Source organism: Saccopteryx bilineata, chromosome 1 (assembly GCF_036850765.1).
Source record: "Saccopteryx bilineata isolate mSacBil1 chromosome 1, mSacBil1_pri_phased_curated, whole genome shotgun sequence".
NCBI lineage: Eukaryota > Metazoa > Chordata > Mammalia > Chiroptera > Emballonuridae > Saccopteryx > Saccopteryx bilineata.
This window is the reverse complement of record NC_089490.1, coordinates 318320752-318464930: the sequence shown is the minus strand read 5'-3', so window position 1 is coordinate 318464930 and position 144179 is coordinate 318320752. Positions and strand designations below refer to the sequence as shown.

Genomic DNA, 144179 nt, shown 5'->3' with positions numbered 1-144179 from the left:
AAAGCAACTAGAACTCTCTTACATTGCTGGGGAGAATATTCATTAAGACAATCACTTGAAAACAGGTTAGCAATTTCTTTATTAACTTAAACATACATTTGACATGTGACAGAGCAATTCCACTCCTAAATATTTGTCCAAGTGAAATGAAAACAAACTTCCACAAAAACACACAAGTCTATTCATAGCAACTTTATTTGTAAGAGAGAGAAAGAAACCAGAAATATAACCCACATACTTCACCAATCGTAGACCAGACAGATTTTGGTGCAGTCCTACAATAGAAAACAACTCAGTAACAAAAATGAACAAACTACTAAAACCCAGTGTATGGATCTCCAAAAAAATTATTGGACTAAAAATATATATATAAAAGAGAAAGGATTAACTAGAAAGAGGAAAGTTGGAATTTTATAGGGAAATGAAAGTGTCCTCTTAATTGAGATGGTTGTGCTTCATGGGTGCTCATATTTTTCAAACCACACTGCACTGCACATTTATAATTTAACTACAATAAAATGAACAGATTTTAATCAGAACAAAAAATCAGTGGCAGCTTTAAAACTGCCCTCTTTTCACACATACGTATGGCAGACAGAGATAAGTCACTCAGATACCTCTTCAAGAAAGGACTTGCTACCCAGCAGTGGAGAGTACAGTCTGCAGACAGGCTCCCAGCTCTCTGCAGATGAGGCAATGCCTAAAGGAGCTGACTTCCAAAGTCATGTCCTTCCCGGAGCAGCCCCCTGCCCATGACTGACTAAGGCTGGAGTATAAAGGCCCAACAATTTTGTCCTTACCTGGGCCATACTGACAAACAGTACTTGATCAAGTAGTAATTATTCCAACACTCTCAGCCCTCTACACCCCAACCCCAGCCTCCAGCACTGCATTGGCCACAGCTTTGCTGATCTGTGATGCAAACTCTACTTATTCCTCTGCCCCATTCTGCTTCCTCTTTCTTCCTTTCAGAGGTTTTGATCACTAATACATATCTTACACCCCAAACTCTGTCTGCATATCTCTTCCAGACAACTCAGCTTGTGACATCATGGCATCGCAGTCCCACTGGAATTTCTCCAGGAACTTTCTTTGCAGCATGCTCAAAATCCTTGCCTTGGGTACATTATACCTACCTCCCCTTGGCAGAATGTGAGCAGTCCTTCCATGGGGACTTCCTGAAAACTGATGCCCACCGTTTTATCTTTTCAGACACCACGTTGGAATCTTTTCTGGCTGCTCTGTTTGCATTCAGTAGTAAATCCAGTCAAACTTGCAGAAGCTAGATGGCATGCTCAAACTGGGTAATTAGGAAAAAGAAAATTAAGGCTATTTATAAAGTTTGGGCTGGCTGTAGGGAAATCAATGAAGGATAATTTGGTACCCTCAGTCTAAAATCAACAGGAAGTCATAAGGCGTGCTACTGGTCCCTTTTGCAACCATCACTGCCCCCAGGACCACTTCATTGCAGTTCACGGTGACCAATGGCAAGGCTGGCTATTGTCAATTGATGGAAACATTTTACAGGCATACCTCAGAGATGTTGCGAGCTCCGTTCCTGACCACCACAATAAATCAGGTCATAATTTTTGTTTTAGTGGAAGGTCTTGCTTTCAGTTTGTAAAAATATGCAACTGTGGAGCACAATAAAGTGAAGCAAGGTATACCTGTACCTACTTTATTGTCAGTATCTCTTTTGTAGTGAATAGTTGCTTTCTGGTTGGCATGATATGTGCTATAAAAATCTTCACACTTCATACTCACTCTCGTATGTTCAGGCCTCTCACAAACTTCTTTGTATACAATCTTTTCGTTCTTTTCCTTTCAGGCTTCTGACCAACCAACCACACCATACACCACTGTCCAAAGGTATGTAATACATATGCATGCATAAACAGATACACAAACATACACACACACACATTTCTGTTCTCACCTCAAGCCACTTATTCTACACAATGGTAATAATCTGATTCAATACAAAACATTCTGCCACGGTGGAGATTTTCCATGCCACCATCTTCCAAGTCCACCCTTTAGTGTGGCTGTAGTTTACCAGCCATTTCTCTTTGGATTATGCCCACATACCAACCCACACAACAATTGTGGGCTCTTTTAGCCAGTTGTTCATGACATCCCACATGGCCATAGGTGCAAGCCGAAAGTGAAATAGGGCCTGGGCTACTGTTGCTTTGCACACTGTCCACCCCCATACATGAAAATCAAGGCGAGACCAAAGAAAGGAGGACCAGTCCAAATTGGTAGGTGGCAATTTTAGTAAGCAAGGAACTTACATACAAGTCATGCCTTGATGTGCCACAAGACAAGTAGTTCTCTGCACCTGCTTGCCAGAATCGTACAAGTTTATATATAAGACTTTGCCGGATTTAGTGACATAATCAGTCTAGATGGTCTCAAGGACACCTAACTCTCTCGAGGCTACATCCTTAAAATGGCTGCCGGCATAGGAATCGTAGGTGGAGGTACATTCCAAAGACAAGGAAGGAGGAGAAGGAGATGCCGATTGCTCGGTTCAAGCCACACTTCACCTGAGGTTTGTGTCTTTTTGATGATTTGTTCCAATACTACTTGCATGAGCAACTGACTCGTGTTCTGGCCCAGTTAAGGCTTCATCCCAGATGTGCCATTTTAAGATGGACTGCTGCTGGACCCAGTCAATACCACCACTTGGTGGATCCAAGAGAATCAGATTATTATGGCCATTGTGGAAGTATGGTCATTTGGTGAAGGGCCAAGTATTTTTATTTAACCAGGGTGTAGTAAAATCCCAGAAGCAGTTTCTTGAAAGGCATAAAAATCTCTGCTGCAGAGCATCGCCCCCTGGTGGGCATACCGGGTGGGCCCGGTTGGGCTAATGTGAGAGTCTGTCTCTCTGCCTCACGCTTCTCACTTCAGAAAAAAAAAAACCCTCTGTGGCAGAAGGCATGAACAAGTGCATATATCTGTATAGTGGTCCCTCATCTATCACGGGGTTAGGTTCCAGAACCCCCGCGATAGGCGAAAGTCCACGCAGTAGCGACCTTATATTTATTTTATTATTTCTATATATTAAGGCTTTATAACTCCCCTACATTCTTATAAACCTTTCCCACATTGTTATTAACCTTTCCCACACTTATTTTGCTTATTTTACCCAAAAAATAATTAAAATAATAAATATATAAAAATACCTATGTACCGCAAAATCTCGCGATATAGCAAAAAATCTGCAATACAATATTAGATTTTTACAATTTAAAAATCCGCAATGTGAGTCCGCGAAAAGTGAACCACTATATGACGAGGGACGACTGTACTCCCAAGTGACTTGGAGTATGTCACCAGCAGTTGGCACTGAGTGATAAGATTATTAGGAGACTTTTTCCTTTATACTTTTAAGTATTTTCTAAGATTTTTTTTATAATAAGTAAAATAATTTTTAAAACTAAAGGTGGTGACAATTAGCAATTGGAAAGGATACACAAACCCTTGAGCAGCATAAAGCATTTCTTCCTGTTGTTAGCTCCTATGGCTATATCAAGCTTCAGGTTCTATACACAATACATGTAAAAAAACAAAAAAACAAACAAACAAAAAAAAACCCGGAGACCATCTGTGGCCCTTTTGGATAGGAACTAAAAAATTTAAAACTTGAAAAATTAAAGTAGTATTTCTTAAATTAGAGCCAGACTATCATCCTCAGAACTGTTGTGCCTTCTCCCAACTTTAATAGGACTGAATTCATTAGGATTGTGCAAGTAGAAAGCAGGTAGAGCTTTTTCAATTTTATGAAATATGAACAAATTCCCTACTCTTGATTGATCTTTCTAACTGCAGCTCTAATTTCATGATTTGAAAACATACTGGGGCCCTGGCCGGTTGGCTCAGTGGTAGAGCGTCGGCCTGGCGTGCAGAAGTCCCAGGTTCGATTCCCGGACAGGGCACACAGGAGAAGCGCCCATCTGCTTCTCCACCCCTCCCCTTCTCCTTCCTCTCTGTTTCTCTCTTCCCCTCCGGCAGCCGAGGCTCCATTGGGCAAAGATGGCCCGGGCGCTGGGGATGGCTCTTTGGCCTCTGCCCCAGGTGCTAAAGTGGCTCTGGTCGCAGCAGAGCGAGGCCCCGGAGGGGCAGAGCATCACCCCCTGGTGGGCAGAGCATCGCCCCCTGGTGGGCGTGCCAGGTGGATCCCAGTCGGGCGCATGCGGGAGTCTGTCTGACTGTCTCTCCCCGTTTCTAGCTTCAGAAAAATACAAAAATAAATAAATAAATAAATAAATAAATAAATAAATAAATAAATAAAATGAAAACATACTGGCAGGTCCAAGTATTGACTAAGGTTTTCTTAAAACACTACATTTAATAGGTTTAGAAAAATGGAAGCATCATAAGAGATGACCTCTGCACCCACCACCCGCACCAATATCAGCAGAAGCTCTTCTTTCCAGACACACATCTTTATTTTATAATATGTACAATGTAACAGAAAATTGCACTAGAAAAAAAATGAGACAACCTGGGCTAGAATCATAAATAATCACTAAATTCTCTGTGCTTCTCCTGGGCCGTTCCTTCTAGCAGTGTCTAACCAAGAGCTCAAGCAGCCAAACTCTATCACATCAGCCTTCACCACATGATGGCATTTTTTATCACAGCTGAAACCACAGGGCAAATAATTATGTGATGTGATACAATATTATTTCTTCCTGCCTCATCCTGGTTTTTAGAAGCTGAAAGCAATAATCTCAGCAAGCCAATTTTCCCCTAAATAAGTATCTTCGCTTTGTTCTATCCTCATCATTAACATTACTGCAGTGTAAGATTTTGGAGTTAGTCTTGGGTTTGAGTTCTAGTTCTCACGTATGACTTTTGACAAGTTATCTAACCTTTTTGAGCCTAGATTCCATCATGTATAAAACGACAATATCTACTGTATGGCATAGTTATAATGATAAAATATAGCATATTGTGAATACTTAGCATTATAAGTAATACAAAGTAAATGCTCAGTAAAATGGTAGTTAACTTGTTTTATATTTAAAATGCAATCTAACCTTGATAATATATCCTCTAAATGAGACTCTCCTTCTGTTACTTCCCTCTTCAGTCCATCCTCCCTGTTTTTGTCAAAGCACCTATATTAAAAAAAAATTAAAACTAATCACATCATTTCACTACTGAAACATTATATCACAATGCTTGCAAGATCAACTCTCAAATCCTTATCTCACCATAAAATGCCTATATAACACTACACTCAATTCTTTCCACTCCTCTCATTCACTGAACCAAAGGCAACATTTGAATATTCACTCTATGTGGTAGTAAGACTCACATTTCATATCTTGTTACATATATGTAACAAGCTGCAGTCACTATCAAGCATTAATTAATCTCTCCAACAGAATGTTTATTCACCTCATTTCTTTACCCCACTTATGGAAGCATAAATGTTCATACTTTCAAGTAGGGGCTACAGTAGAAACAAAGAAGAAAAAGAGGGATCAAATCTTATTGAGAGAGCTTTCAGAGGACAGAAAGACAACGTTAAACTGGTAAATTCAGTCTTAGTTTTAAAAGTAGCAGGGGAGAAAAAGTGCTAAAGGAGCCATTGGAGGTATGTACAACTAGAGAAGCGCTCAAATCCTTCAGAGGTAGGTGGTCATCAGATAGGCTTCCAAGATAAATTGTCGTTAGTGCCGGGCCTTAAAGGTAGATAGACTTTCCACACCTAGAGGTGTGGAAGAGACATTCCAACCACTGGGAAGAGTATCAAACCAAGCCAATCGCTTTGCCAGCCAAGTTTAAAGTTGCTACCAGAGAAGCAAATTGCTCAAACGGTAATCTTTAGCATTATTCGGCTGCAGGACTTTTGGTTGTCTTAACATAACGGTTCCTAAATTTTGGTGTGAGTCAGCATGACCTGGAAAACTAATAATGTATACTATGTCCCAGATACATTGAAGTGTACTAAGGTCTGAAATAATTTTTACCAAATTTCCCAGATAATTTTGATACACACAAAATATTGAGAACCACTGCCTTAAAAAAAAAAACTAAGCCAGCCTGGCCAGGAAGCGGTGCAATGGATAGAGTGTTGATTTGGGATGCTGAGGATCCAAGTTCGAACCTGAGGTCACCAGCCTGAGTGCAGACTTACTATCTTGAGCATGAGGGCCACCAGTATGAGCATGAGATCATAGATATGACCTGATATTTGCTAACTTGAGCCCAAAGGTAGCTGGCTTGAGCCCAAGGTCTCTGGCTTGAGCAAGGGGTCTCTAGCTCAGCTGTAGCCCCCACTCAAAGCACATATGAGAAATCAATCAATGAAGAACTAAGGTGCTGCAATGAAGAATTGATGCTTCTCATCTCTCTCCCTTCCTGTCTGTCTGTCCCTGTCTTTTTCTCTCTCACACACGCTTAAAAAGAAAAAAAACTAAGCCAATTGTTTTCAAACTGGTCCATAACCACAAGCATCCTCACCTGGGAGCTGGTTATAAATGTAGGAAATCAGAAGCCACTCCAGATCTACTCAGTGAAAATCTGTGTTAATAAAATCTCTATGTGATTCATATGAACATTTAATTTTAAGAAAAACTGATCAGAATAAGTGACTCTTAATTCTATTTTCATGTTGGAACCACAGCAGGAACTTTAAATATTGCTGATACCTGATCTCAGTCTCAGAATCTTACTTAATTTGTATGGTGTGGCCTGGATGTAGGAATTTTATAAACTTCCTAGGTGATTATAATAGGCAGTAAAGTTTGCAAATTCAGGTGTTCCTGATACACCAAAGTAATATGGACTCCTTGATAATTTTTAATTAGATTCAACATTTTTTAACAGAACTGAAAATTTTGAGTTAAATTATAGAATGTTACAATAAAGTAGACTTTTTGTTAATTTACTTCATTTTACATACATGTGCACATGCTTAGTTTATAATATATGTTATAAAAGGAAGTAATATAATTTAACAATGTAGTATATACACAAGATCTTCAATTTAGAGAAGTGTCCAAATCCCAAAATTTAGCAGCTGGTTACAAAAGTTTCTGTTGCTTAATTGTTTGGGAAAAGCACATGAATTTAGAAGGATACCCCTAACCAATAAGGTCCTGACACTTAAAAAAGGGTATTTGAGTCATATAAATCAATACTTGCATATAGACCATGTCTGAATTGTCATAAATTCAAAGTTAACCTATATAATTTTGTTTGATTGTGTATTCTAATGATGTATTCTAATGACACTATATATTTTTGTTTAATTTTAATTATTTTTTAGAGAGAGAGACAAAGGGAGAGAAAGAGAGATTGATTTTGTTGTTCCACTTATTCATGCTGCCATTGGTTGATTCTTTGTATGTGCCCAGACCTGGGATCCAACCCACAACCTCAGCACATCAGAACAACCCTCTAAGCCAATGGTCCCCAACCTCCAGGCTGCGGACCGGTACCAGTCTGTGGGCCATTTGGTACCGGTCTACAGAGAAAGAATAAATAACTTACATTATTTTCGTTTTATTTATATTTAAGTCTGAACGATGTTTTATTTTTTAAAAATGACCAGATTCCCTCTGTTACATCCATCTAAGACTCACTCTTGACGCTTGTCTCAGTCATGTGATACATTTATCTGTCCCACCCTAAAAGCTGGTCCGTGAAAATATTTTCTGACATTAAACCAGTCCATGGCCTAAAAAAGGTTGGGGACCACTGCTCTAAGCAACTGAGCTACCTGGCCAGGGCCTGACACTATATATTTTATTTTAAAAGTGTTAAGACCCTGGCCAGTTGGCTCAGTGGATAGAGCATCAGCTCAGCATGCAGACATCCTGGGTTTAATCCTCAGTCAGGGTACATATGAGAAATGACCATCTGTTTCTCTTCCCTCATTCTCCTTCTTCTCTCTCTCTTCCTCTCCTGCAGCTGGTGGCTCAGTTGGTTCAAGCATTGGCTTCAAGCACTGAGGATAGCTGAGCTGATTCGAGCATCAACCCCAGACAGCATTGCCAGGTGGATCCCAGTTGGAGGGCATGTTGGAATCTGTCTCAATATCTCCCCTCCTCTCACTTAAAAAAAAAAAAAAGTGTTAAAATTAGTGACTTTTTATAGCTTTTAAATAAACATTAAAAAGTTTTGGTGCAAAAAAAAAGTTATGGTGCAGGAAAATTATATTGGTGAAATTGAGTAGAATCAACCAGTTTAATATGCTATTCCCATCTTCTGAAAATAATTTCATTTCCTATTACCAGTAATATTTGAGATTGTGGCGCCACCTGCTGGTGGATATATTAAGGTTATGCTATAATGATGTGACGCTTATTTTGTTTCAAGTTAAACTTTGCTTTTTGTTTTCAATGAATGTATGCTTCATATTAAAATTTTAAAACTAATAAGAGGAAAACATTGCAATGTCATATAAATCTGGAACATAATTAAGGCATGTTACAAAATATTCCTTGGGAAAATACACAAAACTGAAGATTTGTATGGAGTATTTATTTATGTGCAACATTTGGACCATTGTTATTCTCAGTTCTAAGACTATAGGATACTTAGCCATGTCACTAAAGCTTAGGTTGTCAGCAACCCTAGATAAAGATGTATTCTTTGGCAAAGGTATTAAAGGAGGGGGGAACTAAGAAAATAATCCCATTCACATTTGCTTCACAAAGAGTAAAATACCTCGGAATAAAATACCTGAACTCAGAACACTTTATAAGACATTGAAGTAAGAAGTTAAAAATACAAATAAGTTGAAGCATATATCGTGTTCATGGATAGGACAAATTAACATCATTAACATGTCCAGACTACCCAAAGCAATCTATAGATTCAACGCAATTCCTGTCAAGATACCAATGGTGTATTTCACAGAACTATATAGAACTAGTATTCCAAAATTTCTCTGGAACCACAAAAGACCTTGAAGAGCCACTGTAATCTTGAGAAAGAAGAACAAAGTTGGAGGAATCACGCTACCTGATATCAAACTATACTACAAGGCAAAGGTAATCAAAATAGCATAGTACTGGTATAAAAACTGGTATAAAAAACAGTAAAATCTTGGGCATTTCTTGTTGGGGACTGAATGAAAGAAGGTAAAAAAATTAAGCAAAGAAATATATATACATATATGCATATAGACACAGATAACAGGGAAGGGGGCAGGTAGAGGTGGGCAAAATGGGGGGAAATAGAGATGGAAGAGGACTTTGCTTGTGGTGATGGGCACACAGTGCAGTATGCGGACGATGTTTTATGGAGTTACAGACTTGAAACCTGTATTGTTTTGTGAACCAATATTGCCCAAATAAGTTCAATAAATAAATAAATTGTCAATTAGAACAAAAAAAATGATAGTAGAGGTACATCTTTATGTCCAACATGTGGTAGCAATAGAGGAAGAACTAGACTGAGTTTATAAAAGGAAAACTTATCTGCCAAAAAAAGTGAAGGATATTTCTACCTTAAGTTGGTAAAATATTAAAAATGTGTATGAGGTTGAATTGAAAATTGTGAAGCTACTAGATCAAACACATAAAATTCTTATCTCAGGTTTTATGTAGTGATATGGGTATAATTACCAGACTATGGATTCAACTATAAAAGCCAAAGCAGCTAGGCATTGCTTTTTTGTTTCTTAGCTAATTGACAGAAACTTGAACTCCAAGGTGTCCGCATCTAAGCTCTGGCTTCTACACTGTAGAGGAGAATTTCTTTCAGTTAGGGGCTGAACAAGATAGAAATTCTGAGTGGATATGTAATGTAAGAATTAGATGATCACTTCTTACCTCAATTACATTCCATGAAAAGATACAGGAGGCACACTCTCTCTATCAGGACATAGAGGAGAAACATACCAACATTTTTAAAGTACCAGAGTAGTGATTCTCTGTAGATCAGACATGCTGGTGAAAGATGATTAGAATTAAATGGCTTACAGAGCCCGCATTTGAATAGGAGTTTCTTACACAGGCCTTTATCCCTGTTCACAGCCCAGAGATTCTCAGAGCAGCTCACAAGAGTGGTAATAGACCACTGATCCAGTGTAGAGCCAATGGCCACCGATGTGGCCATGCAGGTTCTCATTGGATTCAGGCAGGCCGTAAAAGAACTGTGGAGCCAGAAAATGGTGGGCCATTTTGTTTATTCAAGTCTCGTAAGGCTAGATGAGCAATCTCCCATCTCAGGATCCCTCCAGTCTAAGCACTCCCCAGCCAGACAGGCCGGGTGGATATCAGGGTTCCCAAGCCCCAACTAGGTCTCCAGTCCACAACCCAGACTCATTCTCTGGACTCACCCTCCGGACTCTCTCTCTCTCTCTCTCTCTCTCTCTTTCTCTCTCTCTCTCTCTCTCCCTCTCTCTCTCTCTCTCTCTCTCTCTCTCTCTCTCTCTCTCCACTCTCCAGCAAAACAGGTGGGGGTGGGGGTGGGGGGGAGAAAACCCTTCTCCAGCAAATGATAGCAAACAATAGCCCCTCCCAAACAGAAAGGCAATCCGCAATTTGCAATCTGCCACCCTGAGAGCAAGCACCTGCAGCCCTCCATAGACTAAACACACAGGGCACTGCCCCAATACTAGCCAGCAAACCTAAAAAACATTTGTTTACCCAACATCCACCCACCCAGAATAAGCCATTTCCTTAGAACCAAGAGGTGGATATGATACAGGGTCATAGAGGAGTTCTCCTTCCAGCCTGAAGGGGGCGAAGGCCAAGGTATCCTGAACATCCAGGAGAAGAGTGCTTGCATAGAACCACTGTAATGGGAACCCAGGAAGAATAATAAAGGGCAGGAAGGAAGAGGAGCCTGAGGAGGCCTAAGAATCACTAGGGATCAGAACTCTTTTCCCCATCCCACCCCCACTACAGAAGCAGAATATTACTTCAATACAATGAGATACAAGCTTCAGAGTTTGCAAATGTTTAGTGCTTTGCTCCTTTAAAAAAAAACATTGAATTCACTTCAAACAAGTACTGGCGAGGGTGTGGAGAAAAGGGAACCTTCCTGCACTGTTGGTGGGAATGCAGACTGGTGCAGACACAGTGGAGAACAGTATGGTGATTCCTCAAAAAATTAAAAATCGAACTGCCTTTTGACCCAGCTATCCCACTTCTAGGAATATATCCTAAGAATCCCAAAACACTAATTCAAAAGCAGCATTGTTTGCAATAGCCAAGATCTGGAAACAGCCCAAGTGTCCATCAGTGGACGAGTGAATAGGCTATATTTTATACATGGAGGGCAATAATCTAGGTAATCAAAATAATCAAGGTAAAAAATACTAAGTAAACAAATCAATGTTAATTCAGTTGACTTGGTGGGCTTAAATGCCTACTACTCATAGCCTATCTGCCGAAATCATCCAGGAAAGCCCTTGGAATACTCAAACAACAATATGTTTTGAGTCACTGCAACCCAGTGGTAGGATTCAGCCAGTTCACACCAGTTAGCAGAACTGATACCTAATTTTTTGTTGAGTTCAGCGAACCGGTTTTTAAAATGACACTTGTAATCAGAGTTCTCTCTAAGGTGGACACCTGGGCAGCCACCCAGTGTGGAAATCACAAATTTACATTCCTTACTCTTATTTAACATTCATCTGCACAACAGCGTATTCTAAGTGCCATGGTAATTTTCATTCTGTCCATAGGTGAAAAAAATTGCAAGTGAGGACACCAATCAAGAAGCAATATGGAAATATCTTAAATAACAGTTTTATTGTTTTTGTAGGTATTATTTAATATTTTTTCATTAATATTTTTAAATTCTTATAATATCTAGTATTGTGTACTTTTTATTGTCCTTATTTAAGTATTAAATGTATGAAATAATAAACTACCTTTTGTTATATTATTGTTTTATACTTAAAATGGTCATTAGGGCAGAGAACCAGTTGTTAAATTATTTGAATCCCACCACTGCTGCTACCCATATAGCATTATTCTACACAATGCAACATTTTGGAGTCCAAATATATATTCAAAACTACCCAAATAATAAACACTCTGTAGCAACAATATGTTGGGTGAGTAAATTAACATTGATCAAAATAACTTACAAGAGCTCTGGGTGAAAAGGGCAAATGTCTGGGAGTCCTAGGCCAAGTAGAAATTGTCTTTAAAGAAGAAAAACATACTGAGAAGAAAAAATATGTTGGCCCATGTGGATGCTTAGCAGAGAATTTACTTCAGGAGACAGAAAGGGTGACAAGTAGCATGGACAGAGTGTACAGCCTTGGAGAAGTGAATAAAAGAAACTTGAGCCTGACCAGTGGTGGCACAGTAGACAGAGCATCCCAGGTTCAAAAGCCTAAAGTCACTGGCTTGAGCACATGTTCATCCGGCTTGAGAGCAGGCTCACCATCTTGAGTGAGAGGTCACCAGCTTGAGTGTGGGATTATCAACATAATCTATGATCAATAGCTTGAGCCCAAAGGTCGCTGACTTGAAGCCCAAGGTCGCTGGCTTGAGCCCAAGGTCGTGGCTTGAGCAACGGGTCACTGGCTCATCTGGAATCTCTTCCCCCCATCAAGGCACGTATGGAAGCAATCAATAAACAACTAAAGTGAAACAACTACTAGTTGATGTTTCTCATCTCTCTCCCTTCCTGTCTCTCTCTCTCTCTCTTTCTCTCTCTCTCTTTCTCTCTCTCTCTTTCTCTCTCACACACAAAAAAAGAGAGAGAAACCTGAGATGGCTAGATAGACTGCTAAGGATCACACTGCCCTGATATGGACCAGTAAACATGTTCTTCCAGAACATGTTTAAGGAAATAGTCTAAAGTAAATGGCCTGGGATCTCGGCTGTGGAAGCACATGGAACGAACTTACAGATTTGTGGTCCCCCAGCCTATGGAAATGCATGAGAGAATAATTTGCATAGATCCTTTCTAATTACAAAGGCACCATGTGGAAAAAAACTAGACGTACAATTTTGTGTTAGTCAGAATAGGAAGCCTATTAAACTTGACTAGATTTTTAACATTTAGGAAAACGTGACCATTACATAAAGACAAAGCCCACTGAGAGATCTCTTTCAGTATAACTTTTAGTATGAAGCACAGCATATGTCTATGCAGAAAATATTTGTAAATAAAAGTTATAATAAGCCCTGGCCAGTTGGCTCAGTGGTAGAGCGTCGGCCAAGTGTGCAGGACTCCCAGGTTCTATTCCCGGCCAGGGCACACAGGAGAAGCACCCATCTGCTTCTCCACCCCTCCCCCTCTCCTTCCTCTCTGTTTCTCTCTTCCCCTCCTGAAGCCGAGGCTCCATTGGAGCAAAGTTGGCCTGGGTGCTGAGGATGGCTCTGTGGCCTCTGCCTCAGGCGCTAGAATGGCTCTGGTCACAGCAGAGCAGCACCCCAGATGGGCAGAGCATCGCCCCCTGATGGGCGTGCCGGGTGGATCCCGGTCGGGCACATGCGGGAGTCTGTCTGACTGCCTCCCCATTTCCAACTTCAGAAAGATACAAAAAAAAAAGTTATAATAAGACTTGGCCCTTAATTTATTCTCCAACCCATGATAATATTTAGTATATGGGCAAGGGCCACTTTTTTTTTTTTTTTTTAAGTGAAAGGAAGAGAAGTAGAGAGACAGATTCCCGCATGTGCCTGGGCTGAGATCCACCTGGCAACTTCCCTTTGGGACCTATGCTCAAATCAACCAAGCTAGCCTCAGTGCCCAGGGCCAATGCTCTAACCAATCGAGCCACTGGTTATGAGAAGGGAAGAGGGAAAAAAGGGGGAGAGGGAGGAGGAGAGAAACAGATGGTCACTTCTCTTGTGTGCTCTGACTGGCATCCATACAACAGGCTGATGCTCTCACTGAGTCAACCAACCAGGGTCATGGCCAGGCCCAATTTAAAAAAAAAATACTCGTGTAATTATAATTAATTAAGTCTGTAATGATTTTATTCTAATTCATAGTGTAACCATTATTTGGTGGTAATTAGCAAGATTAATTTGATTTTTTTTAACAAAGCCTATGACTCTGCTAATATCAACAAGAAAATGTACTGAGAAATTTACTTAAAGACATCTACAATGTGTTCTTGATTTAAAACTAATTTTTCCAAATCAGGTTCCTCCCTATAATCCTCCAAAAATTAAAAATTTATAAAAATTATGAGAACATTGATTTTTAAAAAAAAAAATTCAGAATCAACTGTTGCAAAACTCTAGAAATTAATCAAAGGTTTACAACAATTTGGGAATAATTCACTCAAGAAAAACTGCTAAATCTTTGTTAGAACAGTGAGCTTTTGGTTTTATAATTTAATCTATTCTTGCCTCTTCTCCCCAGATCAGCAATAACTTTGAAAACCAGTAACCTGCAATCACAGTGAAAACCAGAGCCCTGGAACACACTTAGGACAGAGTTGAGTGGGGTCAGACCTCCTTCAGAGCATACTCACAGAGAATTGTTATTTTATCTGCCTAGAAGAGTCCACTCCAAAGGCTGTCTTCGTTTTACCTTGGAGCTCTTCCTTGCTTTCTTAGGGGACATTTCTCCAGGGACATTTGTTGAAAACGGTAATTATGTAACATTGCAGCTTCTTAAAGCAATAGATAAGAGTTAGGACAAACAATAGACTAACCAAAACACTTAAAAGGAAAATTTGGCAATTAAGATGTTGATAGGGCTTTTACACATTGTATAACCTTTAGTAAGAAGCATGAGTATATCCCTGGGATTTTCTGAGATACCTGGATATGTAGTAAGTCATTTGATGTATAGATCAGTGTGTACTCACAGGGCTCTCTGCACATGTTCAGGAAAGACTTAAGAAACCCTACACTCTCACCTCTGGCTGACTTTCGGTTTCTACTTAAAGAAGTGGAGGCTAAGGCAGAGTTGTCAGCAGCCTGGCTGAGTGTTAAAGGCATGCTCCAAACATATACACAGAGCCACTTAGCAGAATTTGGAGACTTATTGATTCCAGCACTTAAGGAAATCTCTACCCTATCATGAATTGACCACCAAGCTAACCAAGCAGACACTTCAGTGGCCATATATGAAAAAGAATGACTTGACAAAACTAGTTCCAAAAACTCACTAAAGTAACCAATAACAGCAAAAACAACAAGCCCTAAGGAGTGGTAAAGAATCTGAATTCCCAAGTTGCCAAGTTATAGTATTTTAAATGTTCAATATTTACCCAAAGTGTGTAAGATGTGAAAAGAAACAAGAAAGTATGGCCAATACACAGGAGAAGGAGAAAGAGAAAGAAGAAAGAAAGAAAGAAAGAAAGAAAGAAAGAAAGAAAGAAAGAAAGAAAGAAAGAAAGAAAGAAAGAAAGAAAGAGAGAGAGAAAGAAAGAAAGAAAGAAAGAAAGAAAGAAAGAAAGAAAGAAAGAAAGAAAGAAAGAAAAAGAAAGAAAGAAAGAGAGAAAGAGGGAGGGAGGGAAGGAGGGAGGGAGGGAGGAAGGAAGGAAGGAATAGGAAGGAAGGAAGGAAGGAAGGAAGGAAGGAAGGAAGGAAGGAAGGAAGGAAGGAAGGAAGGAAGGAAGGAAGGAAGAGGGAGAGAAGGGGGAAGGAGGAAGGAAGAGAGGAAGAGGAAACAGTAGAAACCGTTCCTAAAGAAGCCAGATATTATTAGACTTAGTGGACAAAGACTTTAAATCTACTGTTTAAGTATATCCAAAGACATATATATATATATATATATATATATATATATATGAAGAATTACAGGAAGGTATGAGAATGATATTAAAGAGAGATTATCGGCCCTGGCCGGTTGGCTCAGTGGTAGAGCATTGGCCTGGTGTACGGAAGTCCCAGGTTCGATTCCTGGACAGGCACACAGGAGAAGCGCCCATCTGCTTCTCCACCCCTCCCCTTCTCCTTCCTCTCTGTCTCTCTCTTCCCCTCCCGCAGCCAAGGCTCCATTGGAGCAAAGATGGCCCGGGCGCTGAGGATGGCTCCATGGCCTCTGCCTCAGGCACTAGAATGGCTCTGGTTGCAACAGAGCAACGCCCCAGATGAGCAGAGCATCGCCCCCTGGTGGGTGTGCCGGGTGAATCCCAGTCGGGCACATGCGGGAGTCTGTCTGACTGCCTCCCCGTTTCCAGCTTCAGAAAAACAAAAAGAGAGAGAGAGAGAGAGAGAGAGAGAGAGAGAGAGAGAGATTATCAATAAAATGATTCAAATTATAACAAGGAATCAAATGTAAATTCTGGAATTGAAAAGTACAATAACTAAAGTGAAAATTTCTTCTTTTTTTTTTTTTCAACAATCTCTGGACTTTTTATTGGCCTCTGTCCCTCCAAGTGGTGCCCCACTTCTGCTTCATTAACACCTCAGAACTTCATGTCATTGACCTCAGACACAACTTTGCTGTTCACAGTCCTGTGGGTAGTGGTCTTTTGGATGGATTGCATAGAGTTACTATTGTCCAGGATGTCACTAAGATCCAAGTCCTCCCTTTCTTCCAGCAGGCAGCAGTTGGTGGCAATCTCAGCCACCAATTTGACCTTGATGTTCAGCAGGGCCTAATCCTGGGCTTGGCCCCGGTCTAAGCCAGCTCTGACTCCAGGGAGAGCAGGGTCTCATTTAGCTGTTCCATCTGCATGGTACAGTGTGTCTCTACCTTTCTCAGGCTGTTCTTCAAACTGCCTTTCAAATATCTCATTGAGTCCTGGTCAATCTCCAAGGACTGGAACTTACTTCTCAGCTCTGTGAGAACCAGCTCCTACTTCAGCAGTCTGTGAGGGTACCGCTGTGGGTACCTCAGTCTGCTAGAACCAGTAAATGTCTAGCTGCTCTCAGTTCTTCTGAGCTGACTTGTCATACTGGGCCTGGATATCCACTATGATCTTACTGATGTCCTGAGATTTGATGGCATCCAACTCCACAGTCAACCCAGAGCTGGCAATCTGGTTTTGTTCACCATTTTCTTCCTCCTCCTGGCTCTTCATGAAGAGCTCCTCCTTGAAAGTCTCCACCTCTGTCTCTGGCTGAAGCTGAGGGATATCGGCATCATCAATGACATTTCAGAGCCCATTGATGTCGCTGTACACAAAATAAAGCATAACCAGCTGCAGCTCATACTTGACTCAAGTCAGCAGCAGCAAGATGGGCATTGTTAATCTGCAGAATGATGAGGGCATTGTCCACAGAACTTGCCCTCAGGTCCTCAATGATCTTGAAGTAATGCCCCCAGTGTCTGACTTGGGGGTCCCTTCTTCCCCAGGTGTTCCCAGATTTTGCTCTCCAATCTCTGATTACCAGCCTCCAGACTCCTCACCCTCTCCAGGTAAGAGGTCAGATGGTCAGTTAGGCATTGCATACCTTCTTGCCCTGGGTGGCCTTATAACCACCAGATCCCCAGCCATCACCCCAGTGAGGTCCAGACCCCCAGCCACCTTGCACACTGGTGGAGCAGGACATGGAGATCCAGTCCCCAGGACATGAGTTCCCAGCTTCTGCATAGACACTGGCCACACTGCTAGCCAGCTGGGCCTGGTGGCTACATTACTGTACAGAGTCCACAGTTTGGTAGTTGATGAAAAACTTGAAGTATGTGTTAAAAAGCTCATGCTGTTTATGAAGAAAAGTGAGAGTCCAAAACTCAGGTTCAAGCCACAAAAAAATTTTTATATTTATTTATTTTTAACTGAATGTATTGGGGTACAGTTACAGGTGTGAAATTCAATAAAACATCATCTGCAAACTGCATCATGTGCCCATAGCCCCCAGCAGCAACGTCTCTTTTGTCCTCATTTGCCCCGTTTTGCCCACCTCTACTTACCTCCTGCCCCCCTTCTCTCTGTCACCACACTGTTGTCTGTATGTATGTGCTGTATGTGTGTGGGAGTGTTTTTGCCTAATTCCTTTACCTTCTATTATCCAATCCTTCAACTCCCTCCCCTCTGACAGCTGTCAATCTGTTCCATGTATCCATGTCTGTTTCTATTTCTTTCATCAGTTTATTTTGTTCATTAGATTTTACATATGAGTGAGATCACATGGTGTTTGCCTTTAAGAAGCTCAACAGCAGATTTGAGGAGGCAGAAGAAAGAAATCATAAAATGTGAATATGAGTCACTTGAGATTACCCAGTCTGGGAATAGAAAGGAAAAAGAAAAATGAAGAGAGCCTCAGAGTCCTGTGGGACACCATCAACCATACCAACATATGCATAATGGGAATTCAAGAAGGAAAATAGGGCCTGATCAGGCGGTGGCGCAGTGGATAGAGCATCAGACTAGGATGCGGAAGGACCCAGGTTTGAGACCCCGAGGTCGCCAGCTAGAGCGCGGGCTCATCTGGTGTGAGCAAAAAGCTCACCAGCTTGGACCTAAAGTCGCTGACTCAAGCAAGGGGTTACTCAGTCTGCTGAAGGTCCACAGTCAAGGCACATATGAGAAAGCAATCAATGAACAACTAAGGTGTTGCAACAAAAAACTGATGATTGATGCTTCTCATCTCTCTCCATTCCTGTCTGTCTGTCCCTATCTATTCCTCTCTCTGATTCTCGCTCTGTCTCTGAAATAAATAAATAAATAAATATTTTTAAATGAAGTAAAATAGGGAGAGAAAAGAGCATTTAAAAATCTAAAGAAATAATAATCAAAACTTCCCAAATCTTATAAAAATTATTAATCTACAAATCCAAAAAGTTCAAAAACCTTCAAATAAGATACACTCAAAGATGGGATAAAAATATTCTAAAATCTATTAAGATGCTTACAGAATGCTGAATATACTAATTGCCATTGAATTGTACCCTTCAAAAGTGAGATTTATGTAGTACTGTGTATGAATTATAAAGCTGTTTTTTAAAAAGAAAATGAGCACCTGACCAGGAGGTGGCGCAGTGGATAGAGTGCTGGACTGGGACGCAAAAGTCCTAGATTTGAAACCCTGAGGTCACCAACTTGAGCACAGGCTCATCTGGCTTGAACATGGTATCATAGACATAACCCCATGGTCACTGGCTTGAGCCCAAAGGTCACTGGCTTGAGCAAGGTGTCACTCACTCTACTGTAGCCCCCCAGTCAAGGCACATATGAGAAATCAATCAATGAACAACTAAGCAGACCAAGGAGTAACAACAAAGAATTGATGCTTCTCATCTCTCACCCTTCCTGCCTGTCTGTCCCTATCTGTCCCTTTCTCTGTTTTTCTCTTGTCTCTGTCACAAGATAAAAAAGAAGAAGAAAATGAGATGACTCATGCTGCAACATGGAAGAAATTTGAAGACATTATGCTGAGAGGAAGAAGCCAGTCACAAAAAGTAGCATATTATATGAGTCTATTCATATAACATGGTCATAGTAGGCAGTTCTATAGACTGAGAAAGTAAATTTGTGGTTGCAGGAGCTGGAGGGGAAGGTAAATAGGGAGTGACTGCTAATGGGTACCGGATTTCTTTGAAGTTATACAATCTTCTGATTATACTAAAATGTACTGAGCTGTATACTTTTAAAGCGTGACTCATAGTTTATAAGTTGTATCTCAGTTCTTAAAAATAGAAACCCCTCTTCCCCTTCCAAAATTTTCAGTGGTAGAAGGAGATAAAATGATTGGTGGTTTGTACATGATTAAGAGCATTCTTGTACTGGAAATTTAGTAAATTGAAATGTTTAAAACAATACTTATTTAAAATGATACTCACTGGAAGATAGTTATTACTCTAAAAAAATGTTCTTTTTCTTTGTTCTGTAAATAGCCAGAATTTAAGGGAAAGAATAATATGCTACATATAATTAAAAAGACATGATTAAGTGTCAGAGGGAGATGTATAAAGTACTTATCTTGCAGTGGCACCACAGTAACTGTGCTTATCTCTGGGTACGCCTGGGATTCTGGAACTGGCTCTGAGCCAAGATAAGAGCAATGAGATAAAGATTTATGATATGTTGTTTAAAGTTTAAGCTCTCCTGGTGTCAGCCTGGACCAGATTGTTTATTGATAGTTTATACCCAGTGTAACCAGTTGAACAGTCAGTCTAGCTTGGCTACGTGACTAAGAGAGACATAAAAGACCCTGATGGAAACTTTTAAGTACCTCTCCCAAGACAAAGATCTATCATCACACAATTCTTGGCAATTCAACCTGGAGACAAAGTACATCCTTATACAGATAAGAAAAACACTGGGGAGCTACGTTGGAAAGTTTCTTCAGTTCCAGATGCTTGCTTGCACTCTCTATTTCCTGCTGTTCTATAACCTTTGCTTTTATTGATCATGTTCTGGGAGGCCTCATACATCCCATCTTAATAGAATGAATGACTATCCAATTCAACCCAATGAAATAATTTATCCAATCTTAATCTTTGTCCTAGTAATACAGTTCATACTGCAACCTTTCTCTTTTTTTCCCCCCATAAAAGGTAAAGGAGAAGCAGCCTCAGAAATTCTGTTTCAGGGCCTGACCTGTGGTGGTGCAGTGGATAAAGCATCGACCTGGAATGTTGAGATCACTGGTTCGAAACCCTGGGCTTGCCCAGTCAAGGCACATATGGGAGTTTCTGCTCTTCCCCTCCTTTCTCTCTCTCTCTCTCTCTCTCTCTCTCTCTCTCTCTCTTTCTCTTTCTCTCTATCTCTAAAATGAATTAAAATAAAGAGAGAGAGAAGGAAAAAAAAGAAAGAAATTCTATTCCAGTGAGGCTTTCAAAACCCAGTGATCAAATATAAACAGAAGGTAGTCCCATCCTCAGAGCAATGCCAACAAATCCTGCAGTTGTTTATGAAAAGAAATGTCAAAGAGTATGTCTGCCCCAAACCTGGAAACTCAAAGCTGCTTGCTCAATTCAAACCACCAAAATTAGACATTTCACAGACAAGGATGCAAGAGTTATAGTTGTGAAAGAAACTTATACTGATCAAGAACATTCTCACTAAGTCCAGGAAGTAAAGGTTAGGCAAACCAACACTGAATCTAACAATTTACTTTTATGTACCAACCCACTCCACATCATCTAGCAACTAGAACACAGATCAAAGTCAGAGATTTGCATAATCTTCTATGACACCTCAGCAAATTTATTGCAAACATCCTCTAAGTATGTTTGGGTAGAGAAAAGCTTTGGATTGAAATTTATCAGAACAATCCTAGAATTTGAACATCCAGATCAGGAGAACCAATTCCCCCAAAATCCCCTATTCCTACGACTCACAATCAGGTCCTCTAGAGCCACAAGAGCTTTCCTCCTCTTATAACCCTATCTCTCTTGCAAAGTGGTTTAATTTCTCCAAATTCCACTTCTGTTAAAAGCCTCGGGCACATGGATCCATATCCTTACTACTTTGGAGTAGGTCTGCAATGCTTTCATTTGTTTTTCCTGAGCTCACATTATCAAGACGGTATCCAGGCCCTGGCCTTCGGCTCAGTGGATAGAGCGTCAGCCCAGAGTATGGATGTCCTGAATTCAATTCCTGGTCAGGGAACACAGAAGTGAACATCTGTTTCTCTCCCTTTCCCCTTTCTCTTCCTCTTCCCATCCCACAGCCAGTGGCTTCATTGGTACTAGTGTGCCCTGGGCACTGAGGATAGCTCTGTTAAAAATGCATCAGCCTTAGGTGCTAAATATAGCTCGGTAATGGAGCATCGGCCCAAGAAGAGGGTTGCTTGGTGAATCCCAGTTGGGGCACATGTGAGAGTCTGCCTCATTATCTCCCTTCCTCTCACCTAAAAAATAAAAGAAGAAGAAGGAACCCAGGGAAAGGCACAATTCCCTGAATATAATTACCAAACTTAGCCTTTCTGGTTGCTAGTGAACTACACTGTCATTTATTCTTACATGATTACCTGAATGTCATCCTTTCCACCCAAAGTGTAACTAGTAAACAGCCTAGCTTGCTACCACCCTAGATTTTAACAATATCCTGGTTCTCAGTATAGTGGATGTATTTGTGACTCATTCTATGACCACATCCTAGACCTCACCACCTGGAACCATATGGCTCTAAGATCCTAAGATCCATACATTTAGACAGCACCCTGGCCCCATCATCCAGTTCTTCCCACTTGCTTAGGTGATAGAAGGGGCTACTGTGGCCTGCTGGAGCCCTAGTGCAGGTCTTCCCTCCAGGGAATACTCAGAGCCAGTGCAAATCCCATCTGAGCCAAGGGTTGGTTTGTTTGCTCTTCCTCATTAAAATACCTTTGGTCATTTCTCTGAAAGCTGATAGCACAGGGAAGAAATAAATTCTCTGCACTTTTTGTTTTGTTTGTTAATTTTTGGGAGAGAGAAAATGCAGTTATTTTCCTTCAGGACCACCTGATTCCTAGGGGAGAGACTGAACACTGAGGAGCAATTCTCCAAAGACTCTCTCCCAGGAAAAGGCTCTGGTCTTAGTCCTAGTCCCCAGAAGGCTGTCTCTCCCTACGTAGGCAAATGGAACACACACACACACATACACACACACACACACACACACACACCCCAAATACAGGTGACTTCATTCTTCCTCACATCTCTGTTTAGCGCAGACGTAAATTCTTGTTCTGTTTAAACTTCTTCCATTAAGCTCAGTGTTGTCTCTGTCAGGCCACTGCCTCTCCACCAGAACACCTAATAGGAATAATGTGGGTTACACCTGTGGTCCCCAACCTTTTTTGGGCCATGGACTGGTTTAATGTCAGAAAATATTTTCATGGACGGCCTTTAGGGTGGGATGGATAAATGTATCACATGACCAAGACAAGCATCAAGAGTGAGTCTTAGACGGATGTAACAGAGGGAATCTGGTCATTTTAAAAAATAAAACATCATTCAGATTTAAATATAAATAAAATGGAAATAATGTAAGTTATTTATTTTTTCTCTGCGGACCGGTACCAAATGGCCCACGGCCCGGTACTGGTCTGTGGCCCGGGGGTTGGGGACCACTGGGTTACACCATGAGGTGTCATCTGGCTGTTCTTGTAGATGTCTGCCCCCAGGGCGCAGAACACTGATAAACACCCAGGAGTCACAGACACCTAGTGGGGAAATGACTGGATTGAGAACATTTACACTAGCACAAGACAATGGTTTGCATATATAACAATCACATTATAAAGTCATATATCTGTTTATAGTCATATTCATTTAGAATTAAATTTTTAATTCAAACGCTGTTGTCCATTTGATAGAAGATTGAATAAAGTACTTAACTTTCAGATTATCAGCTACTTTGATATTTTTGATGTATAATACTAAGTCTGTTTACTTCCTATATATCTGGCCAATTTTAGGAGACTATTTTTGACTTATTTATGCAGTTTATTCTACAGTTATATCCAAGTGTGAAATTACAGTATTGTTAAAGATGTAAATTAAATGTTTTGAAATTCACTTCTAAAAAATCTGTTTAAGTTACAGGAAATCAAAGTTTTCATTTTATTATTTGTTTTCGTTTGACTATCCTTGCTGAAATATAAAAAGCTTCAGGCATTAAGCAAAAATGAAAACTTCAAGTCCCCTTCCCAGCTGTTTAATGCATTAAATTCTTAGGTGCCACATAATAATTATTTCACTTATTAAACTCTGCTTTATAGAAAACAAAAAGCATGACTATATTAAATGCATAATACTAGGAACCAGTGGTGGGATTCAGCCAGTTCACACTGGTTTGGCAGACCGATACCTAATTTATTGTTGAGTTTGGTGAACCGGTTGTTAAAGTGGCACTTGTAATCGGGGCTCTCTCTAAGGTGGGTGCCTGGGCAGCCATCCAATGTGGAAATCACAAATTTACATTCCTTACTCTTTTTTTTCCCTCATCAATATCTTTAATGGCAGAACCGGCAGAAGTTTTTTAATTTAGCTTTTCTTTTCTTTCAGCGAACCAGATCAAATTCTCCCTGGGCTTTCTTCCTAATTTTTTTTTTATTTAGAAAATTAAATTTATCAGGGTGACATTAATCAACAAGAGTACATAGATTCCAGGTAAACACCTCCACATCATTTGAACAGTCGATTATGTTGTATACCCATCACCCAAAGTCAGATCATCCTCTATGACCTAATATTTGTTTCTCTTTATGCCCCTCCCCCTCCCCCTCCCCCTAATCCTCTTTGTCTCTTCCCTTCCCCTCCTCCTAGTAACCACTGCACTCTTATCTATGTCCATTGAGTCTCAATTTTGTATCCCACCTCTATGTGAAATCATAGTTTTTAGCTTTTTGCAGTTTACTTATTTCACTCAGTATAATGTTCTCAAGGTCCATTCATGTTGTCGTAAATAATACTACATCGTCATTTCTTAGGGCTGAGTAGTATTCCATTGTAATTATGAACCACGTCTTCTTTATCCAGTCCTCTAAGGAGGGGCACTTTTGTTGTTTCCATGTCTTGGCCACTGTGAACAATGCTGCAATGAACAATGAACATGGGGGTGCATGTACCAATGTTTTCAAGTTTTGGGGGTGTATACCCAGTAGAGGGATTGCTAGGTCATATGATAGTTTTATTTTTAATTTATTGAGAAACCACCATACTTTGTTTCCAAATTGTTGTACTAATTTACATTCCCATCAGCAGTGAATGAGAGTTCCTTTTTCTCCACAACCTCTCCAACACTTGTTATGACCTATCTTGTTGATAATACCCAATCTAACAGGTGTGAGGTGGTATCTCATTGTAGTTTTGATTTGTATTTCTTGAATAGCTAGTGAAGATGAGCATTTTTTCATATATCTGTTGGCCATTTATATTTCTTCTTGGAAGAAGGTTCTGTTCAGGTCCTCTCCTCATTTTTAAATAGGATTGTTTGCTTGTTTGTTGCTGAGCTTTGTGAGTTCTTTATATATTTTGGATATTAACCCCTTATCAGCGCTGCTGTTTACCAATATCATCTGCCATTTAGTTGGCTGTCTGCTTGTTTTGTGTGTCAGTTTCTTTTGCTGTGCCAAAACTTCTTAAATAAATAGTCCCATTTATTTATTTTTGCCTTTACTTCCCTTGCCTTTGGGGTCAAATTCATAAATTGTTCACTACAGCCAAGTTTAGTACCTATGTGTTTTTTTTCTATGTAATTTATTGTTTCAAATCTTATACTTATGTCTTTGCTCCATTTTGAATTAACTTTTGTGCAGGGGGACAAACTGTAGTCAAGTTTTATTCTTTTGAATGTGGCTTTCTAATTTTTCCAGCACCATTTACTAAAGAGGCTTTTTTTTCCCCATTGTGTGTTTTTGATTCTTTGTTGAAGATGATTTGCCTATATATATGTGGTTTTGTTTTGGGGCTCTTGATTATTCTGTTCCATTGGCCTGTGTGTCTGTTTTTCTGCCAATACCATGCTGTTTTGATTATTATGGCTCTATAGTATAATTTAAAGTCCATTTTCTTTGTTTTTTTGTTTTGTTTTGTTTTTTCCCTCAGGATTCCTTTAGTTATTCAGGGTTTTTTATGGTTCCATACAAACCTGGTGATTTTTTGTTACATTTCTTTAAAACATGACATTGGAATTTTGATGGGAATTGCATTAAATTTATATATTGCTTTGGGTAATAAGACCATTTTAATTATGTTTATTCTTCTTATCCAAGAACATGGGATATTTTTCTATTTCATTATGTCTTTTTCAATTTTCTTTAATAATGCTTTATAGTTTTCAGTACATAGACCCTTTACATTCATTGTTATGTTTATTCCTAGGTATTTTGTTGTTGTTGTTACAACTATAAAAGGGATTTTTTTTAGTTCATTTTCCAAAGTTTCATTGTTGGTGTATATGAAAGTAGTAGACTTCTGTATATTGATTTTATATCCTGCAACCTTACTGTATTGGTTTATTGTTTCTAATAGTTTTTCCATGGAGTCTTTGGGGTTTTCTACAAAGAGGATCATGTCATCTGCAAAAAATGAAACCTTTACTTATTCTTTTCCAATATGAACGCTTTATATTTCTTTCTCTTGTCTGATTGCTCTGGCTGGAACTTCCAGCACTATGTTGAGTAGGAATGGAGAGAGTGGGCAGCCTTGTCTTACTCCTGATCTTAGAGGAAAAGCTTTCAGTTTTTTACCATTAAGTATAATATTTGTTGATGATTTATCATAAATGGTCTTTATTATGTTGATGTATTTTCCTTCTGTACCCATTTTATTGAGTGTTTTAAACATAAAGAAATGTATCTTATCAAATGCCTTCTCTGTATCTATTGATAGGATCATATGATTTTTGCTCTTTGTTTTGTTGATATGGTATATTACATTAATTGATTTATGTATGTTGAACCATGCTTGCACTCCCAGGATGAATCCCACTTGATCATGAGGTATTATTTTCTTAATATGTTGTCATATTTAATTTGCTAGTATTTTGTTTAGGATTTTTGCATCTGTATTCATTAGAGATATTGGTCTGTAGTTTTCTTTTTTTGTGTTGTCCTTGCCAGGTTTTGGTATGAGGGTTATGTTGGCCTCATAAAATGTGTTCAGAAGTATTGCTTCTTCTTTAATTTTTTGGAAGACTTTGAGAAGGATAGGAACCAGATCATCTATGAATGTTTGGTAGAATTCACTAGTGTAGCTGTCTGGTCCCAGACTTATTTTGTGGAAGGTTTTGGAAAGTTGTTTCTATTTCCTCCCTGCCCATGGGTCTTTTTAGGCTTTCCACTTCTTGGTGACTCAGTCTAGGAAGACTGTATAGTTATAGGAATTTGTTCATTTCTTTTAGATTGTTGAATTTGGTGGCATGTAGATTGTTATAATTCCTTACTCTTTTTAACATTCATCCCCGCAAAAGCGTATTCTAAGCATCCATAGTAATGTTCATTCCATTTATAGTTGAAAAAAATTGCAAGTGAGAATACCAATTAAGAAGCAACATGGAAATATCTTAAATAACAGTTTATTGTTTTTTGTCAAGTATTATTTAATATTTTTCGCTAATATTTTAAAACTCATAACATAATCTAGTTTTGTGTACCTCTTTTATTGTTCTTATTTAAGCATTAAATGCTTGAAATAATAAACTACCTTTTGGTATTTTGGGTTTTTTATACCTAAAATGGTCATTAGAGCAGAGAACCAGTTGTTAAATTATTTGAATCCCACCACTGAGTTCATACCATTTCCAATAGCTTAAAAAGAAAAGTATGTAAATGTGTCTTAGAATGCAACTGATCAGGATGTACATGTACAATAAATTTATTAAAAACAAGAATAAAATTATTAATCACAATAAGATGTGAAAACAAGAAGGACTTTATTTTTGTAGAAAATTCTTACTACTTATAAAATGTTGTGGAATTACCTGAAAATAGTAAAGTTTTTAAACTATGTGAAGTTTACATATTAATCAGCACATGATGTCTGATAATTGTCTTCTAGAAATAATTTGCAGATTATGTAAGTAAAATTTAGAATAAATATAGAAATAAGTATAATGCTCTCTTCAATTTTCCTAAAAATCTCTGATGTTTTAATGCTTTAAAGAAAAGAAAAACTTCTTTTAAAAAATGGACTCCAGAACACATCATAATTCACATAAAACAAATTTTATTACATATTATTAATATAGTTAGTAATAAAAGCATACACTGAGCCATGTTTTCTTTTATTAAAACTACAAAATTAAAGGTTTCTAATTATATTCTTAGCCCCCTGATGTCATCTATAGTTGAATTTTGGCTAAATTATTTTAAACATTTAGTGAAAACAGAAATGATATAAAAATATTTTATATATTATCAAAAATAACTGTAGAACTTGCATCATAATTTAATATGAAACTATGTGAAATATGGACTATAAGTTCTTCTAATTTTCATTGAAACAGATTTAATCTTGACAGGTGAGCTGTTTTTGGTCTATGTGCCCCACTGAATCCCAGTTACAAGCAGTTTTCCAAGGAAGTGATGAATACCATTCAGATTTGCTAGTAGACCACACTGGTTGAACCACCAGCCAGTGTTATTGTTGAGGTGACTGCAGCTCTTCACAGACTGACCATTGACCAAACATGCAGGACGACATCCATCATTATCAACATCTGCTGTGCTGAAAGGCATTGCATTTTGATTACCTTCTTTTCTGAAGCCCCGGAATGCATCACCTGAGTAAAATAGATTTTGTAAATGACTAAATTTAAAGCCACTTTTTTTGTAATTTTTAATTGACCTTTACCAACTTATTATGTAAAATCATTGCATCCAGAAAGATTTAAATTATTTTCTGCAAGATGTTATTTTAAAAACTCTCCTCCAGATTGCAATATGCCAAATCTGATGATGAATTTCTCAACATAATAGAGATCTTTAAGTGGATATTTGATATGAAATTATAATCCAAAAATGGAAGTTTGACTGTGTAGATTTATTTAATCAGATAAGTTAGGCCAAAGATGATTGTGTACAGACCTGTCATTCTTCAGGGAAAAGTAATGTAATGACTGTTAATTTAGGAAAAGAAAATAATTTACACATGGTAGGTTTTTATAACACAACCATTTTACAGGTATGAATGAATGTGAAACTTCTACATTTAAAAAAAAACTTAGATTTGTAACTGCAACAATTGTTTGGCTTTATTTATAAGGTACCAATTTTATATAAAATGCCCAATACCCTAATGAAAAAACTTAAGTACACTAAAAAACTTAAGTACACACTACTAAAATGTGCCTTTTCTTCAGGGCTTTCCATATAATATTTGAATTAATTGAATAATAGTTCAAAAGAATATAATTTGTAAAAGACTTACATTAGACATTATATGTATAATATTCCTGATATTTCCAAGGGTCTTTAAAGATTAAATATCTTGGCCAAGGCAAACCAGTTAACTAACTGGCAGGGTTAGAAGTCCTGTTTTCTTTTATAAATTTTATACAAATTAAAGATTCTAATTACTCTCATTGTACCTAGATTTCACCTACAGGAGTAAACTCTGCTAGTAAGTTTGAACTATAAGTGAAGCTATGTAAAACCTTTGAACAATTTAAAGCCCACATTCATGTCATTATGCTTCCAAAAGTTTAGCATCTCTTGAGATATGTCTTTGAGGAGCTGGAGAACTTCATTAGCAGTGGTAGCCTATCCTATCCCTGTACCCAGAGCCTCTGACTCTTTTCTTCATGAGAAACAAAATGTCCCCACTGCAAGTATTTGCAGAGAGAATATATTTTCAATATCCACATAGTATAAAATCTTTCCCAAGTTTAGATGAGAGAGACACTTCTGGAGCATTGACTGAATTATATGATCCCCTCACAGGTACTCTCCCTGGGCAAAGTTCAACTAACCTTCAGAAGCATATACATCCAATCTGTTTCTCCCCCTGTAAGATTTAAGAGATTATTTCAAAAATGTAATGCATGTGTTTGTTGGGGTTTTTGGGTGTTTTTTTTAAAGAAAGAACACATTAAAACTCACCACCATGTTTTCTCTGAGAGATTAGTTTTAAAATGTGGCACTTTGTTTTCTCTGAGAACCCAGAGAAATTTCTCTTGAGTTTAAGAATCGGGAATATATGTCTTTTCCATGGAAAAACTAGCTTGTTCAAATGTTCAACTTTCATAATTTCTATTTTTACTCTGAATTCAAAGTCATATTGGTAACTCACCCTTACTATTCACGTGATCACATTTAATCTCCTGGTTTTATCTGTTTCCATCTTAACATCCTACTGATAACATTTTCTTTAATTATGTGACCAATGATTAATGTTTACTTAACAACTTTATTGGAAAAATATAGAGGACAGTATGACAAAATTTGAGATTTATGTAATGAAAAACCTTTTTTGCCACTTAAAGTTTTATTTTCTACTTAGATTCTAATCATCCTTTAGAGAAATCCCACATAATCTTTTCCTAACACAGTATGTTCCATATTTATACGGCTCACAAAAATTAGGGGATCAAGAAACATGCAAATACTCTAATATTTTCAGCCTTTTGTATAGTGAATTTTCACCAATGAAATAAAAGTTGGTTTTGCATCTCATTTGCATAATTGAACAACTTTCTTTGATTTGTCATTTGCTTTTCTGATGTTCTTGTTTAATAAAAGAAATTCAAATGCTTTTTTTAATCACTGTATATTCATTTTGACATATCCCTAATTTTTGTGAACAGTATAGATAGTTCTTTATAGTTTTAAAGATGAAGCATGAAAAATTATATATATATTGTAACTTTTTTAAAGTTTTCCCTCTATGTCAAGATTTAAAAGATTTTAAGCTTTTACCTAATACCCCAATACCCTTTCCTACTTGTCACAGATTCCAACCATACCAGACAACTCTGCAGAACCAATAATTTTCCTTCCTCTTTACTTTGACTCAAACTACTCTCTTTGCCAACATTCATTTGCCAGAAGCCTCTCAATTCTTCCAAGTACAGATCAGTGGTTCTCAATTATAAAGATGCCAACATACCATCTGTGAATGCAAATACCTGGACTCAAATTTGTTGATTCAGATCCTGCAGGGCTTTCAAACCTTCCCAAGTTTAATCTACTATTAACCCCTTGTTGAAAACTACCTTTTCATGATGATTTTCTGTCTGCAATCAGTTAGAGTCATTTTCTCCCTCCTTTATTTTTCTTCATAAACAAAATGCTGTATTTTTATCTGCTGATTTCTAAGATAACTGAATTGGCCCACATATCGATTTATCTGTTTTCCTTACCTACATGCCTATAAAATTCAAATCATCTTTAAATTGGATTAAATTTAGAACTATCTTGAGATTAGTATACAGTACCTAAATACCTAAATAAATAGTATTTACCCTTTCAATATATATATATATATATATATATATATGTACCTGATATTTTCTTTAAATAATCGAGTATAGGAACAATGAACCAAAAATTAGACATTAATTTTGTAAATTGAAATAATAATGTGTAAAACACATTATTTCAAGTTAGCCTTTCAAGTCACAACATATAGGATAGTTAATGCATCCAGCTGATTTCTGTTTTATTCAAACAAAATTAATTTTTAATAATACATTTTGTATAATATTTTTACTAAAGCAGAGAATTGCTTTAAATAAGTTCTGTTCAACTTATTTTCTCTTTCAGTGGGTAATAAAACTAAATGGTCATTTTTTTCTTCCTCTAACCCCCAAAGTTTTATCAGTATTCTATTTTTAGTTTTATTTATCTACCCCTCTATATTGTGATCACTTAAAGACTTAGAAAAAGATATCATTTATTTCTGGATTTCTAAAACTAAAAATACATAATGAACAAGTACCATGATGAGCAGCAAGAGAGTTGAATTTAGTATTTCTGAACTCAAATTTAAAATGTTAGCATCAAAATATAAATGTAACATCAGGTATTTTGAAGTTCTAACAAATTAAGTTTATTTGAAAATGAGTAGGTGTACTGATGTATATTGAAAAACAACATTAAACTAGTTATTCTATTAGCCTGGGTTCTTGCCCTAGCTCAAATGTGATGAGCTGGGAATCTTGGGCAAGTCATTTAATATTTCAGGTTTCTTCACCTGCAATGTTAGAAGAATAATGATCAGCTCTAACATGTTATGACTTCTAAATGCCAGCCTCTCTGAACATGAAAATGTAAAAAAAATCTTCCAAGTCTAACCCACAGGCTTTCTATATAAAGAATCAACTGAGATTATATGTGGCAAATTGTTTTGAAAATAATAAAGCACTTCAAAATCATGATGTGGTGCAACAATCATAACACAATTTTAAAACTCAAGACCCAGTCATTTATCTGCTATCAGTTATGTGTCCTATACCAAGAGAAGTGCATGACTTTTATCTTCACCTAATATTGAGTCAGTTATATTTAAAGCTGGATAATTTTAGGAATAAAGAACTTACCAGCATTTCCTGAATACCATCCTAAGTGTATTTTAAAAAATCTTGTTTCATCCTCTAGCCAAAATTCATCATATGATGCATAAGCCAGTGTGTCATCTTCAGATTCCAATGCCACATACATCATAAAACTGGTACTTTTTGATTTACTATATAAAAAATCTTTTTTAGTCCTAGCCAAAATTCACCTGTAAAAACAAACAAACAAACACACACACACAGCTTTTCAAAATACAGTATTTCCAAGATGATTGTAGATCCAGAATGAATTATTAATCTTCCTAATTTATATGGTATCCTTCTTGCATGTTCTAGCCAATAGCTTTCTACTGTTCCATCCACCATGATATAACCTGCTTTGAAATATATTTCTGTACCTGAGTCGTGAAATTACTGAAGGAAGTAAGGGTAGTCAAAATAAACTTCAAAGAGTTGGGGACAGTGTGATAGCATTCAAACTCTTAAAACTATAGCTAAGACACTAAGTCCCTCTCCAGGGTTTACAAGGATATTTTACTACACACCACTTAGAAATGAAAATTATCCTAAAGAACTACAGAAAGGAAGGGGGTACAGGGGATGATAAAGAAGTACAGGAAGATGGGTCCCTAAGGGTCTGTGTAGTGCCTAGAAGTCTATGACATTTCAAATGTCCCTGCCGTCCTTCTCCTCTACCATAACCCCAAATTTAAGACCCCAAATTTAGGACTTAACAATATATTTAACTTAATCTCAAGTTTTAAATATATATATAAAGTACAAAGCAATCTGTTCATGTGAAGGGTACCTGTTTGAAGAGCTTTGTGTCAAAACCAATACAATTTCCTCATAAAAATAATTATAATGTAAGAAAGATAGCAATTCAGAGACTAAATGCAGAAAGAAGAATTCACTGGAAATTTAAAAGTTAACACTGAGTAAAAACAAATATATTAAATTCACTCCAAGACATGACAGCTGTTGGCCTATACATAATTTTTATTAGATTTCACCTCCCTTCTGAAATCACTGACATTCAGTGTTAAATCCTTTGATGACATTATTATGAGATGCTAAAGATTTAAATTATAACATCAGTAACTTAAAATAACATAAAAGTGATCAAAATCACCTGCAAATATTCCAACTAATATAAAATTTACAATATCAGAAATACTGATATTTCTATTCACTAGTAAGTTATGTTATTGTGTGGCAATAACATAAACAGATTTTATAATCAACCTGAGGTTTACATTTTTCAAATTTTGAGCATAATGATTCTAATTGATGTTAATTCATTTATTTATATAGACACAAGACACATCTGAAAAGTTTCAAGGTTTATGACAACCATGCCCATTCAGTTTTTTATTCTACAGATAGTTGTTGAGCACCTTTCAGAACTTCACAGGTGCATAGTGGATACTTCATGTACATCCAATTTAGAATTTTCACTCAAATCACATTTCAACAGGAATCTAAAATTAAAGATTTCCAAATTCCAAATGAAGACATACTTATTTTAAATATTTTTTCATAATAAGAAAGAGTGGTTTAGTCATACTTTTATATTCACAAGGACTTGCTATTTTTACTAACGATTTGACCAAGAGACAGTCTATAGATGTAATACCAAAAGGAAGAAAAATGATAGGGGAGAAATCAATATAATTTGACCTAAAAGGTTGCCAAATCCATCCAGATAATCACACCACAACCTCTGGAAATCAGTTATCACATCAATCCTTTATCACAGTCCATTCACCTCCTCTGTAATCCATGTCACACATTACCTAAAATAGACCTAGAAAAAGACAAAAATAACATACTATGATTTTCATTCTTTGATTTAAAACTCATGCTTCTCCCTTAAGCCTAGAGCAAGAAAAGAGACTTTCACTGAATGTTTTAATGCAATTGTATGATATGAATATATTCAGATATTTTTAAATCTCTAGAAATAATTTTATTATACAACAAATTTGTAGTTAACTGAAGTATAGTCCCTGTATTAGTCATTTATTAAATGTATAGATATTTGTAGCATTTTAAGGTTAATCTCTTACTCTTTAACTCTAAATATTTTTCTGTTTAGTAATAATAAGAATATGGTAAGATGTGACAGAGTGATGTATTTCTCTACAAATTAACTCTTCCTTTGAGCTGAAAATGCTGGCATTAAACAAAGGTATAAAATATTCCCATGTGTGCCTATCATTCAAGTTTTTTTTTCCAAAAGTCTGGAAGAACTATGTTTAGACAGATATTTTCAGACAGAAAGGCATGATCTATGTCCCATCTACACAGCATTTACTGTGTAAAATGTCCCTAAGAGGACAGCTGTAGGGAACCCATAGAAGTGACAGAGGCAGGAAATCAAGGTAATTCTCTGCACTAGAAACTTCCTGCTGCACAGAGAAAGGCAGTGTGGAGGGAGTTAAGGAACCAGCACTTTCCCATAATAGAGGTAATAATACATCCCGTTTCTTCAAAAATTAGAAGCCTTCCCTTTCCACGTCTGTTTAGGCCCACTTTTGAATCTGTAGGTGAAGTAATTTAAGTAATTGAAAAATTATGTATGTCCCACCTAATTTCTAATTTTTTGGCCTCTTGTCAATAGATGTCAAAAAATAATGTTAGTAATTCTAAGAAGAGAAACTAGAAGTATCTACATAGAAAAAGTAATTACTTTATTGTGTAATAAAGACTATCAAGAAGGTGTGATATCAATGCCATAAACTTTCTGATGCACAAAAAGGCACCCAGGAAAATTATATATATAATGTAGTATAATAACACAATTTCTAGTAAAGATTTCTTCTAGAAATCCTAGTATAAAACTAATAAGAATAAACATAAGTAATTTCTTTTATTCAATAAAAGAATGGCCTGACTTGTGGTGGAGCAGTGGATAAAGCATCAACCTGGAATGCTGAGGTAACCGGTTTGAAATCCCAGGCTTGCCCAGTCAAGGCACATATAAGAAGCAACTACCATGAGTTGATGCTTTCCTCCTCCCCTCCCCCTGCCCCCAGCCTCTCTCTCTCTCCTCTCTCTAAAACTACTAAAGAGAATCTTTAAAAGATATTTAAAAGAATGAATTAACTTCTCAATCTTTGTACTTTAATGGTTTTTTAATTACTAATTTATTATACAATCATATAAAATCACTTGCCATACAAAGAAATTATAATCATATATAGGAAGGGAAATCAAAAGTATTTTTAAGTAAGCTCTAAGGCAAAGCACAGCATTACTTTCTAATATTCATTAGCTAATTAAAGCAAGTAAGTATTTCTATTGCATAGTTCTGCCTATTGTAAGGATAATAAAAGATCTTACCTCAAAAAGATTTATTTTGAAAAGTGAATTTTATTTTGAAAACTGAAATAGAACAGTGAAAGACACTTTAGTTTTAAGCATTTATGGTTTGGGTAAAAATTCCAAAAAACCAAAATTTTGAAACTGAAACTTTTACTAATTTATTTAAATTTTTTCAAGAAAATAAGTAAATATTAAAGCAATTAAATTTTAAAATTAATTAAGTTGGTTGTATGCTTATCTTACTTCATATTATAAGGGAAAACTTTACCTCAAATGGGTATCTATATCTTTCTGGATAGATTATATATAAACCACTTGGTGTTTTGGTGACAGAGCCAACAGTATCTTTAATATCAGTACAATCTAAACCTAGAAAAGTAAAATTAGTTATTTAGGATATTTTCAAGTGTACATTTAAGATAATCATTTTACTGTAGAGAATTAACAGTGCTCTCTGAAATCATTATAATTTTCATCAGTGATATGATTTTCAACTCTTGGAAATGAAAAGTTATCTCAATTTTAGAAATAAGGAGAAAATGCATGGGAGAACTTGGATTAAAGAACATATGCTGTAATAACCATAGCATCACAGTTATTAGTATTCAATACTGTTTAAAAGTTTCATCTGGAATCAACATTTATTTAATATATTTTATAATTATACATCCTCTTGCCTAATAAACAATGCCCTTTCAAGAATCTAGGTTTATCTTGAGAGCATAATGTGTAAAGGTAATCTGTATGTACGGGGAGGAGAATATCCAATGGAGGTAAATAGATTACTACTGACCTATCTTGACTACTCTATTCAAAACCTCAGAAACTCTGATGTGTCGGGAAGCACTATTACAAGCAGCAAAGGGAGAGGAGGGGACAATCACTTTCTTCACCAACGAGAAATTTTGCTCAAAATTAGAGCTTGCTCTGTTGACAACAGAACTATATCACCCTATAATCACCCTCCCCAAAGCATTCTATAATTTCCAGGGAATTATAAACCTATTTATGTGGATATGAATATTACATTTTACTCTAATATTATATTTTATAATGTAATAAATAAATTCAACCCTTATAAGTGTCATTTACCCAGAAAAACAAACATGTGAAAGTCTAGGACTCCAGAGCCAGGAGCCTGGGTTTGAGTGTTAGTTCCACTATTCACTAATCGAAAGCATTAGGTAAGCTACTTAACCTTTTTTCTTATGTGTAATATAATTATAATAATATCTACTTTGTAGTGTTATTTTGATGATTTATATCATAAAACTTTATGTAAAGCACTTAGCACAGTGCCTAACACACAGTAAATATTCAAATAATCTCATCTACAAAAATTATCTATAAAATTGTTTGCTTTTCCCTTCATTTCCAGGAGACATTGATTTGTTGCCTTTGTTCTGAATTGCTGAGACATTCTTATAATACCAGTAAGTTTATGCTCAGAGATATGATAGAAATTTCCAAGGAAAGACTGATCAGGGTTGGAATCTCGGCTTTGACATCACCATCCAAATAAGTGTGAACAGATTATTTAGATTTTTCTGCATTGCATATTTCTCATCTGAATGATAATCAACATCACAACAAACCTTTATATTGTCTTACTATGTATGCAGCAGGCAATATTTTAGTAGCTTTTCATGTATTTACTTATTTAATCCTCACAACGGTATGAGGTAGGTATGGTCAATTTAACCAATGAGAAAATTGACATTAAAGAAATAGTGAATGAGGGATTTGACAAAGGCAGTCTGACATCAGACTCCATGCTCCTCATCAACATGGAACACTGGAACACTACCTAACTAGGGTGGTCATGGGAAATAAATGAGATCCAATAAAACAATAACAAAATAACATTAAAAAATGCCTATCTTAATACCTGACACATAGGAAATTCTCAGTATCTGTTTAGTCCCTCCCTTTTGTAGGGAAAAAAAAAAAGAGATCATATACTACTAGGAGTTCAATGATATTTATCTGCTTGCAACATTTTCATTTTAATTCATATTTGTAAGATTGTGGGGTGTTTTTCTTAAAAGCTCAAGCCTCTAGAAATCATTTTCTGTATGTTAGTACAAAAAAGTACTAAATTCTAGTTTGTCTTTTTTTCTTTTCAAATTTTACATCCCAATTTGATACAGTTTAAACATGTCAAAAATACTTTTTATATGTGGGAAGAACTCGGAAACTTTCTTTTCTTCTAACTGAAGATTTGTTATTAATAAAATGTAAAGGGGACCCCAAAATTCAGTTACATAAAACTATGCGATGGTCAACAGATTCAGAATATCTATACACAACCATGGCTTTCCTAGGGTCGGAAAGGTTTCCCAATTTAGGAAAGTACGTATAGTGCGAGTTGAAATGTGCTAAGTGTCAGATACTGTTCCTCCAGTCTGTTAGATAATAGTGAACTGTATTTTTAAACAAAACCTCTGAGTGCCCCAACCTGTACAGGAAAAATTTAAGCAATAAAAGACAAGAATGAAAGGCTGAAATACCAAAGTTCTCACCATGTGACTGAACTGGTCTGTAAGGAAAAGGGTCCAGCTGTTTTCTAAAAACCTCAGTAGTCAGAAGGAGAACTCGATTCATGAGCTCGTTAACCTAAATACACATGCACACATTTATACTTCAAAAAAAACCTCTTAGCTGAATTCTAAGCCTCTTATAAATCCAGCTCTGAAACATACATAATGGCCTTCCACATATGAGTGAAATCATATGGCATTTGTCTTGCTCTTACTGGCTTATTTCACTTAGCATAATGATTTCCAGGTCCACTCATGCTGTTGTAAAAGGTAAGATTTTCTTCTTTTTATGGCCACATAGTATTCCATTGTGAAAATATGTCATGGCTCTTTTTGTGCACTCATCTACTGATGGGCGCTTGGGCTGTTCCCAGATCTTGGCTACTGTAAATAATGCTGCAATAAATATAAGGGTGCATATATTACTTTGAATTCATGTTTCAGAATTCTAAGGAAGTGGAATTTCTGGGTCAAAAGGCCGTTCCATTTTTAATTTCTTGAGACAACTCCATACTGCTTTATACAGTGCTATACCAATCTGCATTTCCACCAACAGTCCATAAGAATTCCCTTTTCTTCACACCCTCTCCAGCATTTGTTGTTTGTTAATTCATTGATGATAGCCATTCTAATAGGTGTGAGGTGATATCTTTGTGGTTTTAATTTGCATTTCTCTGATGATTAGTGACATTGAGCATCTTTTCATGTGTCTATTGTCCATCTATATGTCCTCTTTAGAAAAGTGTTTATTCAGGTCTTTTGCCTATTTTTCAATTGAATTGTTTGTTCTTTTGGGGTTGAGTGTGTGTGTGTGTGTGTGTGTGTGTGTGTGTGTGTGTGTGTGTGTGTATGCGCGTGCGTGGACAGACAGGAAGGGAGAGAGATGAGAAGCATCAATTCTTTGTTGCGGCTCCTTAGTTGTTTATTGATTACTTTCTATATGTGCCTTGAACGAGGTGCTACAGCAGAGCAAGTGACCCCTTGCTCAAGCCAGTAACCTTGGGTTCAAGCCAGCAACCATGGAGTCATGTCTATGATCCCACACTCAAACCAGAGACCCCGTGCTCAAGCTGGATGAGCCTGCAGTCAAGCCAGCGACACCAGGGTTTCTAACCTGGGTCTTCTGCATCACAGTCCAACACTCTGTCCACTGCACTACCACCTGGTCAGGCTGTTCTCTTGGGGTTGAGTTTTATAGTTCTTTATAAATTTTGGATATTAATCCCTTATTTGATGTATCAGCAAATATGTTCTCCCATTCAGTGGGTTGCTTTTCTTTTTGTTGATGGTTTCCTTTGCTGTGCAAAACTTAGTTTAATACAGTCCCACTTGTTTAACTTTTCTCTCACTTCCTTTGCCTAAGGAGATACATCAGAAAAAATATTGCTATGAGAAATCTCTAAGATTTACAACCTGTATTTTATTCTAAGATTTTATAGTTTCATATCTAATATTTAATTCTTTAATCCACTTTTAGTTTATTCTTGTGTATGGTGTAAGAAGGTGGTCTAGTTTCATTTTTTTTGCCCATATCCAATTTTCTCAGTACTATTTATTGAATAGACTGTCTTTACTGCATTGTATGTTCTTGCCTTCTTTGTCAAATATTAATTAATCATATAGGTGTCAGTTGATTTTGGGGCTCCCTACTATGTCCCATTAATCTATATGTCTGCTTTTATACTAGTATCATGCTGTTTTAAATAAAATGACCTTGAAGTATAGTTTAATATCAACTAGCATGATTCCTCCATTCTTCTTTCTCAAGATTGCTGTGGTTATTCAGGGTCTTTTGTGGTTCCATATAAATTTTTGGAATATTTGTTCTAATTCTGTAGAATATACCATTAGGATCACAATAGGAATTGCATTGAATCTATAGATGGTTTTGAGTGATATGGTTGTCTTAATGATGTTAATTCTTTCTATCCATGAACATGGAATATGCTTCCACTTGTTTCTATCTTAATTTCTTTCTTCAGTGTCTTTTAATTTTCCAGTTTTTTTACATTATTGGTTAAATTTATTTCTAAGTATTTTATTCTTTTTTACTAGTATTGAATTTTAGAGAGAGGAGAGGGGAGGGAGAAGCAGGAAACATCAACTTATAGTAGTTGCTTCCTGTATGTACCTTGACCAGGCAAGCCCAGGGTTTCAAACCAGTGACCTCAGCATTCCTGGTTAATGCTTTATCCACTGTGCTACCACAGGTCAGGCTATTGTTTTTGAAGCAATTGTCAATGGTATTTTTTTTTGTTTCCTTTCTAATATATAACTATTGGTGTATTAAAATGCTAGTGATTTCTGGATATTTATGTTGTATTTTGCTACTTTACTGAATTAATTAATCAGTTCTAGGAGTTTTTTGGTGAAATCTTCACAGTTCTTTATACATAGTATCATATCATCTGCAATTTGACAGTTTTATTTCTTCCTTTCCAATTTGGATGCCTTTTATTTGTTCTTTTTGTCTGGATTGCTATGGTTAAGGCTGCAAGTACTTACAGTACTATACTGAATAAGAATGGTGATAGTGGACATTCTTATCTTATTCCTGATCTTAAGGAAAACACTTGTAATTTTTTGCCCATTGAGTATAATGTTGGCTGTGGGTGTGTCATATATGGCTTTTATTACATTGCAGCATGTTCCTTCTATGCCCACTTTGCTGAGAGTTTTTAACATAAATGGGTTCTTTATTTTATCAAATGCTTTTTATGCATCTATTGGTATGATCGTGCAATTTATATCCTCCATTTTCTTTATGTGGTGTATCATATTTGTTGATTTGTAGATGGTCTACCAACCTTGCATCCCTGGAATAAATCCCACTTGATCATGGTGTATGTATGACCTTTTAATGTATTGCTGTATCTGGTTTGCTAACATTTTCTTGAGGATTTAACATTTATGTTCATGAGGGATTACTGGCCTATAATGTTCTTTCTTTGTAGTGTTTTTATCTGGTTTTGAAGTTAGAATAATTCTGGCTTAGTAAAATGAGCTTGGGAGTCCCCTCTTCTCTTAAATTTTTTGGAATATTTTGAGAAGGAGAAGTGTTGATTCTTTTATGAATATTTGGTAAAATTTACCAATAAAGCCATTTGATCAAGGACTTTTGGTTTTTTTATTACTGCTTCAATTTCACTGTATGTAATCTGTCCATTCAGATTATCTGATTCTTCCTGATTCAGTTTCAAAACATTATATGTTTCTAGAAATATACCTATTTCATGCAGATTGGTCATTTTGTTGGTATATGATTTTTATAATATTTTCTTGCAGTGCTTTGTAATTCTTTGGTATCTGTTGTTAGTTTTCTCATTCATCTCTAATTTTATTTATTTGGGTCCAGTCTCTTTTCTTCTTGAGTCTGGTTATTGCTTTGTCAATCTTGTTTATCTTTTCCAAGAACCTGCTCTTAGTTTCATTGATTTTTTGTATTATTTTAGTCTCTATTTTATTTATTTCTTTTCTTTATTATTTACTTTCTTTCTACTCACTTTGGGCTTTGTTGTGTTTTTTTAAGTTCCTTTAAGTATAAGTTTAGATTGTTCATTGGGGATTTTCTTTGTTTCTTGAGGTAGGCATATAATGCTATAAATCTCCCTCTTAGGATTGCTTTTGCTGTGTCTCATAGATTTGGGGTTATTGTTTTCTCATTTTCATTTGTTTCAAGGTATCTTGTGATTTCTTCCTTGATGTCACTTTTAACCCATTCATTGTTTAGTAACCTGGTATTTAGCCCACATGCCTTTATGTGTCTTTCTTTGGGGGGGTGGACCTTATGATTTCTAGTTTCACACCATTATGGTCAGAGAAGGTGCTTGATGTGATTTCAATCTTCTTAAATTTATTGAGACTTGTATTATGTTCTAACATGTGATCTATCTTAGAAAATGTTCCATGTGCCCTTGAGAAGAATGTACATTCTGCTACTTTGGGGTGAAATATTCTGAAATTATCAATTAAATCCAAATGTGTAATATGTTGCCAGCTTTGTAATTAAATCCAACTGTGTAATATGTAAGCTGCTCTTTCTTTATTGATTTTCTGTCTGGAGGATGTATCCATTGATGTTAATGGGGTGTTAAAATCCCCTACCATGACTGTATTGCTGTTGATCTCTCCCTTTATGTTTATCAAGATTTATTTCATATCTTTAGGTGCTCCTACATTGGGTGCATAAATATTTACAAAAGTTATATCCTTTTATTAGTTTTCTCCCTTTATCATATATAGTGACCTTCTTTATCTATTACTATACTTTGTTTTAAAGTCTATTTTGTCAAATATAAGTATTGCTACTTCAGTTTTTTTGTTTGATTTCATTTGCATGAAATATTTTTTCCATCCCTTTACATTTTTTTTTTAATATTTTATTTATTGATTTGAGAAAGAGAAGCTAGAAAGAGAAAGGGGGGAGGAGCAGGAAGCATCAACTCCTTGCTGCTTCATAGTTGTTGTAATTTCTTCTCATATGTGCCTTAACTGAGCACAAGCCCAGGGTTTCAAACCTATAACCTCAGTATTCCAGGTCAACACTTTATCCACTATGCCATCACATATCAGGCTTCATCCCTTTCCTTTTCATTTGTGTGTATCTTATGTTTTAAAGTGGTCTCTTGTACACAGTATATATATGGGTCTTGCTTTCTCATTCAGTCAGATATCTTATGTCTTTTGATTGGAATGTTTAAACCATTTACATTTAAAGTAATTATTGATAGGTACATATTTACTGTCATTTTATTTTAACTATATTCCTTTTTTTTTACTTCTCCTTCTTCTCCTTCTTCTTCTCCTCCTCCTCCTCCTCCTCCTTCTTTTTCCTTTTCCTTACCCTCTGCCCCCACCCCCGCTCCCTCCTTCTTCTCCACCTCCTTTTCCTCCTCCTTCTTTTTCTTCTTCAAGCAGGCATTTTCACATTTCTTGTAATACTGATTTGATGGTAACAAACTCCTTTAACTTTTTCTTTTCATGGAAGCTATTTCCCCTTCCGTTTTTAAATAATAGCTACTACTTTTCTGGGTAAAGTAGTCTTAGTTGTAGATCCTTGCTTTTCATCACTTTGAATATTTCATGCTGATCCGTTTTGGCCTGAAATGTTTCTGTTGAGAAATCAACTGACTGTCTAATGGGAGCTCTCTTGGAAGTAGATAACTATTTTTCTCTTGCTGCTTTTAAGATTTTCTCTTTGTTTTTAACCTTTGCCATTTTAATTATGATGTGTGTTGGTGTGGGCAAGTCTCTGAGCTTTCTGGACTGTGTGTATTTATTCTTCACCAGGTTAAGGAAACTTAGGTCATTATTTCTTCAAATAGGTTCTCAATCTCTTGCTCTCTCTTTGTCTTCTCCTTCTGGTACCCTTATGATACAGATGTTGTTACATTTCATGTTGTTCCAAAGGTCCCTTAAACCAGTGCTTTTCAATCTTTTTACACTTGGGGACCAATAACCTAGCCAGCTGGAAATAGAAACACACAACAAATAAAGGTTTATGTTACTATGCATAACAGTGAAACAGGGTACGTGCTGGTGCTTGATTCCAAACTCCATAAGTACAATGTGTTGACTACTGCATAAGTTGGTCTGAATGCCTTCTATCTATTGCACATGATCTGTAAATGCTCTGTGTGGTGTAAAAGGTTGTTTGAACAAGCCTACAAGTTCCAAAGATATCTAAAACAACCTTAATAGTATTTTCATCAATAATACAGGTTGTTAAGTGGCAATCACCCTGAACATAAGCAAATTTGACTAAGATCATTGGATGTATAATCTTCATATAAAATCAGGGTGGTTAACTCTTTCATGGGCCAGCATTGGTTCACGAACCAACAGTTAAAAAACACTGCCTTAAACTATCTTCATTCTTTTACATTTTTTTTTAGTTTTGCTGATCTGATTGGATGTTTTTTTCTAAAATGTATTCCAAATCACTGATTTAATACTCTGCTTCATCCAAACTACTGTTTATTACTTCAACTGTATTCTTGATGTCAGATATTGTATTTCTTTCTGACTAGATCCTTTTCATGATTTCTATGTCATTTTTCATACTTACTATCTCATTGTTGAAGTTATCACTTAGTTTCTTGAGCATTGTCTGAATAATATCTGATAAATTGCTTATGTCCATTTTTGTTAGCTCTTTTTCTAGAGATTGCTCTTGTTCTGTCATTTAAGGCCTGTTTCTTTATTTCCCCATTTTATCTGCCTCTTTTTATTTCTATGAATTAGATTGATCTGATATTATTCCCAGTTTTCTTGTGGTGGTCTTATATAGTAGGTTGTTCTGTTGGGTCCAGTGGTATACACTTTTTGATCACCTGAGCTGTGTTTTCCAGGAATGTCCTTTGTGTGAGTTACACAGGCCCTCCTGTTGTAATTGAGTCTTGATTGTTATTAGCCCATTGTGCGTGGGATCAACCCTCAGGCTGGCTAGCTGTGAGGTTCTACCTCAGCCAATGCATGTCAGCAGTAGATTTGCCTTAGCTGGGTTTGGTGCCTAATGAACTTTCTCTTTGGATATGCTGCTTGTAAAGCTAATAAGATACAGCTTGTGATGTTCTCTGAAGCTGACTACTGGGTGTGTTGGTTCTAGGCCTCTTTGGAGGGAACTGGTGCAGGCCAATGTAAGACACTGCTTGTTACTAGCCCTCAGCCACCTGTTTGGAGCTACAAGTGATCTATAGTTTGTTGTAGCCTCTGCTGGGCTTAGGTGCACATGGAAAGGACCAAGCTGAACACCAATGCCAGCTTTTTCCAGCACTAGTCCCAGGGGCAGGTCAGCAAAAGCCCTAAGGCACCCTGAGATTCACCTCCAGCTTCCTATTAGGCTCTGGCACTACAAAAGCCTCTGGAGGAGTCAGGAGGATAGAGCTATTGGATCGCTCCTGTAAGGCCAGGAGCCATGGCTGTCACTATCAAAGCAGCCGCCTGGCCCATTCAGGTTCCCATTGGATTCAGGCAGATGGTAAAGAAACGGCAGAGTCGGAGGATGGTGGACCATCCTATTTATTGGTGTCTCACCAAGACAGGCAAACCACAAAAGAAGACAAGGGAAAAGCAGAAAACCAGCTCTTCCCATGAAGGGCAAGGGATCAGGGAAGCCCCTGCAATCGTGATAGCAGGAACTGTGTGTCCCAGCTCCTGGTCTGTCCCACTTTATAGTGTAGAAAACCAAAATCCCTTAATCCAATATACAAACAAGGAAGTCTCTGATACAAAGTCACTTATCCAAGGCATAATTGGATTCCTCATGAGAGTGCACCACCCAGATCATAAAATCAGTCAAAGGTGTGGGGAAAAGCTTAGTCCTAAAACCAAACCTTAGGCTACAACGACCTGGCCTGCTTATAGCCTGTCCCCCACAACCAATATAAGTCACAAGCGAGCAAACATATATATCATATTTACAAACTTATTTGACCAACAGCTCCTAATGGGGAGGTGCCAGTCAGCCTTCAGGAAAGGTGGTGGAAGTGGCCTTACCCCAGAGTCACAGGTTTAACTCTGTCTCAATTTTTCCCTCAAACTCAGCAAGTCAGAGCATTAGGAGTCAGAAAGGTGGAGCCTTGAAGCCCAGACTGTGGATCTGCTGGCTGTCAAAAGGGTAGTTCTATTGATTTGCCATGATAAGAAAGCTCCAGAAAGATTCATGGGAAAGTGGGGAGAATTGCTTCCACCTCAAAGCCAGACAACTGAGTCACTGTCACTCCATAAGTCTGTCCAGACCTCTCCTCCCTGGCCAAGGCTGCTGACTCCTCAGCAGTATCTAATCTCTCCAGGGTGGAGAAAATTTCTTTCCCCCAGGCAAATGCCACAGGGAGGGGAGTGCTCTGCCCAAGAATGATGGTAACTGCATTATGGGAGAATGACTCAGCACAGAGATTTTGGTAGCTATCCCTCTGTGTCTCTCCCCAGAGTTGGGGTGACATGATTTAATTCCTATTCGTTTAAGTCAGTTTTCCTTCTACATCCTTAACTTAACAGCCACTCCATCCCTGCACCACTCCAAGTATTTCCACAGATTGCAATGCCCTACCCTTATTTTCCAACCTTTTTGACCTTTGAAGCATTTATTCATCTTCCATGACTTAGCTCACAAGCTCTATCATCTTAGAAGGTTTCTTCCATCTTGAATCTTAGATATCTCTTTTGTTTCATTCCAACTGAATTCCAAACATTTTCAATAAATTATTGTAAAGCCAGAAGCCACGGCCAGGGCCACTATCACAGCCGACCGACCCATACAGGTTCATATTGGATTCGGACAGTCGGTAAAGAAACAACAGAGCCACAAACTGGTGGGCCATAGCCTTTAATCTAGCTTGCACCCAGCGGACAAGTAAAAATACACACTGGGCTCCAAAACCCAGTCACATTCAGTGCTCACAAAGCTACTGATTTATCCGAGTTTCCTAGTGTAAAGCCAGGAGGCACGGCCAGGGCCAGCATCAGAGCAGCCCAGCCCATGCAGGTTCGCGTTGGATTCGGACAGTCGGTAAAGAAACAATGGAGCCAAAAACTGATAGGCCATTTTCTTTAATTCTAGCTTGCACCCAGCGGGCAAGTAAAAACATACACTGGGCTCCAAAACCCTCCCACATTCAGTGCTCACAAAGCCACTGACTTATCCGAGTTTCCTAGAATTAAAGGTTTCTAGCTCACCAGCTTTATTCTCCTCAGTTCCCCATCTCCTTCCTTCTCCCAGATACAAACTCTACCGAAACTGGCATCTCACTCAGCACTCCGCCATCTTGGCTGCTTCTCCTGGCCTACTCCACGTGGCCTCCTTCTGCTCTCTGCTCTGCTCTCTCCGCTAATGATCCCAGGAACCAAGAGAACAAACTCTGTTCTGCCCCCATTTTATATTGTAGCTTCACAACCTCTAATCCAATATACAAAGTAGGGATGTCCCTAATACAAAGTCACTTCTCGGAGGCATGATTGGATTGTACCGCCCCACTTCAAAAAGGGTGGGAAAGGCTTAATCCCAAAACCAAGCCCCAGGCTACAAGGATTCTCAACACACATTAATATTACCTGGGTGATGGCCTCCTCGTGGGCAGCGTAATCTTGAGACTTGTTTGGAGGTTCTAGCAGGGGAGCGCAGCTACTCGTATACCCTTGACCGAAGAACGGTCCTCTCCTCTAGTGGGGAAGGTCATCCTCTTCGACCGAGCGTGCAGCTTCAGGAGGGACGCACATGGAGCGGTGAGGGAGGAAGGGGACACCCGCCTAGCCAGCCAGATCAGCCGAATCAACCCTGGCGATCAATGGGGTGACAGATGTCGCAGCCAGATCGCCCTCACATCCAAGGGCAGCGTAATCTTTAACAAAGTGAGCATAATACATTTTATCTGCCCAACAACATCTTAATAAAACTATGCTTCGTGATTGTGGGTCAAATAAGTTTGCAAATATGATGTATATGTTTGCTTGCTTATAGTTTGCATTGGGTGTGGGGGACAGGCTGTAAGTAGGCAGGGTCCTTATAGCCTAAGCCTTTCCCACCCTTTTAATACTAAAATCTTCTCAACACTAAGCTTTTCCCCACATGCTTGACTGTTGCATGATGTGGGGTGGTGCACTCTTATGAGGAATCCCATTTATACCTCAGATAAGTGACTTTGTATCAGAGACTTCCTTATTTGTATGTAGGTTTAAAGGTTTTGATTTCTACACTATAAAATGGGGCAGACCAGGAGCTCTCTCGCTTGGTTCCTGAAATTAGCATTGCAAGGAGAAGCAGCCAAGATGGTGGAGTGCTGAAAGAGAAGCCAGTTTATGCAGAGTTTGTGCAGAGAGAAGAAGATGGGGGACAGTGGTGAATAAGGCTGGTTATGTAGAAACCTTTGATTCTAGGAAACTTGATAAGTCAGTGGCTTTGGGAGCCCTGAATGGAAAAGGCAGTGTTTTCCCACTGTGTGTATTTCTTGCCTGCTGGGTGCAATCTAGGATTAAAGGTAATGGCCCACCAGGTCTTGGCTCTGTTGTTTCATTACCATCTGTCCGAATCAAATGCGAACCTGCATTGGCCAGGTGGCTGTGATGGTGGCCTGGCTACTGGATTTACATTGATAATTTAGATAACCTCAAACAATTTAATTGAGAGATAACGTTCTGAATATCAATTTTCACTTTCTAAGATGAGAGATACAGAAGCAGGAGATCCAACACTCATTGATTCTTACTATATAAGAAAGTAAAAGGCAATAAACCCCTATCATGCAATTCAATTTTAAAAATAAACCTTTCTCTTAATTTCTTATATTAAACCACATTTTTATATAAACAAATTGCAACTCCACATCATAAATAATAGTCAAAACTTTTGTTTATTGTTTTCTGGTTGAATTTTTACTATTTTTTTTCCTTTTCAACATGTTTTTTTTATTTTAAAATAGTCTTACTGTTAAACAGAATAGTTGCAACAAGAGTACAAAAAACTTTTTTCCTAAACTATTTGAGAGCATGCTGCCATGATGTCCCTGGGTATTTCAATGTGTATTTCTTATACCAAAGACATTCTCTACAACAAAACCATCAAAATCAGTAAGTAAACATTGACTATCATATATTTCTCATACCTCATGCAACTTTCTCTAGTTATACTGATGATGTCTTCTATGACAAAAGGAACCACACATTACTGGATTTATTATTCTTTCAAAAATTGTTTTATTTCTATAATCCTAACTTCCACTCTAGCAGTAGAATCACATTCATAATTCTCAATATTTTAAAATCTACCTCACCCAGACTTCATTTCTCTTTTTTACTTTCAGTCTGTTACTTTCTCTTAGATTCTTCCTGATTTTAAATATGCCCTTTCTTGTAGAAAAAACATTTTTATTTGTTTGTTTTTAATTGAATTTATTAAAAGTGACACTGGTTAATAAAAGTATATAGGCTTCAGGTGTATATTTCTATAATACATCATCTGTATATTGATGTGTGTGTTCACCACCCCAAGTCAAGTCTCCTTCCATGACCATTTACCCCCCCAAAAAAATACCCTCTTCTACTTCCTCCCACCCCCTTTTCCCTTTGGCAATCATGTCTGTGTATCTATAAGTTTTTTGTTTGTTTGTTTATTGTTTGTTTCTTTTGCTTAATCCCTTCACCTTTTTCACTAGCCCTGCAATGTCCCTCCCTTCTGACAGCTGTCAGTCTGATCTCTATAAGTCTGTGTCTACTCCCTGGTTTGAGGGTTTGAGAAGCTTAAGACACTTGTGTTACACATAGAATTAAACACATTAAAGTGAGCTTTACATACTTTCTGGCCTAAGAATCATAGCCCTGTAAGAACTGAATCAAATCATCACCTCTCTCATTTATGACTCCCCTTCATCCAACCCCTATGTACATATAATAGACCCGTGATGGCGAACCTATGACAAGCGTAGCCATATTCGATGACAGGCAGCCGCATGCAGCTGCCTACCAGAGAAGTATAAGGCTGCATGCTGAGAAGGACGTTTCATCCTCGGCTGCGGCACGGCCAGGTAGAGTAGCCAAGGATAAAACATTTGCTGTAGTGTAGACACTCTGTGCCGGATGTCTGTAGGCCAAAACAACAGAACTCTGGCACAAAGCGTCTAGTTCTGGGACTTCTGGTTAGGCCATTAGGGGATCTTTGACCTCACTTTTGGCTGGTGGAGCAGGGAGCAGAGGAATGCTGCGGGGGATGCACCTCTGAAGGCCCTGTGATCGCCATTACCAGCAACCACATAACCACAGCAACCATCATCCAATCTACTGTTCTGGGGTGTCATGGATTTCTAATTGACCATCATTACTGAGATAAGTGAGGGGGAGGCTGGGAGAGGCGAGGGCCTGTGCTATGGGTGCCGTCTCCTGCCATTAGAAATAACGGCAGCCATCTTAATTTACATAAAATGCAACTTGCAGAATTTCAAGACAGCATCTGGGCTCAGGTGTTTGTCAACTTGAGGTCAAAGCTTGAGAATCTGGAAATGTGCCGCTTGGAGAATCAAGAGGAGTGCCACTACGAACAGGAAATTTGGAGTGCCTGGAACCTATTAGCAGACACTTTAGCACCCTGAAAAATATAGCAGTGGTTTTACTCACAATTTTTCCCTTTACATACTTTTGTGAGACCTTATTCTCAGCGTTAAATGATATCAAAACTAACAAAAGAAACAGATTGACAGATGAAGTTAGTAGCACTTGCTTGGGCTTGAAGTATACAAAATACCAACCTTCAATTGAAGATTAATCCAATGAAATTCAGCAACAAAAAAGTCACTAATAGGCAGGTTAGTTAAAGAATTCCTCCTCCCCCTCACTTATCTTAGTTCACAGCACCCCACACAAGTTAAATAATATCAAGACCAACAAAAGAAACCGACTGACAGATGAACAAAAAAGTCATTAAGCAGGTAAGTTAAATAATTAGTATTTGGTTTATTAAATACCGTTATATATTACAATTATAATTTTTGTTATTTAAACTATAAATATCACAAAATTATAGTTTTTTTCTCGAAGTGACATACCACCTGAGTTATGCTCCGTTTTTTGGCGAATTTTGATACACCAAGCTCAAAAGATTGCCCATCACTGTAATAGACCATCAAAATTACTACATTGTTACTAAATAGTTTTATACAAAATTTGAGATTTTAAAATGTTTTCTTTTTTATGCTTTGTTACATAAATTGCTGTGAATATATAATATAACATTGTAGCAGTTATTAATGAATTCCCCCTTCAAAACTAAGGTGAAATTTTCTATTGTCTCAAATGGAATATGAAAATAGTTCTAGGCAAATTGATATAATACTACAATCAGTGCACTTTGGTTTGCCCCTTCCTTCTGTGGTCTATGGATGCCACAGGCCCATATAGAAGAAGGATGTGTTCATTTACCAAGTATTTGCTAAGCACATACTATGTGTCAAACACATAAACACCTCTGGCCTAGGATGATCAGAACATACATAAAATGACCCAAACAAAAGCTAAAGCATATTTTTTCTATGTCTACACTAGAAAAAATAAAATCATACAGCTTTATAATTGTGGTTATTTGTATACTTACTATACGTGAAATGTTTTTCTTCTCGTGTAATTTTAGTTTTAATATCACATGATTCCTCACAATCTTCCTTATATACAGTAACATTACTTTTGCTTTCATTTTTTGCATAGATACATCTTCTACAATGTTTACTGGAGAATCCTTTAAACAATAGAAATAAAAATATATAAAGCATGTTATATGGCCAAATATACAATAAATAAAAAGGTTAAAGAGAAAATATGAGATTTCAGGACATAACAAGGATGACTGATAGAAAAAGAAAAACCATTAATAAATTGGTTAGCTAAACTTTCATTAGTAAACCCTATAGGTAGATTTTGAGTATGAATAACAAATATTTGTTAATTCAATACTTTTTCTGTCCTCTTTTTCCTTTTTTTCTTTTCTTTTTCTTTTTCTTTTTTTTATTAAGTGAGAGGCAAGGGGGCAGAGACAGACTCCTGCATGTGCCCTAACCAGGATCCACTCAGCAAGCCCCCTACCAGGTGATACTCTCTGCCCATCTGGGGGTGTTGCTTCATTGCTCAGCAACTGAGATATTTTTAGTGCCTGAGGCAAGGCCAAGGAGATATCCTCAGTGCTCAGTGCCCAGGTCCAACTGGCTCAAACAACTTGAGCCATGGCTGCAGGAGGAGAAGAGAAAGAGAGAAGAAAAAGGGGTGGAGAAGCAGATGGTCACTTCTCCTGTGTGCTCTGACTGGGAATCAAACCCAGGACTTCTACATGCTGGGTCAATGCTCTGCTGCTGAGCCAACCAGCCAGGGCCTGTTCTCTTTTTTCTTAAATTCCAAAAGGACTTAGTGTCATCCCTTGGTATCCACAGGGATTGATTCCAAGACCCTTGTAGATACCCAAAAGACATAGTATTTGCATATAACCTACATACATCTTCCAATACACTTTAAATCCTATGTAGATTAGTTGTAATATCTAATACAATGTAAATGTTGCATAAATAGTACTTATAGTATATTGTTTAGGGAATAATGACCAAATAAGTTTGAACTCATTTAGTACAGATGCAACTATCATAACCCTAACTTTATGGCAAGGTCAGCATTAACATAACTTTTTTTCCAAATATTTTCAATCTGCAGTTAGCTGAATCTGTGGAGGCAGAACCCACAGATATGGAGAAACAAACTGCCTTTAGACTTTACTTTTTATAACTGTGACTCTGTGTGGCTTTAACTTCTAGACATTCGTGTGTATGATACCGTGCTAGGCCTTCCTTTTGGGAATCTTGCAATTTGAAATTCCTTGAACATGAACTAAGAGGATTCCTTTGAGATACCTACAACAGTTCTATGCCAAATGGAGAGTTTCTACCACCAATTATTAAAAATCATGTTGAGGGGTAAGGGGGTGAAGAAATGTGTAGGAGAATTGTCACTTTTGTATAATTTAGATATTTAAAAGTAAAGTATTCATAGACTTGAGAGGTATCAGTAATCACAGGAAAAAAGCATAAAATTTTGCTTTACACAATCAACAGCAGATGTCATTCTAAAAAGCCAACTACAGTAGTCATTCCAAAAGTATCTATTCTTGTTGGTACTATGGTTTCTTCACTGTTAAAAAATTGTTTTGATATAAGTTGTATAGAACTTAAAAAAGTGTTATTTTAAAAATATTAATAATTACAAGCTTTGTTTTCCTTTGACCTGGATATTGAGAGAGAGGTAAAGAGCTAATCATATTATAAAAGATATTCGCCCCAAAAAGATAAACACATTTTGTTACATAAATCTATCTTTAACTTCTTGCTCCTAACACACTAGATGTTTCCAAAAACCCAGGCTAGAAGTATATTTTTTCATATTTAAATAAGATTCTTAAATATTTAATATTTTAGAGAATTAAATTATTAATATTTATGTAACTTTTGTAGAATTTATTTTTCATTACCCTTGGAATTTCAGAATCTGGTATCCATACAGTGGTAAATACATTTTATAATATTTTAAAATTATAAACCAACATTTAAATATGTAGCATTCAAATCCCCATCTACTCATACTATTGTATATATTAGCTATTATTCTGACATTGTTTTAAATAAAATTGTCTAATATCTGAGGTAACACTCATGAGATTATATTTGAAATATGAAAGTTATAGAAGTTATTTTTAAGTAAAGTGACTTTTTTTATTACCTACCAGATAGTTCATTATCAAAGTTAATCAGAAATAGATGGCTGTTTTTAACCTAGGCCTACAACTTCTTTAAAATATTATTATTTTCACAAAAAAATGGGTTGAGTCAATCCTCAGTCTATGGTTTCCTGTTTAAAAACAACATCATTTAAGCAAAGTTTCAGCATTTTTGAATAAACACATTAATTTTTCCATAAATTATATAGGGTAGTATGATTAATCTTTTCAAACATCTAATAAAAATCTTTTAAAACTGTATAATCATCCTTTCTTAGCTAAAATAATATTGCTGAAATTCTTACCATAGATTGATGTACACAGTTACCTTGTATAGTTTCTCCACAAATAAAAATATATATATTTAAGAACAAGAGCAAGACGTGGGAAAGATACATCATATTTTTCTTGGAGAAATAAAAGCTGCTTCAAATATCAGTACGCTCTCTGTGGAAAGAACTACAGTGCATAGAGTTTTCAGACAAAAACTTCTGGCAGGTGTACAACAAAAACAGAAGCCAATACTTTCTGGTTTCCATGCCTGCATTTGAAACAACACTCGTCATATGAAAAACAAGGTAGCCTCTAGAGATTCTGTCACTTGAAGTTATAAAAGTCTTCTTTTTATCACTACATGCATTCATTTTAAATTCATGCCTTTGGAATATGGGCAATAGAAAGATAGATCATGAATTTATAAATTCCTCTAGTTTTTATGAGTCAGATTTTATTTTGCATTAGAGAAAATGCCTTTGAAAGATATACCTCAATAATTGTGGACTGACTTAAATAAAAAAATAAAAGTAGAAATGAGTGATGGAATGGGAACAGGGTTACTTGAAACTATTTCTACAAAATACTAAGTAGAAATTTTATCAGTGTGGAAGCAGATAGGTAATTCAGAGCTAAAATATGTTTTATGCTTCTAATTGAACTTAGATATCAGTGATGGTCATACTAGCCTCATAAATGCCAAATTTCTGGAACTCTAATTGATTTATATGTTTTACATCTATATTGCTAAAACTTGAACATGTTTGAACACAGGGAACTAATGTTATTGAAAATTACCACTCTCTGAAAGTTGATAGACCAATGTCTGTGACCATTCTCCATACAATGGCTCTTTCTCTTCATTATCTAAACATGCCTAAGTCTTCACTATCTTAAAATTAAGAGACGAAGCAAAACTTTCCAGTCTTGATTCTTGTTCAAGGTATTATTTTTCTCCATTTCCTTTCCTAGCCTGAGAATCACAGAGCAGGGATCCTAGTTTTTATGGTTCTAACATAGTGATTGGTATACAATAGGCACTCAAATATAAATTAATGAGTCATATCTTAAATTAATCCTCTATTCTCTGCTTTATTTCCTCACCACCTATTATTTAAACCTAAACAACTCTTATCTCTAAACCTAGTGAAGCTTTCTCTGAGTTTCTCCAATGAGGCAGTATGGGGTGTTTGGGAGTGCTGGCTCTGGGATCAGACTGCCTGGGTTTTAATCTTGATTCTCCAACTCCCTGGTCTGGAGACTTGGGCAAAGATACTTAATATCACTGCAGCTTAATTACTGCCTTTGAAGAATGGGAATGATTTTGTGGATAAAATGATTTAATACATGCAAGCACTTAACACAGTACATGGAAAACAACAAGCACTCAAATGTTCGGTGGTGTCATTGCTATTATTTGACTTGATCAATTAATACAATTCTAACATTGTTGACACTACAATGACCTTTAAAAACTATATTAGGAGTAGATGAGTATATTTCTTTAACCTTAAATTTCTAGTTGAAATCTTATGAAATTGAAATGAAGATGGTAGAACTTTTACCAATTTTTAATCAACTAGATGTTAAAATTCTTTGTTCTTTTACAGCTTGCCCAGAGACAAATTCAAAAATAATTTTTTTAACTTCAGCAGAAGATGGAAAAAGATAGCCCCAGCCAAGATGAAGGTGAAACCTCAATAAATTGTTCATCATGGGCTGCTTTACTGTATAACTCACAATGTTATAGAAGTATTATTACTTGTTTCTTTGGTAAACAGAACATAAACAATTTAGAGACCATGTTAATAAAGTTGGGTGTCTAATAGGCATCTCACATTTTACATGTTTGAAGCCTAAATCTCATTCCTTCTCCTACCATCATCCTATCCCTCCCTATCTTAGCAAATGGCAATACCCTTTCATCAGTTGTTCCAGTTCCAAATCTGAGAGTCACATTTTACTCTTTTTTTCCTGTTCACATATCACATTCATCAATTTTATGGGTTCAAGATTAAAATTTGGGGCCTTACCTGTGGTGGCGCAGTGGATAAAGTGTCGACCTGGAAATGCTGAGGTCGCCGGTTCGAATCCCTGGGCTTGCCTGGTCAAGGCACATATGGGAGTTGATGCTTCCAGCTCCTCCCCACCTTCTCTCTCTGGCTCTCTCTCCTCTCTCTCTCTCTCTCTCTCCCTTTCTCTCTCCTCTCTAAAATGAATAAATAAAATTTTAAAAAAAATTTTTAAAAAAGTAATCTTTAAAGATTAAAATTTTGAACACTCTTGCTACTCCCATTACTACCATTGTAGTCCACATCCTATAATCTCTCACCTAACCAACTATACTAACATTCAAACTACTAGCCTTATTGCTTCTTGTCTTATCAACTATAGTCTAAATCTCCCACAGCAGCTAGTGTGATCCTTTTTAAAGGCTAAGTTAGATCATATTACTGTCCTATTCAAAATTCTCCAATGACATTTCCTCCATTGTAAGTTGAATTTTATATTAATTTCTTGCAAACTGTATAAGTTTCCACTAAATCTAAAGTACATCCTTCATGTACTTCTCCAATCTCATTAACTAGCACACTTCTCTTCCTTCACTCTGTTCTAAACACAGTGGTCTTGTTTCTGTTCTTTAAACACATCCAATAAAAACACTGCCCTCAAAGCCTTTTGAACTTATAGCATCCTTTGTCAAAATATTCTTTATTCAGATTATTTGAATGACAACCTCCTTCGTTCTTTCAGAGCTCTGCCCTAATTTCCCTTTCTCAGCGGACCTCCTTGAGCACTCTACCTAAAATAGAACTGATATCAGTCTCTATCCCCCTACACTACTCCATTTTTCACTGAAGCACTTTTCATTACATGATCTATTCTGGTGGGGAAGAAAATATAAATATGATACAAATTCCATAAGCATAAAGGACTTGGGAGTTTTGTTCACCACTGTATCCTCAGCACCTAGAAAGTGCTTGGCACATGCTCAATGTATATTTCCTTAATTTTTTTAAAAAAAGAATTATTTCATCGTTTTGGAGTAAGAAAGGATTAAGCATTGTATTTAATACAAATGTCTCTTCTGACAAAACATAAGAATTTTAGTATGTTATTTTTATTGCTTCAAACATATTTACTTCTGTCAAGGGAAAAAAAATTATAAATAACTTAAAATGATCTTTCTACTATTCAATATCTCATCTTAAAAACTTTTTTAGAATCTAGTACTATATAACTTAAATAAAATATGGAAAACCTGCTTAATATTTTGAAGAAAGAAATAATTTAAAGGCCAAAAATTAGTTCCTGTGATTTACAAAAATAGTTGGCAACACTGTGTTTAAAATTTATTTTCTTCCTGGTTATTGTAAAGCAATATATGAATGAAGAATGTTTATAAAAGCAAATATTTGTAGGCAACCAAGTCATGCTCCTTAATGCTAATATACCAGGCTACAAAGCAATAAGGTACCTAGAAGTTATGAGACACTAATAACATAGCAAAAGCTATACTTTCAGGAAGGCTATGCCTAAGTACTTCAAACAGCAACACAACCTTCTCCCTTTTATTTTTACTTTGCACTGCCCTACATTGCTCCCTCTCTCTCTTTCACCATCATTTCTCTAAAAGGCCCTAGAGAAACAGAGAAACAGACAATAGCAATGGGAATATAATCAAGGTCAATGCCTGTGGCTAAACCTGTTAAAAACTTGCCAAGATAATAGTTAATCATCCAAGTGTACACATTTCGCTTTTCTTTGCCAAAATTTTATCTTCTTGGCATTGTCCTGAAGGGGCTTATGTACTTTGTGTTCTAAATCAAAATTGGATTTGTTGTGGCACTTTAAAATCTGTCACCAGAGCACATTTCAATTTGAGTTATTGCATCCAACTTTACAGAAACTCTGCTTAAAGAGTTTCAGCTGTAAAAGTTTATTATTTGAACTCGAAAAATGAACAAATTGATTCACAAAGACAGAAACATTTGAATAATGAGTGATCTTTATTTGGTTTCTACATTCTGCTTCCAATCTGGGAGTTTTTCTACCAAAACAAAACAAAAATGCCTGAAATACAGTCAGAATTTATACATACCGTACTTTTATAACGGACTCCAACAGAAAGTTTCAGCCTTTTTCAAAGTTTCATTTGCATAGCATTAAACTGATGACTGCAAAATCCATTCAATTTACCATACCTCCTGAAACAATTTCAATATGATCGCTTTTAGCTTGTCTTCCCAGGAGATTGCTAGGTTAAACCTGGACTTCTCTCCAGGCCACCGATGCTGTGATGGTCTATTTCCAGAATCTGGCAGCAAGGGAGGCACCGCTAGGAGCCTTTGAAATGTAAGCCTTTTAAGTAGGGAAACGGCCAGGAAGATGACTGTAGAAGGAATGGCAAAAGTATCATGGAGTTTGGGAGAAAAAATACAGAGAAAGAAAATTTCCACTTCAGAAGCTTTTTAAAAGAGATGGTGTTTGTAAATAGGCTAACCCACAGACTCACAACTCAAACCCCACAACAGGATTTGGTAGTTCAACAACAAATCCTACCCCTGAATTATCCCGGAGGCAATTATTTCAGAGTCCCCACGGTGGCTGTATTTGGGGGGTCTGCATCTTACTGTGCTTCGTCACTCTCAATACCCCCACGAAAACATCTTCATAAAAAGATGGAACTGAGTCAGATTCTGACGCACAGCTGAATTCTCCGTAAGACTCGAGTCCCTTGAGATGCCAGAGTTCCCAACCGCCGCCAGCAGGGTGGAGCAGGCGGAGCCGCTGAAGCCTCCTATTGGCTGCCTCGGGCGCACGCCCCGCCCCGCCCCGACACCCTGGTTTCTGTCGCCAAGGACGCGGCGTCGGTTGGTTGTCAAGATGGCGGCGTCGGTGGTGGAGCTGCTGCCACCACGTTTCCCATTGCCGGGCAAGTTCGCCGCCGCGGCTGCCTTCGCTACCACAGCCACCATCGCTGCTGAGCGCGAACCAGAGCTGCCGCGGTCAACTCTTCAGCGCCGGTGACTTGGGACTTGAGAGACGGAGTGTGGGCAGGGGCCGAGGGGAGGGGGAGGAGGCGGAGGAGGCGGAGGAGGAGCGGAGCTGCCATGAGGGAGGCGCTAGGGAGCCCCGAGGCGGCGCAGAGGTGAAGGATGCCGACCGGGAGGCCCGGCGCCCGGAGCGCGGTCGCGGGACTGGGCGCTGAGTCCTCGGACACCCGCGGCAGAGCCCCCCTCAGCCCTTGGCCGAGCGGGGAGCGTCCGCGACGTGGCGCTTACCTGTATCCTTTCTTCCCGACCGCGGCTGCGAGTAACGTGTTGGAAGCGAGGCCCATCTTTTTTTTTTTTTTTTTTTTTTTTTCATGAGACTCCTGCTGCCACTGACGCAAGGTCGTGGAAACTAGCCGGTCATTTTAGTGCGGATGAGTGCTTAGCCCTGTCCTTGCTCCCCCTTACACCTGAAATTATACCATTTTATGCTATGACTGCTTCCCCCGGCACCTTGCTGGCTATCTCACTCCCATTCTTCAATTTCGTGTAAAATATTTTGCAAATTTTACGGTACCTAAACTGTGTATTCTATGGATATTGTCTTCTTGCCTTCTAGAATTATACCATATGCCCTTTACTTCATATTCTCCTCCAGATTAATCATGCTACTTGGAGAAAATTCCATAAGTAAGTAAAATGATTTGCTATATTGAAAATGTCTGTTTTAACAGTTAACCTAACACACTGCTAATTCATTTACCAAAGCTGCGAAAGCCTAGCACAGTTGGGTATTTTGTTTTGTTTTCCATCCCCTGCCTAGTCTGTCGTGAGACAGCACAGAGAAAATCGAAGCAAAGGACCTGGATGCTTCATGCTGGATTATCTCTGACCTTTTCCTAAGAATTGGTCGAGTCCACCATTGATGTAGCTGTTGACTGCATGGTAGAATATCGGAAAAGTGAGAGTTCTATTTTCAAAATATGTAAACCATGTTTATTCCTTCAGAGAATGTCACGATAATTAGAATTTAACCTTTGTATTCAAAGGATTTGATTGTCAGTGATGGTGTTGTATAAGTCATCTTGTCAGAGAATGCAGTGTCTTCTCTTTCCAAGTTAACCCCATTTTATCCACATCTCCACTTCTGGGATGTTGCCATTTTAACAGCAAGTTGACAAACAAATTTAATTTAGTGTTTGATCTTTAGCAGACTCTGTCCTACGTATAAATATCTAGTGAGGAAGAAGTACAGAGCTTTCTATTGTTTAAAATATCCCTCTTCTGATCATGCTTTCCTCAAAATGGTAGCCTGTGGTAGCGCCTTCTAGTTCCTCTCGTCTATTCACTATTCACCCCACGCATTTTGGCTTTTTCCTTTGCTGCTCTCCCAAACCGGTCCTCTCAAAGATGTGTTCTGAAATAAGCAGTATTGTTTTCTGTTTGGATTTGATTCTGTCCCCTTGACAGTGTATTTTCTTGCACACTAATCTTGGACCCTGATTTATCTCTAAATTAAAAAACAGGGAAGCATTGTAAATGGCTCATTGACAGTTATATTTCCATAATTTTCATTAATGAAATGGTCATAGACTGAATTCTTTTAATTTTATGGGGCATGAATGTTGATACAAACATCAAAGAAATTCAGCAGTATCTTGAAGGAACAAAACCAAAAGAAAACTTAATTCCAGAATTATAAAGATGGCTTCCTAGAGAGACATATATTATTAAAGATATGCTTAAATACTAAACATATGGTTAAAATTTTAGAAGCTGTAAATGATCATTCAATAGATGCCCGAAAGGCTTTGATAAAACCCAACAACTTTTACTAGTGGTACATAAATAGGTATCTACATATATATTTTTGGTAGTATGTATAAAATATAGGCATAATGTGTGTATATAACTTGTAATAAATGAATTTTTTAGTATAAAAAGGACTGTGACACTATATCAAGAATATCATGTTACTAGTTGAAAAAAAAAAACACTTAAGCACCTTTTATAAATATTAATTTGGATTTTCTTAGTTCCTGTAATGCTTCCCATTGAACACCTGGTAACAAAGTAAGTTTTCAAATTTATTTGAATGAGTGCCTAAATAAGAAAAAAGTGAAAAACCTGTAGTCTTAAAAAAAAAAGTGACTAAAATTTCTACATATGATTTTCAAATATGAATTCAGTACTGAAATACATCCAGCTTTCTATTTGCGTCAAATTTCTTGACTCTAAATGCTATAAAAGAACAAAATTTTATAAAGTTCACCAAATTAAAATTAGCTAAAGTGAATTCTCTCATGTACCCTTCATACCATGCCTCTTTTTTCCTCGTATCTTCAATCTTTTCCCCTTCCATTCTTATCCTAGCACCTACTTTGTCCCCTTTCTTCCCTACCCAATTTATACCCTATTCTTCATTACCATCTCATACTCTCTCACCAACATCCTTGGTTCTGTGCACCTTGAAAGGATGAGTAGAGTTAGCCAAGCATGTGCAGAGAGATAATGGCATGATACATCATGGCATGTTCTGTTAATAAGTATCAAGTGTGGCAAAGCATAGGATTCATGCAGGGGAATTTTGAGAAATGTTGAAAACTATAGAAAGCTTTATATTCTAAGAAATTTGGAATAAAGATGGTAAGAACTTTTGGAGAACAACAAAGTGACAAAATCAGTCGATTTGCTATTAGCTGGCTTTATGGAGTTTCAAAGGGAAGATGATAAGTTTCAAAATGAAGAGGAAAGTCTGAAGACTACTGGGGTAGTCCAGGCAAGAGATTTAGAACTGCCTGAGCCAAGGCTGTGGAAGAAGATAGAGAAGAAAAAAGAATAGGATAGCGCTAATAAATTTGGCAGAAACATATGATACATATTTGTATGATACATAGTTATAGTAATATATATATATATATATATATATATATTTAATACAGCCTAAATTAGCTTCGACTGGAGAAAGACTAAATTGGGGGATGGAGAGATGAGGATGAGGTGGAGTAGATTAGACCAGGAGTCCTCAAACTTTTTACACAGGGGGCCAGTTCACTGTCCCTCAGACCGTTGGAGGGCCAGACTATAAAAAAAAAACAACTATGAACAAATCCCTATGCACACTGCACATATTTTATTTTAAAGTAAAAAAAAACAAAATGAGAACAAACACAATATTTAAAATAAAGAACAAGTAAATTTAAATCAACAAACTGACCAGTATTTCAATGGGAACTATGCTCCTCTTACCAACCACCAATGAAAGAGGTGCCCCTTCCGGAAGTGCGGTGGGGGCCGGATAAATGGCCTCAGGGGGCCGCATGCAGGGGCACGCATGCGGCCCGCGGGGCCGTAGTTTGGGGACCCCTGGATTAGACTATGCTTTTAAATTATAATCATTATGTGTGACTTAATCCTACAAACCATAGTATTCTTGGGGTTTTTTATGTTAATTATATAAAAGTTACCTTCTTTTGAACAGGTATATAACAGTGATTCTTATGTAAATATCTTACCTACTGATATATGGTACAGCTCATAGAAAAACCAAAAATTTAACCAACTATCTAACTTTTTAAACTTGAAGATCATACTTTGAAGCGATGCAAAGATAGCAGTATTCTTTATAACTCAGCAGGCAAAAATTGTGCAAATAAGACATTTTATATTAATATGTAAACAAATATATATTTATACAAGTATATATGGAGAAAGTCATTTGACTAAATTGAAGAATATATAATTGTCAGGACATTAGAAACATTACATTTATGATTTCTTTTATGTTCTGAGGATGAGATCTCAAACTTGTTGAACGGAGAACAGAATTGACTCCACCTGCTTCATAGTCCTGCATGCTTCTCACCTGAGCCAAAGCAGCTTTTCCCCGGCCTCCCTCAGTGTTACTCTTTTGTCCCCTGAAAGGAACTAGCAATTTCCTCCACTGCCTTGTGGCTTTTAGTAGTCATTTGTTGAAGTCCGACTCCTTCTAGTAAAGTACTATACTAGAGAAGAACAAGATAAATCATTAGCTGTTTCTGTGCTAGCAAAGAACAAGATTCCTTCCCTTTTATTTCATTTTTATAAGTCCTTCAAAAGAAACTTTAAGTAAAAATGTGTATATGTGTATGTAGGTGTATATTTGTGTTGTGGTGAAAAATTTTATAATAAAATGAAAATAAAATAAATTATGGTCAATGATATAAAGATGCCTAAAGAGCAATATAATTGAAAATGAAAAAGCTCTCATTAGCAAAGTTTCAAACACCCAAAAGTTCAAATAAACATGATTGTTTTGAAATGTGTAAAGTTGTTTTTATAATATTGATATTGAAAGGATCCTGAAATTTACTGAAAAGTGTAATTCATCTACTGTCCATTAGTGAAATGTAACCTTCATTTTTCTATATATATGCCTAGGAGTGTAACTTGTTCATCAATAGTCAAATATCTATAAAGTGAATGAAACAATATGCAGTCTCTTTATCTGAGTTCATGATATCTAAAAGTAATTTATTTTTTTCCAGGAAAAGTGAGATATATCTTTAATTCTAATACCAAGTCATAATTTTTTTATATAAAACATTTGCTAGTCATACACTAACAGTAATGTGTATACATAACTAAATGTTCCACAAAGAATAATCATTATTTCATTAGTATGAAGCTATAATTGCATTTACCATATAGCACTAACATTCATCCACTAAAGACATGAACCATTGCCCTTAACTTTATGCTGTCATTAGAGATATGAAAATCCACCTAGAGAAAAATTTAGAAGAAGAGCGTCAAATATTACTGCAACAACAAAAAATATGTCGAAATCAAGCACGTAAATATTTTATGGAGTCAAACCGAAGAAAAAAGTAAGTAATTGTATTTTATTCAGAGTGTAGAAATTCAAAGTCATTAAAAATTAATAGTTTCTCTACTTTGTAGCATTTAATGAACCTAAGTTTTGGCAATGCTTTATCTGTAAAACACTGATCAGATATACGTGGCTTTATGCATTTTAAAATTATTTTTCTGCCAAAAGCACAAACATAGTGATGTAGTATTAACTAAATTATTAACTGTGACCATAATTGTCTTTTGTAGTCATAGAACTTCTGATTACAGTGTCATATACACTTCTTAAAATGACTATAAAATGTATTCTTTTTTATTTTTGTACATTTCATGATTAACTAAAAGATTACTAATGAGTGTTTAGTCTCTAGTAGAATATAATTTGATTTTAATTTAGTATTCATAGCTGTATACTTTTTCTGTATGTGCTATCCTCATTCATCCAGTCAGAAAAATTGGAGGAAATATGAATAACGGTGGAAATGTGGTAAAAGAATTTTATAAATGACTGCCATAAAAATCAAGTATTCTAGTATAAGCTGGAAAGTAAAGGAAAAATGCAAACCATCCAATTACTGCTTAACATTTTCAAGATTTGTTAGAATTATTAGACTTTTTAAACACAAAGTAGCTGCCATTTTTTATTGTTGTTTTTGCAGCATGTCTATATTCCTACAGTATGCAAACGGAAGAAAAGCCCTGGAGTTTATTAACTACATCATTGAGCATATGCTGCAAATCCCATTTGGGAAATACAAAATTGTTTGCCTGTAATTTTTTGTCTGGCATTATTTTTCTCTTTAGATTAACTCTTTTGTTGTCTGGTATACTTGAAATTATTTAATAAAACTTGTTTTTGTTTTGTATTTCTGTACTTCTGTTTTTCCCCTACCCTTTGGATCCTGAAGCCTATCAAAGGCAAATGATAACTGTTCAATAAAGATGAATAATAACATGTTAAAGCAGTCATGGGCTTTGGAGTCAGAGATCTAGGTTAAAGTCCCAGCTTCTTGAGTTTGAGCAAGTTATTTAATCTCTTTGAGTCTCACTTTCTCATATATGATTTGAATTAATATCTATTTCAAGGGATTGTTATGTAGAACAAAAAAGGTAATATTAGAGAGGAATATTGAGAACACATGTACAGTTATCATGGTTTCTGTCACATAGTACTTCTTTCCTATTTAGCTTATATATTTTGTTTATTAGTAAATATTTGTCCACTGTGTTTTCTAACAATTGGTTTGCTCTGTGAAACAGCAAGCTTTATATATAGAATTGATATTTAAACTCCTGTCTTCTGTCATCAAACTCTTATGTGAATTTTGATATAGGAAATATAAAAATAAAATTTTGGTTTAACATTCTAAAAGGCAGATCATTTTGCAATACAATTTCATTATGCTTTATTTTTCTGTTATCCTACAATGCTAGGTAAAGACATAAAAATTTATTTTTTAAACATTAATCAGCCTGACCTGTGGTGGTGTAGTTGATAAAGCATCAACCTGGAAATGCTGAGGTTGCCGGTTCAAAACCCTGGGCTTGCCTGGTCAAGGCACATATGGGAGTTGATGCTTACAGCTCCTCCCCCCTTCTCTCTCTCTGTCTCTCTCTCTCTCCCTTTCTCTCTCCTCTCTAAAAATGAATAAATAAATTTAAAAAAAAAAAAACAAAAAAAAAACATTAATCATTTGTCTCTATATCTCATCTTTTATAAAGGGTCAAGTTATTTATACACTAATGAATTTTTAAATATGAATAATTGTGTCCTTTTTTTCTTACTTTATTATCCATCCATTTATGCTTTATGTCATCTGAATTCACACTATCTACTCACAAATCTAGTCACAGATTTGTTGGGTTTTTTAAAGTTTTTTTTTTAGAGACAGAGCCTTCTCCCACTATTTGTCAGTTATACTTCAACACTATTTGTGCTGTCCCTACTAATACTCAAAGGAAAATGTTCATAGCACCAAGTGTTTTGTTTATTTCAATTAATTGCTTAAAACCTCACACATTTTTTATTTCTTCTTTTTGCTTTTCTATTTGCCAGTATTTTTCTCATGATTTGCCACATTCTCAAATTTTCCATTGTCTCAATCAGTGAATACACAATGGAGTTCCCTTTTTTTGCCTCCAAGACCTCTTCTCTTTATCAGTAAGTACTGGATATTTTTTAGACCTAAAGCACAATAGCATCCTGGGACTTCCCTTATTGCTCTTAGGAGTTCAAACCACAGTTTCTTGCCTTCCATAGCATTCCTTTTTTCATTTTGTACTAGACCGGTGATGGCGAACCTTTTTATAAAAACCACCCACTTTTGCAGTGCTGGTCAACCTGGTCCCTCCCGCCCACTAGTGGGCGTTCTAGCTCTCATGGTGGGTGGTAGTGGAGCAACCAAACGGTGCCACGATTAGCCCACCATGAAAACTGGAATGCCCATTAGTGGGCGGGAGGGACCAGGTTGACCAGCACTGCAATAGTGGGCAGTTTTTATAAAAAGGTTCGCCATCACGGTCCTATACCATTAGTTTGCTGGAGCACACCCTCAAGTAACTTTATAATATGTTGCTCATAGATCAAGTAATTTTAAAATACCCACACATAAAAGAAATTAACTATTTCCTACATTGTTTTTAGTTTTCATTTTTAGAACTGTCTTTTGGTAAATAAATGAACAGGCGTGTATTCATTAAATAAGCATAGTTGAATACTAATGAGTAAACATTATGTCAGGAGAAAAATTATTTTACCATTAAACTTTAGAAATGGCAATAGATTAAATGTGACTTAATTGAAATAAAATTTAAGAAGTAAAAGTTCCAAAAGGAGGCTTAGGATATTTTTAAAACAATTTGATCTAAGCATGGACAGGTGATCAAATAAAATTTCTCTTAACTAACTGACAATAAAAGAACAGAATAGAGAAAATTGTCCAACTAAAGACAAGGGGAAACACTATCAAATAACAGATTAGGCTCAAGCACTTTGGAAGAATCACTAAAATCTATAATAAAAAATCCTTTAAATATCCTAAAGGCAAAATAAAATTACATAGAGAATCATATAATGAATTATTTGGTGAATATGAAGTAGGGGGTAGCTACATTATCTATTAGTGAGAATGATATAGTTTGGACTTAACCATAAAGCAGAAAAATGTGTACCCTTAGAATAAATAAGAAGGAATTGTCCCTGGCTGGTGGCTCAGTGGATAGAGCATCAGCCTGGCATAAGACATTCCAGGTTCGAATCCTGGTCAGAGCACACAAGAGAAGTGACCATCTGCTTCTCTCCTCCTCCCTCCCCCCTTCTCTCCTTCCCCTCCTGTAGCCAATGGCTCAATTGGTTCAAGGATCAGCCTGGGCACTGAGGATAGTTCATTGGAGCATGTCAGACTCAGGTGCTAAAAATAGCTCAGTTGATTCAAGCATCAGCCACAGATGGGGATTGCTGGGTGGGTGCTGATCAGGGCACATGCAGGAATCTGTCTATCTTCCCTCCTCCCACTTAAAAAATGTGTTAATGCTAGTTTTGTGTCCCAACATATGGTCTCTCCTTGAGAATGTTTCATATGCACTAAAGAATAATGTATAATCTGGTGTTCTGGGAGGAAAGACTCTGTAAATGTCAATTTTGTCCATTTTGTCTAATGTGTTATTTAAGGCTAATTTTTAAAGTTGATTTTCTATTTGGATGATCTATCCATAGCTGTCAATGGAGTAGTTAGATCCCTACTATGATTATATTTTTGCCTATTTTTCTCTTTAATTTTGTTAGTAGTTGTTTATATACTTCAGTGCTTCATGATTGGGTGCATATGTATTTGAGAAGTGTTAACTCTTTTTGCTATAGTGTGCCCTTTAACATTATAAAATGCCCAATTTTGTCTCTTGTTTCCTTTTTTATCTTGAAATCTATTTTGTCAGATATTAAGTATGGCTACACCTGCTTTTCTCTGGATGCCATTTGCTTGGAAAATCATTTTATATCCTTTCACTATGAGTCTATCTTTGTCTTTGCAGCTGAAATATGGCTCCTGAAGGAAGCATATGATTGCATTTTGGTTTTGGTTTCAATCTGCTACTCCATGCCTTTTTATTACAGAGTTCAGTGCATTTACATTTAGGGCAGGGGTCTCAAACTCAACTCAGCATGTGGGCCGCAGAGCAAGATCACAGCCGTTCGGCGGGCCGCACTAGGTCTACAAAAGGCAACTGTTATGCAACACTTTTCTTGAACTTCGTGGATTAGTCTGCGGGCCGCACAAAATTGTTCGGCAGGCCACATGCAGCCCGCAGGCCGCGAGTTTGAGACCCCTGATTTAGGGTGATTGTAGCTGCATGAGGATTTCTTGTTGCTATTTTATTTTTGTTTTCTATTATCTCTATATCTTAATTGTTTTTGTTTCTGTTTTTTTTTTTTTTTCCTTTGGTGATGGTACTCTCATTTTTCCTCTTTTTTTAAGTTTTATATCTCAGTTTTGGGTATTTTTGTGTGGTTACTATTAGGTTTGTGCAAAAGAAAGTTTTATATATATAGTAGTCCTTTTCCTTCTGAATACATCTTATCTCCTTTTTCCTTTGCAAATTCAGACCTCTACCTTTACCATTTTTCTGTTTTTGTTTTCATGAATTATCCCTATTCATGCTCTACATTTCTGAATTACAATAGCTATTGACGGCTGCTTTCTCTCTCTTTTTTAATGTATTTACCTTCCTTAACCTTTAAGTGATATTTAAGTGTATAGTACCTATTCTGGAAAAGGATTTTAATATCTTGCTTCTGAAAAAGAATATGGACTACTTCATGACTTTTTGTGTCATTCTTGCATGGGGGTCAGGGTGATCTTCTCTGTGTCATTCTAGTTTTAGGATATGTGCTACTAAAGAAAGCACAGAACATTTTTAGTTAACTCTTTCAGTTTCTGCCAAGCAAACCTTGCTTGTCTCCTTCCTACTAACAGAAAGTAATATATCAATGTCTGCATTTAACTGCCTCTGTTTTGCTTTATTTAATCTCTCTTTAAAGAAAGGCTGCTTTATTTTTAAAATGAGTTGGTCTGCCATATACTTTTTCCCCCTCAATTCCCATTTTTCTTTTTATATCTGTGCCCAATTTAGGTGTCAAGATTCACAAGCCCTTTGCACCTTTGCATACCTATATGCTCAAAGGTAACCTTCCTCTGATCTAGTAGAGATTGAGGGTGAGGTAGGTAAGTGTTTATCATATCTCCCATCCTAATTGGTCACTTTGTGTTATTTCTCAGCTGATCCTCACTATCCCCAATTTAGTTGGGGATTACTGCTGGTTATTTTCAAGAATTTTTGGACCTAGTGTAAGGTATTTTTCCTTGCCGAGAAAGAAGGAAGGGGGCCAGAGCCATGAAGTGTGGAATAATAAAAGGCTTTATTGAGTACAGAGCACGCATCCTGCCCAACGAGGTTCCCTGGCCCCGAGGAAAGATGGAGGCCAGGGGAGTCGCAAGTGGTGACCCATGTGGGAGATATTTGAAGGGTCCCTAGGGTGGTCAAGTTAATATGACGTGAAATCTCACTGGCTGGCAGGCGGTTGCTGTTTTCCAAATGGTTCCTGGGAAATTTCTTTTGGCGCGCTTGGTTGTGATGGTCCTAGCCAAAGTTCGTGGGTTTGGGCTACCCATGTGACCTTCCTCATTATCCACCAACCTTACATTCTGACCTTTTGTGTTAAATAGAATAGGGGTGCCGTTTATTCCTCTGGTTACTTCCTGCTGATTAGGGGCATCGTGGGGAGGGGGAGATCAGAAGGTGGTGGCTTTGAGAGGTGTCAAGAGAAACATCTGTTCATGACTGGAAAAACTTTGCAGATGTGGCAGATGTGGTCCTGTAAGGATTTAAAAAAAGAGGAGTAATAGGGGGATTTGTAGGGTCCAGCCTTTTGGTGAGCTGGAGATGGATGGAGTCCAGTGGTTCTGACTGCCAGTGGTCCTGTATGGAGGCAAGCTTGAGGCAAAACTGCATGTCAGGAGTGGCATAAAAAGGGGAAAGGAAGGGGTCCCATCCATTCGCATAACCGAGACCTATGAGGGAATTAGAGGTCCAGAGTGTGATGGCAAAAAGAGAAGATAGCCCCTGTGTCCACAAGAAATGAGATGGACTTACCCACTCGTTGCAGCATACCCTGGGTTATCCAAGTCCAGGCCATGTCCTAGGAGTTTGAGTAATGCAACCACCTGGCTGGATTGGCCTCCCATTCGGGCGGCTTGTCCTCCATTTAGAGGCGCTGAGGAAAAGCCTGTTGCCCAAAGAGGCAATTGCTCCACCAGTGACCGGGCTGATTGCAGTCAGGGCAGGGTTCTGTGGGCAGCTGTGGGCAGGGGCCCTGACAGGACCAATGACCCTGCTTGCCACTCTTAAAGTAAGCTCCTGGTGGGGATTTTCTTTGCAGCCTGGACTTGGGTTGGGCACCTCCTGTGCCTTGCCTCTGTTGCTCTGTGGGCCTCATGGCTGCCACAAGAGCCTGGGTTTGGAGCGTTACCTTCTGCTGCATGTGGGCCTGGCGAACAGCCTTGGCCTGTTTCTACTAGTTGGGACCATTAAAAACTCTAAATGCCATATTCACAGGTCCCAGATAGGGGTTTGGGGGTTGAGAATAAGAGGAGGGGAGCTCATAGGGAATGGGCACCCAGATCCGGCAGGAAACGTTGGAGCTAGAAGCAAGACAGGGCCAGAACTTCCTGCAAGAAAATTGAGGTTGGGCCTTGGGGTCCTGCCAACCAGTGTAAGAGCCAATAGTAGGTGGAGAATGGCCTGACGGAGGAGAGACTTAAGAACACAGTGGAGGAGGGAGAGGCCCCTGGCCAGCAGGGGAGGAGAAAGAGAGACTGGTAGTGGTGAATAAGTAACAGGTTTTTGCGAAGGGAGGAGGGGGCTCTCAGAGGGAAGAGACCCAAGCACAAAAGAGGCCTGCAGAGGGACCAGAGAGAATTTCCGAGAGAGGGGTGCCCCCGGGGGTCAGGCAGAAGAGAAAGAGAGTTGGGAGTCTGCAGAGAAGTAAAGATCAGGAGTGGAGGTTTTAGGTGAGGTTTCTCTGGCCAAAAAAAGGCCCGTGTGGTGGAACAGGTGGCACAGAGATTAAGGACAGGTGTGCAAACAATTAGAAGCCATGAATGTAAGAGATCTCCAATCAGTTCCCCAGCTTTTTTGGCGATAGTTAAATTGGTGAGGGTGTTAAAACCAAAAGCCCCTTCAGGAGGCTAATTCAGTGGGTTCTGTGGCCTGGCCACAGTGGAGAAGAACAGTTTCTTCTTCTTTAGGGAGGGAGATTCCTGTGCCCTCACAGCTGCCCTCAGTCCTTGGAGTGGTCAGATTTGAGTATTAGCGTCCCGAAACTCAAGCTCTGGCTACAGACGGATAAGGTGAAGTGGATGTGCTTGGAACGTCTCCACGAGCACACACTCACTCAGAACGGAAAAGACTTCCCTGATATAGCTACGGTTTCCAAAGTCTCGGCAGAAAGAACTCAAGGGTGGCTGGAGGGAGGGGACTTACTGCACCGTGCGCCGAAGTGGGTGGGAGGTCAGAGATCCTGGTTCTTTCTCGTAGGGGAAGGGAAGAGGAGCGGTCCTTGTGGACTTCAACTCCTCCCAGGTTTTGGCACCAAAATGTAAGGTATTTTTCCCCACCGAGAAAGAAGAGGGCCGGAGCCATGAAATGTGGAATAATAAAAGGCTTTACTGGGTACAGAGCACGCATCCCACCCAACGAGGTTCCCTGGCCCCGAGGAAAGATGGAGGCCAGGAAGTCACAAGTGGTGACCCACGTGGGAGATATTTAAAAGGTCCCTAGGGTGGTTGAGTTAATATGACATGGTGAAATCTCACTGGCTGGCAGACGGTCACTGTTTAGCTAAGGGTTCCTGGGAAGTTTCTTTTGGCGGGCTTGGTTGTGGGTAGTCCTAGCCAAAGTTCGTGGGTCTGGGCTACCTACGTGACCTTCCTCATTATCCACCAACCTTACACCTAGTCTTCTTGATAGAATGCTATTCAGTCTGCATTTCTGGCATCAGAAGTGTAAATATCCAGAAGATCCACCATTCTCCAGGATCCCATCACACAAAGCTTTAGGAATTTCTTTGAGATCTTGCAACAACACCAAATTGGTTTTCCAGATCCGGACCTCTTGTGTTCCACAAATTTAGTGAATCTGTTCTCATGTTTCTTCTAGCCCTCCCCCATTTTTAGAGAGAGAGAGACAGAGGATGAAACAGAGAGACAGACAGGAAGGAAGAGAGATGAGAAGCAACAACTCATAATTGCAGCATAAAAGTTCATTGATTGTTTTCTCATGCATGCCTTGATGGCGGGGGGGGAGGGAGGGCAGGGGCAGGTGTCCAGCTGAGCCAGTTACCTCTTGCTCAAGCTAGTGACCTTGGGCTCAAGCCAACGACCTTGGGGTCATGTCTATAATCCCACGCTCAAGCCAGCAACCCCACACTCAAGCCAGAAAAGCCTACACTCAAGCCGGAGGAGCCCATGCTCAAGCCAGTGACCTTGGTATTCTAACCTGGGTCCTCAGCAGCCCATGTCAACGCTCAATCCACTGCCTGGTCAGGCTCTTCTAGTTCTTGTTTTTAAATCTTTGATCCATTTTGAATTAAGATAAGGATCCAACTTAATTTTTTTGCATATGGATACTCAATTTTTCTAACATTATTAGCTAAAAAGACTATCTTTTCTTCACTGAATGGTTTTGGCACCCTTGTGGTAAATCATTTGACCTTGCAAAGGTTAATTTCTGTGCTCTCTTCCTCGTTGGTCTGTGCACCTATCTTTATACTGGTACTGCATTTCTTTGATTACCATTTTAGTATGCGTTTTAATCAGGAAGTAGGAGACCTCTGCCACTGTTCTTTTTCAAGATGTTTTGGTTATTTGGGATCCCTTGAGATTAAATATGAATTTTAGAGTAGATTTTTCTGTTTCTGCAAAAAAAAAGAAAAGAAAAGTCATTGTGATTTTGATAAAGATTATCACTTTGGATAATATTGACATTTAACAATATTAAGTCTACCAGTCCTTTAACATGAGATTTTTCCATGTGTGTGTGTTTTAATTTCTTTCAGTGATGTTTTGTAGTTTCAGTTTACAACTCTCTTACCTCCCTGGCTGTTTGCTCCCAAGTAAGTATTTTATTCTTTTTGATGCTATTGCAAGTGGAATTTTTTTTAATTGCCTTTCCAGGTTGTTTGTTTTTGGTATAAAAAGAAGCACAACTGATTTTTGTGTTTCAACTTTGTATCCGGCTGAATTTGTTTATTAGTTCTAACAGTGGTTTTTGTGGAATCTTTCAGTACTATGCTAAACCAAGTGGTGAAAATAGGCTTCCTTGTCTTGACATGGGGGAATTCTTGAAGGAGTTTGTTTGGGGAGGTAAAAATTCTCTTTCCCACCAATAATACTACACTGCTACTTCCTACTTACCACAGGTGTTAGACCACTTGAAGATCTATTCCCCTACTGCCCAGAAGTATAGTTCCCCAAATTTGAGTTATTTATACTGGAATAATGTCCCAACCAGTGGATGTCTTTGGAAGAATACTTAATAGTAACCTATGACACTAAAAACCTTAGAGTTCTTACCAACCACTCCGAACACCATGCATTCCAAAGAGATCACTGGACTGTAACCAGTGAGTTACAGTCTTGCTTTTTTTTATCTTTCTTATTGTTAAGCAAATAATTATTAAAATAAATATCTTCCAAAGACAAAATTAATTCTTTGAAACAGTTTAAACTACACAACATAAACTCAAGTGCCTAGGGCCAAACAGAAATAAATGAACTAGAATGTTAAGAAAAATAGGAAATGGTAAAGATAATAGATAGGGTTTTATAGCCATAAGTGAATAAGAGTCCAGGGTTGCCAAGTCTTCCACCTTTTCTAGAGAGGTTTATCAAGATTTTTATGTACATTTTCTGGATTTTTACAGAGTTAAGACTTAACATGATAGCCAATTTAAAATTATTGGTCTAAAAGAAAAAGAGAAACATATTTTCTTGACTAACCCATAAGTTGCGAGACTGCTTCTTTCACCAATGAGTTAGTTCTTTACGTTACAGGAAATAGGGTAGCTTTTTAGAAAAGAATATTTCCACAGAAGGATTTGGGAGATGGGAAATTAGAAAAAGCCTCATTGCAGAGACTTCTCTGACCTGGATAAAGTTCTGAAATTACTACTTACAAAAATATTTATATTTCTTTCCAGGGTATTTTTTATTATTATTTAAAATATGTTGTTTCTAAGTAAGTAAATGTTTTAAATATATAATGCATTGTTTTGAAACTTGTTTGCTGGGTTGAGATTTTTAAAACGTATTGCCTTATTCTCTTATCTTTATGTTTTAAATATAGAGCTTTTGAAGAGAAACGAAAAGAACAAGAAGAAAGAGAATACCAAATTAGAGAACAAATACTTCAGCAGAGAAAACAGAAATTTGAAGAAATCACTGAAAAATTCCAGCGTGCCCATATTCCTCTTTCACAGAGGAGGAGAGCAGGTATCTTAATTTCTAGAACAACATGAGAACAAAAAATGAAAGTTATAATCACATTTGATGTGAGTAGACAATAAAATAATAAATTAAGAAACAAAGGAGAGGCCCTGGCCAGTTGGCTCAGTGGTAGAGCGTCGGCCTGGCGTGCGGAAGTCCTGAGTTCGATTCCCGGCCAGGGCACACAGGAGGGGCTCCCATCTGCCTCTCCACCCCTCCCCCTCTCCTTCCTCTCTGTCTCTCTCTTCCCCTCCCGCAGCCAAGGCTCCATTGGAGCAAAAGATGGCCCGAGGGCTGGGGATGGCTCCTTGGCCTCTGCCCCAGGCGCTAGAGTGGCTCTGGTCGTGACAGAGCTACACCCCAGATGGGCAGAGCATCGCCCCCTGGTGGGCTTGCCAGGTGGATCCCGGTCGGGCACATGCGGGAGTCTGACTGCCTGTCTCCCTGTTTCCAGCTTCAGAAAAATACAAAAAAAAAAAAAAAAAAAAAAAAAGAAACAAAGGAGAAATTCAAACTAAAAAGACTAGTATACTTTTTTAAGTAATTAGACTTTAACCAAAAAATAAATAAATAAATTCAATTTAATTTAGGTTTAGTTTGGAGAATAATTTGTTGGCTCTATTATTAGTAAATTTTGAATTTTCACAAGTTTTATTCTACTTCATACTGGTTTACAATGTTTTGTATTTTTAAATTTGATTTAATAAATAGCTTCATAAAAAGAAAATTTAACATTTAGGTTCAGTATATAGTGTCACATTTATTCTGGCATTCATATTTTGCTTCAAATTCATATTTGAAAGACATGGAAAATAAAAAGAAAGTCTACAGAGTGATATAATCTAACAATCAAAGACCTAGAACCAATTAAGAATTTAAATATGATTATGGTTGATATTTTGGTATCCATCTACATTTTTTATACCTTAAATAGTAACACAGAATTAACAAAAAAAAAATTAAAACTTCAAAAAGAGGCCCTGGCCGGTTGGCTCAGTGATAGAGTATCAACCTGGTGTGTGGATGTCCTGGGTTCAATTCCCTGTCAGGGCACACAGGAGAAGCGACCATCTGCCTCTCCACCTCTCCTCTTCTCCCTTCTCTTTATCTCTCTCTTTCCATCCCACAGCCAAGGCTGCACTGGAGCAAGTTGGCCCCAGTGCTGAGGATGGCACCATGGCCTTGCCTCAGGTGCTACAATGGCTCTGGTTGCAGCGGACCAACGGTCTCAGATTGCACAAAGCATCACCTCTTAGTGGGCTTGCCGGGTGGATTCTGATTGGGTGTATGCGAGAGTCTGTCTTTCTGCCTTTCCGCTCCTCACTTAAGAAAAATTTTTAAAAAACAAAAACTCAAAAATAAAAGGGACAGGCAGCACCTTTATGTATTCATACAAACATGTTTTATATTATGCTGTACTTAGCCCTGACATTATAAACAATGTCAATAAATGTAGTGACAGTTGCTATAGTAGCAAAACGTATAAAATACTGTGAGAACACAGATGGACAAATATTAAACCTATACAGGAATATCAAGGACATCATCCCTGGAAAAATAACAATTTCAATTTTGAAGAATGAGCATTTTTCCAGTCAAAGAGAACATAAAAAAACTTCCCAAACAGAAAGAATAGTTTTTGCAAATAAATTATATATTAAGTATATCTAAAGCATAGGATGAAGAAAAAGAAAAGTAGATTTGAGGCTAGAAAAGTAAATTGGAACTTATTCTCAAGGAGCATTGTATACCATGCTAGGAATTTCACCTTTATCCAAAATGCAATCAACTGCAAGTTTTTTAACTGGAACACAAGCCATTATTGTGTCAGTAAGAGAAAGTACTGTCAATAAAGGCAGCTAGTAATACTAAAGAAAAATAGTAATAACATGATAGGGGTTTATTTTTCTCTTGTATAATGTGAAATCTTGAGGTAGGCAGTCAAAGCTGTTTTGCTGATTATGCAGTGTCACTGGTAACATAGACTCCTCTGTCTCTCAGATCAGCCATCCTTAGTATGTGGTTTATACCTTTACCCTCATGGTCATGTGGTACCTGCTGGAGCCCCAGCCATCATGTCAATGTTGTAGGCAAGGAAGAAGGAAGAACAACAGGGGATAACAGCCTCAGAGCTGTCTTTCAACTGTTTGTATCTATCTGTTAATATCTATTTGGTGACTCCATCTGCAAGGAAGACTGAAAAAAAAGTTTATATGGTTATATTGCCACCCCTAACAACATAGTCTCTTACCAAGGAAGAATGAAAAAATGGATATTAGGTAGGAAACTATGGGTCTCTAATATAATTAGATTTATTTGTTAGAAAAATAATTACAGTTAGTTACCACATGGACTATGGATTGAAATAGAGACATTCCAAAGTAGGTGAAGTAGTAGGAGATTATTTTAGTTTCGAAGGCAAGAGACGTTAAACTGCTCAATTAAAGCACTTCACTGGATTTGATAATATGAGGTAATATATTCAGGAAATATAATCAATGGGATTTGGTTCTAATTGATGGAGAGCAGTTGAAGAAAGGCCAAAACAGTGCACTTAGTACAAAGCCTCACCCATTTTAGCACTCAGTAAATACTTTTTGAGTTGATTCTTTATTTTGGTAGGTGATAACAATATTAATCAAGTTTACCAATAAAGGAGAATTGAGTTAGAGGTGTGAAAGATTATCCATTAAGTGTTAAGTGTATTGAATTTGAGCCTCCCATGACTCATCCAAATGCAGCAATCAAATCAGTAACTAGAAATATAGGTCTGAAATTTAAGTAAAAGATATGGGATAGAAATGTATATGATTAGACATATAGTTGATAAATGAAGCCATAGGGAAGATAAATTAAATGACAGAGCATAGACCAAAGACTGAGGATAGGGCCTTAAATAAAACATTTATGCATACTAGTTTTTACTATAGGTAGAGCAAGAAAAACTAAAAATGGATTTTGAAAAGTACTTGTCAAGAAAGCAGATGGGAGTCAAAAGCAAAGAAAAGAAAATAGTGTATAAAAAAGAAAAATTGAAGGTAATTTTAAGAAAGAGGATGTGGCCTGACCTGTGGTAGTGCAGTGGTTAAAGCGTCGACCTGGAACACTGAGGTCACTGGTTCGGAACCCTGGGCTTCCCTGGTCAATGCACATATGGGAGTTGATGCTTCCTGCTCCTCTCCCTTTCTCTCTCTCTCTCTCTCTCTCTGATTCTCCCCTCTCTAAAATGAATATATACAAAAAAGAAAGAAAGAAAGAGGCTGTGGTCATTTGTGTTCAATACTTCAGAGAAATAGTAACCACTCAGGAATATAATTTGCCCCAAAAAGGGTGTTATCAAAGAGTGTAGGTACAAAAAAATCAAGAGTTTTAGCAAAGGCCCTGGCCGGTTGGCTCAGTGGTAGAGCGTCGGCCTGGCATGCGGGGGACCCGGGTTCAATTCCTGGCCAGGGCACATAGGAGAAGCGCCCATTTGCTTCTCCACCCCCACCCCCTCCTTCCTCTCTCTCTCTTCCCCTCCCGCAGCCAAGGCTCCATTGGAGCAAAGATGGCCCAGGCGCTGGGGATGGCTCCTTGGCCTCTGCCCCAGGCGCTAGAGTGGCTCTGGTCGCGCAGAGCGACGACCCGGAAGGGCAGAGCATCGCCCCCTGGTGGGCAGAGCGTTGCCCCTGGTGGGCGTGCCGGGTGGATCCCGGTCGGGCGCATGCGGGAGTCTGTCTGACTGTCTCTCCCCGTTTCCACCTTCAGAAAAATATTTAAATAAATAAATAAATAAATAAGAGTTTTAGCAAAAACAAATGACAAACATATCCATACAATGGAATATTATGCAACTAAAAACAATAATAATAATGGGAAAAGTCTCTATGGACTGATAAGAAACTATTTCCAGCAGAGACAGATTTACCATAAAACTAAGATTTAAGTTTCAGGATCCCTTACTGACATGGCCCCTAAATCTAATTTTACATTAGTAATTTTGCATTATACTTTCTTAATGAGGGCCCCCCAATTGTATAAATCTTAGACTTTCATAAAATCTGGATTTGTTCCTGATTTGCAGTATATATTAAGTGTAAAATAAAGATCCAGATCAGTATACATAATATTCTGCTATATGTGTGAGAAAAGGGAAAAAATTACGATATACAGTCATCCCTCACCAAATCACGGTTCACTTTTTGCAGTCTTACTGTATCACAGATTTATACAATTAGATTGTATATATCTAATTTTGTATCACAGATTTTTCACTATATTGCAGGATTTTGCAGTATATAGGTATTTTTATATGTTATTTTAATTACTTTTGCAGTAAAATAAGCATTTTCTAGCCTAAAAAATAGAAAACAATATAAAAAATATTAATTAGAACATATTAAAAGAATATTAAATCAAAATAAAATATGTTGCATACAGCAGATGAATAGACTAAGACTCTCACATATGGAAAACACATAGGAAGTATTTATAAGAGTATAGGAAGGGTTAATAACAGTGTGGAAAGGTTTATAAAAGTGTGGGGAGGGTTTATAAAGCCTTAAAATAAATGTAAGGTTGCTACTTCGTAGATTTTCACCTATTACAGGTGGTTCTGGAACCTAACCCCCAGGATAGGCGAGGGACAACTGTATATTTATATTTGCTTATATTTGCATAAAGAAACAGTGAAAGAATATATGAATGGCCAATAAGAGCAAGACTGCCAAATGTACATTATACATATGCTTTGATTTCTGACTAGGAAAATATTACCTATACAAAATGTTAAATTAATAATTTAAGAAAATTCAGTGCTATTAATGAAGACCAAGAACAAAGCTATGTAACCTGACCAGGCAGTGGCACAGTGGATAGAGCATTGGACTGGGACACTGAGGACCCAGGTTTGAATCTCCAAGGTTGCCAACTTCAGTGTGGGCTCATTCAGCTTGAGCATAGGGTCACTGGCTTGAGCGTGGGATCATAGACATGACCCCATGGTGTCTGGCTTGAAGCCCAAAGTCGCTGGCTTGAGTTCAAGGCCGCTGGTTTGACCAAAGGGTCACTTTCCACTGGAGCCCCTCTCCCGCTCCCCCCCCCCCATCAAGGCACATAATGAGAAAGCAATCAATGAACAACTAAGGTGCCACAACAAAGAATTGATGCTTCTCATCTCTCTCCCTTCCTCTCTGTCTGTCCCTCTCTCTGCCTTGCTCTCACTAAAAATAAAAAGAGAACAAAGCTATGTAAGACAAATATATGTCTATTAGTTTAGTTTAGTCTCAAATTAGAGTTATACTAAAGGTTCACCATGTATTCAAGGTAGCTAACTCTTTATCCAGATTGGAAAATTGTTGGAGTAAGAATGTTAGAGTAAAAGAATGAGGAAAATTGGAGGTAGTGGATTAAATGAAATAATAAAGCTGTAATACACAGTAAGTACTCAAAAATGTAGACTTATTATTGTCAGTGAATGAGAGATAGTTACTGGGAGGTCATAAAATAACAGCAAGAAGTAATACTAGTGGTTTCAAATTTACCTAAGTTAGTTTTTATGTTCTCTTTGATAGACAAGTAGTAGAAGCAAATCTCAGACTATAATCTAGTATGATAAGACATTCATTAGTAAAGCAAATATACAACAATTCAAACTTGTTCACTATGCTCAAGAAAGTCTCAGTTCTCTGTCCTTTTAGGTTCTCTAACTGCACCTTAAATGAAAGGTCTACTCAGGCCAACACAACCACGTTCCAGAGACAGAATTCTGTGCCTTCTTGCATTGGACAATCAGAAATGTTTCCATATTAACGGCTGGACACCAGACTGGTTATAGTTCAAACTCAGATGCCATTCATAAGCATAGAAGAGTACAAACCTCCCTAGATTCTAAGTCTTTGTTTATGCAAGGGTTTGGAGTGATAAAAATAGGCTTAGACAAATCCACTTGTTTTGAATACTTTTAATTTCAATAAAGAAAGCCCATATTTAATATTCATCAGTCTACTCAACAGGCTATAATTTTCACTAATAACAACTCATTATGGACATTGAGTATGCTAATTAGAAAACAGTCAAAGTCTATTGTTTGATAGTATCTGCCTCAGTAGTGTTGGTCCTTTCTAATTAGACTATCCAGCAAAGCATTCCATAATAGTGTATTGCTCACTAGTACATTATGCTATTACCCCTTGAGCAGGGAAATGGACTATCTCTGGAGTTCAAGTTTGAACTAATCCATATATAATAATATACTTGTTTTGCTCAATCATTGTAGGTTAAGCGAACATTGTAATAGGGGAAAAGTCTGATGACATGGGTTTTTAAAGGAAAAAAGAGGAAAGACAGTTTGGAGGCATCATGTCTTGAATTATAACTAGTATGTAATCAGAAAAAAATCATATCTCCACTTAAGAGGGCTTTAGGAGATAAAATATCCTTACGAGGCAGCTGTGTTTCAACTCAAACAAGAAGATGAATTAGACATACAAAGTAGTATGTGGATGAATGTCTATATAATGTATGAGAAGTCACTGCCTTCTGTATGCCCCCATTTGCAAAATGGAGATTCCAATAGCATCTGCCACATAGGCCATGGTAAGTATTAAATTAGATAATATACTTGATATATATTTATACAAAGTGGTTAGAAATAATGTCTGTAACAGTAAGTGCTCAATACATGTTGGTTGGTACTGTCATAGCTTCCCCTTTTCATTATAGAATATAAATTTTGTCAGAAATTGATGGAACTCTGAGATGAAATATAATGAATTTTGCATGCCAGAACAGAGTCTGGACATTTTTCAAAGTTTCTTTTTTTTTTTCCAGATAAATATTCTTAAAATTGGTGATGAGAATTTTGAGGTAACAATGTCTCTTTGGGGATTAGATGTCTAAATTTAAACTATTTAGACTATTCTAAACATTATTTTTACAAAGGTTTTAAAGCAATACTTTATCCTTGACCAATTAAATCTTATGTAAAGAGATCATTGAAGATGAAGTAATACTATACTATTTGATCTTTCTTTCGTATTCCCTTAGTTTTTCAACAACCCGTGCCTCCATTAGAAGAAGCCCTCAAACAAATTCAAGATTTCAACTTAAAATCGAAAGTAAAGTTTCTCTCTTCCCACAGACCAACAATAAACTGGAGGCAAGTAATTTATGATCATTATGTGTAATTATTAATATATAATAATTAAATAGCTTTCTAGTTGCTGAGTTTGTAGGCCTTTTCATCAGTTACTCCTCACTCCTGTTTTAGTTACTATTTTATTTTCTCAGATTAAATTAAGGTAGAGTGGAATGTAAATTGCTTCAAGAATGAGGCAAATTTTCCCTTTGTTGTCTATGGTATTATAGTGCTGCTTATATTGAATAATTTTCTATGGAAACTGTCATCAAAATCATTTTAAAATATTGATACTGGTTATTCCTCTTTACTGAGGTAAAAAAAAAAAGTGTTGAATTGTGATGATATAATTCTAAGAGTAACTCTATGGTAGAAATGGGTTTTTTCTCACTGAAAATCTTCTCTTGGTGTCTTGAAGAAGCAATAGTTTCTCCTGCTTCCTCTCCAGGTTAACTTAAATGAGTCATCTAGAAGCAATAGGGTGGACCAACTAACTACAGAGTACCCTCTGACATTCTGTATTTTCCATTTATCACAAATGTTTGTTGAAGCTAGTACATGCATAGCACTAGATCCAGCATTGTAAAGGGGATATGGAGAAGTATAACATTGTAAAATACAATCCCCATATATAATCTCACAGAGAAGTGAAATAATGCTTCAAAAGTATAGAATATTACCAAACAAATAATGATAAGAAAAGTTAATATTTATTTATATAAAAACAGCTACAATTCAGATATAAATTATGTTCATATTTTACCTGTACATAATGTTATTTTTTTTTCTTTTTTTTATTTTATTTTTTTTTTTTACATAATGTTATTTATTAACATACTTCCAGATTTAGAATACCTATGGCCAATAGTTCCCTTTATCAGAGCTAAAAACAATTAAATTCATCCTCTCAGTCTTCATTATAGTTCAGTAAACAACTCATGGAATAGAAGGAGACTCTTCAGCAAAGCTTTGAAGAAAATAGGAGTTAATCATGAAAAAAGTGGGTAGATGGCATTCCAGACAGAAAGATGACCATGTACAAAGGCCAAGAGTAATCAAAGGACAGATATCTTCTAAGAGTGAGAGTAAGAGAAAGATCACTGATACAAGTGAACACTTTTCAGAAGGTATAAATTTTACCTAAAACTTAAGAGATGAGGGGTATAGTCATCAGAGACAGACACTGAGAACTCTAGACAGAGGAAGTAGATAATGTTTAAAAAGGAATGAAGGGCCCTGGCCAGATAGCTCAGTTGTTTAGTGTCATACCTATACACCAAGGTTATGGGTTTGATCCCCAGTCAGAGCACATAATATAACTCAACCAATGAATGCATGAATAAGTGGAACAACAATCAGTGCTTCTCTCTTTCTAAAATCAATAAATAAATTTGAAACATTTTTTACAAAGAAATAAAAGCATGAAAAGACATATTGTGTTCACGTAGCTTAAAGTAGTTCTGTTTGGCTAGCATGTACTGTGAGACAGTAGGTTGGTTAGAAAGGAAGACCGGAGTTAAATCATAAATAGCCTTATTACAGAGATTGTCCTAAAATAATTACTGAAAGATTTGAAGCAAGCATACAACACTTATATTTTTAGAAATATTGCCAGGATGAGAAAGAGCAGGATAAGACTAAAGATGGGGAAAATTAGATAAAGTGGTACTGTGCTTAATGAAAATGATGATTCCTTGAGAGCTATTAGGAAGTTGAACCAACATGACTTGGTAACTGTTTAAGAACTGCAGGTGAGGCCCTGGCCGGTTGGCTCAGTGGTAGAGCATCGGCCTGGTGTGCAGGGGACCCGGGTTCGATTCCCGGCCAGGGCACATAGGAGAAGTGCCCATTTGCTTCTCCATCCCTCCCCCTCTCCTTCCTCTCTGTCTCTCTCTTCCCCTCCGGCAGCCAAGGCTCCATTGGAGCAAAGATGGCCCGGGCACTGGGGATGGCTCCTTGGCCTCTGCCCCAGGCGCTAGAGTGTCTCTGGTCGCGGCAGAGCATCGCCCCCGGTGGGCAGAGCGTCGCCCCTGGTGGGCGTGCCGGGTGGATCCCGGTCCAGGAGTCTGTCTGTCTCTCCCCGTTTCCAGCTTCAGAAAAATACAAAAAATAATAATAATAATAATAAAGAACTGCAGGTGATTGAGAAGAGTCAGATGACTCTGCAGATTGAGTATGGTTAATTAATGGGTAGTGAAACCATTTATCAAAATATGGACTATTGGAGAAGAAGATGTTTAAGAGAGGGAGTAACTGGAAAGATAGCAAGTTATGAGTTTGAGACACTTATGGAGATATTCTGGGGCCAGTTTCTCATGGTAGAAATTAGGACCATAAATACAGAAATGGTAGTTGTCAATGAATGCATTAAACAAAAGTCATGGTTCAATCCCCACTAGTGGTAATTTTTGGTTCAGCTAAACAGTCAAACTGCCATGGCTACAATAAGCCATTTTCGGTTTTAGAGGGCAGATAATACCTCCTGTCAATGAGGAGGAGGAATTTCACAGCAGGCCATGGAATTTCACGGCAGGCCACAAAGCAGTCTTTACTATACTCTTCTCACAAGGGACAGCTCAGCTATAAAGGAAAGAGATCACAATGGGTGGGCATGTAGCCACTCTGTTCTAGAAATTCTATGTTCTAAGCAAGACCAATATTTCTTTTTAATGACTCTGTATGAATAGCTTCCAGGTCCACGTGAGAGACATGTCCAGCCACTTTTAAGAATTACCACATTCAGGGAAACCCAAAGCTATAGCTTCCTACAAGATTATCTATGGTTTATAGATAGTGCTTTCCGTCAGATGCATTTTACCAATGAAGGGTAATTTTGAACGTAATTAATGTGCCTTGTAATACAGTTCAAATCCTACTCATAATCCAGGGGAACAGATTAGAAAATTAACCCAAAATCACCTGGGTCCATGGAAAAGATTGTGTTAACTCTTCCCTCTCTTACAGCATTAGATAAAATCACACAGGCAGTATAAATACAATTACTCAGAGAATATGTATGAGTAGATAAGCAAAGAAGAGGGTCACATATCTCTCAAAAATTATAGCATATAAGGGAGAAGCAAAGAAAGAGGAGTCAAGAAAGACCCTGAGAAGAAATAACCAGAGAAGAGGGGAATAATCAGGAAAGCATGATGATCTGGAAGCCAAGGGAATTAAAGTCAGTAAAGAGTCAAGAGTGTTTACCTCTGCAATTATTAGATTAATTAGTTAATCATTAGCAAAATCAGTACATTGAAGTGGTAGAGGTGAAGCCAGATTTCGGTGTGTTAAGGAACAAATAAAAGTTTAGGCAGCAAAGGCAATAAACTTCAGAGCACTTATGGAAAAGCTTGTTTGAAAAGAGAAGATGACAAACAATGTGAGCGGTGTTTTGGGTCCAGAGAGAATTTAGAGTGATAAAAAATTCCAAACCATACAGTATAGAAGGAATGTGCATTTTTGTATACAGTTTTTCATTCATGGGTTTCTTTTTCTGTATATCAGTTATCCTTTGTGTTATCAGGTATTTTTAACAAAAAACCTCTTTATACTGTGAATGAAAGGATAGACTTTTTTGTTTAACAGTGTAAAGTTTCTTAAAGTCTTAGAAGAGGTAAAATATCAGAACAACTTTTATTTCCCTGTAAGAAACAAACATGCAATTATCATTACACCAAATCTGTACTCTGACCATTAAATAACATATATCATCTTTGTTTTAAGAGAAATTGTCTTCATTCTAAATTAGAATACATAGTTTTTATATTATTATTGTAATATGCTATTTTATAATATAGTATTATGACTGACTTCATGATATCTATATCTATATATATACATACACATATAAATATTATGTATTTGGAAAACAATAGAAGTATACAATTTATAGAAATAACACTATGGTTTTACTTATTATAAAGCTGAACTTTTCTTCACAGATAACTCACAATGTTAATGTGTGTGAAAAAGTTTCATAAACTATAAAGTGCTGTACAAATATGAGATATTAAAATATTAATGATCAGGTATACTGTTAATAGAAATATTTATATGTACTATTTGTCACAAATATAAGCTGCAAATATTGATGAGCTGTTGTTGCATTAAAAATACATTTTATATGAAATATAAAAATAAATGCCTTGAGGAATAAAGTACAGTCATGTGCCAGTTACCAAACAGGATACATCTGAGATGTGTAGTTAGGCAATTTCATCATTGTACAAACATCATAGAGTGTTCACACACAAACCTAGATAGTATAGCTTACTTCACTCCTAGGCAAGGTATACTGTATTGCTTCTAGGCTACTACAAGCCTGTGCAGATTGTTACAGTACAAAACAACACAAAATTAAGTCAAACACAAGAGAAAATGATGCAGTGAAGTAAACATGACCTTCTGCCAACATAACCAGGCACACTGTTTTACAGCAAATTTTTTTATAAGTAAAAAGAGTACACTTTAAAATAACAATAAAAAGTATTGTATAATAAACATATAAACAAGGAGATGAGGGAAAATGGTGACAGAGTAGGCAGACATTACAACTCCCACCTCCCAGAACCAAAGTGGATTACAACTTAACTTAAGAACAGTCATCTTGAAAAACCAACTTTGGACTAAACTAAGAGAAATCTATAACCAAATATCACCAAAGAAACCACACTGAGCTGGTAAGAAGGGCGGAGATGCAGAAAGGGCAGCCCACTCCCAGGAGTGAGAGGTGGCCCCCCAAACTACTGAGTACCCTCTGAAGGGTGGGATGGCCCAGCTGGGCAGTGGCCACAGCACTTGGCCTAAATGGTGGCAGGGGGCGAAGCCCAGCAAGGTGGCCCACGCAACAGCTGCAAGGGGCAAAACCTGGAGAAACCGCCCACGAGGGGCTAAGTTCAGAGAGGCAGCCCACACACTTGTGGGGAGCAGATCCCAGGGGGGCATCTTGTGTGCCCACAGGGGGTGGAGCCCAGCAGCCTGTGTGGCGATGGCAAGGGGCAGAGCTCAGAAAGGTGTCCTGTGTGCCCATTGGAGGTGGAGCCGGAGAGGCAGCCAGCAAGCCCATGAGGGGCAGAGCCCAGTGAGGCAAGGAGTTGCCTGTACACTCGGGCAACCTGAGCTGTGGCCAGCAAGCCTGCACGCCCAGCAGTGCAGGTGCCCAAGTGCCCAAGGAGGTGGCGGCAGTGCGGAGGGGCCGGCGGAAAGACCACACCTTGGGAATAGAGAAGACACACACACTGGCCAAGAGTAGATAAAAGCCAGCCTAGGAGTGAAGCTAAGATTTACCATGGCATCAAAGCCCAGCAGAGGCAGCCACAAATTCTGAATCATCTGTAACTTCAAGAACATTTCTAAGGGCCAGTCATAAGCAGTGACCCCCACTGGTCTGTGCCAGGTTCAAGCCAGGGAGGACCAGGACTGGTACGTCCAGCAGCAAGATACGGAGAGCATCATCTCAAGACCTAACAACCCTAGTTAGAGTGGTATCTTAAGGAAAGGCTCCTCACGCCTGACCCAGCTAAGGCATAGAAAACACTGACACAGATAGCAAAAAGAGAAGCAGCAGACAAATAGCCCAAAGCGGATTATAAACAACAGCTGAGGCCAGCCCAAGAAGATCTAGAAACAACACAACTGAAAGCTGGAGGCAGACAACAGCAACCCTGTACTCAGCTAACTACACAAACAACAATCCAAAAGAGCAATCACAAAGTGGGAAGACAGAGAAATGCAATTCAAATGAATCAACAAGCAAAATCCCCAGAGAAAGAACTGAATGAGATAGAAATAACCAATAAACCGGATGCAGCGTTTAGAATAATGGTTGTTAGGATGCTCAAGGATCTTAGAGTAACAATAGATGGACAAAGTGAGTACCTAAACAAAGATAGATGGCATCAAAAAGGAAATTGAAGTCATAAAAAAGAATCAGACAGAAATGACAAACACAATATCAGAAATGAAGACTACACTGGAAGGAATTAAAAGTAAGCTAGATGCAGCAGAGGATTGAATCAGCGATTTAGAGGACAAGATAAGTGAAAGCACGGAAGCAGAACAGCAAAAAGAAAAAAGGATCAAAAAGTCTCAGGAAATTTGAAGAGACATAAAGAGAAACAACATCCACATCATAAGGGTTCCTGAAGGAGAAGAGAAAGAACAAGGGATAGAGAACCTAATTGAAGAAGTCATAGGTGAAAACTTCCCTAAATTGATGAAGGAAAAGGTCACATAAGTTCAAACAGCACAGAATCCCATTAATGATGAACCAAAAGAGAGCCATAACAAGACACATCATAATTAAAATATCAAAATTAAGAGATAAAAAAAAGAATACTAAAATCTGCAGGGGAAAAGCAGTCAATCACCTATAAAGGAGCCTCCATAAGGATGACATCCAACATTTCAACAGAACCACTTGAGGCCAGAAGGGAATGGCAAGAAATATTCAAAGTAATGCAGAACAAGAGCCTACAACCAAGACTTCTTTATCCAGCAAGGCTATCGTTTAAAATTGAAGAAGAAATAAAAAGCTTCCCAGACAAAAAAACAAACAAACAAAAAAAAAGGAATTTATTACAACCAAACCAATGCTACAAGAAATGTCAAAGGGTCTGTTGTAAATACAACGAAGGGGGGGGGGGGAGAAATCTAGTAAAAGAGGAATGTAGATTTAAAAAGTAAAATGGCAATAAACAACTACATATGACTAATAACCTTAAATGTAAATGGATTAAATGCTTCAATCAAAAGATATAGGGTAGCTGCATTGATAAGAAAACAGGACCCGTACATATACTGTCTACAAGAAACCTACCTCAAAACAAAAGATATACATAGACTGAAAGTAAAGGGATGGAAAAAAATATTTCATGCAAATGGAAATGAAAAAAGAAAGCTGAAGTAGCAATACTTATATCTGACAAAATAGACTTTTAAACAAAAGACTATATAGTAAGGGATAAAGAAGGTCACTACATAATGATAAAGGGAGCAATCCAACAGGAAGATATAACCATTATAAATATCTATGAGCCTAATACAGGAGTACCTAAATCTATAAAGTAGATTTTGATGGACATAAAGGGCAAGATCAACTGCAATACTATAATAGTAAGGGATTTCAATACCCCACTAACATCACTAGATAGATCCTCAAGAAAGTAAATTAACAAAAAAAACGAAGGCCATAAAGTACACACTAGATCAACTGGATTTAATAGATATCTTCAAAACCTTTCACCCTAAAGCAGCAGAATATACATTCTTTTTTTTTTTTTTTTTTTTTTTTTTTTTTTTTTTTCTGAAGCTGGAAACAGGGAGAGACAGTCAGACAGACTCCCGCATGCGCCCGACCGGGATCCACCCGGCACGCCCACCATGGGGCGACGCTCTGCCCACCAGGGGGCGATGCTCTGCCCCTCCAGGGCATCTCCATGTTGCAACCAGTGCCACTCTAGCGCCTGAGGCAGAGGCCACAGAGCCATCCCCAGCGCCCAGGCCATCTTTGCTCCAATGGAGCCTTAGCTGCAGGAGGGGAAGAGACAGACAGAGAGGAAAGCGCGGCAGAGGGGTGGAAAAGCAAATGGGCACTTCTCCTGTGTGCCCTGGCCGGGAATCGAACCCGGGTCCTCCGCACGCTAGGCCGACAGTCTACTGCTGAGCCAACCGGCCAGGGCAGAATATACATTCTTTTCAAGTGCTCATGTTACATTCTCTAGGACAGACCACATTTTAGGACACAAAATGAGTCTTAGTAAATTTAAGAAGATTGAAATCATATCAAGCATCTTCTCTGATCACAATAGCATGAAACTAGAAATCAACTACAATAGGAAAACTGAAAAACATTCAAACACTTGGAAACTAAATAGCATGTTATTAAGTAACAAATGGGTTAACAATGAGATCAAAGAAGAAATAATAAAAATTTTTGAAACAAATGAAAGTGAACGTACAACAACTCAAAATTTATGCAACACAGCAAAAGCAGTCCTGAGAGGGATGTTTGTAGCATTATAGGCATACCTTAAGAATCAAGAAAAAGCTCAAATAAACAACCCTAACCCTGCATCATAAAGAACTAGAAAAAGAACAGCAAGTAAAGCCCAGAGGAAGTAGAAGGAAGGAAATAATAAAGACCATAGCAGAAATAAATGACATAGAAGCTAAAAAAAACAATACAGAGGATCAATGAAACAAAGAGCTGTTTTTTTGAAAAGGTAAACAAGATTGATGTACCTTTAACCAGACTCACCAAGAAAAAAAGAGAGGACTCAAATAAATAAAATCTGAAATGAGAGTGGAGAAGTACCAACTGACACAGCAGAAATACAAAGGATTGTAAGAAAATACTATGAAGAACTGTATGCCCCAAGATTGGACAACTTGGTGAAATTGACAAATTTCTTGAAACATACAGTGGTACCTTGAGATATGAGCAGACCAACATACGAATATTTTTAGGATACGAGCTGCGACTTGGCCCATATTTTTGTTCAAGATCTGAGTGAAATTCTGAGATGAGTCATGATTTGGGAAGCTGCCACTAGTTGGCACATTGGCGCACAGGTCCAGTATCGGCAGCACAACACCAGCATCTCATTCTTACATGTTACCACAGAATCAACTCGAATCTTGTGCGCTGTACTCATTCTTGCATCATTTTTGCATTTATTATTATTTGTTTGTGTGCTATCATGGGGCCGAAGAAAATGAGTGTAAAGGACAGTGGTGAGAAGAAGAGAATGATGTCGATAGAAGTAAAGCAAGAAATAATAGGAAAACAGCGTGGTGTACAAGTGATTGAACTGGCAAGGCTGTATGATTGCAATACATCTACAATTTGTGCCATCCTTAAACAAAAGGATGCCATCAAAAGCGCAAGTCCAATGAAAGGAACTACAGTTCTGTCCCAATTAAGGACAAATATCCATGAACAAATGGAGAAGCTTCTGCTGGTGTGGGTGAAAGAGAAAGAGCTGGCAGGAGATACAGTAATGGAGACTGTAATATGCAAAAAGGCACATATTATTTATGGTGACTTGAAGAAGAAGGAGCCATCAACCTCAAAAGAGCCAGCAGAAGATAAAGATATGTTTAAGGCAAGTCACAGCTGGTTTGAAAATTTCAAGAAGAGATCTGGCATCCACTCAGTGGTGAAGCATGTTGAAGCTGCGAGTGCTGACGTTAAGGCAGCTAGGAGTACATTGAACATTTTGCTGTGCTTATCGCAAAGAAAGGCTACATTCCCCAACAAGTGTTCAACTGTAAGGAAACAGGATTGTTTTGGAAAACAATGCCCCGGAGGACTTTCATCACCACAGAGGAGAAGAAGCTGCCAGGCCATAAACCCATAAAGGACCGTCTAACCCTTGCATTATGTGCAAATGCTAGCAGTGACTGTAAAGTAAAGCCACTGCTAGTGTATCATTCCAAAAATCCTCAAGCCTTTCAGACTCACAAGATTCTTAAAGAAAAACTTCAGGTTATGTGGCGCACCAATGCTAGGGCATGGGTTACTCGGCAGTTTTTTATTGAATGGGTAAATCTCGACTTTGGTCCTGCAGTGAAGAAATATCTTCAAGAAAATAAACTCCGGGTGTAAGCATTACTAATCCTTGATAATGCTCCAGCCCACCCACCTGGTCTTGAAGATGACATTCTTGGTGAGTTCAAATTTGTGAAAGTCCTCTACCTCCCACCCAACACGACCTCAGTCTTGCAACCTATGGATCAGAAGGTCATTTCCAACTTTAAAAAGCTTTACACAGCCTGACCAGGTGGTGGCGCAGTGGATAGAGCATTGGACTGGGATGCGGAAGGACCCAGGTTCGAGACCCCGGGGTTGCCAGCTTGAGCGCGGGCTCATCTGGCTTGAGCAAAAAGCTCACTAGCATGGACCCAAGGACACTGGCTCGAGTGGGGGTTACTCAGTCTGCTGAAGGCCCGCGGTCATGGCACATATGAGAAAGCAATCAATGAACAACTACGGTGTCTCAACGAAAAACTGATGATTGATGCTTCTCATCTCTCTCCGTTTCTGTCTGTCTGTCCCTACCTATCCCTCTATCTGACTCTCTCTCTGACCCTGTAAAAAAAAAATGTGTTTTTTTTAATTTTAAAAAAAGCTTTACACAAAGCACTTGTTCCACCACTGCTTTGAGGTGCCTGAGAATACAAATCTAACCCTTCGAGAGTTTTGGAAAGATCACTACAACATCATGATATGTTTACATATTATTGACTTGGAATGGCAAGAGGTTACAAGAAAAACCTTGAACTCGGCATGGAAAAAGTTATGGCCTGATGTTGTTGCAAACAGGGACTTCGAAGGATTCGAACCAGAGACCGAGACTGAGGTAGAAGTGTTGGAGGAGATGGTGTGCCTCAGAAATTCAATGGGTCTGGAGGTAGATGAGGGTGACGTAAACGAGCTCGTCGAGGAACATGAGGAACTCTCAACTGAGGAGTTTAAGGAGCTACAGATGATGCAACATAAGGAGCTTCAGCAAGAAATTAGCAGTGAGGAGGAGGTAGAGTCGGAGGAAGTGATTTCTACAAGTAAAATTAAAGACATGCTGGCAATGTGGGAGAAGCTTTCAAGTTTTATCGAAAAGAAACACCCAGAAAAAGTTTCAACTTGTCATGCTTCAGCACTTTTTGATGACACTTGTTTTTCACATTTCCGTAACCTTTTAAAAGGCAGGCAAAAGCAAACCTCTTTGGATAGATTTTTATTCAAAAGTTCTACAAGTGAAAGTGCAGCCAAAAAGGCAAAAACAGTTGATGATTAAATGAAAAATTCGTAATGTTAAACTTAGGTTAAGTTTAAAGTTAAGAAAGCGCTTTTTTTTCTTTTTTCTTTTTTTTAACAGACAGAGATTCAGATACAGGGATAGATACGGACAGACAGACAGGAATGGAGAGAGATGAGAAGCATCAATCATTAGTTTTTCATTGTGACAGCTTAGTTGTTCATTGATTGCTTTCTCATATGTGCCTTGACCGTGGGCTACAGCAGACCAAATAACCCCTTACTCGAGCCAGCGATCTTGGGTCCAAGCTGGTGAGCCTTGCTCAAACCAGATGAGCCCGCGCTCAAGCTGGCGACTTGGGGTCTCAAACCTGGGCCCTCTGCATCCCAGTCCGACGCTGTATCCACTGCGCCACCACCTGATCAGGCTAGAAAGCGCATTTTTTTACAATTAAGTTTCTGTGGTTTCATTTTAAGTAAAGAAAGTGCAGTTTTAGTTTTGTTTAAAGTAAAGAAAATGCAGTTTTAGGTTGCATGTAAGTCATGAAACCATAATCATCTTAGAAGAAAACATAGGCAGTAAGCTCTCCGACACATCTGATTTATCTCCATGGGCAAGTGAAATAAAGAACAGGATGAACAAATGGGACTATATCAAACTAAAAAACTTTTGCACAGCTGAATACAATTTGAACAGAATAAAGAGATAAACCACACAGTGAGAGAACATATTCAACAATACATCTGATAAGGGGTTAATAACCAAAATTTATAAAGAACTTGTAAAACTCAATACCAGGAAGATAATCCAATCAAAACATGGGCAAAAAAATGAATAGACACTTCTTTAAAGAGGACATACAGATGGCCAATAGGCAGATAAAAAAATGTTCAACATCACTAATCATTAGAGAAATGCAAATTAAAACTACAATGAGATACCACCTCACACCAGTCAGAATGGCGCTCATTAACAAAACAACATGTAAGTGCTGGAGAGGATGTGGGGAAAAGGGAACCATCCAACACTGCTGGTGGGAATGCAGACTGGTGCAGCCACTTTGGAAAATAGTATTGAGATTCCTCAAAAAATTAAAAATAGGACTGCCTTTTGACCCAGCCATCCCACTTTTAGGAATATAGCCTAAGAGTACCAAATCACTGTTTCAAAAGAAGAAATGCACCCCCATGTTTATTGCAGCATTGTTTATAATAACCAAGATCTGGAAACAACCTAAGTTTCTGTCAGTAAACGAGTGGATTAAAAAGCAGTGGTACATATACACAATGGAATACTATGCGGCCATGAAAAAGAAGGAAATACTACCTTTTGTGACAACATGGATGGACCTGGAAACTATTATGCTAAGTGAAATAAGCCAGGCAGAGACATAAAAATATCATATGACCTCACTCATTTAAGGAATCCAACGAACAATGTGAACTGAGGAACGTAATATAAGCAGAGGTGGGATCAAAGGGACCAGAGGGAAAGCGGACAGAGGGAAAAGGGATGAAAGGATGGGATCAGAAAAGGGAAAGAGGTTGGTGAAATTATATATACACAGTACAGCGTTATAGAGAGCAGAAAAGCAAATCCTGGAGGAAAAGGGGGAGAGTGTTGGGGGGAGGGGGTAAAAGGGATGTAGAGGGGAATACGAGTGGGGGGATGTATTTGGTGAGACACTTGAATTTATGTAAACACAATAAATTAAAATCAATAAAGACAAAAAAAACAAACATATAAACAAGTAACATAGTCATTTATTATCACTGTCAAGGATGATTCACTGTAGCTAATTTATATGATAGGAAGTACAGTAGATTTGTTTACACCAGCATCACCACAAACACATGACTAATGTGTTGGGCTAAGATGATACAATGGATATGGTATCACTATACAATAGAAATTTTTTACTTTCATAATAATCTCACAGGACTGCAGTCATGTATGTGGTGTATTGTTGACCAGAATATAATCAAATAACTGTAATGCCAAGAAACAGGAAGCTTCCAAAGAAATGGGAGAGATATCAGTACCCATATGTGATCTAAAGTAGAAAATTATATTAAAAAATGGAAGACATTCAAAGCTTAAGCTTCAAGAAAGAGCAGAATATGTGTTCATATTAAAATCGAATCTGTCTCAGGAAATAATGAGATACAAGAATGTTAGTAAGGGACTAACATTAAACATATAAGTAATCAGCCTTCCACCATATTCAAATCCTTATCACAGAGATAATATACTTGACCCTCTGGTAGATGTAGGGTAAAATAAGCTATATTCACCCTTACATTAAATTTTTTTACTTTAAGTAATGTTGTTAGATATCTATCTCCAATATCCGTGTATTTCTGGTGAGACCATAATTCTAAACCACATGCTACCCTGAAAAATCTAGCCAGAATTGAGTTATGGTTTATTTCACCTCTAATTGCCCTTTGTACTAGTACTTTAAACAAGATTATCTAGCCTGTATTCATTATCTATATGATTATCAGACTTCTGAGGGATGAAAATATTCCAAGAGCCAGGAATGAGAAAAGGGAAATCTGGAAAAAGCTATTTCATATCCTGGCGCATGTGAGAGCACACCAAATGAACAAAGATCTGCATGGAGCCTAAGGACAAAAAAATAATATTAATCAAAAGCCTAAAGGCAACCCAGTAAACAAACAAACAAACAAAAAATCTTAATAAGCCTGTCTCTCTACCTGCCTGTCCAAATGCTTTCCACCTGTGCAGATCCATTCCTGCCTGTCCAGCTGTCTCCACACCTGATCCTCACTTACCTGAGCACCCATCTCCTTCACGGGCCCCATCGCTATCCCACCATTCCCAAATTCTTCCAAACTATCCAACTGTTTTTCACACCAACCAGCCCTATAACCTGCCTGTCCATCCATCTGTTCCCTCTGCTCTTCCAAAGACCTTTTTACCAGCCCCATTGTCCTACCCAATTAAATATCGTCCTCAACCTCCAGCCAGAGTTACTCCCAGATTTTCTAGCAGTTTCCCTTTTCTACCCACTCCAATTCCTTCTGGCCCACTTGACCATTTATCACAGCCCTCCCAAAGTTCCCCAACTATTCCTGATTCTGACTCACAGAGCAAGTTATTAAACAAAACTTTCAGGCACAAACATTTTCTTCCAGCACAACTTTGTACCCCAGTCACACTATTGCCTGACCTTGTTCACCGTTCCCTTCCAGCTCAACTGGAAGTTTTGAAGCCTTCCAGTTTATCCAATCAGCACCCTCATCAACTGGTCCCCACTCTTTCTTATATCTCTCCATTGCTTGAACATCCTGGTAGCTTAGGTCCTTTTGAGTCAATCCAGCAACCTATTCCACAAACCACATTGTCAAATCTGCCCCAGGCCTTTGCAGACCATCCACCTACCTCAGTTCTCTCCCCTCCACCTCCCTGTCATTCTCCAGCCTCTTCTTTGTCTTTATCTCCTCCTACTTCTTCATCCTCTTCTTCACCGTCTGTACAGTTTTCTTCCTCTTCATCTATTCTTGCTTCTTCACCTTCCTCTTCAACCTCTCCATCCTTACCTCCCTCATCTATCCCACTTTTTCCCTCATCTTTTCATTCAACTCCCTCTCCATGTTTGCTTCCAACTTATTTAGATTTTCCCTCTCCAGTTTCTCCTGTTTCTTCTTCCTTTATGATTTCTTCTTCCTTTCCCCCTATGCTTCACTCTCCCCCTCTTTCTACCTCCCCAATTCCTCTTATTTCCCTCCATCCCTTCAATCCTCCTTACTGGGGGAAGAAAGTAGAGAAGAGAAGAGAAGCAAGTGGAATAGCGAAGAAAGAAATAGAGAAGAAAAAGTTGAGAGACGACAACTTTAAAGGTAAATAAATTGAGTTTATTAGATATTTTATAGAGTTAGCAATATTTTGTTTGGGAATGGTGATTGAAGGGGAAGGAATATGTAAGAGCTGAAAAGTCAAGAGAAACATATGTACTTTCAGTGTTCAGAAATTTGTGTTAAATCACTTCTTGCTCTCCCATCACACACACAAAAAAATCTCCCTGTGGTCATAAAACAATAGTCAGAAATCTAGTACTCATTGACCCAGACTATTTCAGTTTATCCAAATAAAGACATATATGGGTATTGGAGATAGGTATATATCCCCTTCCAAAGCACTTTTTATCTTCATTGACTTGAATAATTGAAATAAAATGAATTAGGCATAAATGCCCTTGAGATTCACACTAATGATCCCTAGTGCAGTAGCAGTCAGCTTTTTATATATTTCATGCCCATTCCACCTGCACCCCAAAATCTTCCTTTGTTCTTTATTTTTCACATTGTACATATGCTGAAATGTAACATGCTATAAGTTTCTAGAAGATACAAAATTCTAATAGAAAATGATGTCATCCCCTGATGATTTGGGGGCTGACATTTTGGCACACTGGAAATAGATTCTACATTTAAAGGTATCCTTCTATGGCATAAAAACCATGCTTAAATATTTGATACAACTGAAAACAAATGTATACACATTCCTCCATGAAATAAGATCCAAGCACCAAAACCTAGTAAACTAGAATGGATATTCCTGCCTACCCTGACAATTTTTGTATTTTCTACCAGCCTGAATCTTCAACTAACTCAATTAAAATTATAGGAATACCTTTCAGCCATGATATCAACTCAAAACTAAGGGTAATATAAATTATTATTATCCAGATAGGAATGTTCTTAAAGAACAGAAGACTGACTCTACACATTTACAAGAATTTCTTCTATATCTTAAGTAATAGAGGAATAGGATTATATAATCAAAGGCATGAATAATTGGGCATTCCTACATAAAGGTGGTGTACTTTATTGGGACCATAATCCTACAACCATTTGTATTCCACTATTGACTGCCTTAAATTCCCATCATAATATGTCTATATATTTCTCCAATATCCTTATATGTGATTATCTGGACACAAAATACATGAACATGAATGTGTGATTTATATGTATATAAGAAGTTAATGTACTAAGCATTTCTTTATGTATGGTTTACAGAGCTATAAATAATGCCTTGCCTTCATCACTATCAAAAAATGATCAGAATCATCAGAAACATCTCTTATCCAAAATCAACTGTGATAAAGAAATGAAGGAAAATTGCAGAACAACCTTGGCTACTAGCAAAGATGCATTCCAGCTTAAACTAGTGGAAACTCAGAAACTCCTAGAAGATCAGCATCTAAGTGGTTTGCAAGTATGAAACTATAACTATGGTATTAATATTTTAAGATCTAGTAATAATTCTGTTAATTTTTGCAGTATTCACCACTAAAGAAATGTATGCTATCTGCCAAGGATAGACCATGAAAGAGAATGTGGATGAGTCAGCACAAATTCATCAGAGATGCTAGAAAAATAATTTCTTAGTTTTTCCTTATCTTTTACTCATTTTCGTCTCTGCTTCCTCTAGTCTTCTTTTTCCATCTTATATTTAGAAAAATATGCTTATGAATGTTATTTTCTGACAAACATGAAACCTATTTGAAAGTACAATGTAATATAAGTGTCACTGTTAGAGATTGGATTAGAAAATGCAACCTGAAAATTATAATACATGTGAACATTAGGTTCTTAATGGAAATAGGATACAATTAGCTAGAAACAGTGTTTATATTCCATCTCTTAGGGCACTTACTTTGTAATTCCCACCAATGAGTGGGAATTCAGTTGATTTTCCTGAAATATTGATTGATACACTTTATTTTTCATGAGTTTAATTACACACATTTATCAGATTCCTAGTAGGCTCAGATCAACATTATATTTATAACTTTGGCCTGATTCATTCAATAACTAAGCAATAGTGGCAAGGCCAACAAAGCAGAGCAAGAGACTTCTGGCTATGATAAGGTGCCATCCTGCCATAAACAACTATAATCCTGAATAAAATGTACGAGACAAATGTTTTTAGACATTAAACAATAGGCAATATAGAATATGATCTTGAAAAAAAGGGGAACAAATGAGATAAGCCCTATGATCAACAGGCTTTTTACCTGAACATATTCTCTTGATAAGACTCAAAAAAATTCACAGGTTACCCATCTGCCTGTCAAAATAAGCAAACAAACAAACAAAAACACTCTTTTTTTTTCAGAAACAGAGAGAGAGTCAGAGAGAAGGATAGATAGGGACAGACAGACAGGAATGTAGAGATGAGAAGCATTATCAGTTTTTCGTTGAGACACCTTAGTTGTTCTTTGATTGCTTTCTCATATGTGCCTTGACCGCGGGCCTTCAGCAGATTGAGTGATCCCTTGCTTGAGCCAGCAACCTTGGGTCCAAGCTAGTGAGCTTTGCTCAAACCAGACGAGCCCAGGCTCAAGCTGGCAACCTTGGGGTCTCGAACCTGGGTCCTCCACATCCCAGTTCAATGCTGTATCCACTGCGCCACAAGATTGAAAACTAGACACACAGCATAATCCTTACAATGTCCAACATTCAACCTACTGGACATGTGAGGGAACAGGAAAATATAGCCCATAACTAGGAAAAAAAAATAGTTAATGTAATCAGATACAGAAATGACCAGCATGATGGAATTAATGGGCAAGAATTTAAAACCATTTTTGTAAATATTTTCAAGGAATTAAAGTAAAAATGAACATAATGAAAAAAGATAGTTTGCCTGACTAGTGGTGGTGCAGTGGATAAAGCTTCAACCTGGAAATGCTGAGGTTGCTGGTTCAAAACCCTGGACTTGCCCGGTCAAGACACATATGGTAGTTGATACTTCCAGCTCCTCCCCTCTTCTCTCTCTCTCTCTCTCCACCCCTACTCTCTAAAAAAAAAGAAAAAAAGAAAAAGAAAAAAGATAGTTTAATGGAACAAAATAGACCTTCTAGATCTGAAATGTATAATATTTGAAATGAAAATTTCACTAGATAGGTTTACCAGTGTAGGCATTACAGACAAAAAGATCAGTGGCAGTAAAAATCATCCAGTTGAATCACTGAGAGAAAAAAAAGGCTGGAAAAAATGAACAGAACATTATTGACCTATGAGACAATATCAAGCAATATAACATATATTTAATTAAAATCCCACAAAGGGCAGAAGGAATATTTAAAGAAATAGTGACTAAAAATATTTCACATTTGATAAAACTATACATTCACAGATCCAAGAAGCTCAACAAACTCCAAGAAAGTTAAGCATGTACATATGTGCCCATATGCATGCACACACACACAGACACACACATACCACAAAGGCACATCAAAATCAAATTAAACCAGAAAAGAAAATGGTACATTACATGGATATAAACAAAGATAAAGAGGACCACTAACTTGAAGCCAAAAGACAAGGAAATAACATTTTTAAAATTCTGAGAGAATGGGGGAAATGACCAATCTAGAATCCTGTATCCAACTAAATTATCCTTCTGAAATGGAGGAATAATAGGTGTTTTCAAGTAAACAACTGAACACCACTGTACTATACCAATGTGTGCACTACAAGAAATGCTACAATAAGTTTTTCAGACAGAAGGAAAATTATATGAGATAGAAACTCCTCATTATATGAGACAGAAGGCAGATTAGTGGTTGTTATGGTGGCTAGGGATTGACTACAAAGAAGCATGAGGGAAGTTTTGGCAGATGGAAAAGTTTTATACATGGTTTGGTATGGTGGTTATGGGTGAATAATTTGTCAAAACCCTTTGAACTATACATTTAAAATAGGTGCCTTTAGTGTACATAAGTAGCCTCAATAAAATTTATTTAAAAACTAAAACACACACAAAAAAAGCCACAAAGTGTGTTAAGTCTAGTACAGTTTATATCAGTAACTTACAAGCAATACTTGAAGCTGATTATAACATTTCATTGTTTAGTGGTAAGAAAAATTCTGGAGAAAAAAAATACAGTGTAGTGAAATCAGAAGTTACTGAACTTCTTTTGAGATGCTTTGGGAGATGAAGCCATTACAGACCTATTCAAACAGAAATCTTAGAGCCATAGACATTACACTTACATGTAGAAGGACCTTCAAACCTAGATTTCTACATCTCATTAAATGCAATCTCAAAGTTATCCAGGCCTGGTTTTCTTATCATTAGTAATTAAAATAACTCAGTTTCAAAAACAGGCATTAGAGAAGCTGTAATCTGTTGTGTTCTCCTAACTAGGTTGAAGTGAATAACACTTTAAAAAGAGATCATAGTACTGAAGTATGTTATAAACAGGGACCAAATGCTAGTAATATTGAACTCTTGTGAATCATTTTAAAAATTGTTTCACCATAAATATATCAATTAGTAAATATTAACTGTACAAACTAAAATATTTCTATTCTATAACTAATTTTCTTGGTTTTTTTGTTTATTTTCTGTGCTAGAAAAATAATATATTTTGGTTTAATATAAGGATATCTAACTTGTATAAAAATGTATGAAAAATCTTAAGAGATGCAAATTTTGTTTCTTTGAGTTTGTTTAACTTTTTTACTACATTTACAATTTAAAGTCTTCTTGAATTTATTTCTATATATGTGACACAAGATTAGTGCATTCTAGATAAGATGTGAGAAACCAGAAATACCTTAAAACATAAGAATGTAGAATTTATGGAAATTATTACTTTGCCAAATCTCAAAAAAAAAAGGAGCCATTAGAATTATTTAGGGAATTTTAAAATAATAATAATAATACCAATACATGAACTCCATCCAAGTATTAAATCAGCAGTACCGAGGCATAGATATTTTTACAAAGCTCCTTATGTAATTTGAATGTGCAGCCAGAGTTGGGAGAACTCCACCATGTGGACTGTGAAATTAACTTTTGTAAAAAGATGTAGCCCTTCCAACAGGAAATTCACATTAGGGTCACAGAGTTTTTAGGAGCTTCATTCAAGTCCTGTGAATATTTCAGGGAAAAAATGCCATTGGTAAATAACTTTTTCAGAATTTCACATGCTATTATGAAACCTTCAAGAAACCTCATGCTCTGAATGGAATAGCAATAGCAAAATTATTTTCTAAGGTATAACTAGTTAAAATAATTGAGTAGTTTTAGGCATAGAAATTAAGACAAGAACTTTATTATTCAAGTCTTTGTTAGCTCCCTCTTTTTCAGTCTGAGGACTGCTCCAGGGATATAGATTATTTGTATGCCTACACAGTTTATAATCATTTTACTGTATTTTATATGTCAAGGAGAATTTGGCTCAGTAATAACAATGTGTTGAATCATAAACTTTGTCATATAAAAAATTTCTAAGCTGTAAAACTTGTTCTTTTTCTTTCAGAAAATTTGTGATGAAGTTAGTCAGATAACAAATTCTGAAACCCTCTCAAGTATCGACAGTCTTGAGGCTGGAGAACGTGAAGAACTCTATTTAACACTTAGTAATAAGGAGCCTTCCACATCAGTCCAGCAGAATTCTGTTTTCCTCAAATCAGCAAATCTTCAATCAACTAATCTAAGCTGCTTTGATGAAAATAAACTGTCATTCTCTAAAACTCAACATATAAATAATTGGCTAATAAATTTAGGTGATCCAGATACTCAAACTGTTACACCTTTCTCAGATATTTTAAGTAAACCTAATGTTCTACCTTCATGTGAATGCTTTAATAGTGAAGAACAAGACTCATCTGCTCTATGTAGAACTGAAGAAAGAGCCACAACTACTACTAACAATTTAGTAGGCTTTGGATGTAGTTCACCCATATTTGTACAGGATAAAAAAAGCAAAAAGACCTCTAAAACTAGCACTGTGGGGACAGCTGACTCCTCTTCTGGAGTATTCAGAAGAGAGAGATTATTAGTTACTGAGCACCCAACATTTAAATTCAACAAAGCCTGGAGTGCTCCAGATTCTCTAACCCAAGAAGTGGCTACAACATCAGACCAAGTGAAAAATCCTGAGTTAACTCAAGAAAATAGAACAACTTCAATTTCTACTCCATTTGTACCTGTGGCACCAGCTTCAGTTTTGCCATCTAACACACAATCAGCTAGACCTTTACCAAAGAACAGTATACATATAAAAGAAATCAATCCAGTGCAGTGTTCTGATAAGTTAGGGGAATTGAAAGATGTTAAAGATAAAAAGATAAAATATTTTAATTGTAATAAAGAAGAGTTTCTTTTATTTTCAGATAGTTTTCCAGCTGCCTATATACCTGACAACTCTGATTCAAAAGATAAAAAACAGAAAATAACTGAAATGTCACCATTATCATCTAACGTAATTTCAAATTACGACTTAGTTGGTCAGCACAGGAAAATAAAATACAATAGTCATGAGAGAAGCAGTGCAAGGTTTCTTAAAAGTATTTTAAAGAAAGAATCTAAATATAAACATGATTATTTTAAGGCACTAGTTATAAATCAAGGCTTTACGTTAGGGAATCAAAAAGCAGAAGCTATCAGAGATAGTATTGAATTAACCAAACAAAAAGGGGAAAGTGCAGAAATTCCAAAGACTATTAAAAAACTTAGGTGGTTTGATGAAACTGGAGTTACAGGGAAAAAAGCTGAAGATAATCATTCACTGAAAAATAGAATAGAAATAGCTCAACAGTGGTCTCATCCACTTCATGTTCAAACTAATATTGGTGTAGACAGCAACATAATAAACGTTTCTGCTTGTGCTGTAAATTATGCTAATAGAAAAAAGCCCAAGGATGATTCTATCTCTGAGAATGTTGCTGCTTTAGGAGGATCTGGAACAAACCATGTGACTTTGAACTGTTTTATACCTTCAGATTTTAACACTTCTAAACAAGCCTGGCCAGCCTCAGAAAAAGAGGAAAGTAAATATTCTATACATAGTGGTGATTCTAAAACTCAGAAAACTAATCTTCAAAGAGGTAAAGCAAAGGTAACCAGAACAAAATCTGCTCAAGTCCAATCAGAGTTTATACATCTGAACAGAAAAGGCACTGTTATTCGAGCACATTCTGCGAGCAAAGACAACACGTTTTTACAAGCTCAGGGCAAATTAACTGTACCTCATTTTCCTAAATCTCCATCAAATATTAGGAGTGATAAAAATATACAAGTATCTCAGTGTCAATCAGAAATGCCTGAAAATTCTCAAAATATCATTACAAATAACTATTTTAATTCAGAATATGTGCTTCCAATAGAATACAAGTTGAATCAGTGGAATCCAGAAAGTAGTCTTCCACTCTCTCATGGTTGTTCTGACTCAGTCACTGTGATGCCATCTCTCCCATATTGTTCTTCTGAGTGCCAAACTGTAGCCAAAATAAATTATTCAAATGGCACTCAAATCATTGCCCCGCAAGATGGGCCGTTATATTGTACCCAAAGAAGTTCTGTTTATGAAGAAAGTCACCACTCTGTGGCTTTCAGACCTACTAAAGAAGAATCTGTTCCCTCGAGGAAAAGACCGCATAAAATTCTGGGTCAAAATGGAAAGGCTACTGGTAAGAATGAATTTATATATTTTTATAAATAAAATGTACAATTTTAAATTCATGTGAATTTTTTCTTATTAAGGTATAGCAACATATACCTTATAGAGATTATTGTTAAATAATGACAACTTTATAGAGACAACTTATCTTCCTTAATATTGCACCCTTGTCTACCTAGTAGCTGAAGTTTTTAAGAGAAGTACCCATCCTTTGCTAACTGAAATAGAAACTTTTGCTAGCCTCCATTATTTCCATGACTTTTGTTGGTTTAAAAGAGGGAGGACAAAGAATAGGGTCTAATTCTTTATCTCATATTATTCTGTTATTACCCCAATATTATATTCAAAATATCTATCAAAAGAATCATAGTAAAAATATCTAACTAGATGAATAAATGTTGTTATAATATTTTTCTTTTAAATGTTTGTTAAATTGAATTGTTTAAGCTAATGTTAGATGTGCCAAACTCCTCTATTCTTCTTCCAAAAGAGGAGCAGCTCTACTGTTTTTATATGGAGACAAAAATTATAGCATTACTTTAAACTTTTTTTAAAATTCTCTATAGAGTGTCATTGCCCTTCATAGTTGGCTGATGCCTCATGAAGCTACTTGCCTCTGAGGAAATGGACTAGGAGCCCATAAATTTTTCTTCCAGTGGGAATCAGTTGCCTATTGAGAAATAGATAGGACTTGGTGAGGGAATCAGAAAAGCAATACTTTCCTTTTCCCAAAGGTATGAATAAATATTAAGAAAATATAAAGAGGGAGTTAGTTTAAAGTTGAATATTTAAAGTGTTCAATTAGATCATGAGATTTTAAGAACAAGGGACTTTTTTTGTAATTCATCACTGTATCTCCAGGTCATAAGTATCCTGGCACTTAATAAACACTCCAACTTTGCTTGAATTGAATGGACACAAGCCATATTGGCAGATGGAAACCAAGTGCAAAGACTCCAATCTAAAAATCTTCAGCACTTATCTTCAGAAACCTAGGAAGAGTGGAATCAAGAAAGTAATATTCCACTCTCACTTGTTTGTTCTGACTTACTGCAATGCCATCCCTTTTCACCCAGCTATTTCACAATGTAACTTTAGTTTTTACTCTGCTTCCAAAAGATGAAAGCATCATACAGATTTGACATTCTGAAATAATGATAAATGAATATGAATGCATACTTTCTTTGAGTTCCTACTCTGTGCCAGTTATAATGCCCAGTGCTTTATACTTGTTCTCATTTAAACTTCTCAAAAATCCTGAGAAATAAGTATTTTTTATAATAATACCATTTGCAAAGAAAGAAATGGAATTGCCCAAGGTCAAGAACTAGTAAATAGCAAAATTGGTATTTTAATCCAAATATATATGACTCCAATTTTTGTTTTTCTACTAAATCTATATAATAAATAGTTATTAAGCAAATATATTTCAGAGTCTAAGCTAATCAGGAAAATATTAGGAAAAATAGTTTCCTAATAGCTCAAGCATTCAAGGGTAGCATATTAAAATTATGTTTTCATTCTCTGATAAAAGAACATACATGTTTACTTGGAGAAACTAATATTTAATCAAATGAGGTAGTTCTTAGGAGTGTTTGTATAAGGGATACTGGAAAATGTAATGAATTTTAACATTTTCAGCCATGTTTCTAAAGAGAAATATTCAAACTGTTGTGTTTTACTATTCTTAATACAGTGATTATACTTAGAAAATCTAATACTAACAATACTAAGTACTTTGTATGTTCAGTCATTTGAACTTATTTTTTAAAACTAAATATTAAACTTTGAAGATGAAACCTTTGCTAACACTAGAGTTCAGAAGGCATCTATTCATTTTTTTATTCTACTCTATTTACCAGGTCATTTTTATTCTCACAGTGTACCCAGAATTCAAAATTATGGAGGGCATCTTCCTCTTTATTAGTTTTTCCAGAATTTACCAGCAAAACTCTCCAATAAAAATTCTATTTCCTAGAGGCCCAAGCCATTCAACTATACGACTTCCTGACCTCTCAAGTTATTTTCTCCTTCCCAGATGACTCGGCATCTGATTCACAATCTTTCTTTCTATGCAGTCTTTGCCAAAACACTGCTAGTTCCACATTCATGTGGATGAACAATCCAGCTCTCTGAAATCTCTCAATTCTTTCTCATCTCTAATGATTTTCTGTACTATTCTGCCTCACATACCCATTCCTTTTGTCATTCCCTGGACCTTGTCAACACCCGTAACTCGTCTACATCTAAAATCAGTAATTAAATTTACATACTCCTCACTGACTACAACATGGTATTTGCACAAAGATATTTAGACCAATGGAAAAGAATAGAGCCTAAAAACAGACCCACATATATATATATTTGAGACTCACATGCTTGACTTTTGGCAAAAGTTGCACTGCATGCCAGGGAGAAAAGACTTGTCTTTTCATTAAATTGTGCTGAGTCATTAAATGTGCTTTTCATTAAATTGTACTGAGTCACTAAATTTAGATGATCATGTGGTACTAGTAAAATGACCCTTAACTCATACCACACATAAAAATCAATTCTAAGTAAATTGTAGATATAAATACAGAAAATGAAAATAAATGCTTCTAGAAGATAACGAAGACTTTAGAATGGGCAGAGATTTCTTACCCAGACATAATAACACTAACCATTAAAGAGAAGATTGATAAATTGAACATTAAAATTAGAAATTTTTTAATCAAAAAATACCATTAAGATATTGAAAAAACAAACCACAGAGTGAGAGAAAATATTTATAATGTATAATACTGACAAAAATGCTCAGATCCCAAATTAATAAAGAATTCCTACAATTAATAAGAAAAAGACAATCCAATTATATAAGTCAGGGTTCAACCAGAGAAGCAGAACCAATAAAATATATTAAGATTTATTGCCAGGGACTGGCTTATGTGAAAATGGGGACTGTCTAGGCAAGTCTGAAAGTTTTAGGGCAGGCCATGAGGGAAGGGGCAGGCAATAACTCAGAGGAGTAGACTACAGTTTCTTTCCACAGGGAGAATTTTTTATTCTCACAAAGAAGCCTCAGTCCAGCTTCCAAGGCCTTTGAACTGGTTGAATCAGGTGTAACATCTTATCTAGGATAATCTCCCTTACTTAAAGCAAACTGATTATGGAATTTATTTTATATTATTTTTTTAAGTGAGAGGAAGGGAGGTAGACTCCTGCATGCATCCCAACCAGGATCCACCCAGCAACCCCATCTTGGGCCAATGCTGAATCAACTGAGGCATCCTCAGTGCCCAGGGCCGACACTTGAACCAATTAAGCCACTGGCTGTGAGGGGGAAGGGAGAGAGAAGGCAGAGACAGAGGAGAAGAGAAGCAGATGGGCGCTTCTCATGTGTAACCTGACTGGGGAATGAACCCAGGACATCCACACATAGGCCAACACTCTTTTCATTGAGCCAACTAGCCAGGGCCTGATTATGGATTTTAGTTACATCTACAAAACACCTTCACAGCAACACCGACCTTGGTGTTTGGTTGAATAACTGGGGACTATAAACTAGGTGACACATCAAAAAGACCATCACACCAATGTTTTTAAGAAGCCAAAATAGATGAATAAGCTTTTCATAAAAGGAGATAGCCAAATGGTCGGTAAACCTGAAAAAAGGCCTCAGCCTTAGTCCTCAGGAAAATTTGAATTAAAACAACTAAGATACAGATTTAATTTTGAGTTGTAGTAAAAATATCATATCTAGAATTTTTATAAAAGACTGGAAATTTGGCCATATATACCAGTACAAACTATATTATATATTATGTTTGCAAAATACCAAGTTTTTCAGCTATCATATTAACAAGTAGATAATATTTAAGTGCATGTATGTGAATTAAATAATACATAAACAATTTTAATCATGCACTGTGTCTGTTCGGCAGTCTACAATCCATAAAACTGAACATCTGCACTAAGAACAATAAAGCACAAAAACAAATGTTACAAATCAAGAAAGTCCAGAAGTGTTAGTAGATCTTTCCTCTAGAAGATTTATGAACAAGCTAAAAGAAGGGATAAAGTCTTGATGTAGCAATTATATGGCCAAGTTAATTATCATTTAAAGTATTTTTAAAGCTCTTCAAAAATGCAAAGATAGGGACTCCACAAGATTTAGGAAAGACAATTCTAAGCATAGCAAACAATCTAGAAACTTTATCACTGTCTAAATTATTACACTAGAAACTATAACATTTAGTATATCTAGCATTTAGCTTAGTTAGCATACCCATGTGATATAATGCTTTCTAAACTATAGATCATGACTTATTAGTGGACTGTGAAATTAACTTAGTGAGTGGTTTTTAATGAAATTTAATTTTAGAATCAGAATTTCTAGAATAGAAACTACCACAGTGCTACATGTATTGTAAGGGTATATCTATTTCACAAAACGGTATATGCACCCTGGATCACAGTGCAAAATATATTTCTTTCCGTGAAACACAGCCAAATCAGAATGACAGCCACTAGCATGAAGGTTAAGAGCTAGAGTTTTAGATTTTGGAGACTTAACTGCTTGAGGATAAATCCCAGCTTTTCCCCTTGATTAGCTCTCTGACCTTAAGCAAATTAGTTATCCTTTCCTATGCCTTAATTTATCTGTAAGAATGGTAATGGTAATTAATAGTGCCTTTAGCTTTAGAAGACCCTCGGCAATTATAAATGCTCAACAAAATTAGCTAGAATTATGTTATTTCTTACTCTCAAAGATCAGATGTTCAATTACTAGCCAACTTCCTTAGAAGTTGAAAGCTTTTGTGTCTTTGTTATTATATAGATTAGATTGACATTTAGTTATAGTTTTATATATATAGTTATAGTATATGCATGTAGTTATATTGGGATATGCAGAACTATATGCATATGAATAGCTACATATAGAAAATATATATATATATATATATTAGCTATAGTAACATAAATTGGATTCAACATTCAAACTCATGTTCTCCAGTACATAATTTTAGGGCTAAAAATATTTTCATTTTTTTCCTACCTGAATTTTTTATCACAAACACACACACACAAACTCCCATATATTCCCCAAAATGCTTGTATGCTTACACACATATTAATATTTTATGCCCCAGATCAATGGAAGTTTCTATGTTTCAGCCCTCAAAAACTTCTTAACACATCCATCAATGTTAGTTTATGCCTTGGTTGCCTTTGTACATAATGTTCTTTTTGATTAAAAAGGTTCTTTTACTTGGGAACTCATTTTTCCTTTAAGACCAAGTATATCCTTCTCCGTGAAACTTCTCTTGATTCTTACAAGGACACTCTATCTTCTGTACTTTCATTTAATTCTGTTCATAACTCTACATACAATATATGTATACTGTAATAAACCATTTAAATTCTTCTAAACTATTAGACTTCAAAAATTTTTATTGTAACACTATTAATAAAAATTTTTGAGCACATATATATGCCATACATATATATTCCGTTAAGCACCTTAACCAGAAATTGAGTTTTTACACAATGAAACATATAAAATACGAACTTTTAAATAATCTTGAAATTTTGTAGTTTATACATAATATATTTTTAAATAATTATAAAATAGTTTTATTACTTATAAAAACTTTTTCTATTATATATTATTAATAATAATTCACTGATCATTTCAAATGCCTTATCAATTCGGACTTCATTTCATATACTATCATTAGCTAATACCTCCAGGCACAATATGCATTTAGGGTGAAGTTTACTATGATTTTTTTGCATAATTTTTTATTTGTGATCCTAACTTTTTTATTAACATGATTATACTGTCATTGTCATTGTATAGCAAAGAGTTTCTAATGAGAATAGAGATATATCTGCTGTGCCTTTCTTATTAACCTGTGCTTGCAGTATTTGGATTATCTTTGATCTCTGATTTTGCAAGAATATATTTTAATTAGTTATACAAAAAATCTAGAAAAATAATAAAAATATTCATGTACCCACCACTCACCTTAAATATTAAACCATTACACATGTAATGGAAGCCCTGCAAGTGTCTTTCTTAGCCTCGTTTTCATTTTGTGAGGACTCATTCAGATACAACAAGATATCCATAATTCACTTACTAGAGCACACATAAAATTTAGTACATAGAAGAAAGCAAAAGCACACTAATGAATAACACTGCCAACCTCACACACTTAGAATCTCTACTCTTCCTCCAAGACAGCTCTCTCTGTGTGCAATATTTGACTGTTTACCTTGCAAACTGACAAGGGTGCCAGTATTAACCATATACAAATTTCCTGTCCACAGTTTGGAATCCATTGGGTGCCGGGGCCACACAACTGTGTGGGTGGTCAACACCACTAACGCCCCCCCACTCTGAGTTGTTCAATGGTCAGCTGTGTTACCATAGTATAAAGCTTAATGATTAACTTTTAGAACATGAATATGAAGCAGTATTCTAGTATGTTCTATCTGCACAGCAGTGATTTATTTTGGTTTCGCACCACACTTTGGAGCTCACTGCTCTAGACTTCGAAAGCAGAGATTTTGTTTAATTCATCATTGTAACCATGCCATGCATAGTACTTATTAAGAGAATAATATGTAAAACAATAAAATTTTGCTAATTGAATGAAACAGTTTCTGTAATGTTTGAAGGTAATTTGGAAGTTTGTGTTGGATATATGCTACCTACTCAACTTGTATACCTTTGACATTGTACTGGTATTTGTTTAAGATTCTATTTTGAGAAGAAAACGAATTGTTGAAAATAAACAGAGGAATCTTTTAGAGCAGATAAAAAACCCTGGATCTGTAGGACAGAAGTGCAGTGAGCAAATGAATGTAAGTACATTATTCATAAAAATCTCTATTGAGTAGTGGAAAACTGTTTGGAAAACAGAATGTTCTTAAATGACTGTGCTCTTGCTATAAACTGTGCTCTGCAACATATATATAAGTCAGGGGTCTCAAACTCAACTCAGCGTGTGGGCCGCAGAACAAGATCACGGCCTTTCAGCGGGCACACTAGGTCTACAAAAGGCAACTGTTACGCAACACTTTTCTCACTGCAGTTGAAAACAAAAAAAAAATCAGTACAACAAGCACAATCGTACATGCAGTTTACTCAGTGTTACAAAATGACCAGAAACTGTAGTTCACATCACAACTGCTGTTAACTAAGCTAATATCTAGCTAGGATGCTAGAGAAATGAAAAATACAAGTAGGCCCCTAGGCTTACTTAATTTTATCCAAAATATTTTGAACTTTGTGGATTAGACTGCGGGCCGCACAAAATTGTTTGGCGGGCCGCATGCAGCCCGTGGGCCGCGAGTTTGAGACCCCTGATATAAGTATATCCAAAGCCATTGTAAAGCAGCCTTGGAATCTCTATGCTAGGAGCTTGCTGTACTATAATTGTTCGCAATACTTTATAGTAAAAAAAATAACTGTTATTCACAACAAAGTTATTTAAATATACATTAAGAAAGAAAAAGGAAGCCCTGGCTGGTTGGCTCAGCAGTAGAGCATCGGCCCAGTGTGTGGAAGTCCTGGGTTCAATTCCTGGCCAGGGCACACAGGAGAAGTGCCCATCTGCTTCTCCACCCTTCCTCCTCTCCTTTCTCTCTCTCTCTCTCTTTCCCTCCCATAGCCAAGGCTCCATCAGAGCAAAGTTGACCCAGGTGTTGAGGATGGCTCCATGGCCTCTGCCTCAGGCACTAGAATGGCTCCGGTTGCAATGGAGCAATGACCCAGATGGGCAGAGCATCACTCCCTGGTGGGCATGCTGGGTGGATCCCAGTCAGGCACATGCCGAAGTCTGTCTCTGTCTCCCCACTCTCACTTCAGAAAAAAAAAAAAGGAAAAGTAAATTAGAACCATGGATAAAGGAAACAAGTATGCGAATTATAAAGACTAATATAGTTCCCACTGTTTGGATCTGAGCTTCCTGGAAGACATGGTAAAAAGGAAAATAGGATGTCTTATAGGTCTCAGCAGATTTTGATAATGATTTGTCTAAGACATACTATTTAAAAGACATTTCCCATGGAGAATCTTCTATAGTGGACCTTGAAGTTTATAATGGACATATCCCTCCCTAGTAGTAAAAGTGAACAACAAATGAATAGGGAGTTTCATATGGCTGTTTGAAATAGAAATCTTCAATAAAAGTCAAGCATAATACTATTAATTTTAAAATTAGTGGAGGTAATTCTGTGAGAGCTAAGTAAATGTGACCTAAATATGATATTTTCGAGGTGCCTAATTTCATGTAAGGGACTGAATTTAAAATATTAAAAATTCTGGATGGATAAGTGAATAGCATTTCTCTTGGAGTTTCTACAGTAAATATCACTTCTGACTTTTTTTTTTAACAGAATTGGAATAGTGCCTTATTAAGAATTTATATTCCAAGTGATAGATTGAGGATCCTATTGTTTGTATGTTGTAGAAACTATCAATTTTTATATGAGCAAACTTATTAATATGTAGAACTATCAACCATGATATATCTTATCAGCAAACAAGTCATTTATTTATGTAAATAAAGTTGTTCTATTACCAGTATATTTTTACTGCTCAATACCAAACAGTACTAAGTTATAAACATGACTTTCTGATTACAAACATTATAATGCCTAATAAGTTCTTTGTTTAACTTCCATGTTGTTCACATCAGACATCTCAAAATCTATAAACTGAACAAAATTTAATCTTTTTTTATTTTTATTAACATTTTAAATTTAAAAGTAACATGTAATTGTTATAACAAAATAAATGAACAAACTAATTTTTTTTTTATACTTTTATTTTTTTAATGGGGTGACATCAATAAATCAGGATACATATATTCAAAGATAACAAGTCCAGGTTATCTTGTCGTTCAATTATGTTGCATACCCACCACCCAAAGTCAGACTGTCCTCTGTCACTTTCTATCTTGTTTTCTTTGTGCCCCTCCCCACCCCCTATCCCTCTCCCATTCCCCCCTCCCCCCCGTAACCACCACACTCTTGTCAATGTCTCTTAGTTTCAGTATTATGTCCCACCTACGTATGGAATAATACAGTTCCTGGTTTTTTCTGATTTACTTATTTCGCTTCGTATCATGTTATCAAGATCCCACCATTTTGCTGTAAATGTTCCGATGTCATCATTTCTTATGGCTGAGTAGTATTCCATAGTGTATATGTGCCACATCTTCTTTATCCAGTCATCTATTGATGGGCTTTTTGGTTGTTTCCATGTCCTGGCCACTGTGAACAATGCTGCAATAAACATGGGGCTGCATGTGTCTTTACGTATCAATGTTTCTGAGTTTTGGGGATATATACCCAGTAGAGGGATTGCTGGGTCATAAGGTAGTTCTATTTGCAGTTTTTTGAGGAACCACCATACTTTCTTCCATAATGGTTGTACTACTTTACATTCCCACCAACAGTGGATGAGGGTTCCTTTTTCTCCACAGCCTCTCCAACATTTGCTATTACCTGACTTGCTAATAACAGCTAATCGAACAGGTGTGAGGTGGTATCTCATTGCCGTTTTGATTTGCATTTCTCTAATAGCTAAAGAAGATGAGCATCTTTTCATATATCTGTTGGCCATTTGTATTTCTTCCTGGGAGAAGTGTCTATTCATATCCTCTTCCCATTTTTTTATTGGATTGTTTGTTTGTTTGTTGTTGAGTTTTATGAGTTCTTTGTATATTTTGGATATTAGGCCCTTATCTGAGCTGTTGTTTGAAAATATCATTTCCCATTTAGTTGGCTTTCTGTTTATTTTGTTATCAGTTTCTCTTGCTGAGCAAAAACTTCTTAGTCTGATGTAGTCCCATTCATTAATTTTTGCCTTCACTTCTCTTGCCATTGGAGTCAAATTCATAAAATGCTCTTTAAAACCCAGGTCCATGAGTTGAGTACCTATGTCTTCTTCTATGTACTTAATTGTTTCAGGTCTTATGTTTAGATCTTTGATCCATTTTGAGTTAATTTTTGTACAGGGAGAGAGACTGTAGTCCAGTTTCATTCTTTTGCATGTGGCTTTCCAGTTTTCCCAGCACCATTTATTGAAGAGGCTTTCTTTTCTCCATTGTGTGTTGTTGGCCCCTTTATCAAAAATTATTTGACTATATATATGTGGTTTTATTTCTGGACTTTCTATTCTGTTCCATTGGTCTGAGTGTCTATTTTTCTGCCAATACCATGCTGTTTTGATTGTCGTGGCCCTATAATAGAGTTTGAAGTCAGGTATTGTTATGCCCCCAGCTTCATTCTTTTTCTTTAGGATTGCTTTGGCTATTCGGGGTTTTTTATAGTTCCATATAAATCTGATGATTTTTTGCTCTATTTCTTTAAAAAACGTCATTGGAAGTTTGATGGGAATTGCATTAAATTTGTATATTGCTTTGGGTAATATAGCCATCTTGATTATATTTATTCTTCCTAGCCAAGAACAAGGTATATTCTTCCATCTCATTATATCTTTTTCGATTTCCCTTAACAATGGTTTATAGTTTTCATTATATAAGTCCTTTACATTCTTTGTTATGTTTATTCCTAAGTATTTTATTTTTTTTGTTGCAATCGTGAAGGGGATTATTCTTTTGAGTTCCTTCTCAGTTGTTTCATTGTTGGCATATAGAAAGGCTATTGACTTCTGTATGTTAATTTTGTATCCTGCGACCTTACTGTATTGGCTTATTGTTTCTAGTAGTCTTTTTGTGGATTCTTTGGGGTTTTCGATGTATAGGATCATATCATCTGCAAAAAGTGATACCTTTACTTCTTCTTTTCCGATATGGATGCCTTTTATTTCTTTGTCTTGTCTGATTGCTGTGGCGAGAACCTCTAGTACCACATTAAATAAGAGTGGAGAGAGTGGACAACCCTGTCTTGTTCCCGATTTAAGGGGGAAAGCCTTAAGTTTAGTGCCATTTAATATGATGTTGGCTGATGGTTTATCATATATGGCCTTTATCATGTTGAGATATTTTCCTTCTATACCCATTTTGTTGAGAGTCTTAAACATAAAATTGTGTTGTATTTTATCGAAAGCCTTTTCTGCGTCTATTGATAAGATCATGTGGTTTTTGTTCTTTGTTTTGTTGATATGGTGTATTACATTAACCGTTTTACGTATGTTGAACCATCCTTGAGATTCTGGGATGAATCCCACTTGATCATGATGTATTATTTTTTTAATATGTTGTTGTATTCGATTTGCTAGTATTTTGTTTAGTATTTTAGCATCTGTATTCATTAGAGATATTGGTCTGTAGTTTTCTTTTTTTGTGCCATCCTTGCCTGGTTTTGGGATGAGGGTTATGTTGGCCTCATAAAATGTGTTTGGAAGTATTGCTTCTTCTTCAATTTTTTGGAAGACTTTCAGTAGAATAGGAACCAAGTCTTCTTTGAATGTTTGATAAAATTCGCTGGTATAGCCGTCAGGGCCTGGACTTTTATATTTGGGGAGGTTTTTAATGGTTTTTTCTATTTCTTCTCTACTGATAGGTCTGTTTAGGCTTTCTGCTTCTTCTTGACTCAGTCTAGGAAGGTTGTATTTTTCTAGGAATTTATCCATTTCTTCTAGGTTGTTGAATTTAGTGGCATAAAGTTTTTCATAGTATTCTACAATAATTCTTTGTATATCTACAGTGTCCGTGGTGATTTCTCCTCTTTCATTTTGGATTTTGTTTATATGAGTTCTTTCTCTTTTTTCCTTGGTAAGTCTTGCCAAGGGTTTGTCAATTTTGTTGATCTTTTCAAAGAACCAGCTCCTTGTTCTATTAATTTTTTCTATAGTTTTTCTGTTCTCTAATTCATTTATTTCTGCTCTGATTTTTATTATTTCCTTTCTTCGGCTGGTTTTGGGTTGTCTTTGTTCTTCTTTTTCTAGTTCCTTAAGGTGGGAAGTTAAGTGGTTCACTTGGGCTCTCTCTTGTTTGTTCATATATGCCTGAAGCGATATGAACTTCCCTCTTATCACTGCTTTTGCTGCATCCCATAGATTCTGATATGTCGTATTGTCATTTTCATTAGTCTGTATATATCTTTTGATCTCTGCACTTATTTCTTCTTTGACCCATTCATTTTTTAAAAGTATGTTGTTTAGTTTCCACATTTTTGTGGGATTTTTTTCCTCTTTTTTGCAGTTGAATTCTAGTTTCAAGGCTTTATGATCAGAAAATATGCTTGGTACAACTTCAATTTTTCTGAATTTGCTGATGTTGTTTTTGTGGCCCAACATATGGTCAATTCTTGAGAATGATCCATGTACACTGGAGAAAAATGTATACTCAGTCACTTTGGGATGAAATGTCCTGTAGATGTCTATCATATCCAGGTGCTCTAGTGTTTTGTTTAAGGCCACTATGTCTTTGTTGATTCTCTGTTTGGATGACCGATCTAGAGCCGTCAGCGGTGTATTGAGGTCTCCAAGTATGATTGTATTTTTGTCAGTTTTTGTTTTAAGATCAATAAGTAGCTGTCTTATATATTTTGGTGCTCCTTGGTTTGGTGCATATATATTAAGAATTGTTATGTCTTCTTGATTCAGTGTCCCCTTAGCCATTATGAAATGGCCATTTTTGTCTCTGAGTACTTTTCCTGTCTTGTAGTCAGCATTATCCAATATGAGTATTGCTACACCTGCTTTTTTTTGGATGTTATTTGCTTGGAGTATTGTTTTCCAGCCTTTCACTTTGAATTTGTTTTTATCCTTGTTACGTAGATGAGTTTCCTGTAGGCAGCATACAGTTGGATTTTCTTTTTTAATCCATTCTGCTACTCTGTGCCTTTTTATTGGTGAGTTTAATCCGTTTACATTTAGTGTAATTATTGATACTTGTGAGTTCCCTATTGCCATTTTATATCTTGCTTTCTGTTAGTTTCGTGTCTTGTTTGATCCTTCTCTTTCGTTTTTCTATCTTTTGTTTTTATTTGGTTGTATTCCATACATCTTTCCTCTGTTGCTATCTTTTTTATCTCATGTGCTTCTGTGGTGGTTTTTTCAATGGTGGTTACCTTTGAGTAATGAAAAGGGTCCCTACCCTGTTCATTGTAGCGAACTATTTTGTGAGTACTTTTGCACTCCATCGTCCTTTGCTACTGTTAATCTCCGTCTTCTCCCCCTCTTTCTTTTTGTTGTTGTCACAGTTTAAATTTGGTTTTATTGTGTTCTTCTTGGAGCTTTTACTTGTGGCTCTGTTTTTTTTTGTTCTTTGTATCTGATTGGAGAACCCCCTTTAGTAATTCCTGGAGTGGGGGTTTTCTCATGATAAATTCCCTCATCTTTTCTGTATCTGTGAATGTTTTTATTTCTCCTTCGTATTTGAAGGATAGCTTTGATGGGTATAGTATTCGTGGCTGAAAGTTCCTCTCTTTCAGGACTTTAAATATTGGGGTCCACTCTCTTCTAGCTTGTAGAGTTTCTGCTGAGAAATCTGATGATAATCTAATGGGCCTTCCTTTATATGTTATATTCTTCTTTTCCCTGGCTGCCTTGAGAATTTTTTCTTTGCTGTTGGTTTGTGTCAATTTCATTATGATATGCCTTGGAGTAGGTTTGTTGGGGTTAAGAAAACTTGGAGTTCTGTTTGCTTCTTGAACTTGAGGCTTTAGTTCTTTCCACAGGCTTGGGAAGTTCTCATCTATTATTTGTTTGAGTATGTTCTCCATTCCATTTTCTCTCTCTTCTCCCTCTGATATACCTATTATTCTTATGTTATTCTTTTTGATGGAGTCAGATAATTCTTGTAGGGCTATCTCATTTTTTTTAATTTTTGAGTCTCTTTCTTCTTCTCTCTGTTGTGCCTCAAGTTGCTTGTCTTCTATTTCACTAATCCTCTCTTCTATCTGACCTGTTCTATTAGCTAAGCTTGTTATTTCGTTTTTCAGCTCGTGAATTGAGTTTTTCATCTCTGTTTGATTTGTTTTTATAGTTTCAATTTCCTTGGACATATATTCTTTGTGTTCATTGAGTTGTTTTCTGAGCTCCCTATATTGCCTTTCTGTGTTTTCTTGTATATCTCGGAGGATTTTTAGGATTTCTATCTTGAATTCTCTGTCATTTAGCTCCAAGGTTTCCAATATATTAAATTTTTTCTCCATAGATTTTTCCTCATCTAGCTGTGTTACCTCTCTTTCTTTTGTATCCATGATATTCGATTTTCTCTTCCTTAATGGCATCTGAGGGTGGTTTTGTTGATAGTATTAATGAGATTTAATAAAGAATAAAAGTTAAAAAAAAATTTAAAAAAATCGAAAAGAGTTGTTTTTTTTAAAAAAAATTAATAATGAAATAAAGAAAAATAAAATAAAATAAAAATTTTTTAAAAAAGGAAATTATTCCCCCCCTCCTTTTTTCCTCTCCTCTCCTCTCCCCTCTTTCTTGAGAAAATCTTGTGGTGGACTGTGAGTTATAACAAACAATGCCTGTGATGGAGGGCCTGAATTGGGGAAAAGTAATAAAGGGGCAAAAAAAAGAAAAAAAGAAAAAAAAAAAAAAAAAGAGTGTATGGACCCCCAAAAAGCAAATAAGGAAAAAATTTGGGTCAAGAATAAAATGATTTGCTTTTAGGTGTTGGTTGTCTAAGAGTTATGATGAGAGGAATAAGAGGAAAACGGAAAAATTGGGGGACAAATTAAAAACTTACTATTGTATTTAGTGGAACAAGAACTAGATAATATGGAGAGCCAGGGATGGGAGCACTGCTAGTGAGTTAAAAAGGTGAAGTAAAAACCCCCCAAAATGCCACAAACATAGGTTTGAGTCCCAGATAAGATAATTTGTTTGTTATTGAGGTTTGAATGAGAGGAGATGTAAAGGAGAAAGGAAGAAACTAATATAGAGGGAGAAAAGAAAGAGAGAGAGAGAAAAAAAAGAGGGAACCACTAAAAGAAGAAAAAAGAAAGGAGAGAGAGAGAATTAAGGGTTTTGGAGTGCAACTCTCATAGAGAGAAAGGAAGAGAAGAGAAAAGATAATGGGAGATGTAACACTTATGGGTAGTGTAGTTCAAGGAGAGGAGAGAGTAAGACCTGTAGAGAGTTAATCGGCCAAATTGGAGGATGAAAAAAAAGTATCAAGAATGAAGATAAGAGAAACAAACGAACAAATATAATAAAATGTGATAGGTTATAAAGTCTGCAGATTATTCTTGATTTTGAGAGGTTATCTTCTTGCTTTTTCTTTTCTCTCCCTCTTCCTGGTCGGTGACTCTGTACCCCGGGTTCTGCCCCTTTGGCACGCTCAGGTAGAGACTTGCAGTTGATAAGTCTCTATGGCAATGTCATGTATTGTGCTTTAGTCTTGTGGGAGTCGAGGCTCATTAGCATTTATAGGCTCCGACAGTGAGAGAGTCCGTGTTCCTGGAGCCTTTCTCCTAGTCTTTCCTTCCTCAATTAGTAGCCTGATAATCCAGCTATGGGGTTGCTGCTGCCTCTGCCTGGATAGTAAGAGGCTCAAAGAGCTGGCAACTCCCCACTCTATTTCCACTCAGCACAGGGCTCTGGGTAAGGCTCAGTCAGTCAGAGCTGCTAGCATAATCAGGCGGGCTTTCCGCCCACTCAAAGACCACTGGCTCTGCCACTCTGTCCGGTAACACAAGCGGGCGCCCACTTCTGGGGGGCGCTTGGAGGAAACTCTCACTCACTGTCTGCGACCAGGATATCCAGCCAGCAGTCTCACGCTCTGAGTGAAACCCCCAACCGCAGGGAAAAGTTGCAGCGTTGGAATTGAGTCTCGCTCCGTCCCCGTGCGCGGCTTTTGCAAGGCGCTGGGGCGGCTCGAGATTCCGCTTTGGCCCACACAAAGGCCCCTGACTCTGCCCCTCTCTGCGATAACACGGGCGCGCACTGCCGAGGCACTCGGAGGAATCGCTCACTCCTTATCTGCGCGCGCAAACCAGGATATGAGGCCGGCCGCGGTTCCCTCTGAGTGAAACCCTCACCAGCACGGAAAATCTCCACCGTTGGAATTAGTTCTCACTCCCTCCCGTGCGTGGCTTTCCCAGGGCGCTGGGGCTGCCCAGAGACTCTGTCCTCGGCCCACAGAAAGGCCTCTGACCCTGCCTCTCCGTGGGGCAACACGGGCACCCACTCTCGGGGCCTAGGAAGAAATTCTCGCCCACTAACTGCGCACCGACCAGGAGACCGGGTAAAATGGCCGCTCCGCTTGTCTTTCTTTGTTTGGGTTTGGCGCGAGTGTTAGCTTGTATTGCCCGGGTTGCCACAGGATCAGATTTTCCTCGGCTTGGATCTGTGTGCCACAGCCTGGTTCGGCCGTTTGTGCCGCGGCGGCCTGGATCTATTCACCCCCTTTGCCCGCCTCAGTTTCTATATTCACAGTTACCAGAGAAAGCCACCCTGTTTAGGTTAGTGAGGAAGGCGGAGCATTTCTTACTCCCTTTTTCCTTCGGGGTTTGGTTATATATTTAGCCAATTTTTCACTCAATCATACCTTTGGGTGTATTGTGAAGCATCTGGAAGCTCCAAGTATAGGTTTTTCTGTTTCTGGTTGAAGATCTTGTTGAGTTTTGGGGGAGATTTATCGGTATCGCTTCCTACCCCGCCATTACTCTGACGTCATCTCGAACAAACTAAATTTTAATGGCTGTTATTAGCACCCTCCCTAAATTCCTCTATATTTTTCTGGGTTTTATTCTGTTCTTCTCTGTCTTCCTCCTTTACATTCTCTATCACAGTCTTTAGAGTTTCATTTTTATCCTTCTTTCCAGAAGCCTTACTTCCACTTTCACATACACATCTTCCACTCACACACCCACTTGACACATGCTCCAAAGTTAACTTTAGAATATAGGGCAATATTCCTGAATCATAATCAAGTTTGAAGTTTTATTTTTTTCAATTTTATTGTTTTTACTTTGATACTAGATTTTGAATTTTGTAGGTGTTTTTGTTTACTTGATCTATAAGGTTTAGTTACTATAGTACTGGCCCCTATCACCTTGTATTAGAAAATGTATTTTATCATCCTGGACTTTTCCCAATTCACTACTTCTAAGTAGAGAGAATCTAAGAGATCAGTGAAAGATAGAAAATGCACAATTACCACTTTGTGCCAGGGTCTCAGTCCAAGGTGTCTAAGTCTATAATTAAGATGACAGGCTATGAGAGCTATTCAAGGAAGGCTGTTGCAGAAACCTGCATTGGTTACTCTTCCAATCAGGCTGAACAAAGGTGAGGTATAGTCATAGCCAGGCAGTTTTATCTGTGAAAAAGTCATTTCTAATAGTGGAACAGAATGGGAGTAAAAAAGCAAAAGAGAACATATCTAGGAAAGGAGAGTTGGTAGTATCCCTCAGAGAGTGCTGAATGAGTATACTAATTGCTCTGAGATTTCCCATTTCCCAGTTCTATGCAGCACTGAGGCAGTTATTTCTGACCTAAACTTTGTCATCTAAGATACTTAAACCATTATGGTATTAGCCATAATCCAAGGCTTTAGGCTAATAATTGTGATCCACCCTTACTATGATAAATCAACTAGATTAGAAACCTTAACATAATTTTTTAGCTTTCTTTTAATTAGTACTTTTGAGTTCCACCCAACTCACTTTTCTCTTCCAAATATCCAAGACAATATTGCAACCAGAAGGTTATCAAAAGTGACATAAAACATTTTGTCAAATATTCAGTTACCATAGAAAGTTCTTATTTCAGTAATTCTTGATTTATACTTAAAAAAAGAAAATATATACATTACATGAATAGTGATAGCTGAAAATACATACAGCTAGCAATACTTTCTAAAAAGTCAATGTATATATCATGAATTTTAAATATGGAATTATGTTGATTTAATATTCTATTTTTATAGAATTTTGGACAAAGTGTCCAGCTAAGTTCAAGTGAACCAAAACAAACTTCAAGGGGTACTTCTAATATTAAAGAAGGTATGTTTTAGTTTAAATGTTTTCCTCTGACCTTTGTTCCCAGTAATTTTTTTTTCTATATGTATTTTCACAAAGACTTACATACTATGTGAGTATTAAACCATCATTTGGGACTTAATTCTCCTCACCCTGCACATTCAGGTGGCTGCCAATTTTTCTTTATTCTAAATAATAATGTACCAAACATCTTTCTACATCAAGCTTCTTCCTGACTTTTCAATTATTTCCTTTAAGGTAGATCCCAGAATTAAAATTGTCATGTAATTGGTACCTAATAAGTATCTATTGAGTGAAAAGTTTATATAGTAAATAATTCTGAATCAAAGCATATAAGTATTGTTTTGGCTTGTCATACATATTCCTAAAGTATTTTCCTGAGTGCATTAAAATTCTTCTGGGGGTGTATGCTTGGGGTAACGAGGTAAATCACTTCTATTATTTGCTATATTACAAACAAAGAAATGGTGTTTTGTTAGTGTTGATTGGTACATCTTTTATTAATATATATGATTAATAGTTTTTGTGTGTATATTTGTTTTTGGTGAATTGTTTCTTCATATTCTTTTCCCCCATAGCTATTGGAGTTTTGGTGTTTTCTTACTGATTTCTGTAAATTCTTTAAATATAAGAATTCTTTTTTTTTCTTTTTTTTCTTTTTTTTTTTTTTTTTTGGTGACAGAGAAGGACAAACAGCAACAGACAGAGAGGGAGGGAGAGAGATGAGAAGCATCAATTCTTCATTGTGACACCTTAGTTGTTCATTGATTGCTTTCTCATATGGGCCTTGATGGGGGGATGGTGGGGATACAGCAGACCAAGTGACTCCTTGCTCAAGCCAGCAACCTTGGGCTCAAGTTGGTGAGCCTTGCTCAAACCAGATGAGCCCATGCTCAAGCTGGCAACCTCAGAGTTTTGAACCTGGGTCCTCTGCGTCCCAGTCCAATGCTCTATCCACTGCGCCATGGTCTGGTCAGGCTAAATATAAGAATTCTAATCCTTATATTTGTTTCAAATATTTTTACTGCTTTATTATTTGCATTTTATTGTACTTACGTTTTTTTGTCTGTTTATTTGTTTTAGCAAAAGAGACAGGATACAGGTAGGAAGGGAGAGAGATGAGAAGTATTAACTCATAGTTGCAGCACTTTAGTTGTTCATTGATTGCTTTCTCATACTTGCCTTGACCAGGGGGCTCCAGCCAAGCCAGTGACCCTTGCTCAAGCCAGCAACCCTGGGCTCAAGCCAAAGACCTTTGGGCCGAAGCCAGCAATCATGGGATCATGTCTATGATCCCACGCTCAAGCTAGCAACCCCCCACACAAGCTGGATGAGCCTGCACTCAAGCTGGCAACTTCAGGGTTTCAAACCTGGGTCCTCAACATCCCAGGTCAATACTTCATCTACTGAAACACCATCTGGTCAGGCTGTACTTATGTTTTGCTTTTACATATAGAAGTCTTATTTTTTATTCAATAAATAATTATTGAAAGTTATTTTCCTGCCTGCAACTAAATATTGTACATAGAGTAATGAATAAAACATAGAAAAGTCTTGCTCTTCAAAATTTTAGTCTGTTGGCCTTAAATAAACATGTCTTTAGTATTTTTCAGTAATTTCTCCATTACTTTTTTTTGTTTGTTTGTTTGTTTGTTTGTTTGTTTTTTATAAATAAATTTTTATTTTAATGGGGTGACATCAATAAATCAGGGTACATACATTCAAAGAAAACATTTCCAGGTTATCTTCTCATTTAGTTATGTTGCATACCCATCACCCAAAGAGAGATCATCCTCTGCCACCCTCCATCCAGATCTCTCTGTACCCCTCCCCCTCCCCTCCCCCTCTCCCTCCTTCCCTCCCCCCACCCCCCATAGCCACCACACTCCTGTTCATGCCTCTCAGTCTCGCTTTTATGTCCCACTAATGTATGGAATCCTGCAGTTCCTGTTTTTTTCTGATTCGCTTATTTCACTCCGCACAATGCTACCAAGACTCCACCATTCCGCTATAAGTGATCCAATGTCACCATTTCTCCTAGCTGAATAATATACCAGGGTGTATATGTGCCCCATCTTCTTCATCTAGTCCTCTATTTTTTTTACAGTGATTAAAAGCCTTTAAGCAAACTCTTGGCCAATACAGCAAGAATCCATAAATGAGTAGTGTCCTTAACATGTTCCCCAAGTCCAAGTTGGCCCCCTCACCATGCCAAATCCCTGAAAAATGCAACCCAACCACAGTTCAGTCTGTTAGGAGCTGTCACAGGGAGCAGGAGTCCAGGAAAGTTCCCCACAGGAAAAGTCCGTATGGCACTGGAATTGTTGTCACCATTCTATACTTTGCAGCTCATGTCCAAGTCCCAATGACCGCTGCTTCTAGCTGGTAATGATTCAGGTAGACTGGAAAAAGCCATTTGCAGCATGCGTGGATATGGAGCTTCTGTTCTCCTCTGCCTGGAGAGTTGAGACCAGGTTGCTTTTCCCTGGAGCTCTGTGACTGTGGCCTGGTAAAGAGAACCTTGGGATACACTAAGCTGGGTGGCAAAGGTAAATTCATAATACAAGTTGGCAAAAGGAGGAAAGAGAGCTCTAAATTAAGAGTAGGTCCCAGCCTGAAATATGAGTGGGGCATTGAGGTAGGAGGAATAAAGGAAACACTATATATTAAGCAAAGCAGCAGAAAATAGGACTAGCAACACCCACAACAGAGATCTTTGAGGGAAGAATAAAGAACCTGACTATTCAGGCAAAACATAGTTAAGTGGCCCTTGTGCAAATGAGATCAGTTTATCTGCTTCTTGGAAGAAATACCCTAGGCTCGTCCACAGTGTCGTAGATGGGGTCGACGGCCCTGGGCACCTTCAGCCTTCAGTGTCAAACCCCAGCATTCTGGGCAAGGTTAGGTCATAGGTGGCTGGAGCAGGCCTGGAAGAGACTGAACCCTCCCTTAGAGGAGCGAGGGGGAAGCCCACCTTCCAGTGTCCCTGTTTCCTCACAGCAGAGGTGTGTAAGCCTGGCATTCTTTAGCTCAATGACCTTCCTTTCCACTATTGAAGCAGGACCCAGATGGCATCCTATGAGACCCCTTTGGGGTGCTGGAGCCTTTAAGGGTGTATCCTAAAAGCTGGTAGTTCCCCCTGATCTCTATTGGGCTTTTTCTGCCTCTAGGTATCTTAAAAGCCATTCTCAGAAGATCTCACTGAGGGGTTTGAGGATCCCCATCCGCCTATATAAATCTTTTCCATATATCTGGAGCTATTTGGAAAAAAGACAGAACAGTGTTATTAGCTAGATCTAATAAAGAAGGTAGATTTGGTGTCTCCTGTTCATCAGCTTTCAAAAGAAATGTAAATTTTTTTTTTTTTTTAAGTAAAAAGCATGATATGGTAGACACATCGGAGTCATTGGCCTGGTGTGCAGGATTCCCGGGTTCGATTCCCGGCCAGAGCACACAGGAGAAGCGCCCATCTACCTCTCCACCCCTCCCCCTCTCCCCCCTCCTGGTCCCTCTCCTCCCGCCCACAGCCAAGGCTCCACTGGAGCAAATCCACCCTGGGCACTAAGGATGGCCCCATGGCCTCCGCCCCAGTTGCTAGAATGACTCCGGTTGTAACAGAGCAACATCCCAGATGGGCAGAGCATTCCCCCTGGTAGGCATGCCAGGTGGATCCCAGTCAGGCGCATGCAGGAGTCTGTCTGCTTGCCACCCCATCCCCATCCTCAGAAATATACAAAAAATAAATAAATAAAAGAAAAAATACAAAAAAAAAAAGGGGGGGGGGCATTCCCTTGTGCTAAAGCACCAGGAAGCATGGAGTGAGCTTGAGTATGTCCTATGAAACATGGAGCTCTATGTTTACATATAAGTCTTTGAAGAAGGAGGAACTGCTGAAATAGTTTGTCAGCATTTGTCCCTAAGACAGCAGTCTTTATAGTGGGAACACCATACGTAAATATTTGCTGTCTGTCTATAGATTAAGGGGGGAATATGGCCAATGCTGAAAAGCCATGATCTTTGTGCCCCTCCCCTCCCCCAACCCCCTCCCTCTCCTCCCCCCACCCTGTAACCCCAACACTGTTGTTCATGTCTCTGAGTCTCATCTTTATGTCCCACCTATGTGTGGAAACATATAGTTCTTAGTTTTTTCTGATTTACTTCTTTCACTCAGTATAATGTTATCAAGGCCCATCCATGTTGTTGTAAAAGATCCTATGTCATCATTTCTTATGGCTGAGTAGTATTCCATAGTATATACATATACCAAAGCTTTTTAATCCACTCATCCTCTGATGGACACTTGGGCTGTTTCCAAATCTTTGCTATTGTGAACAATGCTGCCATAAACATGGGGGTGCATTTCTTCTTTTCAAACAGTGCTATGGTGTTCTTGGGGTATATTCCTAACAGTGGTATAGCTGGGTCAAAAGGCAGTTCGATTTTTAATTTCTTGAGGTATCTCCATACTGTTTTCCATAGTGGCTGCACCAGTCTGCATTCCCACCAGCAGTGCAGGAGGGTTCCCTTTTCTCCACATCCTCGCCAGCACTTATTCTGTGTTGTTTTATTGATGAGCGCCATTCTGACTGGTGTGAGGTGATATCTCATTGTGTTTTTAATTTGCATTTCTCTAATCATTAATGATGTTGAACATTTTTTCATATGCCTATTGGCCATCTGTGTGTCCTCTTTGGAGAAATGTCTATTCATTTCTTTTGCCCATTTTTGGATTGGATTGTTTGTCTTCCTGGTATTAAGTTTTACAAGTTCTTTATAAATTTTGATTATTAACCCCTTATCAGACGCTATGTCAAATATATTCTCCCATTGTGTAGTTTGTCTTTTTATTCTGTCCTTATTGTCTTTAGCTGTGCAGAAGCTTTTTAGTTTGATAAAGTCCCATTTGTTTATCCTGTCTTTTATTTCACTTGCCTTTGGAGACAAATCAGCAAATATATTGCTGCGAGAGATGTCAGAGAGCTTACTGCCTATGTTTTCTTCTAAAATGCTTATGGTTTCATGGCTTACATTCAAGTCTTTTATCCATTTTGAGTTTATTTTTGTGAGTGGTGTAAGTTGGTGGTCTAGTTTCATTTTTTTGCAGGTAGCTGTCCAGTTTTCCCAACACCATTTGTTGAAGAGGCTGTCTTTACTCCATTGTATTGTCTTACCTCCTTTGTCAAATATCAGTTGTCCATAGAGCTGTGGGTTTATTTCTGAGTTCTCTGTTCTGTTCCATTGATCTATGTGCCTGTTCTTATGCCAGTACCATGCTGTTTTGAGTACAATGGCCTTATAATATAACTTGATATCTGGAAGTGTGATACCTCCCGCTTTTTTCTTCCTTTTCAGGATTGCTGAGGCTATTCGTGTTCTTTTTTGGTTCCATATAAATTTTTGGAATATGTGTTCTATGTCTTTGAAGTAAGTCATTGGTATTTTCATTGGTATTGCATTGAATTTATAAATTGCTTTGGGTAATATAGACATTTTAATGATGTTTATTCTTCCTAACCATGAGCACGGTATACGCCTCCACTTATTCGTATCTTCCCTGATTTCTTTTATCAATGTTTTATAATTTTCTGAGTAAAAGTCTTTAATCTCCTTGGTTAGATTTATTCCTAGGTACTTTATTTTTTTGGTTGCAATGGTAAAGGGGATTGATTCCCTGATTTCTCTTTCTGACAGTTCATTATTAGTGTATAAAAATGCCTCTGATTTCTGAGTATTGATTTTATATCCTGCCACCTTGCCAAATTCTTTTATCAGGTCTAGTAGTTTTTTGACTGAAACTTTAGGGTTTTCTATATACAATATCATGTCATCTGCAAATAATGATAGTTTTACTTCTTCTTTTCCAATTTGGATGCCTTTTATTTCTTTTTCTTGTCTGATTGCTGTGGCGAGGACTTCCAGAACTATGTTGAATAAGAGTGGTGAAAGGGGGCAACCCTGCCTTGTTCCTGATCTTAAGGGGATAGCTTTTAATTTTTGCCCATTGAATATGATGTTGGCTGTGGGTTTGTCATAGATGGCCTTTATCATGTTGAGGTATGTTCCCTGTATTCCCACTTTGCTGAGAGTTTTGATCATGAATGGGTGCTGGACTTTATCAAATGCTTTTTCTGCATCTATTGAAATTATCATGTGGTTTTTCTCCTTTCTTTTGTTTATGTGATGAATCACATTGATTGATTTGCGAATATTGTACCAGCCTTGCCTCCCAAGAATAAATCCTACTTGATCATGGTGTATGATTTTTTCCATATATTGCTGGATCCGGTTTGCTAATATTTTATTGAGGATTTTTGCATCTAAGTTCATCAGGGATATTGGCCTATAATTTTCTTTTTCTGTGTTGTCTTTGCCTGGTTTTGGAATCAGAATTATGCTCGCCTCATAAAAGGAGTTTGGAAGTCTTCCTTCCTCTTGAATTTTTTGAAATAGCTTGAGAAGGATAGGAGTTAGTTCTTCTTTGAATATTTGGTAGAATTCACTTGTGAAGCCATCAGGCCCAGGACTTTTCTTTTTTGGGAGTTTTTTGATAGCTGTTTCAATCTCATTTGTTGTAATTGGTCTGTTTAGGTTTTCTGATTCTTCCAGATTGATTTTTGGAAGATTATATGATTCAAGGAAATTGTCCATTTCATCTAGGTTGTCTAGTTTTTTGGCGTACAGTTCTTCATAGTATTTTCTTACAATATTTTGTATTTCTGTTGTGTCAGTTGTTATTTCTCCACTCTCATTTCTAATTTTATTTATTTGAGTCCTCTCTCTTTTTTTCTTGGTGAGTCTTGTTAAAGGTTCATCGATCTTGTTTACCTTTTCAAAGAACCAGCTCCTGGTTTCATTGATCCTCTGTATTGTTTCTTTAGCCTCTATGTCACTTATTTCTGCTCTGATCTTTATTATTTCCTTCCTTCTACTAGCTCTGGTCTTTACTTGCTGTTCTTTTTCTAATTCTTTTAGATGCAGGGTTAAGTTGTTAATTTGAGCTTTTTCTAGCTTCTTGAGGTATGCCTGTAATGCTATAAACTTCCCTCTCAGGACTGCTTTTGCTGTGTCCCATAAATTTTGAGTTGATGTATGCTCATTATCGTTTGTTTCTAGGAATTTTTTAATTTCTTCTTTGATCTCAATGTTAACCCATTCATTGTTTAATAACGTGCTATTTAGTTTCCAAGTGTTTGAATGTTTTTCAATTTTTCTATTGTGGTTGATTTCTAGTTTAATGCCATTGTGATCAGAGAAAGTGTTCGATATGATTTCAATCTTCTTAAATTTGTTGAGCCCGCTTTTGTGCCCTAACATGTGGTCTATTCTAGAGAATGTCCCATGAGCACTTGAAAAGAATGTATATTCTGCTCTTTTAGGGTGAAAGGTTCTGAAGATATCTATTAAATTAAGTTCATCTAATATGTCCTTTAAGTCTGCTGTTTCTTTGTTAATTTTCTTTCTTGAGGACCTATCTAATGATGTTAATGGGGTATTGAAATCTCCTACTATTATAGTATTGCTGTTGATCTCGCCCTTTAAGTCTATCAAAGTCTGCTTTATATATTTAGGTGCTCCTATATTAGGTGCGTAGATATTTATAATGGTTATATCTTCCTTTTGTATTGCTCCCTTTATCATTATGTAGTGACCTTCTTTATCTCTAACTATGGTCTTTGTTCTAAAGTCCATTTTGTCTGATATAAGTATTGCTACCCCAGCTTTTTTTTCATTTCCATTTGCGTGAAATATTTTTTTCCATCCTTTTATCTTCAGTCTGTGTGCATCTTTTGATTTAAGGTGTGTCTCTTGTAGACAGCATATGTATGGGTCCTGTTTTCTTATCCACGCAGCTACCCTATGTCTCTTGATCGGATCATTTAATCCATTAACATTTAAGGTTATTACTGATATGTAATTGTTTATTGCCCTTTTTTTTCTTTAAAACTGTTTTTCTCTTTTGCTATATTCTTTTTTTCCTTTGATCTGTTTACAACAGGTCCCTTAGCATTTCTTGCAGCCTTGGTTTGGTTGTAGTGAAATCCTTTAGTTTTTTTTTTTGTCTGTAAAGCTTTTTATTTCTCCTTCAATTTTAAATGATAGCCTTGCTGGATAAAGTAGTCTTGGTTGTAGGTTCTTGTTCTGCATTACTTTGAATATTTCTTGCCATTCCCTTCTGGCCTCAAGTGTTTCTGTTGAGAAGTCAGAAGTCATCCTTATGGGGGCTCCTTTGTAGGTGATTGTCTTTTTTTCTCTAGCAGCTTTTAATATTTTCTCTTTATCATTTAGCTTTGGTAATTTAATTATGATGTGTCTTGGTGTTGGTTTCTTTGGATTTCTCCTTAATGGAGTTCTCTGTGCTTCCTGAACATGTGAAATATTTTCCTGCCTTAATTGGGGGAAGTTTTCCGCTATAATATGTTTGAACAAAGTCTCTATCCCTTGTTCTTTCTCTTCTTCTTCAGGAACCCCTATGATGCGGATGTTATTTCTCTTCATGTTGTCACAGAGCTCTCTTAGAGTTTCCTCAGACTTTTTGAGTCTCTTTTCTTTTTTCTGCTCTGCTTCCATGCCTTTATTTATTGTGTCCTCTAACTCACTGATTCGATTCTCTGCTTCATCCATCCTGCTTTTAATTCCTTCCATTGTATTCTTTATTTCAGATATTGTATTTGTCATTTCTGTCTGATTCTTTTTTATTATTTCAATGTCCTTTTTTATATTTGTTATCTCTTTATTTAGGTTATCGTAATGGCCATCTATGGTGGTTCTAATATCTTTGAGCATCCTAACAATCGTTATTTTAAACTCTGCATTTGGTAATTTGGTTATATCTGATTCACTTAGGTCCTTTTCTGGGGATTTCTCTTGGTTTATTTGTGTTGTATTTCTCTGCCTCCGCATTTTCTCTTCACGAGAGTGGCTGTGATCACGTGCTCGGGTGCACAAGGGTTGGTGGCCTTGGCCTTTGCCCCGCCCCCGTGTGTGATGTTATGCTCGGTCCTGAGGGCACTGGCGAGCACCTTTGCTCAGCTGCGGGTCTCCGCCTGTTTCCGAGCTTTCGCCCTGCCTTTGCAGGATGATCCCACTCAAGGAACAGCTGCTAGCCTTGGCTCTACCACCAGGAAAGGCTGCGTGCCCAAGCTCAGCTTCGTAGCGGAACTCCGCCTCTTCTGGGCTTTTGGCTCCACCTCCGTGGGAGGAGCCTGCTACCAAGTCAGACCGCAAGCCTGGGTTGCACAGGCGGGGCAGGGATGTGCTCCTCTGCCCTTGCTCCGGGGCTGGTTTCTACCCTCTCTGGGTTTCTCGCCCTTCTCCCGGAGGCTGGATTACAGGCTGCCGGCAGCTGAGCTTAGCCGCTTTTGCACGCCCCCTTCTCCCTAGCCGGGCAAGATTGAGCTCACACCTGAGCCCACTGGTGGCCAGCCGGCTTCCGCCCCTGCCAGCAGAACCGCGCTTTTGTCTCCCGCTGCCGCCCGCTCTCCGGTGCGCCCTCAGCCGTGTGGGTGGGGGCGTTGCAGCTCGGACCCTAAGACTCACTACCGTAGACCCGAAAGCTCCCTCCTTCTATGCGACTCTGCTCTGAATGCCGCGGGGGAGCTTGTTTGGCTGCTCTCCTGCTTCCCTTTGCTGGTATTGCTGTTTCCGGAGGAAATATTCACTTCAGCTTTGGGGAGTGACTCGTCCCAGGGGTTAGAGTGGCTATCTCCCAAAAATGTTTCTCCCTATGCCTCCTAGATTGCACTCTCTTCCTGTTACTGTGGTTCTCTCCCCTCTCCCTCCGTCTCCAGGAGCCCCGGGTGAGTGTTTGTGAGAGAGATGTTCTGCGTGGTCCCTTTAAGAAGGATCCTGGGTCTGCGAAATCAGACTCTCTCACAAACAGTATCCTGACTTGTTTCCAGCTAAATACTGTCCTTATGCTTCTTCTGTGCTCTGGGGCTGCAGGCTGGGGCTTTGTTCCTGGGGCTCAGGGCCCTTTCCCCTCTGCTAAACTCACTTCCCGCCACGCGAGTCTCTCCCTGCTGCTGTTCGCTCCGAGAAGCTGGGCAGCCCTCTCCGCGTTTCCGCTTTTCCTACCAGTCTCTGGGTGGCTTCTTCAGCATTCCTGGGTTGAAGAGTCCTTTTAGTTTAGTCCAAAGTTGGTTTTTTCAGTTGATAGTTCATAAAATTAGTTTGTAATCCACATTGGTTCTGGGAGGTAGATGCTGGTACGTTCGCCTACTCCAGCGCCATCTTGTCTCTCAATTTCTCCATTACTTTTAAGCTCAAACTCAGTATAGAAATTTAGAAATGTTTCTTTTTCCTCTAGATTGCTTTAATAGTTTATTTCTTTGGAATTTGTTTAAATGGATAGTGTGAAATGAAACTTCAACTTGATTATTTTATTAACAACAAATTAGTCTATTACAGAATCTTTCCTTTCCCTTATTTTTGATCATATGTTAAGTTCTTATATCTAATTTGATCTGTTTCTAGGCTGTCCTGTTTAGATGATCATTTAATTTTCTAATCTTTTCTTAAGTTTCTTTTCTCTTACTCTTTTATTTATAATTCATCTTAATTACTATTATAAAAACAATCTATCTTTTTATACTACCAATGAATGACCAAAAAAATAAAATCACAAAAAATAATTTAAACAGAATATATTCTTTTCTTTACTTCAAGTAACACTCTAGGAATTGTTTTTACCTCAATGCCATCATTTGAATATCTTTTCTTTTTTTTATTTTTATTTTTTTTAGTTAGGATTGAGGAAATGCTGCTAGTTAGAGAGGATTCTGTGAAACAAAATGCAAAGTAACAGAAGATTCAATGGGTTTCTGTTAGTGAAATGAACACATATAGACATGTCAGTTAAGTATGTACAGTGTGTCCATAAAGTCATGGTGCACTTTTGACCGGTCACAGGAAAGCAACAAAAGATGATAGAAATGTGAAATCTGTACCAAATAAAAGGAAAACCCTCCCAGTTTCTGTAGGATGATGTAACACCATGTATACTGTGGAGCAGCCCACAGCCATGCCAGTCGAGATGTGGATGGTACAGAGGAAAGTTCAGTGTGTTCTGTGGCTCACTAAATTCGAATCTGTGACCAAAGTGCAACGTGAATATCAGCGCGTTTATAACAAAGCGCCACCACATAGGAATAACATTACTCGGTGGGATAAGCAGTTGAAGGAAACCGGCAGTTTGGTGGAGAAACCCCGTTCTGGTAGGCCATCAGTCAGTGACGAGTCTGTAGAGGCAACAGGATAGCTACCTAAGGAACCCTTAAAAAAGTTTCTTTAGTTTCAGACAGTACTTCTGAATTTTTGATGGCTGAAAATCTAGTGAAATCTTCAGTGCCTGAGGATGAAATTCTAGCTTTCATGAGTAACAAGCAGCTACAGAAACCAAATCAGGCTTTAAATAAGACCCAGCAACTCAACATTTGTGCACTGTCCGCTGAAGAACAGAAGATCCTCCAGTCCCTTAATCATCTCAATGAAAGGTTGTACTGTAAGTATGGAAGAACACCTTTTATAAGAAGTGTTATATTTTGTACTTAGACTTATTTTAACATAAAATTTAATCTAAAAATTGAAAATAAAAATATAAAAAGGTATCTAGATTATCACCTCTTAGACCAAGTATATAACAATTAAAAACATATTTGAATATGCCATACTATTATAACATATTCATAGTCTGTTTATAAATAATATATTTAAAATACAAGGATAAAGCTTAAAGTATAAAAAAAAGATAGAAAATATGTAACAAGCCAATTCCAATCAAAGGAAACTGCTTTAAACAAAATTGACTAAAGCAGAATGCATTACTGTACACAAAGCAAATAACCTTGCATTGGTCAAACTTTTAGTTCTGGAGAAATATATAAAATATATTTTAACCATGGTGAGAGGTTTTTTTACATTGTTGTAATTGATAGATTAGACCAAAAAATCAAATAGATATATAAAAATCAAACATGATTAACAAACTTGATCAAAGGGACATGTTCTTTGAAAGCACACATAGAACATTTATAAAAATAGATCATATATTATACCATAATATAAGCCTTGACACATTTCAGAGGACTGAAATTATGTACATCCTCTGACAACAATACAATTTAACTAAAAATGAATAACAAAATGATAACCGTTAAGAAACGCAATTCTAAATAAATCATAGTTCTGAAAAAATACCAATCAACAGATTGAGAAACAGAAATGACCCAGGTGATTTTAAATAACTATGACTATGCCTGACCAGGCAATGGTGCAGTGGATAGAGCATCGGACTGGGATTCGCCAGCTTGAGCGTGGGCTCATCTGGTTTGAGCAAAGTTCACCAGCTTGGACCCAAGATCGCTGGCTTGAGCTTGAGCAAGGGGTTACTCAGTCTGCTGAAGGCCCACGGTCAAGGCACATATGAGAAAGCAATTAATGAATAACTAAGGTGTCGCAACAAAAAACTGATGATTGATGCTTCTCATCTCTCTCCATTTCTGTCTCTCTGTCCCTTTCGCTGACTCTCTCTCTGAATCTGTAACAAAAACCAACTATGACTAATAACAGGTTATAATGGGTAAAGTGGACTATATGGGACACATAGACAACATGCCTGAACAGATGGAAAATTTCAGCAGAGAGATGAAAACTAGAAGAAAGAATCAAATTGAAAAGTGAGAAATAAATCTGTAACAAGTAAAAAATGTTTTCTATGGGTTAATCAGTAGACTCAACCCAGCTGAAGAATCAGTTAATTTTTAGAAAAGTAATAGAAACACCTAAAGAGAAAACAAAAAAGTAGGGGGTAAACGAGAACAGATGATCTAAGATCTGAGAAACAACATAATCCTCTAACAAACATGTAATTGGAATCCCCATATGAGAAATTGCAGCCTTTTTTTTTTTCTTCTGAGAGAAGGAACTACTGATTTCTTAGGAAGCTGGATATAGATCCAACCCCTCTCACATGGAGTAAAAACCTGTTCTTGGATCACAGCTATGAAGAACTGATGGGGTTATTTTGAGACAAGCTGTTTGTCACTCCATATAGGAATAAATGGATACCAAGTAAAAAGAAATTAAATTGAACTCCTAACAAATACCATCCATAAAAATAGATCCCAAGGTAATTAAAAATTAAATGTGAAAGAAAATATATAAAGCTTTTAGGGGATAGTATAAGTATTTTCCTCTTTTTTGGTTCAGTGCAGTGAAGTTTATTGATGGTGCATGACAAGGTAGAGCTCCCTATGCCCCTCCCCTTCTTCAGGGGATCTGGGATGAATTTAAGTAAGTATTTTCTAGCCTTGGGGTAAGGAAGTACTTTTTAAGTAGAGCACAAGGAATGTTCATAGAAGAGAAAATAATAAATTTGACTATATTAAAATCACAAACTTCTGTTCATATCAAAACAGTGAAAAGACAGGTCCCAACTAAAAGAAACTAATACAGAAAATAAAAGACTTATTCAAAATATGTAAAGAACTCCTATAAACTGATAAGAAAGAAAGACAACTCAAAATATAGGGGGAAAAGACTTGAACAGGAATTTCACAACAAAGGAAATGCAAATTACAATAAACATTAACAGATATTTACCTTCATTTATACTAGGAAAATGGAAATTAAAACAATGAAATATAGTTATATTCTCATCAGAAAGACCTCAACTTAAAAGCCTGGCAGTGCTGTGTTAGTCAGGTACAACAGTTAGAGCTCACGTATAATACTGGTCGGAGCATAAACTGGGGCAACCTGTTAAGGAAATGTTTCCCACCACCTAATAAACTTAACATGAACGTACCCTACAGCCTGCAATTTCACTTCTAGATGCATATCCTAGATAAAACTCTGCAAGTGCCTGACCAGATGGTGGCGCAGTGGATAGAGCGTCGGACTGGGATGCGAGGACCCAAGTTCGAGACCCTGAGGTCACCAGCTTGAGCGCGGGCTCATCTGGTTTGAGCAAAAAGCTCACCAGCTTGGACCCAAGGTCACTGGCTCGAGCAAGGGGTTACTCAGTCTGCTGAAGGCCCACGGTCAAGGCACATATGAGAAAGCAATCAATGAACAACTAAGGTGTTGCAATGTGCAATGAAAAACTAATGATTGATGCTTCTCATCTCTCCGTTCCTGTCTGTCTGTCCCTGTCTATCTCTCTCTCTGAAAAAAAAAAAAGAAAAAAAAGATGGAATACACTATACAGTATTTCCTAAAAAAAAAAAAAAAAAAAAAAAAAAAAAAAAACCCTGCAAGTGTACATCAGGAAACTTGTATAAGTATATAGAGGTCATTATTGTTTAAAAGCCAAACTTGGAAAACTTTAGATGTGCTGGAATACTATTCAGCAAGGAAAATTAACAAACATCTACACATATCATCATGAGCAAATCTAAATAATACATACCATAATTTTGAGCAAAATAAGGAAAAGTCACAGGAAAATAAGATGATACAATCTAATTTATGTGAATTTCTGAAACAGTCAAAACTAAGCAATGTTCTTTGGAGGTTATATCCATATGTGTTAAAATTATAAAGAAACAAAAGTCCATCCAGAAAGGACATGCAAATGGCCAATAGGCATATGAAAAAATGTTCAATGTCACTAATCATCAGAGAAATGCAAATTAAAACCACAATGAGATACCACCTCACACCTATCAGAATGGCGCTCATTAACAAAACAACACACAATAAGTGCTGGCGAGGATGTGGAAAAAAGGGAATCCTCCTGCACTGCTGGTGAGAATGCAGACTGCTGCAGCCACTGTGGAGAACTGTATGGGGTTTCCTCAAAAAATTAAAAATAGAACTGCCTTTTGACCCAGCTATCCCACTTTTAGGAATATATCCTAAGAATATCAAATCACTGATTCAAAAGAAGATATGCACCCCCATGTTTATGGCAGCATTGTTTATAATAGCCAAGATCTGGAAACAGCCCAAGTGTCTGTCAGTGAACAAGTGGATAAAAAAGTAGTGGAACATGTACACAATGGAGTACTACATGGCCATGAAAAAGAAGGAAATCTTACCTTTTCTGAGAGCATGAATGGACCTGGAGATTATTATGCTAAGTGAAATAAGCCAGGCAGAGAAAGAAAAATATCATATGATCTCACTTATACGTGGAATTTAATGAACAAAATGAACTGAGGAACAGAATAGAGGCAGAGACGAGGTCACGGACTAGAGGGACAACAGTCAGAGGGAAGGGGGATGAGGGGATGGGATCGGAAAAGGTAAAGGGATTAGTGAGATTATATATACATAACAGATATAGAGAACAGGACAGCAAATCCTAGAGGGAAGGGGGGAGGGAATTAAAGGGAGGGGGGTAAAGGGGGTATAAAAAGGGACACGGGTGGGGTGAGGGAGTTATATTCAGTGGGACACTTGAATCCATGTAAACACAATAAATTAAAATTAATAAAAATTTTAAAAAATAAAATTAAATTAAAATCACCTGAAAAAAAAGAAAGAAACAAAGTCCATACAGTGGGTTACCTCTATGAGCAAGGGAAAGGAGTGCACCCACAGGGCAATGTGGAAGTGGGAGCTCTAAGATGCTTCCACAGAAGGGATAATGTTCAAATTTACTAATCTGGGTAGTTACATAGATACTATAGTAGTTTCATTACTATTAAAATATACATATATAGTTTATATACTCTGTCTTAATTCTGAAATACTTAAAATAATATATTAAGAAAATGGTGCTATAATCACAAAAGCAAAATAGAACTAGAGCTATAACTTTAAGATGCATAATTATGCAGATAAAGAGAAAAAAACCTCAAGGCAGTTTTTTGGAGGGTTTTTTTTTCCTCTTATGCACTTCCACATATTTAAATGCCTCTTGTAAAAGATTCTGCCTAAATTTTTCTTTCTTTTGCCCAGACCCTTACTATAGTATGTACAAAAGCCCAAACATTGCAAAGGCGAGAGTTAATCAAATTACTCAACTTTTGGGGGTCTCATTAGCTAAATAAACATTTTTAAATTCCTGAGATGATCCAAAAATGAAATATATTTATTTTTAAAGAAGAAAAGGGGAAAAAGTAATGAAAATCTAGCATTTGAATAAAGATTGTTATAAATAATCTAAGTGCTAGAAATTTCTATTCATCAACAAATTTTATGTATTGTTTTTAATAAAATTATTTCTATTCCTTAACCTAATCTAAGTCTAAGGACTATGTCTGGGAACAATAGAAAAAAGTTTCTTATTCAATTTTAAAATTTTGACATATCAGAATTTAGTATTTGATTTAGTTATTCTTCTCTTTCAATATACATGACTAAATTATTTTTGTATTATGGTATAACTATTTCAGATGTACAAGAAGCCTTTTGCAAAAATCCATCCATCAAAAATATCTTACAAATAATACCATTTCTGGTAAGTATTTTAAGAAGCTTTTTTTTTTCCTTTTTAGGAAATTTCATGGTTTCATATATAAGAATCCTCCATTGATATTAATTTTTGAGATTTTTTTTAGGGAGTTTTTCTCCCCAATCAACTCTCAATTATAAGATGTTCTGTTAGAATCAAGCAGATATCCTTTCATTAAAAAAAATATTGTAAATACTTTTACATCCAGAGTATTTCATCAGTCATGGGAACAGAGAGAGGTATCAGTGCACTACTCTTCAAATAATTTTAGATATGTGGCTTAATTGGAAAATTGTTAAGAAATTCATATTGGCGCTGATTCCATCCTTGCCCATATCTCTTCCGTGTCTTCAGAGTTAAAAACTAGACATTACTGGCCCTGGCTGGTTGGCTCACTGGAGTGTTGGTCTGGTGTATGGATGTCCCGGGTTTAATTCCCAGTTAGGGTACACAAGAGAAACAACCATCTACTTCTCTCCCCCTTCTTTCTTCACCTCCCACAGCCAGTGGCTCAATTGGTTCAAGTGTCGGTCCCAGACACGAGGATAGTTCGATTTGAGCATTGGCCCCAGACAGGAGTTCCTAGGCGGATCCCAGTTGGGACAAGTATGGGAGTCTGTCTCACTATCTCCCCTCCACTCACTTTAAAAAAAAAAAAAACTAGACATTACTATTTTTAATTTTGTCTTTTGCCATGGTAGTACACTGCTCACAATAATTAGAGGATCAAGAGATTTGCAGATGCTCCAGGACTTTCAGCCTTTTGTATAGTGCATTTTCACCAATGAAATAAAAGATGGTTTTGCATCTCATTTGCATAATCAAACACCTTTCTTTGACTTGTCATTTGCTTTTTTGATGTGCTTGATTAATAAAAAAAATCAAATGTGTTTTTTAATTGTTTCATATTTGTTTTGAAATATCTCCTAATTTTTGTGAGCAGTATAGATCCTGGTAAAGAAATACATATAAATGAATAACAGTGATTCAGGAATTTTCAGTCTAAAAGGAAGAAAGACACACATAAAGAGTATATGCAAATAACTAATATAAGGTAAGCTAAGACTGTGTAATGCACGGTCTTAGGAAATCACAAAAGGAAAAATCAAGTCTGCCCCTAAGAGATCAGGAGACATTAAGGTTTATGGCTATGGCATCCTCAAAGTAAGCCATTAATTAGCTGTACTTTCACAGTTTTCAGTTTAGGTGTTCACCAAAGAAATGTTTTGTTAGAAAATTGATTGCAGGTTTGCACAATTGTTTTTTCCATTTTATGCTCTCAATTCTGAAATGTTGACAGGAAGAATTAAGATTATGAGTATACTCCATTTCTTATTTACTTTTACATATAGTTATACATTTCTTATCCATGTTTCAGATTTTTGCTATGCTGATACAATAGTGATTAATAGTTTTTTAAAAAAACTGTCCATACCCTAATGAAGCTTATTATTTACTGGTGGGCACATGTTTCTTGACGATAGCCTTTTTGATGTGGCATTCTTGATGATGTGATCTTTTGTGTGTGTGTCACAGAGACAGAGAAAGAGACATACAGGGACAGACAGGAAGGGAGAGAGATGAGAAGCATCAGTTCTTCACTATGGCACCTTTGTTGTTCATTGATTTTTAACTCACTAATATAAATCAGAAACTATTTTCAGAGAAAATGGTATACAATCACAGAACTATTAACTGTCTGTTTAAATAGCAAACACGAAAATACCCTCTCCCATCAAAACTTATTTGCCATATTCTGCATGGGTATTTGAATATTTTATTTGTTTTTGCCCTTTTTTCTGCTATTTTTCTTTATTGTACTTTTCACTTGGATTCACCAGTTGTTGACATTTTGCCACATTTGCTTTATCGGATGGATGGATGGATGGATGGATGGATGGATGGATGGATGGATGGGAGAATAAAATAAATAGAACAGAAAAGGAGATAACATATATTTTAATGAACTGTTTAAAAGTAAATTACAGGTATAATGATACTTGCCCTCTATATACAGAATCACAATCCAGGAAGTATAATATTGATACAGTATTATCTGATATACACCCAATATTCAAAGACAAAATTCCTTAGTTGTCTGAAAAATATTGTCTTCTGTGACTATTTTATTTGTCTGATCCAGGATCCAACCAAGAATTATATATATTGCATTTAATTGTCATGTCTCTTAGCCAAGAAAAGTCTCTTCACTCTTCTTCATCTTTTATACACAATGACACTTTTGTAGAATCCAGACCAGTTGTCTTGTTGAATATCCTATTATCTGGATTTGTTGCTTTTCTCATTATTAAGTTCAAGTTAGCATTTATAGTGGATATGTAGTTTTAAAGTTTATATTTTTATAGACTTTTTGTTTTCTTTTTATCACCTGGGACTACTTCTACCTGTATCTTGCCTTCGAGTTTTCTGTTTAGCTGCTTATAATTTATTTAAAATCCAGAAAACATATGTCCAAACTTTTCGAGTTTTGCTTAAAGCAAAAATACATTGGTACTTATGCCTCCTCTGAGAATAAAGTACATGGACTTCAGATATATTTGGTCTTTTTTAAAAGCTATTAAAATTTATTCCTGGAAACTATTGCATTTCAAATAAGTAAAATTATTTAACATTTAAGTTTTTGAAAGGCAATATATACCCCTAATTCTAAACTTTCTGTATAAAGGACACAGTTGAGAGACCACCAAAACTGTATTGTATTTACCAGGATAGTTGTGATACAAGCTAGTTCTTCAATAGGTATTTTTCATAAAAAAAGATTTTCATCTTTCCATACAATGACAGAAATGTCTATTTCAGAGTATTTGTTGCTTTGGAAATGTTTCAGCTAAGTTTTTTATTAATGTTTTTATTTTCTTTTACTTTCAGCTCCAATGTTTTCATACCCAAATGAACTTACAAAAATTTTCTTTTTAAATTATAATATGTCGTGTAATATATGTCTAGCTTTACAATTTACATATATTGTATAGTTAATTCAGGAACTGAATTTCTGAGCCTAGCAACATTATACCTATTGGATTCCTACCATTGGAAAGAACTATGCCAAATGATTTCATACATATTATGTTTAATTCTAAACGCGGGGCATCAAGTAATTTTCTCAAATCTTAGAACTGCTCAGTGGCAGAGCCATGATTTAAACTTTCCCCTCTCCTCCCCACCCCATACTATGTTCTACATTTTATATTTATCTTTAATTTTTAATTTATTGTGTTGACGTGGTTTCAAGTGTCCCACTCAATATAAAACTCTCTACACACCGCATCATGCCCCCTCCTTCTACCTTTACCTCCTTTTCCCTCTGGCTACCCTGTTGTACATATGTATGTATTACATATATATGGTTTTGCTAAACCTTTCACTTTCTTTGATCCCATCCCCTCTTGCCCTTTCCCTCTTACAGCTGTCCCTCTGTTCCCTGTGGCCCTGCCTCTGTTTCTATTTTGTTCCTCAGTTTATTGTGTTCATTAGGTTCCACATATAAGTGAGAGCATATGGTATTTGTCTTTCTCTGCCTGGCATATTTTACTTAACATAATAATCCCCAGGTCCATCCATACTATCCCAAAATGTAAGATTTCCTTTTTATGCCATATAGTATTCCATTGTGTATATGTACCACAGCTCTTTTATCCACTCACCCACTGACAGACAGTAGGGCTGTTTCCAGATTCTGATTATTGTAAACAATGTTGAGTTGAACATGGGGGTACATACTTTATTTTGAATTATTGTTTTTGAGATTCTTAGGATAAATTCCTAGAAGTGAGATAGCTGGGTCAAAAGGCAGTTCCATTTATAATTTTTTGAGGAAACATCATACTATTTTCCACAGTAGCTGCACAAGTCTGCATTCCCACCAGCAGTGCAGAAGGGTTCCCTTTTCTCCACACACTCGTCAGCACTTATTGTGTGTTGATTTGTTAATGAGTGTCATTCTGGCATTTGTGAGGTGATAATTCATTGTGGTTTTAATTTGCATTTCTCTGATGATTAGAGTGATGTTGAGCATTTTTTCGTATGCCTATTGGCTGTCTGCATGTCCTCTTTGGGGAAGTTTCTATTCAGGTCCTTTGCTCATTTTTTAATTGGATTCTTTGTCTTCCTGGTGTTATATTTTATGAGTTCTTTATAAATTTTGGTTACTAACCCCTTTAATAATTTTTATTTCATTTAATGACACTATCATCCATCAAATTCCCAGACAAAAATTTGTGTCTCATCCAGGTTTCTCATTTTTCCATAATCCTAGACAATAATCCTCCTAATAATACTGAATTAAACCATCTGAAATCCATTCACACCTCTCCATTCCTACTAATAGTGTCTTGGTGTAAGAGAAGTAGCTTTTTGAGGCAGCGTGGTGTTTAGTGTGGTCTTTATCAGCTTCAACAATGGTGTACCATAGCCAGGGCACCAGAAAGTGCAGAAGATGATGGTGCATCCATCAACTTCATCTTCAGATACTTCCACATCAGATCTCGAATTCAGGTGTGGCCTTATGATCAAGTGAATATGCAGATAGAGGGCTGTATCATTGGTTTTGATGAGTATTTGAACCTCGTATCAGATGATGCAGAAGAGATTCACTGTAAAACAAAGTCAAGAAAACAACCAGATCAGATCATGCTAAAATGAGATATTACTCTGCTCCAAAGTGTCTCCAACTAGAAATGACTAATGAAATGAGAAATTGTGGAATAGTTAATGGCAATTTGCCTCGTAGGTATCCTTTGTTGGGTGTAGAGTTCTTATAAACATTTATTCCTGTTGCTTTGATTATCTCTTTGTGATTACCAGATGACAATAAATGCTGTGGGATTGTTTTTATTTAAAAAAAAAAAAAGAATTTATTATGTCTCATCTGGACCATTTCAACAGCCTCTAGGTTTGCTTCTCCAGAGCATCTTTCACATAATTACTACCAGTTATTCTTTTTAAGACACAAATGTGAACATATCACTCTTCTGCTTAAAACCTAATCTCAGTGGTTACCCATTACCAAAAAGATAAAATTTATACTCAGAGAACTGAATTCAAGGCCTTTCCATCCTCATTTCCATACACTCCTCAGCTTATAGCATACATACTATTGAGTACAGGCTGATCTCAGTAGAGCTCTTTACATGCTTCCAGGGCCCATGCTGCCCCACTGCCAAATGGGATTTGCTCTCTTAAAAGCCTTTCTCTTATTCGTTGTTTGGGGTGGGGGGCAGAGAGAGAGAGAGAGAGAGAGAGAGAGAGAGAGAGAGATGGACAGATAGGGACAGACATGGGAAGGGAGAAAGATGAGAAGCATCAATTTTTTGTTGAGGCTCCTTTGTCTCCTTAGTTGTTCATTGATTGCTTTCTCATATATACCTTGACCCGGGGGGGCTACAGTACAGCGAGTGACCCCTTGCTCAAGCCAGCGACCTTAGGCTTTAAGCCAACAACCTTTGGGATCAAGCTAGTGACCACAGGATCATATCTATGATCCCACGCTCAAGCCGAATGAGCCTGCTCTCAAGCTGGCAACCTCAGGGTTTTGAACCTGGGTCTTCTACATCCCAATCTGATGCTCTATCCACTGCACTACCGCCTTGTCAGGCTGACTTTCTTTTATTCTTTGAGAGTCAACTTTAGTGTCATCTTCCCTACTTCCCTAGGAAAGCTTATTCAGCCTAAGCTTTTTCCTGTTCAAAATTTAGTATGTCTCCCTTTTGGCAATCATAGCACCTGCCTTTTTATTTTGTTTTGTTTTTTGTTAGAAGTTATCATATTGGTCTCTTCATGAACAGATACTGCCTAAATCTTACCATGTATCAGGTACTTGCTAGGGCTGGGACTAGCAAGAGGAAAACATTTCTGTCCTCAAATAGTATATATTCTAACAGAGATGATATGCAGACAATATAGTATAATAGCGTTACTGCACAGCATGCTCAGTACAACTGCCATGATTTTTCAATGTAAAAACAATGACTCTTAGAAGCAGAATTTTCATTTGAAATATTTTATTTACTTTTTTAAAAATAAAATAAATTCAATGAATTTTTTTTTTTGTATTTTTCTGAAGTTGTAAATGGGGAGGCAGTCAGACAGACTCCGGCATGCGCCCGACCAGGATCCACCCGGCATGCCCACCAGGGGGTGATGCTCTGCCCATCTGGGGTGTTGCTCTATTGCAACCAGGGCCATTCTAGCACCTGAGGCAGAGGCCATGTAGCCATCCTCAGCACCCAGGCCAACTTTGATCCAATGGAGCCTTGGCTGCGGGAGGGGAAGAGAAAGACAGAGAGGAAGGAGAGGGGAAGGGGTGGAGATGCAGATGGGCACTTCTCCTGTGTGCCCTGGCTGGGAATCGAACCCAGGACTCCTGCATGCCAGGCCAACGCTCTACCACTGAGCAAACCGGCCAGGGAGTTCAATGAATTTTTAACTCTTACTTTTCCAAGCAACTTCTTTAGCCCAATAAGTGTTGCTAAACTACTCCTAGGGTGGCAAGTGAGCTTTAAGTACATCCTGTAGAAAATGAAATTACTAAATTTTGACCACTTATACATCAGATGATTTTCAAAAACCTCTTACGCACATTTTACTAATAGCAAAGAGTATACATTATTTTAGTCAGATGCCTTACATAAAATGGTACTTATTATATTGAGATTGATGCATATATAGCACTTGGAAATAAGAATTATTAGTTTAATCTTATTAAAATTACACTCTATAAGGAGATCCATCTTAGTCTATAATACAGCAGTAAAAGAATATTTTGAAATTATGTTACAGAATATCAAGCCAAGGACCAGTCTGTCTCCTGATGTGGGATCCAGATTGCAGAGAAAATACTAATGAAGTATAACAGTACTATTAAATAGCATCATTATTTTTGAGACTCTCCTGTAAATATATTATTTATTTCTGCAATTTGTTAATTATTAACACATATAACCATAAGATATAAATAAATTAGAACATGGTAATGGAGATAAATTAACTAGTTTATATTCATGTTACAAATTATAGTTTATTA

General features: G+C 37.2%; 2 protein-coding genes, 1 non-coding gene and 2 pseudogenes across 3 annotated transcripts; 2 read left to right on the top strand and 3 right to left on the bottom strand.

Annotated features, from left to right (window-relative positions):
• Positions 1-16312: 16312 nt before the first annotated feature.
• On the bottom strand, positions 16313-17551 carry LOC136319549 (keratin, type I cytoskeletal 18 pseudogene; annotated as a pseudogene).
• A 10132-nt stretch (positions 17552-27683) lies between these two features.
• ANGPTL5 (angiopoietin like 5) lies at positions 27684-53238 on the bottom strand. The gene is given in 11 exon segments (XM_066252761.1): positions 27684-28006; positions 31763-31897; positions 31900-31947; positions 33419-33489; positions 33491-33534; positions 35334-35434; positions 37588-37681; positions 42973-43072; positions 50686-50788; positions 50791-50821; positions 53143-53238. Coding segments are annotated over 11 exon segments (1146 nt in total).
• A 4768-nt stretch (positions 53239-58006) lies between these two features.
• CEP126 (centrosomal protein 126) lies at positions 58007-138313 on the top strand. The gene is made up of 11 exons (XM_066252760.1): positions 58007-58397; positions 62853-62972; positions 73354-73499; positions 80520-80631; positions 96416-96614; positions 100675-102826; positions 109562-109668; positions 120666-120741; positions 132029-132238; positions 137079-137143; positions 138224-138313. The coding sequence occupies exons 1-11, from the start codon at positions 58270-58272 to the stop codon at positions 138311-138313; spliced, it is 3405 nt and encodes a 1134-aa protein (XP_066108857.1). The 5' UTR covers positions 58007-58269.
• On the bottom strand, positions 67751-67857 carry LOC136321691 (U6 spliceosomal RNA). Its single transcript, XR_010728821.1, has one exon. It is a non-coding gene; the product is annotated as a U6 spliceosomal RNA (small nuclear RNA).
• Positions 138314-139086: 773 nt separating the features above from the next.
• Positions 139087-141832, top strand: LOC136316151 (small nuclear ribonucleoprotein E-like; annotated as a pseudogene).
• Positions 141833-144179: the final 2347 nt, after the last annotated feature.

What these genes read in the sequence shown, in the direction of transcription:
- CEP126 (XM_066252760.1), top strand. Translation starts at nt 58,270, where the DNA reads ATGCCGACCGGGAGGCCCGGCGCCCGGAGCGCGGTCGCGGGACTGGGC. An exon ending in CCGCGACGTGGCGCTTACCT is followed by an intron (nt 58,398 to 62,852) that starts GTATCCTTTCTT and finishes TGCTGTCATTAG; the next exon opens with AGATATGAAAATCCACCTAG. An exon ending in TTCACAGAGGAGGAGAGCAG is followed by an intron (nt 73,500 to 80,519) that starts GTATCTTAATTT and finishes GTATTCCCTTAG; the next exon opens with TTTTTCAACAACCCGTGCCT.